The sequence below is a fragment of the Microplitis mediator genome, chromosome 4 (genome assembly GCF_029852145.1).
Source record: "Microplitis mediator isolate UGA2020A chromosome 4, iyMicMedi2.1, whole genome shotgun sequence".
NCBI lineage: Eukaryota > Metazoa > Arthropoda > Insecta > Hymenoptera > Braconidae > Microplitis > Microplitis mediator.
In genome coordinates, this window is record NC_079972.1 from 1,737,372 (window position 1) to 1,881,550 (window position 144,179).

Genomic DNA, 144,179 nt, shown 5'->3' on the forward strand with positions numbered 1-144,179 from the left:
TCTTAATTGAACGAGCACTCAACATGATTCCTGAACCATCATTCATCAATACAAATAGTTCTCGATTGTCAAGATGGCAATTTTTACAACTACGTGTTCAACAGTTCTGGAATCATTGGTCTACAAGTTATCTTCAGAGACAACTGGCAATCACCAAGTGGCAACGCCCAACTCATCAAATTCAAGTTGGGTTACTTGTATTACTCACCGAAAAAAGGTTTCCACCAACCAGGTGGCCTCTCGCTCGTATTATCGCACTCCACCCTGGCAAAGATGAATTGAGCAGGGTTGCTACGCTCAAAACAGTGAACTCAACACTCACTCGTCCAATCACGAAGCTTGCACTCCTCCCAATTGAACCAGAACCTCAAGAATATGACGAATAATAACTCAACTGGTTCAATGAAATGCTCACCAAAAGATCAAGTACTCAAGAACTCACCAATCATTAACTCTGTTGCTGATGGCGGGCGGAATGTTGCGTAATCACAACTACATTCAAATTTGAATGTAGTTGCACTTCCGGCAAATAGAGGCAGCACCTACTGGGGCCTAGTGTCTGGCAATTCAAACTTGACTAGCGCAGTGCGACGCATACGGGTATGCTTTTCCTGCCTCGTGTCGAGAAGACCGACGCCATTATCTTGCGTTTATATAATTTCAAGTGACACCACGTGTTTTCTATAATCAATTATTTTGCACTCATCTCGAGTAAATAAATAAAAGTAATTAATCAATTACATGAAGGGTTCATAACTCTCTATAACAATATAATTATTTTTATAATTGCGAGCACCGGAGCTCATAAAATAAATAATAAAACCATCAAGAATTCCAGTGATCTACAACCAGTTCCTGAGGAGGTTAATTCAACGGAAACTCGTATAGGTGCTTAATTACTCTTTCATAAATTAATTCAAGTGCTCATCAGGATAACAGACTCAGTTTTTTTATTTATTTGATCATCATTATGCTCAATTTCTTGATTAAATTAAAAGTTATTTTTCGCTCAGTAGCCTCTGCAATCATGCTACCACGTGTTCAACAAATAAATTAAAATCAGTGTAATTTATTATGAGCTCATTAAATTCAATTACATTAACTGATCATTATTATTAAAACTCAATAACTAAATTAGTTATGTATTCAGTGCTATTAAAAATAGTAATCAAGTGTTCAATAATTAACTTCGCTCGGTAACCTCTGATTTCATGTTACTTTTCATTCTGACATTTTTGCGATCAACTCAGTGTTCAATTAAACCCAACTTAATTATTTTAATTCATTTATTTACTCGAGCTCAATTCAATAATTTGTATTCAATCATTTACGTATTCATGAGCTCAGATATTTAACAGTATTAATAAATTAAATCAACGATTTAATTTGTAACCCAGTGATATTTTGTGCTGTGACAAATAAAAATATTGTTATATTTTTAAATATGCGTATTTTTCCAACATCCTAACCACCAACCAGTCTTGATATGCATTTATTTTATTATTATTACAACAACTCGACTTTCGAAAATCGGGGTGAAAATAATAACCCCAATTTTTCGAAAATCGTCGATTTTCTTATCGGGAAGTAAAAAATCCAGTCGGTCATGATTTGTTATCCGTTTTATTTTATCTTTCTATTGATGATATGAAAAAATTGAAAAAAAAAATTATACAGTAATCAATGAAAATATTATTATTATTCATCAAAATCTAACGATGGACAAAAACAATAAACATGGATTGATTTTTTCTTTGTGTAAAAAGTTGTTGCTTAAAAAATTATTCGTTCCTTAATTGCATTTTTTGTTCAAAAGATTCATTAAAAATTTTTTTTTTATTGTAATAGACACAGATAGTTTTTTATTTTAACTTTCTAAACTAATGATCCTGAAGATAGCAAGCAATTAAGAATTTTTTATTTTTTTATTCAACAACTTAATTAAAAACAAAAATAAAAATAAAAAAATATGAACAGGTAGAAAATTTTAAAAAAGTACAGGTGCAATTTTTGTTAATATTTTTTTTTTTTATAATTTATCGTTTGAAAAAATAAAACTAAAAATCATCATAAGTCTGCTATCTTCAGTGGCATTGTAAATTACTATGTTGGTTATTTCCTAGAAATCTATTGTGTACTTACCAAATTCCAATGACTGTTTTACATCCAATGATTAGTTTCAATATTACAGCTGAATTTTTCGATAGCTTATACTATCTGAATAATTACACACAGTTTGCCTTATTCGACAGAGTACGCTTTTAAAATATCCTAATAAAACAGTAGACAACTGTTGAATATGTAACACGATATTAAAACATGTCGTTTCTTTTGGAATGAACAAGTAAATATTAGCACCCGACACCGACTAGACCACGCATTTATTCATGTATAGAAGCAAGGTGCGTTCTGGCTCGTGAAACAATAACAAGCTACTTGTTCATGCGCAGGTTTTCTGGCCACCCTGCATTCTTCATGTCCTTTGTCCTCATACCCCATTAGTATTGTCACAATCGGGTGCTATTATTCGATTCATTACAATCGAATCCAATCGGTGTCATCAATTAATCGTCTATAAGCAATCGATTAATCGAAAAATCGATAATTATAGTAAAAGAAAAGAACAATTTTTTTCTAAATCAACTGCGCCCTAATAGCCACTTTAGCTTGAAATTGACGGTAATTTGATGTTGAAATTACCTGAAATCTGCTGCCCGAATTCGCAGACAATTTCACAGCAAAAGTTGAAAATAAAAATTTGCGGTTAATTTTTTTGGGTAGACATCAGTGACCCATAATCCGATTACTCAGATTTATGTTTGCCCAGAATTCTTTTACTCAGAATCCGTTTACACAGAATTCTTTTACACAGAATTTTTATCACCCATAAATTCTATAATCCAGAATATCTTTAACCCAGAAATTCGATTACACAGGATTTCTTTTACCCAGACATCCGTTAACACAGATTCTTTTTACCTAGATTTAAAATTTTCCAATTGAAAGTTTAACAAAAATTCAGTAAATGGCAAATAAATAACTATTTTTGAATAATTAAAAACAAATATTTAGCTATTTTGAAAGAAAAAAAATTAAAAATTGACTCTTGGGCCAAGGCTGGCAAACTTGGACGTTAGTGCTACGATATTCCAGGTGTAGTTCATCCAGATCAAGTGATAAATCTACTGGCCACTGAAGAATTATTTTTTACGTTACTATTATTAACATTATTTATACTAAACAATAAAAAAGTAAGGAAATTAAATGTTAGTTTTTAAAATTTATAGAGAAAATAAAAAATATGCCTAGGCATCCGTTAACACAGATTCCTTTTACCCAGATTTCAAATTTTTCAATTGAAAGTTTTTGTAAATAAACTTTATTATTATTATTATCATTTCTTTTTTAGTTAATTGCTCAAGGGGTTCACTGCGTTTTGGTCCCCAAACATTTCATCCCCAACAACTCATCCCCGACAATTCATCCCCGACAATTCATCCCCGCGACGATTCATGACAATGACAACTTACACTTAGACAAATAATACCCGACAATTTATCTGTTGGACAATTGATACTTCAATAAAAATATTAAATACAATAAACCAACTATAAATATTTTTAATTATGAACATTTTATCAATATAATTTGAATACACACTTTTTCATAACCACATCATTTAGCACCATAGTACATAATCGATCGTTAAGAATTATTTACTTTATACTAATAATAAAATATTATCTCTTAATTATTTATTAACATTAATTTTTAGCGATCAATATAGTTAATTAATTAGTATCACAATTGCTTAAGGCACTTATACAAGACAACTGAATATCATAATTTATCATCACATATTGACTTAGTGCAAATGAATTACAATTACATTTTTTATACACAGTAAAGTACAAGATTTGTTATTGTGATCAACGCTTAATTACCAGCTGTCATTACAATAATAATATTTGCAGAACAAAATATATAAACATTAATATTCATATTTTAACACGTAGAACAGTTTACAATTAAACAATAAATATTGTAAATGAATGTCATTATTTGCATAAAAATACTTGTTAACAGGTTAACCGATATTATAAATATATTATCAATTAACTTATAATTCAATGAAAAATAAATAGCGTCATATGTTATCAATATAATTGGATTACTATTATTGTTTGAGAAATAAAACTTTATGAACGTCTCAACGTCATAAATATTAATCGATCATTAATCAAAATATTAGCAAAAAAATGAATATCAACAGATCAAAATAACATTTTTGAAGCTAATATTTTAGCTACATTATTCAGATACTCATACTTCTTGTTAACATCATAATTCAATACAAAATTTTTCAAACGCTCAGTGTAATTGCGATAAGCTTTTAGGCGTGTATTGCTAACGTCCAAACCAGATTCAATCTGAGTCATCAGAACGTCAGTTTTAACTTGTTCATCCTTGAGGGACTTTACCAATTCTTCCATAACAGGATGAGCTTGACCCGCACGTTTATTAAAACCTGAATTCCATCCCTCGCATGGATTATTAGATCGTAAATAATCATGGATCACTGCTGTTTGACAATTCCACATTTTAATTGGAAACAGTGGTTTGTCCCGCTTATTTTTATTATGTTTGACTTTACCTATCCAGGTCAATTCAAAATATTCAAGTAATTCTTCGAAACAGTCACTATTCTGGTCATAATATTCTGAAGACACAATTTCTTCAAAAGCAGCGATGACATCTTCAGACGGCACAAAAGCTAATGCCATTAGCAGACGTATATTCATCGAAAATTTTATATCTTCATTATACTTTTTTTGGTGACCATACTTTTGTACATGTTTCCATACACATTTAGTGAAATGAAAATTACAACCGTTTACTTGAACACCAGAATACACCTCTTTAAAAGCTTCAAGAAACGCTTTTTCAAAATCAACCATTAAGCGCTGAGGCCGGTAATTAGGAATGCGATCACGCAATACTTTCAAAAAATTAACATAAGTTACTTTGGTTTTATTAGGCGCAAGTAGATAGACTAATGGCAAAGTTTTACCATTTTTGAGACCATGTATAACATATATCTGAGTAAATATCGCCGGCGCTGTACGGAAAGTTCCGTCACCCAACCACTGTTCACATGTTGTTAGAAAATTTAAACTCTTCTGTGTAGTAAAAACAATGAACCGCTTCTTATCACCTCCACTATCATGGATCAAAAACAGATCGCCATTGTGGGTATACTTCCATTCGTCCTTGCAGACAAGCTCAGCACGAGTTGATGGATTAACAATTTTTTCACCGTTTGGATTATTATTACGGGCACGCCGTACAGCACGTGTCAATGGCAATATCTTAGGTAGATTGGCAGCTACTGGAGATAATACACCACGCAGTGAACTCGCAACCACATCAACTGGTTTATCATTACTCTTTATAGCTTTTTTTTTTATTTTCTCTTTAGCTATTTTAACCTGAACTGCAACAATGCTTCCACTATGATCATGTGTAGGAATAGCACCAATAACATTTCCTGGAACAAAAATAAATAATAATAAATATGCACGTAAAATAATTAACAATACAAATTATTTATAAACAAAATGTACCGTTTCTCGTATCAGAATCCGTGTGAATAATTACATTACACTGCGAGTTATAAACACAACGCCATGTAACATTGGTTTTGTTAACCCGTTTCTTACAATATAACATACCGTCATGGAGTAACAAATTTTGACCACGCTGTGATTTAAAAAACTTTAACGTCATTATTACGTATTAATATTCAGTATAAATTATTCAGTAATTTAATTAACAATTTAAAGCCAGTATCAAATGAAATTTTATTAAATTTAGACGAAAACCGAAAGCTTTTTAGAGTATTGTATACTAATGACCGCTTCAACAACATTAACATACAGCTATAAAAATTATAGAGCACTATATACTATACATATTGCAGTGCCAAATACTACTTCTTCTAATCAACTGATGGCGTTACAGGATAATATCCAGAAGCCGCGATACTTGACTACATTTAAATGATCTTTTAGATAATATCGTCATTATTATTGTAATTATTCTTATTATTTTTATTATTATTATTATTGTTGTTGTTTAAATTAAATCATCGGGTTACTAAACTCAAAGTTACATAATATTCAGTTGATGGAAAAAAGTATAGATAATTTTTTTCATAGATTTGATGTGCTTGATAATAGTACAAATATTGCTTATAATAAAAATTTATTAGAAATAATTATCAATATAAGGTAGATTGTCGGTTGGGCGCGTTTTCATCCCCGGACAGAATATCCCCCGGACAAAATATCCCCCGATGGTTGACCCTGGGGACTTCTACTCAAAACGGTTTTGAAATGAGTTTGTATGGTGATGTGGCACATAAACAATAGAAAAGTCAGCCGTGTATACACAGATGGCGTTTAATTACATACGTGTAGCCAGTTACTTACCATCTTGTAATAGATTAAATAAAAATTAAAATATTTAATAATTAATTTTATTTAAAACCGTACGATGGACGGTGGCGTTATAGGTCCAACCCATTTATAATTTTTTTGGTAACTTCAGTGTTAGGTATGAGGCAGGATGTGTTGGAGGTGCCTCACTAACGATTCCACCAACACATCTGGGATGAAATCTAATATTGTTCGGTGTCTATTAAACTTTAAGTTTGATAAAGATTATAAGTTTGGCGAGTTAACGCGGCAAATTACACATTTTAATTCGCGATATCTACAAATTATCGACCAGTTTTCAAGTAGATATTTAAGTGTACACGTGTCAGTTTAACATCAAAATGGCGGTTTATGTGACATCATCTTTACATATACTCACAACATCAATTCTTGTTTAGAATTGTTACTCTGAATAAGATTACAACTAAAATAACCGAGTGGGAGTTTTTGGGGATATTTTGTCGGGGGACGTTTTGTCTGGGGAGGTTTTGTCTGGGGATGAAAACGCGCCCAACCATTAAATTTTGGTTATACTGCACGATTTGCAACCCTCATGTTAATAAAGATCTCTTTGAATTGATAAAGTATAAAATAATTAATATATGAAGATAAAAAAGAATTAACATAAAAAAAAATAAATTTATCAATAATTCCATAGAATATTTATTTTATGATAATTTATTTAGTTTAAATATCTCAGTAATATTTTCTGCATCTACAATAATGTAAATTAAATAAAGTAAAAAAAATTTTCAACTGTAATGATAAATAACTTACAAAATACTTTTGCCAACAGAAATTTACTTTATTGAAAATTTAATATTACAGCCTACCAAATGTTATGGAAAATAAATTTTATTATTAGCCAAACGATGCGAGACTACATGACAAAATAATGTTTTATTTAATTTTGGAAGGTGTTTTATTTATTTTTGTTTTTTGTTTAATTTTTTTTTTTTTTCAACAGAATTAATGAATCAGGCAGCTTTTTGTAAAAAATTAAATATCCTGTGAAATTATTAAAAATTTATCAAAATTGGGAAAATAAAGAAATTTATAAAAGTTTTGACTCAAAATTTTAAATAAATTTTTTTTTATTTAGTAATTTTAGTTATTAGTAAATTATCTTTTATATTGTATGTTGCTGACGAAAATAAAATAAATAACATGATCGTGTTTTTAATTTATATACAGGGTCCAAATAAATTCAAGAAGGTTATATCTCTATTAAAAATAGAATGAATAAATTTAAAACTTGGACGTTTTTGCTTTTTTTATTTGTCAACCCTAGCAGACCTGATTTACCATAAATTTACGGTAATTTTACCGTAAATCTACCGTAGAATACCGTAAAATTCGAGTAGATTTACTGTAAATCACGGTAAACCCACCGTAAATTACGGTAAAACCACCGCAGATTACGGTAAACCCACCGTAAATTACGGTAAATCCACCGTAATTTACGGTAAATCGGTACTTTACGGTGGATTACCGTAATTTACCGTAATTTGGGTCCGTTAGGGTAATTGACAATATTTTTCAAAAAATATCACATGATAAGGAAATTAACAGTGAATTATTACTGCATTGATATTACACTTAGCTTAAAATAAAACAAAGAAATACAAAATATAGTTTTATTTAATTGAAATGCTCATAATTTAATCTTAATCTAAAAAAAATGAAATACATTTGAATGTAACGTTGAAGTCAATTTCTGACACATGCGCAAGCGCATTCTGTGAAAATAAAGTAAACAAGTGAAAAATGTGTTAGTATGAACTGATAGTCCACACTACCAAGTAGACAAATGTATTGATGTTATTTAAAAAAAAAACCTAAAACTTCAATTGATAATTTTTTTTTTATGCGAAAAATACATACATTTTCATGACGACAAATGCATTTTGGCAAGGACATCCGATGCCTATAAAACTACCTAACAAAGTCTACGATGGTTACTCGTATTATTGTTATAATTCTACTGCTGAATCCAGGTATTTCAAATTTGACATTATTTTAACATTTTACAAATTCCTACGAAAAATAATAGAAGTGTTATATTCTGGCTGTCAAGCAAGGCCCGTTCTCAGCTCACTAGATTATTTTACCAACTTATAGTCTATTCCCAAAATAAGGCACCCTAATTACCAACAATTAGAGTACCTAAAGTAGATAATTATAATAACGTAAGGATATTATACATCATAAGAATTACTCCATCATTTGAATTGTATAACATAAGAATATCTTTAACATACGTGTATTTTCCAAATCAATAATCAAATAATAAACTATCACCAGATGTACTTAATCCTACGTATGAGAACATTTTTCATTTTGATCTTCAAGTATATTCAACTAGAGATAATTTAATCATGTTAAAACACGGCTGTATAAACTATTAGTAATAATTTGTAACAAACGCAGATGATATGAAAATGGACTTTGACTTTCAAATAAATTTGTTGATGATAACTCAGATAATTTGTGAAACAATAAGTATAATTGATAGCAGCAACAGAAGTTGTAATCCACTTATTTTATGAACGATAAAATCATCTTTTTATAATGACAAAATAATAATCTAACGGTATACTTAATTTCAATAGTTTTTTGTACCAAAAAATTTACAACTGAATATAATGGAAAATTGAAAGCATACTAAAATATGAATTCAAAACACAAGTTCATAAATAAAACAAATTTATATCTAATGATACAGAAGTTAATGAATATATTTAAACTTAGATGATTAAAATGCAAAATTTATATAAAAATTAATTTTTTTAAAACAAAAAAATCAAAATCGTTAAAATTTTTAAATTTATAGTTGTTTAAATATTTATGTTGAAAATTGAAAAAATAAAGAGAAATAAATTTTTAAAATTATAATATTTTAATAGTTTTTATATTTAAAGTATCAGGTGTTTAGTAGCTACAGAATCAATAATATTTATGCATTTATATTTATGATACCATTGCTATTTCTAATGTCAACGCAATAGATAATAAAATTTCAAATAGTATAATATAATTATTATATTCAAGTGAGAAAAAAAAGAAAACATGAACAGAGAATCTCGTAATAAATAAAATTTTTCTTTTCCATGTTTAGGCTTTACCAGTATGTTGGATGTTTATGACCAGGAAGTCATCATTAGCGTACTCGGCAGGTATAACATATTTCAAAAATCAGTTGGCTCCTCGCAAACAACCTGAAATTATACTTATAGATTTTGAGAGTTCTTTAGAAATTGCTACTCGCTTAGCATTCCCATTAGCAAAAATTGTCGGCTGTAACTTTCATTATTGTCAAGTGAGTAAAAAATTTTATATTAAATTGATACAGAATATTCTTTTCAATCATAATGTATTATAAAATAAATTTTTTGTTTTTTTCGTTTTATTGCAGTGAAAGCGCTAGGGGTGCTTTACTGACGGTTCTTCCTCGTTGGAATTCATCCTAAAATATGGAAATTTACAGTGTCACGGTCGGAGTGAGTGAAGGCGACGGGCGAAAGGGTTATTTTATTTATTATTTAATATCGGAATACCGAATTACCTCGTTCTATAACTCAGCCAAGGAGTTCGATTGAACCGTCACGTGGTTAGTGTGAGAACTTATGAGTGATTGGGTACCGATCATTAAATTATAAGTTATAATATGAAATTATTTTTATTCTGTCATCCAACCAAGGAATTGGGGTCACGTGGCTGATATAAGAATGTTCCAATTTCTTATCGTTTTATAACTTATTTGTCTATTCGTACCGAGCGGATGTACGATAGACCGTCCCGTTCAATGACCTGCGTGGCGTTAGGGTAGGTCCGGGATTTTTGAGCGAGAGGGATATTGGGTCGGTGAATATGGGCCCTCGAGAAGACCGTGTTCTTTCTCCGTCTTACTTTAGGTTTTACTATGACTTAATTTACTAGCACTTGAATGCTGGAGAAAAAGGACAGTAAATGAAAAGACGAATGTATAAAAAAACATGTGTAGTATATTGACAGGTTAAATCTTACATGTAAATATTATAATTTTAGACTTACCCAAAAGGGTTGATATACCTGCACACACACTCACTCCAAATTCACCAGTTTGAATTTGTGTACACAGGAGTTTTACAATGTTTTATGAGAGTATTTAATTGAGATTCTCAGGTTGAATCTTTTCACACGAACGCACTGCACGCTGAACCGAAAGGCCGGCTTTGCTGTCGAGTGAATTTATGATGATATAGATGAATATATATATTTTCTTTTAGGGTTTTATTAAAAGGATTAACTATTCCCGAACTAGGACTCCGGTTGCCTAGGCGGTGGACGTCACGTGAAGGAGTTTAGTTAATCTTATTGCGAACTCAAGTGATTTTACTTTAGGTATCCAACCTAGGAGTCCAGATGCCTAGGCGTAGGACCTCACGAGGAAAGATTTTAAAAATAAATTTCTAAGTCGCGAAATTATAATTTAAAATAAAAGAACCGAAACTCGATTATCGGTCTAGGACCTCTGAATGCCTAGGCGTAGAGCGTCACGAGAGCGAATTTTGAAGTCGACTCAGTGAGTCCTACTCGCGGATGGATCCGACAAAGGTTTTTGTGACAGAAGTAAAGACTTTTGATTTTTAAAATCGAATTCCGATTATCGGTCTAGGACCTCCGGTTGCCTTGGCTGTGGAGCGTCACGAGAACGAACTTTGGAATTTTACTCGCGGATAGATCCGACAAGGGTTTTACTTGCGGCGGTTATGACTTTTAGATGTTGAATTTTAAAATAAAAGAATCGGATTCCGATTATTGATCTAGGACCCCTGGTTGCCTAGGCGTAGAGCGTCACGAGAACGAACGTTGGAATCGACTCAGTGAGTCTTACTCGCGGATTTAAATAGATCCGACAAGGGTTTCGGTAGTAGAAGCAATGACTGATTTTAATTATTTTTCCGGGGTTTATATAGGAAAATTTTGGGAGAAAATTGGGGCTAAAAATATTGAGAGCGTGAGAATAAAGGATTAGATCATAAATTTGAGTGACATTTATTTTCATTCTCGGAAACCTGTCATCTTAGAGAATTTACTATTTGTAGGGGACTCAGAGATACAAACGGTTAATTCATTTGCGACCAAATATTAATTACTTAAATCCATTAGTGGTACATATTTTTAAGAGCGATAATTTAATTTTAAGAAAAGATTTTAAAATTTACCTCTGATCTCCGTATAGAGATGATAGAAAATAACAGGAAATCGTAAATTTAAGTGACATTTATTTTAATTTTTGGACCTCTGAAAATGATATCGTCAGAAAATTATCGGCTACCAGAATCCATGGGAAACCGTTAGTTTCATTAGCGGGCGGATATGCACTCTTTAATTCCATTAGCAGCGAGTCAGAAAGAAATAAAATTTTGATTTTAATGACAGGAGCTCTTTACTCTACTTTTCGGGTAACTAGAATCAACGGAGAATTCGTGGGAACTGTAATATTCATCGATGTTAGATGATGTTACATCAAGTGTTTGGGTAATAAAATTTAGGTCTATGGGAGAATTCTTAAGCTAACACTGTTTAGACATTAAAATTTACTTGAGGCTTAAGTAGGAAATATTAAGAAAGAGATCAAAATAGTTATATGTGGAGTTTAGTTTTTGAGGATTTTACCGAGTAGACCGGCCATCGCAGTGCAGATGCGCTTATGAGAGAGAAAGATAGATACTTGTCTATCCGTTGAATTTTACCTCTATTTCACTCTCTCTTTCTCCATGCTTTATACTATTATACTTTAATATTATAATTATTATTTATTCCAGAATACTTTTAATTGATTCAGAGCAAGTCTAACATCTTTTTAAAAATTATTGGATGTGCTTTGAATTATAAAAACAAAAAAAGAATTTTAAATTAAAGTACGGTTAAATCACGATCCATTTGTAATGCTTGTTACAACAGGTATAATAACAAGATTTTCAGAATAATAGTAATAATAATAATAATAATAATAGCAATAATAATAATATTTATTGCAATTATAAATATTATTTTTATTTATTATTTTAATGTATGTATCAGATCGTTAATCGATTAAATTAAAAATTCTTGAAACTACAATAATATCGACTGCAGTGTTTGGGGGTAGAGTTAAGGTTGAGAAACATAGAATATATAAAGCCTTTATAATATATTCAACTATATGTATATTAGGGTGCGTCATTTCGGAGCAACATTTTTTTTTAATGCATGTGGAAAAAATCATAGTTCAATACAAAAAAAAAATTTTCGCCTAAGAAAAAAAATTCTATGTCGATTACAGACCTAGCTCATTAAAAAATTCGATTTTCCCATTTAAATAACACGGGAAAACTTTTTTTTTTATCTTTAAGTATTTTTAACTTGTCAACAAATGAATAGATCGAATAGGCTAAAACATATTCTTGTAGGAAATTGAACGCTCTACAAAAAAAGTCTCTTATTATTTTTTGATAAATCCATCTGTTCGAAAGTTATTAGAGCTCGAAGTAAAATTGGAAATCTTTATACTTTTCCAGCGAAACTATCAGACATAATCACAAAAAATTATGGGATCTTTTTTGTTGACAATACCATTTTCTACAAGCTACACTAATGCAAAAAATTAAAGGAGCAGAAAAATTTTATAAATTTTTTAGTGATTTTTGGAAGGCTGTAACTTGGTGAAAAATAATTGTATCGAGATTTTAAAAAAGCATTTTATAGCGTCAAATCTGTAGTTTGGTGCATTTTTTTCAAAATTTTTCGAAAGCTTCGGTTATTGCGCAAACATGAAAAATACCGCGAGACAAAAAATTTCTAATTTTTTTTTTTTTCCGAAGAGCCCACGGACCGCGGGAAAATTCTTTTAACTAAACGAATGTATAGCTTCTTTAGAGAATTTATTCAGCTTCAATTTCGTTTTTCTGAAGGCTATCAATCACTGAAGGCTATCAGCGATTTGATATCTCTGGGACAAATCGTCCTACGAGGTTAAAGAAAACCCAAATTGAAGCTGAATAAATTCTCTAAACAAGCTATACATTCGTTTAGTTGATAGAATTTTCCGCGGTCCGTGGGCTCTTTGGAAAAAAAAAAATAATTTAGAAATTTTTTGTCTCGTGGTATTTCTCATGTTTGCACAGTAACCGAAGCTTTTAGAAAATTTTATAAAAAATGCACCAAAACTAGAGATTTAAGCTATAAAATGCTTTTCTTAAAATCTTGATACTATTATTTTTCACCAATTTACAGCCTTCCAAAAATCACTAAAAAATTTATAAAATTTTTCTGCTCCTTTAATTTTTTGCATTAGTGTATTTTTATTAAAGTATTTTAAGGAAGACACATAGATATCTACATCTTTGTATACATATCAATCTGTCACACGATATTAAATCACATGATATTGTACAAAAAGACATTGAAGATGTCTTGTACAATGTCTAGGTCAAGGTGTGCTTGTTGAGTTACTGACGCATATCTTGAGCAAGTCTTGCAACAGGAATTACTTGCAGCTACTAACACATATCTTGCGCCAGATCTGTATAATAAGTGTCATATTACAATATTTTCATCTCACTCCTATTTTTATCACTGTGACCTAGGATCCTGTCTTGTATGCCAATAAAAGGGACAAAGTAATAGAGATAGAAGTGAAACAGATAGTGTAATATGATATTTCTGCAAAATTAGATCAAGTCACTGTACCAATGCACCTTGAGCAAGATATCTTTATTATTCTTGCACAATTCTCCAAGTACAACGTAACACAAAGTTTTTTTTTAAGTCTGAAACAAGACTTTTGCAATTAAGAATTTTGTACCCATGTCTGCAGCACGATCCATATTTATATAGGAACGTAGACAATTAGTGTGCTAAAAGCCAGACTCGGACAAGATTGCTATAAGCATATGGGCAAAATTATTACTTTGATAAAATTAGAAATAATTTGATTTATTCCTAATAATTTCACATAATCTCCCTAAATTATCTCACAATAAATACCAGATGGTTTTGGAATTAATTATTATATTAATTTTTTAAGATCATTATGCAGAGCAACATTGACGTTGAGTACGTCACGATGCAAAAAAATATCTTCAAGTAGATGAATTTCGTGATGACCATAATCATCTACCAATGGTAAGTATAAAAATAGAGAATTACTTGTCGACGTAAGTTATTATCAGTTTACAAAGAAAATACTGTATTTGACAAATAAAAGTTAAAAAGAAAATAATTTCATGACTATTTAAACAGATTCTAGGGAGAAGGAGATCGGAAAAACAGCGACCTAAATCGTTGGAGGAAGCGAAAAAATTATGAAAAAAAATTAATCCGGAAAATCCAACGATAGTGGTAATATCTGAAGATCACCTGATGAAACCTGTAATTAAACTCCGCAGAATTGATGAGATGGAATCGATAGAAAAAAGAGAATTTGTTTCATTTTTAGAAACTTTAAAAGGAAACATCGATATCGAGAGTATACTTGCAAACACTAAAAAAATAAATCTAATGCAATTAAGAGTAATAAATTAAAGTCATGTTAGCAAGTATCTCCGGATCGATATGGAAAAACATCGCGACCATTTTGAACAACCTACATTGAAATATTTAAATATATTACTTAAGGGATCAAAATAATAAATTAAAAAACGTTACAACTCTACTACTGATTACGTTTTTTATCCTAATATCTCGAACACAATAATTATTATAATTGCCAACGTCTAAACCGTGCCAAGGCACGAGCCAGTTGCTAGTACATTGATGCCTTCTAAATGTATCATAGATAATTAATTATTTAAATTTAATGATTTTATTTCTGCTAGCGTCTAAACCGTGCCAAGGCACGAGCCAGTTGTTAGTACATTAAGGCCTTCTGAATGTCGAGACAAATCGCCTTTCTCTTTGCGATTCTCACCAGCAGCCACCAGGATTCGCGGGTTGAACCCTGGCTTAGGCTGGCCTCTACGAAATTTTTATTTTTGCTGGGACAGAGCAATGGGCTAGGGTTCTTGCAAAGCAAGAACCCGCACTTGTCCAAACTCGGCAACGTATGTAGAAAAACTTATCAACTTACCTCACGGCTTATTATAAATTTTAGATTATTCTTATAGATTTCTAATTTATGACTTAACTAATAATACTGTTGGTTTATTTAACACTCTTACCAGTATTTTAGGATATAGATAGGATAAAAGACGAGATTTAATGTAAAGGCTTTATACTGAAAATTATGCAAGTTTATTGCCAATTATAATAAGTTTCAACCCGGGAAAAAATGATTTTGCCTAATTATATATAATTATATATAAGACCTTATATATAATTAGATCTAAAAATTGGCCAGGTCTAATTATATATAATTTATATATAATTATATATAGGTTATATATGATTATATATAATACGTTATATATAATTAGATCTGAAAATTGGCCAGGTCTAATTATATATAATCATATATAAGTTATATATACTCATATATAATTAGATATGATTATGTATAATACATATATATCATATTTTATATATAATTAGATCCGAAAATTAGGCGGGTTTCATCATATATATGATTATGTGTAATTTATATACAATTACGTATGTTCATGTACGATTAATATTGAAGTATTCAGAGGGAAGTTTTTTTTTTAATTATACGTTTAATTATACATAAGTTTATTACTTTTTTAACAGACTGAAAAATATAATGTAACGCTTCGTAAATATTTTAAAATTATAATTTATAGTAAAATTGTAATCATTATTTCTGTAAATATACACCTAAAACTATAATGCATTTAACGAGTACTGATTATGAAATATCAATAAAGACCATAGAGCATCTAATATATTAAATAAGAAAAACTAAATATTAAATATATTCTATAAATAAAATATTAACTTATATATATATATATATATATATATATATATATATATATATATAAATAATTAATTTATATTTGATTATATATAGATTTAAAGATCTAAAATATAATAAAAATTACTATATATGGGTCTATATAGGTCAGGTCTAATCAGATCTAATCATATATAGACCCATGTACAACTATATATGGGTATATACTATTATATATATTCCATATACAATCATATATAATTAGGCAAAATCATTTTGTCCCGGGATATAATTAGATTTAATTATATATAAGGCTATATATACTTATATATAGGTCTATATATAACCATATATATTCTATATATAATCATATATAATTAGGCAAAATCATTTTTTTCCCGGTATAATTAGGTCTAATTATATATAAGGCTATATATACTTATATATAGGTCTATATATAACCATATATATTCTATATATAATCATATATAATTAGGCAAAATCATTTTTTTCCCGGTATAATTAGGTCTAATTATATATAAGACTATATATACTTATATATAGGTCTATATATAACCATATATATTCTATATATAATCAGGCAAAATCATTTTTTTCCCGGTATAATTAGGTCTAATTATATATAAGGCTATATATACTTATATATAGGCCTATATATAACCATATATAAGTATATATAATACCATATATAATTATATATATTCCATATATAATCATATATAATTATATATAATTAGGCAAAATCATTTTTTCCCGGGAAGTACTTACAATAACATAAGTAATTTAATTACGTCCAGTAAAATGATATAATACTAAAAATGTTCACAGGAATTCAGGACAAATAAAATTCAAACCATTATTTGATCTTTGTTGAACGTTTCGTCCTTTATTTGGACTTCATCAGCAACTAAATTTAAAACATAAATAATTATAACCTTTCTTTACAAAATAAAACACATAACAAATATAGCCATACCTTAATCCTTATGGTTTATAATCTATTATATGTTATTATATAAAACGTAAGAAGCATTGGTAAAATTGTTATAATGAATCTATTATCAATTAACATTCTTATTTTTAACATAAACAAACACGTTATTTAACAAATATTACTAAATGTATTAACATCTAATTTGCTGTAATACTGCTGTACTCTTAGATAGTGTATAATAACTAAGTTACAAAACTAATACTACAGTGCCATCTATGGTCTTTATGTCAACTAAATTCTCGCAGAAACATTTAAAATATCATTATAAATACTACTTAGATTATTTGTGTCTGTTCTTAGATTCACTGTATTATTTCTTTTAATATAAATCATTTCGCTAATATTTCTCTTGTACCAATTGTCTTCTATATCTAAAACCGTTGCCATGTCAAATTTAAAGTTATGCCCAGTTTCGAAATGATGATCAGCAAGTGCAGTGGAGTTTGTTTTGAGTATATTGCCAAGGCACGAGCCAGTTGCTAATTGCTAGTAATTCTGCTAATCATCTTGCGGGACATTTTGCTAATGTTTGTACTGATGTTTTCGCTAGTCGTTGTGTAAATCGCCTGACTCTAACTTGTCGTCTTGCTGATGATCTTGCTTGCTGTCTTAGTACTTGCTGGTTATCTAATTGCTTAACAACTTATATAAATTCCACGACATACATCAAAATAATTATCGTAATAGATACTAAAATAACGAGCCAAATAGTCAGGGGAATGCATGAAATAAGACAGTCAGTAAAATATAAGATAAAGGGATAAAAAAAATTAATTTCTCGATACAATTTCAATATTCGAACTAAATTCGTACTTACTTTAATCATTGATAGATTTAAGTTAATATCTACTCTGTCCATCATCCTAAAAAATTTGATCTTTTACAATCTCTGCCCATTCATATAGCAAAATAGAGACAAAACAAAATATTATAAAAGAAAAATCCGATTACCAGATAAAATTTCAATTTTCTATCAAGAATAGAGGAAAATTCGTTCCAGGCTATAATCAGATGGAAAACATCGTGTTACTTGATTGTTCAAAATTGTAATTTCTATGGACTCTGCTATTTGACTTAGTACATTTAATGTAGAGCGTAATCCCGACTAGAATTTCTTCCTGATTTGCCTGAAGTACCATAAGGACCTTATCAGGTTAATATAAGGTTTGCCTTATTAGGGCAAACCTGACAAGTTCCTTGTCAGGACCTCATCAGGATATCCTTATTCAAAAAAAAGTTATTTGCCATCAGGTCAACCTGACGAGTTCCTGATCAGGACCTCATCAGGATATCCCTATTCAAAAAATCGGTCTGTCAGTTGACCCTGCGGGCCAGCCCCAAAACTTCCCGCTGTTTTCGAGCTCGCTGAGCTCGAAAACATTATTGTGAATATATTTTCGAGCTCTTCGAGCTCGCAAATACTTTTGTATGCCATTGTTTTGTAAAAAACCATTTTTTAGCATTTCTTTCTTCCACGATATCTCGCGAACGAATCAACCGATTTTGATGGTTGAGGTGGCAATCGACGCGTTTTATCAAGTTCTAAAGCTGGTCGAATTTTGAAATTGATTTACTCAGCCGTTTTTGAGAAATTTCAAAAAAACCAAGGAAAAAATTTTTTTTGAATTCTTTCGTCAACGGTTTCTCTTGAACGAATGAACCGATTTTGATGGTTGAGGTGGCATTCGACGCGGCTTATAAAGTTTCAGAGCTGATTAGATTTTGGAATCAATCCATCGAGCAAAATAAAAGTTATCCAAATAAAACATTTTTGAAAAAATTTTATTTTTGAAATATCTCTGAACGCACCCTACCGATTAAGTTCAAATTTCTACGGCCTCAAGACATTAACAAGCCGCGTCGAATGACACCTCAACGATCAAAATCGGTTCATCCGTTCAAGAGTTATGAATATTTACATACATACATACGTACGTACGTACGTACGTACATACGTACGTACACACATACATACACTCGGACATCATCGTGAAATTAGTCAGGATAGCTTCCTAGGACCTCGAAACGTCGACATCTGATGGAAATTCGATTTTCGTAAATCGGACCGAAACCAATAACTTCCCGAATTTTTGAAAATTTACAATTTTCTTAGCGGGAAGTTAAAAAAAAGTTATTTGCCATCGGGTCAACCTGACAAAGTCCTGATCAGGACCTCGTCAGGATATTCTTATTCAAAAAAAAAGCTCTTTGCGATCGGGTCAACCTGACGAGTTCCTGATCAGAACCGTATCTGGAAATCCTTATTCAAAAACAAGTTATCCCATTCTTTCAAATATTTCATTTACAGGCTACAAATTTTAAAAAGTACAAAAAGAATATTATATAAAAATCACGTCGATTATTGTAGCACAGATTTTTTACTTCTTCATCAGTTATTCTTTGACATCATAATGAATATTATATTTACACTTTCAAGATCACTTGTGTATGTCAGCTCAGTGGATAGCATCGAGGACTTTAAATCGGAAGGACGCAGGTTCAAGCCCAGCAGTTATCGGGATTTTTTCACCAATAAAAAATATGTTTACTTCCTCTAATTAATGCTCTCAATGCAATAGATAACATTCTCGATCGAATTAAAATTCTCTTATTTTTTTTTGCAATTTAATATTTTTTTAAAAATAATTACTAATAAGGTAATCCTGATAAGGATTTGATGAGGATATCCTGGTAAGGACCTGATAAAGCAATCCTGATACGGACCTCATAGGTCTTAAGCGTTACATCCATATCAGGATCCTCGTCAGGATACCCTGATCGGGACCTTATTTGAAATAAGGTTAACCTGATAAGGACCTCGTCAGGCCCTTATGAAAAATTCTAATCGGGAATTTGGTCTAGGTTGACTTAGGCCAAAATTGTCCTAGTACTTTGTTGCACAGAACTTTTTCTTCTAAAATATCTGACAATTTGTTACGCAAGATGAGGAATGATTAAAAGATTCCAAAATTGTAACTTTTTTTTTTTTTTTTTTTCTATTTAATAAATGCCTAACTACAATCTCTCAATTGACAATAAATAATTGGGATGAGAGAGTAAAACGTGGTAATTAGAGCTTTACCCAATGGCAAGATACTCTAGTGCGGGTAATACTCTAGTGCGGGAAAATAGTAACTCAAGTTACATAAAAAAACTCCAATTCTTCAACGAGAGTTTAGCATAACTTTTCATTTATTTATTTATTAATTTTGTCGACCCTGCGACTTATGTCCCCTAAGGGCCGCAAATACAAAGTATACAAATAATAGTAATAATAATTTATATTATATTATGTTAAATTAAATTAAATTATATTATATATACATATATTATATATTAAGTATATATATATATATATATATATATATATATATATATATATATATATATATATATATATATATGTATATATATATATATATATATATATATATATATATATATATATATATATATATGTAAGAGAAAGGGGCGGCAGGGGTAGGCAAAACGAGATACTTCGAAAATTTTATAAAAGAAAATTTCTTTGTTTTAAATCTATTATAACCATCCCAAAATTACTTTGGCAGATATAATTGAGCATTATTTTGGATTTTATTCGTTAAACTTTTCAAGAATCGAGTGCCGGTCAAAAAATGTTAAAGACCTTTGTATTATGATAAAGACTATTATAAAATTTTTAGCTTCCTTTGCATCCAATAATTGTGTAAAATATAATTTTTCTTAATGTAAATAACTTAAAAAAAATTTTAGTAAAATCAAACTCATTCAATATTCGGAATTTTTTTTTTCTACATTTTTCTGGGGGTACCCTGTATATAGTATAGATTCAGGTAATCAATTATATTTTTTCCAATATAATTTTCATATTTGTTCACCATATATCACCATATTTTGCCCGCAAAAATGAACTTTTTTTTTTATGGCCATTGAAAATTTTGTCTATTTACTTCGAATTTCTAACAATTTTTATAATAATTTGTAATGAACTTTATAAAATAGTGTGAAATTTTATCAAATTTTACAATATGCTACCCCACACTAGATGCAATAGTGACATAAAATTCTCTAAAGTTTTATGAAATATTATAAAATTTGATAAAATTTCATATGATTATAATATAATTTCATTAAAATTATGATAATTTAATCAGGAGTTATGAATTTCTGAAAATTACCTCATTTTCGAAATTCATATATCCAAGGTTTTTGAAAATTAACGGCTCAAAATTTAGGATAAGGTGTCTTTTTATATGTACAAAAAACATGTAAAAAATTCAACCGGATCAAAAAATAAGATTTTTAAAATCAGGTGATTTGGCATGGAATGACCCATATATATATATAATATATATATGGACTAGAACCGACTTTTGAGGACACGATTGCGTTTGCGATTCTTAGTCGATCTTAATGAAATTTTCTTCACTTATTCTATGTGTACTTACCACGGTTAAGGTCGAAGATAGGCTGAATCAGTTTTTATCCACTTTAAAGTTCATATAATTTTAAAACTAATGCTCATAGACAATTTCTGTAAAAAGTATCTGATAGCTTGTCTAATAAGCTTCAATTTATGACCATAAACTTCATGCTTTGACCATTTCTTCTAATAATTTGATAGCCTTGAAAATTTTTATGGAATCAACAAATGTTGAAAATATGGTTTTCATTCCACATAACTTATGCAATTTCCATTAAAATCCAATTCCGTCAGTCTTATTCTATTGTAAACAAAATAACCTGTAAATTTTACAACTATTTTATATTTCAAAAGTATTCCTTTTATTACTTATGATGCTTCAAATGTACCTGTACGTCCAATGATTATTACTGGTCTTGTCATTACGATAGCACCTACAGTTATTGTCAGATCTCAATGAAGATTGCTACACTTATTTTATAGGCGATTATCTTGAACAAATTCAAAGATGAGCTAAATATCGGTCGATTAGTTTTGAAGCAATGGCTGTTTGAAATTTTCACGATTTTTCGAAAAAATCATTTTTTATGCTCTGTTGAAGATCATATACCATTAAAACTAAAACTGATAGACAACTTTAGTAAAAAGCATCTTAATGTTTGTATAGTAAGCTTTAATTTATGACCATAAACTTTATGTTTTGACCCTTTCTTCCAACAATTTGATAGCCTTGAAAATTCTAATAGAATCGAAAATTGTTGATAATATGGTTTTCATTCTACATAACTTATGCATTCCACATTATAATACAATTTTATCAGTTGTATTTCATTGTGACCAAAATAACTAGTAAATTTCACAGCTATTTTATAAATTAAAAGTATTTCTTTTATTATTTATGATTTTTCAATCGTACCTGTATGTCCTATGATTACACGGAGAGAAATTAATTATTCTATCTACAATACAAATTTTATAATTTTAACTATTCAAAATTGTAATATCATTTTCAGTGATTATAATCATTAGTTCTACAATTGAAAATGATTACAGTTACAATTGATGATGGTAACGGTTACTACTGAAGATGCTAAATGTAATTATTAAAAGTTATAATTGTTACAATCGATGATGGTAACTATTTTCATTCAAAGTTGTAAAAATTCTTAACTAAGAATGTGTGTATGTGCGTAAGTGTGCTCGCGCGTGTGTGTACGCACCCATGTGCCTGTGTGTGTATGCGCATGTGTGCATGAGTGTATACATGTGTGCGGGCGAGTGTGCGCATGTGTGCGGTAAGTGTGCGCATGTGTGCGGGTAAGTGTGTGTGTGAAATTAATCACTCCGCCAGTTAATCAAATTACACACAGACGAGCGTCAGACTATAATGCTGATATTTTAATTTTTTATTAGCTTAGATGGTCATCATTATTTAGGCTAATAGTAACTATTATCATCAGGCCATGAAGAATTACGATTTTTTATAATAGTAGTAATTATTTAATATAATAACAGTTATAATTTTTAGTTATCATAAATAATTATAAATTTTACTCTATAGTTAGTAGATTCGACCATTCAGATTAATTATTTAATAATTTGTTTGAAAATTCTTCTATAACTTGATGGTAACTTGTAGCATAAAATTCTTTCCGTGCATAACTGATTTTGCCATCGTAATAGCGATTACAATTATGATCTCATACTAATTAAATTTTCTATACTTTGTTTACGTGAAGGTTAGTCTGGTACATTACCTATATAATGTTTTGTCAAATTAACTATCTGAAGTTCTCTATCGAAAATAGTCGTTGTCTTTTTTTACCTTCACTCTTAGAAAACGAGCCTAATTTCATATCATGACTATACACTAACATGTATGTATGAAACTTTTTATATAGATTAATTGTAAAATCTACCTTCCATTTCGGCTGCCGAATGGCCTTTTTTATTTAGTAAAAAGTTACCTCTAAATTATGGAAAAATTAACCGCAAATTTTTTTTCAACTGTTGCTATCACCCTGTTTAGAAAATCTCATAGAATCCATTAGATTCTCATAAATTCCTATGGAAATTTCATAAGAATAAATGAGTTCTATGAGAACCCTTGTGGAAATATTTCTCTGAAAAATCTCTGAAAAAGTCTTCAGAACTCTTAATAAGACTTTTTGAAAGCCTTACTTTTTCTGAAAAACACAGAAAAAGTCTTATCACAAGTGAATAACTCTGAAAAATGCTGAGAAACTCTGAAAAAGTCAAATATTGTCTGAAATTTCGGAATTTTCAGAAGAGTTGTGAAGTCTTACTAAGATTTATTCAGATTTACTATATGCTTCAACTTCAGCTCTACAGAAAGACTTTTTCAGACTTTTTTTATAAATAAAAAGACTTCTCAAGCAAAACTTATTCAATTAATTAAAAAGATTCAAGTAAAAAATTACACCGCTACAATGTGGTAAATTATTTAAAAGAAGGGAAATTTTTTCTACAGTATATTTTTATTAATTACAGAATATTATTTTGTCATTATTATTCAAAATTATTTCAGAAATGATTTTTTCCAATGACATAGAATTACAATACATTTTTACTATCAAAATGTTTTGTTTAAATTTTAAACTTTGTGACAGATCTTCAAATTTAACAACTCAATAATAACAAATTATTATTAATTATCTACACCAAAATTTTAAGCAAAAAAAAAAAATTCTGTACGATGTTACAAAAAATGACAATAACAGATTTATTAATAATATTAGTATGATGAATAAAAATTGTCACAAAAACTTTCGCTGCACCGAAATTAAGAGTGGTTGACCCTCGACTGAATCCAATTCTTCTTCACTCTGGTGGAATAAAAAAATATGTTGATACATAAATGTTGACCTTTTAGCTACTTGTCTTTTATTTAAAAGCTGACTGTATACTTGAAGAAAAAAAAAATGTCGTCCAAAAAAAAATATGGTACTGCAAATATTTATAAGGGATTATTCATTAATTTCTGTTCTGCATTCAAATTACATAGTAAGAAAACATTGTATGGTTTCAATTTTAAATTACGATAAGAGTTTAATATCCAGACAAACTTTTGACATATGTTTACAAAAAATTATATACTTTAACGAAACAATTTTTAAATATTCGAAAAATTTACTTCTGCATAGAAAGTTATTTATGATTAAAATTGAAATTATGAAGAACTTTGCTTCAGAAGCTGACTTTGTTTAAAAGCTGACATTAGCTGACTTTGTTTAAACATAATCATCAATTAGCTATAATAAAATGGGAAAAAAACAGAAAATTACATAATTCACAAGAAAAATATGCAGCCAAATTTTTAAAGTATGTTTTTAATATCGATGAATAATTAAGAAAATTTTTTAATTTACACCGAATTCAATTTAAACTTTGAATATTTTTTCAAACATTAAATTTTCCACAAATTTGTAAAAGGTCTTTTGTACAGTTTTCAATTTTCTTATAAAAATATTTTGTACGGTTGTTTTTAGAATTTGCTGTTGCAAGACATGAAATTTTTATCTCTAACAAATTGTTGAAATGTGGAATTTTAATGACCAATATCAATTAATGAGAAGTCTCCTCTTTATATTAATATTCAAAACTTACTTTTTAACAGAATTATTTTTACTTTCCTCTGCAAGTATACAGCTTCTTTCAAAGTTTAAAAAAAATTATGCAAAAATAACATACCATAATGATAATCGAAAAAAATCATTTCTTTCGTTCTGTCACAAGAGTTTTGGATTTCTCCTGTTAAAGAATAGGATACAGCTTTTTTTTTTCAGTCGCCGTAACATCCTTTGGGAATATTTATTATATAACAAGTTTCATCGATTCTTTGTATAATTCCTGGTCGTATTATTGAATTAGGTTTACAAACACATAAGTTATTAGTAATTTGACATTCATAAATGTGATGAACTGTTACATATTTGGTAGAGTGAAAATATTTTCCTGTGTGTTTGATTTCTTTATAAAATATAATAATTTCTTCTTCTCCGACCATATTCTCAATGGAACAAATATTACTAATAATTCCGTTTGTACCATTTTTCAATATTATTATGGTGTCATTTATTTTTTGACATAATCGATAGTTCTGAGAAGTATAACGGTTTCCTTTATGAATGAATCTGTTATATACTTTGCATTTTGTAGGCGTAAAACCGATTGCTTTTGATTCCAAGTCACTTAAGTTATATTTTCTACCTTTCCCTACTAAAACGCAGTCATCAATTTTGAATATATGTTTAAGTCTACCTGTCAAGTTTCGTTCACAAAATTTCTGAAATTCATTACCCAGTTCAAACCGGTCACTTAAAACTGGAATTGATTTGTGAAATAAATATTTTCTTGCAATTTGCAAACATACGTGATTTGGACTTTTTTTCAATTTCAAAATGAAGTGATTTTCATTTTCAAAAGGAAAAGTATTGTGGGCCCATAATGGACCTAGGTTAACTACACTTTTTGCCATGTGTAAAAGCAAATGTATATTATAAGTCATTTTCTCTTCACCAAAATATTCTTCATAGTAACAAATATATCGGATCAGTAGCTTATCTGCAGTTTCCAGCATATGACTTGAAATTTTTTCTTCCAATAGAATGGTAATACCTTCGACTAATAACGCCAAGTGATCCAAGTATTTATGCGGAAGTAGTTTTTTTAAGCACGGTAATGAGTAAAATATTAACCAAGAACGCCATTCCGTAGCTTTCCACATGTTTCTTTCAGTTATATCTCGAGGTGATCGTGATATTGATGACGGGTGTTTAAACTTCAATAAAATTTCATTTATCGCTGCCAATTGGTTAGGATTTCCTATGTAATATGGTTTTCCAAATGAACATAATAATAATTCTGTGTGTTGTTTTACAACTCCAAGTAACACTGAGTGCAAATAATCAGGAGACATTCCGCCAACTAAGTCAAAGTAGTCGAGATTCATTAATTGTGAAGGACCCAAAACACCTTTTACATCCTCACCGTACTCTTTTGCACTCGCCAATACCATTTGGTTTTTTACAGATTCATCTGTTCTTTCTGTTGGTACATCCGTAAGCATTGGATATTTACAAAATTTTTCAATACATTTCGTAGGGTGTTCACAAAAAGTGCACCCATATTTACCATTGTACTGCTTCATATTCAGTACTTTACATCGAGCTACTGAATCAAAACAGGCGCAAAGTGGAATAAATTTACTAGTTATAGTTTCTTCACCTAACTTCCACCTCAAACCTTTACTAGACAAATCATTAGCTTCATCCACAAATGGTTTCAAGAATAGGTTCATATCAGGCTCAACTTTATCTACCCAAAGACCAGTCATTATCAAATATTTTGATTTTAATTTTGGTGACAATTCATTTATTGATGCGTAAATTGGCCAAATTGAGAGTTTACTAGATTTTGCTGCTTGACAGCCATCTGTATTGAAAGTATAGGATAAATTGTATTTATCAGATAAAACATTCATCGGTCCCGACTGCGATAACTGTTTATAAATTTTTCCATCAGTTATGTTTTTTATTACATTTTCCTCGTCATCAACATCACGTTCATTTTGATTCAATAGCTCTTCTTGAACTTCAGGTCTCTCAAGTATTTGTTTCAATTGATTAGAAAAATTCAAAGTTAAAAAAAATGGTACATTTGATGGGCTGAACTTTTCTTTACATATTGGACAAATATACTCTTCACTCCTTGAAGTAGAATGAACACCAAAGTAGAAAAAACATTTATTACAGTACAAATGACGAGAGGAATTAGACTCTTCCAATTGTAACTCTTGAAATAGTTTAAATTTTGTCGATGGAACGACATTATCTCCAAATATTGAATTGATCATGGACAAAATACTTGTTATTGTCTTCCATGTTAACGACTCCTGAGCACCAAGCAGTAGTATCATCATCAATACTTCTCCACGGGTAATCGATGTACAAGAACAGAGCGGTTTACTGTACGCATCATCAGCAGTACGTTCAAAAGAAGTCTGAAAAAATAGAAAACTTATTAACGGAGTTCAAAAAAATTGTCATTACGAACAACATTTATTATAAGAAACAAGTATTGCTATTGTAATTACTATTCGTACTTTAGTTTGAATTGCTCGCGTTTTTATGTTAGTACCTTAAACCAACTTTTAATTGACTGAGACCATACTTTATTTATGCCAAGAATATTTGTTTTTGGTTAAAAAAATTTTTTTACTACCTCAGGATTTTCGTTTTAATTACAGTTATTGAAAAAGTATACAATTAAAATTAAATATCTATATTATTCGAAACCATTTATTCTTAAATTAAAGATATGTTTTTAATTCAGCAGGACAAGATTAGTTTGCTCAACTCATAAAGTTAATATCCTACTCATAAATATGACATTACTAGCTTCAGAATCTAATATGTTTTTCATAGATTTGTTGATCAACAAATATTATTATATGTGCAAATCGATATGCACATGAAGTTACATATTTTTGAAAATCCATAATCAGACATAGCATACAAAATACAAGCATCAATTATTGATATCTTATTTTATTTATATCGCAACTGCTTTACTTTTTCCTGCTTTTCATTGTGCGGCTGTGGCCCGACTTGTGCTTATTCGCTCTGAGTGAAGCTATGGTAGGGGAAATTAAATCAACTGAAGCGTTCGCAGTGGTTACTTTCGGCGTTACGGGAGGCTATTTTTACTAAATTATAATTAAATAAATATTTATATATTGCGAAATAACCATGTAATTATTTATTTTTCATTTTCATTTTTTCCTTAGTATCATTTTTGGACTTTGATATGAATTTCAAACAACTTAACCTAAATGTTTGCTGCATTTTTTTTTTTTATCATTATACTTAATTGTTGTTGATTCGTTTAACTAAAAAACAAAACTGCAATTATTATAAAACTCCCACATACTTTTTATAACTGTTTTTTTTTACTATTATTTATAATAATTATTTATTTTTATGTTTCTTGCTATTGACATACGTATAAAAACATACTCTGACAGCCTCTCGTACTTCATATTTTGTCTAGCGCTGCAGTCACACTCATAGCGAATACTGTACTGCATCATTACGGTCATGGAGACTAGAGTAGTCTCCATGATTACGGTAATGCCCTACAACCTCCCTTGTGCAATGGAGGTGTAGTGGCGTAGGAAAACCACAGAGAAAACCTAGCCAGTACAGTTTCGGTTTGAGTGAAGCTCCAGTGATCGATAAAAATCCCATTTCACCGACCACTGGATCTTCATTCCGCGCCTAGCGATCAGAGACTTTCGTTTGAACACGACGCGTAGCTAAACGGTCACCCAGCCAAGTAGTGATCATGCTCGATGCTACTTCTTTGGTGATCGCTCGAGCCACGCGCGTGCCGAACGGCTGCCTCAGCGGCTATTATTACTGCTTTTAAATCTATTGGATTGATTTCATTGTCAGCCCTATTAAAAAATGTCATTTAGTACCTTATGTTTTTCCGCTATCGTCTTTAAAAAATATGTCTTAGAATTAATTTAGTTATTTCGTTTCAAAAATGCAATTTTTTTATAGTTACTAAGACATTAATTTTTTTTAACCATATCCCCAATTATCACAAGTTTTAATGAGTTCAAAATTACGGGAAAATTGGTATATACAACAATTGTTGAATTTGATCTAATGTATTTAGCAATCCCACATACCTGATTAGTGTCGCTATCATTCATGTGGAAATCTTCTGCAAATGATGAATCTTCGGCCTATAATAGAACATTAAATGAATATATATTAGGGTGTGTCATTTCAGAGTAACATTTTTTTTTTAAGTGCATGGGGAAAAAAATCATAGTTCAACACAAAAAAAAATTTTTCGTACAAGAAAAAAAATTCTATGTCGATAACAGACCTAGCTCTTTGAAAAAATAGATTTCCCATTTAAATAACACGGGAAAATTTAATTTTTAATTTTGAGTATTTTTAACTCGTTAACCTATCAATACATCAAATAGACTAATACATATTTTTGTAGGAAATTGAACGCTTTACAAAAAAGGTTTCTTATCATTTTTCGATAAATTCATCTGTTCAAAGGTTATTGAAGCTCGAAGTCAAGTTATAGTAAATTTCGAGATCTTTTTACTTTTCCTGCGAAACTATCAGACTTATCATAAAATGTTATAGGGTTTTTTTTATGACAATTTTATTTTCTACAAATTATTATAAGTAAAATTTTTTCGAATTCCGCATTGTTTCCTAGTTATTTTCATTTTAATTTCAAGCTCTTAAAAAAGTAGAGTTCTGATCGATTTAAAGAGCTCGACATTGAAATGAAAATAACTAGAACACAATGCGGAATTTGAAAAAATTTTACTTGTAATAATTTGTAGAGGATAAAATTGTCAACAAAAAAGACTCAATGACATTTTGTGATAAGTCTGATAGTTTCGCCGGAAAATGCAAAAGATCTCGAAATTTACTATAACTTGACTTCGAGCTTCAATAACTTTTGAACAGATAAATTTATCGAAAAATGAGAAGAAACCTTTTTTGTAGAGCGTTCAATTTCTTACAAAAATATGTATTAGTCTATTTGATCTATTGATTGGTTAAAACGAGTTCAAAACACTCAAAGTTGAAAATAAAATTTTCCCGTGTTATTTAAATGGGAAATCGATTTTCTCAATGAGCTAGGACTGGAATCGACATAGAATTTTTTTTCTCGCACGAAAAAATTTTTTTTAGGTTGAACTATGTTTTTTTTCCCCATGCATTGAAAAAAAAAAACTTTTGCGGAAATGACACACCCTAATATATATATATATATATATATATATATATATCAGGGTGATTCATTTCCGCAAAAGTTTTTTTTTTTAAGTGCTCAAGCAAAATCTCAATCTACATCGAAAAAAAAAAATTTTCACCATATATGTGACCTTTTAATTCCAATGCTAAGTGCTTGAAATTTTATAAGAAATTTTATTCCCTTCAAAGAAAGTCCTATGAATCAAGTCGCTAAAGTCCATAGTTTCCGAGTTATAGTAATTTAAAGAATTTGAAAAATATAATAGAAAAAAATAATTATAATTGATATTTTATTTTTCAAATTATTAAAATTACTATAACTCGGAAACTATGGACTTTAGCGACTTGATTCATAGGACTTTCTTTGAAGGGAATAAAATTTCTTACAAAATTTCTATTAATATTTTTAGTGTACTTTCATTGGTTTATGTTCTGCAATGAAAGGTCAATTTCATAGGAAAAATGAGTTCCGCAACGGACACAAGTGAAACAGCTGGAATTACAGCTAAGTAACTATGGGCACTTTTGAAAAACACCAAATGCCCTACAATTTGCGATTAAAACCGCCTTGATATCATGAAACGCAGCTGAGTATTAGAAAGTTGAAAAAAAAGTAAATTAATTTCCGTGTATTTTAAATGGGAAATCTTTGAAATCAAATGGCAAGCACTTAGCATTGGAATTAAAAGGTCATATTTGGTGAGAATTTTTTTTTTTTCGATGTAGATTGAGATTTTGCTTGAGCACTTAAAAAAAAAAACATTTGCGGAAATGAATCACCCTGATATATATATATATTAGACTGATTAAAAAAAATCGACTTTTTTTTTTCAAAATTCGTATCAAAAATATTGTTCGAGATGACGAAAAAAAAATACTGTTAAAGTTTGAGTTCTTAATATTGATATTAAAAACGGCCTCATCGCAATTTTCCATTTTTCATTTAAATAACATGGGAAAAATTTATTTTAAACTTTGGAATTTTATAACTCATCAGCAGATAAATTTATCAAAAAGACCAATATTTAATTTTGTAGGAAACTGCTCTACAAAAAAGGTCTCTTATCATTTTTTGATAAATCTATTTTTTCAAAAATTATTCGAGGTCAAAGTTCAATTTATAGTAAATTTCAATATTTTTTTACTTTTTCAGCGACCTAGAATTAGACTTATTATAAAATGTTATAGTAACTTTTTTGTAGGTCTTTTTATTTCCTATAAATTATCTCCCTTCAAGTTTTCGGAATTCCTGAACACTTTTGATTTTTTTATGTTCTAATGTCAAATATTCCTAAAAAATTGTGTTTAGGTCATTTTTATTATTCATAAAAACAAAAATATTGATTTTTTTAGACTGTTATTTATTAATTTATGATCATAATATTACAGAGAAAAAAATTGCTTATTGCAGTCAAAAATACCCATTAGTATTATTAATTTTTTTGTCATTGAATGGTGGAATGAATTTGATAATTATAATTTCTTATTGGAATAATAAAAACTTTTCAATGGCAAACAAATTAATAATAGTAATTGGTATTTTTGACTGAAATAAGCAATATTTTAATCTGTAATATTATGATCATAAATTAATAAATTTCGGTCTAAAAAAATCAATATATTCGATTTTATGAATAATAAAAATGACCAAAACACGATTTTTTAGAAATATTCGACATTAAAACATAAAAAATTCAAAAGTGTTCAGGAATTCCGAAAACTTGAAGGGAGATGATTTATAGGAAATAAAAAGACCTACAAAAAAGTTACTATAACACTTTATAATAAGTCTAATTCAAGGTCGCTGAAAAAGTAAAAAAATATTGAAATTTACTATAAATTGAACTTTGACCTCGAATTATTTTTAAAAAAATAGATTTATCAAAAAATGATAAGAGACCTTTCTTGTAGAGCACTCAGTTTCCTACAAAATTATATATTGGTCTTTTTGATAAATTGATCTGCTGATGAGTTTTAAAGTTCCAAAGTTTAAAAAAAATTTTTCCCCTGTTATTTAAATGGAAAATAGAAAATTGCGATGAGCCAGTTGTTAATATCAATATTAAGAACTCAAACTTTGACAGTACTTTTTTTCGTTATCTCGAACAATATTTTCGATACGAATTTTGAAAAAAAAAATTGTCGATTTTTTTGAACCAGTCTAATATATATATATATATGTGTGTGTGTGTGTGTGTGTGTGTGTGTGTGTGTGTGTGTGTGTGTGTGTGTGTGTGTGTGTGTGGCATTCCAGGCCAAATCGACCACTTTTGACCCCGACCCCTTTCGATTTGGCTGAAAATTTGTTTTCCTTCTACCTCATCAAAATCATTTTTCTGGAAATTTTAAATTTTTTTATCCGAACCAAAAAAAGTTATGAGTTTTTCAAAAATAAGGCTTTTTTTTCAAATAGCTATTTCTTCTGTAAAAATTGACTAATTGGGACTTTTTTTTCAGAATTTTTATCTTTGAATGTACTTTTTAGGAAAAAGTACAAAAGAATTTTAATTTTTTTTTTATTTTCTCAAAAAAAAATTCAATTCATTCTGCGATTTTTCCCGCCAATCCCAGAGTAGGCGTACTTTTCCTTCTTTTGTATTTTTTTCTAAAAAGTACATTCAAAGATAAAAATTCTGAAAAAAAAAAAGTTCAAATTAGTCAATTATTACAGAAGTAATAGCTATTTGAAAAAAAAAAAGCCTTATTTTTGAAAAACTCATAACTTTTTTTGATTCGGGTAAAAAAATTTGAAAATTTCCAGAAAAATGATTTTGATGAGGTAGAAGGAAAAAAAATTTTCAGCCAAATCAAAAGGGGTCGGGGTCAAGAGTGGTCGATTTGGCGTGGAATGCCCCATATATACATTTTTAAAAATTATATCTAAATTACTTACGTCAAACCAGATTTCTCTACTTAAAGATTCTTCATCGTCATCTTCATCAAGCCAAAAATTAAATTCAGAATGTATGGAAGTTGACGTTTGCTGATTGATAAGAGGAGTATCAGTTTCAGTCGTAGATTTAATTGAAGAAAAATTGTCATTTGTGACGTTTGCGTTGTGAGGCTGTGGTGCGGTCGCATGCGTATCATCATCACCAACGTGTTGACTTATAGTTTGATTATCTCCATCTATAGCCTACAGTAAATATAAACAATAAGTTATTGACATCAATGAAGTTGGTGAAGTAATAACCATTATTTGAAAAATATAAATGTATCTGTCGTAATGCTATTATGTAGTATGTAACGTTATCGGTGAAGGACACAAAAAGTCCTTTTTTTGCGGTAAAACTTTTACCGATCGTATAACTAATTTAATTATCTTAAATTGTGATTTTTTAATTGCACTTTTTAATTGAGAAATGATATTTTTCATATAAAACCAAAGCCAAATTGCAAATCATGTGGAATCTATTTTTGAACATAAGTATATCTTTTAATATCTATTATATTTTCATATATGATGAAAATTTGAGATTTTGAAATAAAAACGTGTTTTCTTCACAATTTATGTCTTGTTGTTACAATAAAAAAAAAAAATATTAAAAACTTCTACATCAATTTACACACTTTATGTAAGTAATTTTCTTTATTTTTACAGTAGTCTCTTCACAATTTCAAAATAATTGAGGTATTTAAAGTAGCCGAAGTCACCGTTCTGTCGTTTATTCTTATTTCCAACCACAAAGAAACTATACTGATTAAAAATATTGATTGAAAAAATTAGAGCCATGTAAATTTTCTATCTATATATACTACAGAACAATTGAAATCACTTCAAATTGTTATATTGGAAAAAATTTTAATCTCAAGCCAGTAATTTTTTTTTACTCAATATTTTTTGTCACGGCATCTATAAAAATCGCCTTCTACTTTGTTTAAATTTTTAGATTTTAAATTTGTGTAAGTGCAATTTTTTATAAAATTTATTCGGTAATGAAGTTCAACATCATAAAGATTATTGCTGTCAAATAAATGTATACTTACATCACACCGAAACTTTTTTAATGTGTCGTAGAATGTTGATCGAGGCATAATGCCATCACCACCGGGCTCCAGGTACGATTTGTATGGGCCTCGCTTCATGTTCAATTTAAATTTTGTTACTTATAACTCACAACAAATAAATAATTTTTTTTATTACACGTTAAATTTATCACACACGAAATTAATGTTGAATAACAAATCTATTCATTTTCTTTTTTGCAATTCAACTCTCATTAATGTGAGAGACACTAATAGGTCTCACAACGAGACTCGATGTATAATATACACAAAAAATTTTCAGTCCGTTGTACCGGCTATTATTTATATAGGTTACAAATAAAATATTTTTATAATACTTGAGACTCACTCAAATGACATTCAACTTTTTCTAATCAAATAATGTAATTAAATTATTTAATTATTAAAAATTTCTATATTACAATAGTTACATCGTTCACTTGCATTACACTTTATAGGCACGTGTTTATAATATGAGAGCAATTCAATAACAGTAGGTGCAATAGGTTGTAGTCAGGTTAGCGTATACAGGGTTGCCAAAAAATTTTTGTCCAATTCGCTCCATCTATGATCAAAAGTAGAGAAATACTTAAACAAGTCGTCCAATCATTTTAAAGTTTAAAATAATTCTGTTGGCTTACAATTTATTCTTTTATTAGCCAATACAAGTACACTATAATTTACTGCATAAATTGAAATCAACTGTTTAAAAAGTATTATTGCAATTATTTTTTATGTAGTGAAAAATGATAGGATGTTTTTAGAATAAATTTGATTAAAAAATAATTTGAATTAAAATTTCTATTAATATTTTGCAAATTATTAATTATTTTTTAGTGCAAAGAGCAGAATATCGTTACGCAAGTTCTGATTAACATTAAATGTATACACATTTCTTTATCTGATTGTTAAAAATAAAATAACAATTTACTTTCAACAGTTATTATGAAATCATCACGCGCGTTTAAATTTATAATTTTTTATAAGAAATAAAATTACTATTCAAAACCAAGATTCCAACGAACTGAACTGAGACGAAAGAAATGAAATGTTTGAATGTATATGTGTCCATAATAACCCAAGTAGCACACTTGCCTTTATGACATCTATAAGATATCAGTTTTTAGGCTATTTTTTGACTTATCGATAAGGCATCAACATGTTGACAAAATGATCAGAAATTTGTGTCACCGAAAAAATATCTACTTAAAAGACTTGACACAACCCTTATTAAAAAAAATGATTTACTCCATGCTGTGTATATCCATAAATTAGTCGATTCAAATTATTTTGAATCATTTCAAATTGTTTTGAATCATTTCAAATTAATTTGAATCATTTCAATCAGCGAAGCGACGACATAAAGTAAATTACAAATAGTTGTAAAATAAGTCATCTAAACGAATTTTTAATTGAAATGTCTTTTTTAAGGCAAGAAAAACAACGCAAATTCTCTGTCTCCGGAACTAACATTTGCATGTCTTATTTATACCAAAAAAGGTGACTGAAACAAAAAAAAATTCGTCTTATCCTTTTAAAAGACATCTTAAAGTTGTCTCTGTGCTATAGCACATACTTAAAAGAAACACAATATTTTTATATGTACATACTGAATTGAAATAATGTTTGATTCGAGTCATTGGCAGATGGAAATTAAAATAGTATTTAAAAATAATGATTAATATTGATCCCAATTCTGAAACATTAAAAATAGCTCAATCCGCGATAAGTAGCCCAATCTGGCAACCCTGAGTGGATACGCTACATACGTAACACTACAATGTGACTCACACTGTGTGAGTAATTTAAATTATATTAGTATATATGTATTAGGGTAATTCGTTTTGAACGACTATTTTTTTTTTTTCACTCCCACTTGAAAATATTGTTGTAGACATTGAAAAAAAAATTCCCTGCAAGTTTCAGCCCTTGATTTTAATTTTAAGTACTTTATATTTGATTTTGAAGTTAAAACTATTGAGAAGTTATCGAGAAAAATTAGTATCATTGCTTTTGGGATTAAATAATGAACAAAATGAATTTTGAACGAAGTCTCTACGACGAATAATTGCTGAGTCAAAAATTATTGAAGCGCGAAAAACGAAAAAGCGCGTCATTTTGTCCGCGCGTGTATAAACAAAAGGCTGTAACTCGGCAGCCAATCGATACTTTACAAGTTTTTTTTTTATTCTCTTAGTAAATCATATTTCAACCATAAAAAAAATTGGTAACTTCCAAAAAATTTTTTCGAATTTAAAATTTAAAAAAAGTAAAAATCACTTTTTGTTAAATAAAAAATAGAAAAATAAATTAAATGACCTGATGGATAATTTTGTTTGAACAATGACTCAAACAATTATTTAAAAAATTTCTTGCTGCGGGACTTAGAAAAAATTGGACTTCGGATATCTTCGGGAATTGCTAGAGAGAGAAAGTGGGCAAAAGACGTGTAGTGTCTTTCTCTAAAGAATTACGTCTGTGCATATCCCCACAGGCAGATTATGATCTTTTTTTTTTTTTTTCATCTCCAACGACTGAAATTCTCTTTTCCATCATTTCTTATTGCTCATTTTGTTATAAATAATATTGTCAAAACTTCAAATACATCGTTCCTACAATATAGGTATCAAAAGATTGCAAATTTTCTGAATCTAAAAAAAAACTTATCGTGTAGAGAACTTTTTTTTAAACATTATGTCATTGTTTATAAAAAATTACTTAACAAATTTCAAAATAAATCGTTTATACGATGTAGGTATCAAAAAATTGCAAATATCCTGAACTGGAAAAATAACTTATCGTGTAGAGTATACTTTTTTTTCAAGTTTATTTCCTTGTTCATGAAAAATAATTAACAAAATTGGATCAAACTTGATTAAAAAAATTTGCAATCTTTTGATACCTACATTGTAGGAACGATTTCTTTTTTTTCAAATTTGTTAATAAATTTTTTATAAACAAGGAAATAAACTTTAAAAAAAAAGTTCTCTCACGATAAGTTATTTTTCCAATTCAGAAAATTTGCAATCTTTTGATACCTATATTGTAGGAACGATTTTTATGAAGTTTTGATAATATTATTTATAACAAAATGAAAAATGATGAAAAACAGAATTTCAGTCGTTACAGACAAAAAGAAACAAAAAAAAAAAAAAAAACAATCTGTCCATGGGGATACGCACAGATGTAATTCTTTAGAGAAAGACACTACACGTCTTTTGCCCACTTTCTCTCTCTAGCAATCCCCACAGATATCCGAGGTCCAATTTTTTTTAAGTCCCGCAGCAAGAAATTTTCCATGTCCTCATACTGAAAATTATAAAGGAAAAATTTCAAGAAATCGACCAAAATTCGTATATAGCATTCGATCCAAAATTTCGCGAGACGAATTTTTGTCGTATCAAAAAAAAAATAATTTTTTTTTTAATTGTTGATAAATTCCAAAATTTTCCATAACGCATTTTTTTATGAAAAAAAAAAAATATTTTGAATGTCATTACCCGTAATTGTTTGGGTAATCGTTCAAACAAAATTATCCATCAGGTCATTTAATTTATTTTTCTATTTTTTATTTAACAAAAAGTGATTTTTCCTTTTTTAAATTTAAAATTCGAAAAATTTTTTTGGAAGTTACCAATTTTTTAAAAGTTGATATATGATTTACTAAGAGAATATAAAAAAATTTGTAAAAATATCGACTTGCTGCCGAGTTACAGCCTTTTGTTTATATGCGCGCGGAAAATAAATGACGCGCTGTTTCATTTTTCGCGCTTCAATAATTTTTATCTCAGCAACAATTCGTCGTAGAGACTTCGTTTAATATAAATTTTGTTCTTTATTAAACCCCAAAAAATTTTACATCTAATCTTTTTATAAAAAAAAAAAAAATGATCACCCTCCAAATTTATGTCAACTTTTTTCCTCATTTTTTTTTTCTAGTATGTATTTTGAAAAAAAAATTTTTGACAATCGGTCTTTACCTACCGAGAAAACGATCTTTGACCATTTTTTCGTGCGCATCGACTGGATTCATTGCAGCGATTTTAAATTTGTGGTAGGTTGAGTCTCGACGCGTGCCTACGGCACGTGCCACTATAGTAGTGGGGCAACTTGGTTGTTTGTTTAAGTATTTAGTTCAACGACACAAAGAGATTCACTTGTTAGTTTCTCACGTTGTAGTCTAAGTGTAGTGTAAAGCGCATCTAGCCAGTTAGCACTGTGTTGTATTTTTTATTAATTAATTATAACGTAAAAAATTTATAAAATGAAGTACGCTTTAATAAAAATACCCAAAGAAGATAAAAAGGCAGTAGTTGAAACTTGTTACATAAAAAAATTCAGTGATTACGGCGCTTATACAAAAAACTGTGTATATCGTTACAATGATGGTAGAAAAAAATGTAGATGCTTAATATTACATGTTTCAAGTAAGTAAAAGTAAAATAGAATTTTTAGTTAAGTAATGCGTAACAGAATTAAATTTTTATAAAAATAGAATAACCTGTCATTATCGCAAAATTTACAAATTAAAACTTTTTTGTATTAAAAAAAAATCGAAAGGAAAATTTTATATATATAAAATTTGAAAAATTATAAATACAATTTATTAAAAATATTTTTTTTTCTATTTTAAAAAATAAGAAACAAAACAAAAACGTATAAATGTTTATTAATTTCAATAACATAAACTTCCGATGCCGTATATAAATTTTAAAATAGTGATACGTGCCGTGGTAAAAATTGAACTGGGTTGAGCATTTATTTAGTTGTTATTGTTTTAATTATATCATATTTATTTACGTTGGTTATATTTAATTACTAAAATTCTATTAGTGTTGTAATAATAAAAATATAAAAGCAAGTAATTTTTAAAAGAACTTCAACATTGATAATGTTTGGGAGATTGTGTCATAATTTTCGGATTTTACGGGCTAATGATTACTTATTTAACTACATTTTATAGATTTTAAAAATGATTAGATACTTATAATTAATTATTTGTAAACTAACATATGATCAATTAAATTTCAGATTCAAAAGAGAAACTGGCCAATCCGAATTTTCGCGTTCGAGAGCCTGTTGTTACTAATCCGTCATCATTAGAATCATCGTCTTCGGATGATGACGAAGAAGATCAGTCGTTAGTCAATAGGCTTAAAGCAGCAAGGAAAGTAAGTATATGATTTCTTAAGTTAAAAAATAATAGGTCCCATAAAAGTATTATTTTTAAAAGATTGTTATTTTCGTATCTAGGAACAAAAGCAAAATGTAATTAAATCTAAAAAACAAAAGGTCGAAGACATAATAACAACTTATAAAAATAATAGGGAAAGTTCCGAAGGAAAAGTAAGTATTCAATTGATTTTAAAAATGATTGTTAAGTAATTTACCCCTGCACCTGTTTTTTCCCATTATTTTGACAAATATTTTATCAATGAACTTGTTGAAGGTTTCTATTGGACTTAATTCAGATGATAAAAATAAACAAATATTTAATAATGATGACCAAATAGAAGAACAAAGCCTATTAGACAATGAAGATCCGTCTGGCATACTCGTCAATGATAGTATAGAAGATAGACATGCTGAGCTTGATGGCATCTCCCAAACCAGAAACCGATCAATTATTCCCGATTCAGACAGCGAAGATGATATGTTTGGTGAACCCCAACACAAACATATTGAGGCAAACGTGAAAATAATTAACAATAATGAAGTTAGTTATTCAGAGTCCATAGCACCACCCGCAAGTAATGAGGTAAATTTTTTTACATGTTTCTAGAGTTTTTAGATTAAAATAAAAAAAAAATCATTAAGGGGTTAGGGGTACTCAGAGGCCTGAAAAAATGATGATTTTCAATAATTTTTTTTTTGTAGTTAATTACTTTATTTGACAAAAATAAAAACATAGCTTTATTAGAACACGTTTCGATTTGACTTCACGAAAATTTCAAAAAAAAAAATTAATAATTCAAAAAGTTATCGCTGTTTTTGTAGAGCCCGTTCCTCCCGAAGTCCTTTGCGGTGATCATCATAAGTCCTTGGAGATTCATCTAAAATCAATCGGACAAGAAAAATTAGTTTTATTAATAGATAATCTTGTGCCTGATCGAAGCTTTTTTTTTTTTTTTCGAAATTAACAAAATGGAGGCCTCAGGAAATTTTTTTCAAATTTTCGAGAAAAAAACCGACAGTTTATTGTTAAAAAAAAATCGAAATTTTTGAAAAAAAAAAAAATCCTTCGATCAGGCACGAGTTTTTAATGTATTTCAAAAGTACAATAAATTTTATTGAAATCTACCGAGCAGTTTTTAAGTTACAGTGATCACCAGTTCAGAAAACATAGTTTTGAGAAAAACGCATTTAAAGTTTTGCTATGGATTTATGTCGAATTATAAGAATTATTTAATAACTTACACTGAGTCATCTATTCCTGGACCATATAATAGCTCTTCAGCCGTCATAGCAGCTTCCAAAATATTGATTTGCTGGTGCCTACGTTGCAATCGACCTTCTCGGGTGTTATCATTAGCGCGCTTATCTGCTACTTTGATACGTGCAGCATCCATTCTTTCTGCATACCGATGAGAATTAGGCCCACAATTAAGTCCTAGTGTATTCATCAAGACTAATAATGAATTTATACCCTCATTAAATATACACATAGCAACGTATGCAGCTATTTGTACGACAGTAAAACTAGTATTTACCGTTTTTGGGCATATTTTCCATACTAGTTGGTTAAAGCTTTCATTATTATTCTGATTGAATCCACCTACACATCTTGAAAGTAAATTTTCATTACTAAGACCTTCGTATATAGGCTTGATAGCTTTTAAAACATCAGAAGGTAAGGGAGAATAATCGTGAGAATAGGTATCAAGCTCTCCTCTTGCTTCAGCGCGCTGGTAAGAGCACCAAGATTCTTCGCCTTTTGGACACATATCATGATTCGGTTTTTCATCACTCGAATTTCATCAAATTTATTATTCGAAATTCAGTACTGCTGTCTTCAGGTACATCATCTTCAGTGTTTTGTTTTAATTTTTTAGAAGATGTACTCTGAATACTTTCATCACTTTCGGCTGTTTTCGGATTAAAAACATTCTTTCTTTTGACTGAACGCGACTTATTAATTTTTTCAGAACTCCGAAGTTCTCTTGAAACCTTTCTAGAATCACGTCCCATGGTTAATAATTTAATTCACTTGAGAAATAATTTATCACAAAACTATCGACTGATCAGTGCAACGACTACAGGTATACTGGCAACCAAAAATTATTTTTCAGTTCTTGTACTACCTACAAATTGTGAATATATGTAGAAGGATTTATATATATATATATATATATATATATATATATATATATATATATATATATATATATATATATATATATATATATATATATATATATATATATATAATTATACATACATTAAAATGGGGAGATATTCATGGCAATGAAACCCGAAAGGTCGGTTGCTTGCAGCTGTTTCTAGCTACCTGCTCTCGAATGCCACGTAGCACCCGAGCGTCCTTTGGTCATTGTTAAATAACTCGAAAAGAATTTGTCGGATTCACTTCAAATTTTCACACAATATTTTAAAAATATTATACTTTAAGAAAATGCAAAAAAAAAAAAATCGATTTTTTGAAAATTCTGACTACCCCTAACCCCTTAATTTCTTTTTCTGAAACTTACAAAATTTCCAAATAAAGATTTGAATTTTTGTAAAATTACTTTACATTTTTAAAAGTTCTATTATTAAAATTCCATAAAATTGCATAAAGTTTCATTAAATTATATCAAATAATTCTAAACGTTCTGATAATCGATAAAATTTTATAAAACTTCTATTATTATTTCAAGGAATTTTCAGAATGAAATAATGAAAAGTTTCATAAAATTATATTAAATTATTTAAAATTAAAAGATTAGATATAATTTCATAAAACTGTATATAACTTTGTGGAATTCCATGAAAGTTTTAACAAAGTCACAAAATTGTTATTAACTTCCCTTTGAATTTTCTGTAAAAAATTTTAGCTACTAGGGAATTTTATAAAATTATACGAAATTCTTAAAGCTCTAAAAAAGTAAAAAATTGTCTTATAGAACCATAAAATAATTAATTAAGATTTAGTGAAAAGTATTCCCTTATAAAGATTTATAAAATTACATGATGCTGTAGAAAGTTTCATAAAAATATGTTTTGTTTCGTGAAAATATATCAGAAACTTTATAAAATATTATGAAATTATCTAAAATGAATAAGTTTTTATTCAAGACATAAAACAATTGTCCAAATGAAGTTTTGATTCTTAATTTTTTATGATACACATTTTTTAAATCCGATATTATTTTATTTTTAGATACTGGTATGAAATGAAAATTAAATGCTTATAATTAATTTTAATGAATGTCAGACTGAATTTCGAAATTATTTATTTTTATTTTTAAAATAAATAAATTTCTCAGTTCTTAGGAAAATACGAATGGATGCTGGATTAAAATTAAATTTACCTACTTGTAAATAATTTTCAAAAAATCAAACTTAATTTGGAAATTATTTATTTTTATTGATTAAATTTAAAATTAAAAATTTCCCAGCAGTACTTAGGAAACAAAGATTAGATGCTGGTTTAAAATTAAAATGAGATACTCTAATAAATTTTCGGAACATGGGAGACTGAAATTAAAAATGACTTATTTTAACGTTTGATATTTAAATTCAAAATTTGCCAGCAGATTTAAGGAAACTGAAAATAGATGTTGGATTAAAATCAGAATTGAATACTTGTAATTAATTTTAAAAAATAACAGAGACCGAATTTGAAATCATTTATTTTGATCTTTAAAATATTGAATTTTATTTTTTCCCAGCAGTTCTTAGGAAACTTAGAATAGATGCTGGTATAAAATCAAAATTAACTACTTGTAATAAATTAAAAATAATATCACACTGAATTTGAAAATTATTTATTTTTATTTTTAAAATATTTAAATTTTAAATTAGCCAGCAGTTTTAAGGAAACTAAAAATCGATGCTGGATCAGAATTAAACTCGAATACTTAAAATTTATTTAAAAAAAAAAAAACAGACTTAATTTGGGAATTGTTTATTATTATTTCTAAAATAGTAAAATTTAAAATTCTCCAGTAGTTCTTAGGGAACTAAGAATTGATGCTGGCTCAAAATTAAAATTGAATACTTTAAATTAATTTTCAAAAACATCAGGGACTGAATTTAAAAGTTAGGTATTTCGATTTTTATATTATTAAAATTAAAAATGTTCCAGCAGTTCTTTGGGAAAGGAGAATACATGCTGGTATAAAATCAAAATTTAGTATTCGTAATAAAATTGAAAATATATCAGACTGAACTTGGAAATTACTTATTTTTATTTTTAAAATATTAGAATTTAAAATTTCCTAGCAGTTCTTAGGAAACTAAGAATAGGTGCTAATTTAAAATAAAAATTAAATACTTGGAATTAATTTTAAAAAAGTAAGACTTAATTTGAAAATATTATTTTTGATTTTTAGAATATGAAATTTCGAATTCCCCAACAGGTTTAAGGCAACTAAAAATAGATTCTGGCTCAGAATTAAAATTAAATACGGAATTAATTTAAAAAAATATCAGAGACTGAATTTGAATTGATTTATTTACTTTCTTAAACATTAAATTTAAAAATACTCCAGCAGTTCTTACAAAATCAAGAATTGATGCTGGTTGAAAATTGGAATAAAATACTTGGAATTAATTGCAAAAAAATATCAGATTGGTTTCGGTAATTATTTACATCTATGATTAAAAAATTAAAATTCAAATGTTTTCAAAATTAAAATGAATAATTTTCAGTCTGTCTGAAATTTTTTAAAATTTATTACAAGTAATTAATTTTGATTTTGTACCGGCATCTATTTTTAGTTTCCTAAAAACTGCTGGCAAACTATATATTTAAATGTCAATAATTAAAATGAATAATTTTCAATTTCAGTCACTCATGTATTCGAAAATTTATTATAGTATCTCATATTAATTCCGAGAGCGAATCTATTCTTAGTTTCCTAAAAACTGCTGGGAAATTTTAAATTTAAATTATTTGAAAATAAAAATAAATAATTTTCAATTTTAGTCCGTGATGTTTTCGATAATTAATTCGAAGAGTTTAATTTTTATTTAATACCAGTACCAACTCTTAGATTCCAAAATAAAATTTAATACTTGAAATTCATTTTCAAAAACATGAGTGACTGAATTAGAAATCATTTATTTTTATTATTAGAATATTTAATTTAAAAATTTACCGGCAGTTCTTAGGGAACTAAGAATAGATGCTGGCTAATAATAAAAATTGAATACTTGTACTGAATTTTTTAAAAAATCAGACTAAATTCTAAAGTTATATATTTATATTTTTTAAAAATTTGAATTTAAATTATTTGAAAATAAAGATGAATAATTTTTGAATTCAGTCTCTGATGTTTTTGAAAATGAAATCCAAGTATTTAATTTTAAACCAGCATCTATTCTTAGATTCCTAAGAACTGCTGGAAATTTTTCAAATGAAACATTTTAAAAATCAAAATAAATAGTTTCAAATTGATTCTCAGATATTTTTTAGAATTTCGATTTGAACCATCATCTATTCTCGGTTTCCTTGAATCTGCTGGCACATTTTAAATTTAAATGTCAAAAATTAAAATGAATAATTTTCAATTTCAGTTTCACATGTCCCAGAAAATTAATTCGAAGTGTTTAATTTTTATTTTATACCATCGGCATTCCTTTTTAGATTTCTAATTAAAATTAAATACTTAAAATTTGTTTTCAGAAACATGAGAGAGTGAATTAGAAATTATTCATTTGTATTATTAGAATACAAAATTAAAAAATTTTTCTGCAGTTTTTAGGAAATTGAGAGTAGATGATCGCTCGAAATTAAAATGAGATACTCTAATAAATTTTAAAAAGATGGGAGACTGAAATTGAAAATGACTTAATTTTACTATTGATAATTAAATTTTAAATTTGCCAGCAGATTTAAGGAAACTGAAAATAGATGTTGGTTTAAAATCAGAACTAAATACTTGTAATTGATTTTAAAAAAGTATGACTTAATTTGAAATTATTTTTATTTTTAAAATCTTTAATTATAAAATTCTCCAGTAGTTCTTAGAGAACTAAGAATAAATGCTTGTTTTATAATTAGAATTAAATACTTGTAATTCATTTTTTTTACATCAGACGGAATTCGGAAATTATTGATTTATATTTAAAAAAAATTACAATTTTAATAGTTTCAAAATAAAAATAAATAGTTTCCAAACTCAGTCTCTGATGTTTTTAAAAATGGAATGCAAGTATTCAATGTATATTTTAAACCATCATCTATTCTTAGATTCCTAAGAACAGCTGGAAAATTTTTATTTTTAAGATTTAAAAAATAAAAATAAAAAATAATTTCTAAATTTAGTCTAATTTTTTCAAAAGTTTATCACAAGTTGTTAGTTTTTATTTTAAACCAACATCTATTCCTTGAATTTGCTGGCACATTTTAAATTAAAATATCAGAAATTAAAATAAATATTTTTCAATTTCAGTCTCTCTGAAAATTATTTGTAGTATCTCATTTTAATTTAGAGCAAGCATTTTTTCTTAGATTCCTAATTTAAATTCAATACTTGGAATTCATTTTTAAAAACATCAGAGGCTAAATTAGAAATTATATGTTTTTAGTTTTAGAATATTCAATTTAAAAATTTTCCAGCGATTGTTAGGAAACCAAAAATGGATGCTGGTTTAAAATTAGAATTAAATAGTTGGAATTAATTTTAAACAATATCAGACTTAATTTGGAAACTATGAATTTTTATTTCTAAAATATTTAATTTTTAAATTTCCCAGCAGTTCTTAGAAAACTAAGATTGGATGCTCGCTCGAAATTAAAATGAAAAAATCTAATCAATTTTCGAAGACAAGCGAGACAGAAATTGAAAATTATTTATTTTTATTTTAAAAATATTAAAATTTAAAATTTCCCAGCAATTCTTAGGTAACTAAAATTAATTGTGTCTCGGTTATGTAAAAACCTTTACGAAAATCAAACTTATCATTTCAAAACTCTATGAGAAGGGAGTGCGATCTGGAATGATAGTAATATCCCGCTGAGAAAATTGACGATTTTAAAAAAATCTGGGAAGTTATTGGTTTCAACCCGATTTTCAAAAATCGAGAGTTAGAATTATTTCAAATAATTTTAAATCATAGAAGGATATTTTGTTATTTTTTAATTCAATATGATTTCAAATGATTCGTTCCAAAATTTATCCTCGAAAGTAAAATAATTGAGTCGATTTGAAATGATTTAAAATAATTAAGAGTTACGTAATCTCAAATCATTCCAAATTAGATTTCTTAATCAGGACAATAAATCGTACAAATAAATTCGAAATAGCATTTAGTTATTAAAGTTCACTTGAACAGAGTTATTTATGGTGAAACTTAAGATGTTATTTCAAGTAAATATGAATTTATAGTTTTATTAATAATATTTCAGATCATAAACCTGCTTACATTACAGGCTTATAAAAAATAATTGTAGCATTAATAGTTCATAAATTCAATGAATTTATTTAATTGTCAATTTTATTATTAAAAATACACAAAAGAAATTATTAATTCTTCTGTAAAATTTACATTAGTCAAAAAAAACAAAGACTTTAATTCCTTTCTTTTCAATTGTTATTTACTCTTCGAAACAAAAATAGAAAATTACACCTAGTTAAATAATATCACATTTTTACAGGTTCCGAACATTATATTATCAGATCAAGATCAAAATGGCAATCGACGAGCTCTAAAAAATATAACGGTAGGCTAAATGTTTTTAATTTTTACATTAAATTTTATTTAATTAAATTCACTCAATAGTATCGTTTAATACATTTCGTTTTCAGAATTTTGAGCCTAAACAGTTGACAATGCGATTAATGCAAGACAGCCGTAAAAAAGATGATGAAATAAAGAATTTAAAACGCCAGAATCAAGAATATAGAGTAAAAGTAGCTTCTTATCACCAAAACCTGCAGAGACTACAGCAGCAACAACAACAAGAACCACAACAAGAACTACAACAACAACCACAACAACAACCACAACGACAACACCAACGACAACAACAGCAGCAACCACAACATCAGGATCGTTATAATCCTTACTACTATCTTGAACATGACGAATTTCATGTTGGAGACAATATTTACATTCGCAGTTCAGAATCCCGTAAGGCATTTGACGCAACAGATCCGCCCAAATTCATAAAAATAATGTCACACGCAATTTGGGGTGTAAATAACATTTCAAAGCTCGTAGTTCGTAAACAAAAAAACACTGGAAACCGCGAAGAATTAGATGCTAGGAGATTAGAATTGCTATCTATACACTATCAACATTTTTTAAAACAGCGTAATTATTCTGAGGGAGTTTTTGTTTTGCAGTTACGGGCTATGAATAGATATTTAGACCGAGCAATTCAGAGTGATAAAAAAACAGTTCGACGATCATTACCTGAAGCATAGCTTACATATTCTGCATTTCACACCAAATCTATTACTTTTAAACTCAACTCTATTCGATTTGGATTAAACTTGTTCATCCGTCTTGTACCCTATCAAAAGTATTATCTTAAATTTCCACTAATTTTTATACACCACAAAAAAAATTTTTGATTTATAGAGATAACATATTTTTTTTTCTAATAGCTATAAGTTTTTAAGATTTAACTTATTAGAATGGTTTTCTTTTTAAGTTTCTTATTTCAAAATATAATTTTCAAATTAAAAAAAAAAAATTAAAACTAATTTTCATCGTTTATTTTTAGATTATTGAAACAGGTTTAAAATTTCTTCATGATTACTATTTTCGACTTATTTCTGTTTGTCACATCGTACTCTGACATTTTGAGCTAGTTTTCCATTTTTTTTTCGATTTTTCTTTCTATTTCTATTTTTTTTACTTATTTTCTCTATCTTTCAAAGCAGCAAAGTTCACATAATAAATCTAAAGTTTATAGATATTAATAATAATATAAAAATATTGTAACTCGATGTCACTGAAAAAAAAAGATTTAAAAAATAATATTTTGATGATTAATAAAAACATACTGTATAAAAAATTTACCTTCTTTTCAATTTACCACATTGTAGCGGTGTAATTTTTTACTTGAATCTTTTTAATTAATTGAATAAGTTTTGCTTGAGAAGTCTTTTTATTTATAAAAAAACTCTGAAAAAGTCTTTCTGTAGAGCTGAAGTTGAAGCATATAGTAAATCTGAATAAACCTTAGTAAGACTTCACAACTCTTCTGAAAATTCCGAAATTTCAGACAATATTTGACTTTTTCAGAGTTTCTCAGCATTTTTCAGAGTTATTCACTTGTGATAAGACTTTTTCTGTGTTTTTCAGAAAAAGTAAGGCTTTCAAAAAGTCTTATTAAGAGTTCTGAAGACTTTTTCAGAGATTTTTCAGAGAAATATTTCCACAAGGGAAGTGATATAGTTAAGTATAGGGCATTATACATACAGCTACACTGAGAAAAAAAAGTGTATATTTCCAAGTAAAATTTCTTGATTTAAGTATTATTTTACTTAAATAGTGCCAAGTAAATATTTTCTTAATTTTAGTAAAAATGCATTGTCTGTAGGAATTTATGAGTAGATTCAAACAATTGTTATAAAGATAAGAAATATTATACTCCGATGTAGTAAATTTTTTCTTGTTTTTAGTATTATGAGTTAAGTAAACATGCCCGAGTCAAAATTTAAAACGTATCTCAAGCGTCTTAGGCGTTTAAAGCGTATGTCGAGCCTCTCAGACGCTGTAAGCGTGATTGAAACGTGTCAGCTCAAAAGCGTAATAAGTGCAATTTTTAGCGCTTAAGTGTGGAATAAGCGGGAAGTTGTAGGGATGGCATTTAGGGTCTACCGTTTTCCTAATTTTTTTTTGAGTGGTCTGTTATGCCCCATATATTACATATTGGCCCGAAATATCATAAAAACATCATAGAGGTCATAAATTGACGGAAAATGGAAAAACAAAATTTTACCTAATACCCAGTACATGACCTTTTCAATTTTAATCGGAATTAAAAAATTATTGAAAAGTTTTAAACACGTTCTTAACGCCTGAGACCTCTTAAACGTGCTTTCAACGCCTGAGATGCTTAATTTACGATTTAATCGCCTGAGACACCTGAGATACGCTTTGAACGCCTGAGACGTTTGAGATACGTTTTAAACGCCTGAGACGCTTGAGATGCGTTTTAAATTTTGACTCGGGTGGTTACTTGAATTTAATTTTTTTTTCTCTCAGTGTATAAGAATCTATCGGATTTTTTAAGCAGGGCAAATTGTCAGCAAATTTGGGCAGCAAATTTCAGGTAATTTCAACGTCAAATTACTGTCAATTTCAAGCCAAAGTGGCTATTGGGGTCAACTTGGACTCTAAGCGAGGTCAACTTGGAAATCGCGGTGAGATCTCGCGTCGATTCATTGTGATTCACCGCAACATCACGGTGAACTCTCACAGTAAATCACCGTGAATCACCGTAATGCTACCGTGAACTACGATGAATCTCGGTGAATCACGGTGATTCACCGTAATACATCATGATTCAGGACCGCCAGGGTTTCCAAAGCAAGAAACTTACCATAGTTCAATTGAAATTGCCTTTGAGCGAGTATGGGGCCATGTGTTGATCAGGTATGGTACATTACAAGTTTTAGTGAGCGACAGTAGGTACACTTATCAAACTTATTTAAAAAATGAATGAATAACAATTCATTTTCAATACTAATCTTAAAATTAAAAATATATTCTAATATTTAAAACTAAAAAAATAAATCTGTAAATCGGTTGTCCCTGTGGGCCAGCCTCGAAATTTCCCGCTGTGTTCGTGCTCAGAGCTCAAAATCATGATTTCGAATATTTTGAACTTGACAATACCTTTGAAACCTACCTTTTAAACTTGAAAACGGTACGTTTTATGTTGAACTTGAAAAATTCAAGACATCGATAATACTTAATAAACAAGCGTTCCCCTGATTAAATAACTGAATTCGATCGAATTAAACAGAATTGAATTTTTAATTCTATATAATTCAGATAAATTCTGTTAATTCGGTACCTATTTTGAGAAAGAATTCTGTCTAATTCAGCAGAAAAACCGGAATTTATCCAAATTGAAACGAATTTAAATAATTCTATTCTGTTTAATTCGAAAATAATCCTCGAATTTCTGGTTCTGACTCCGAGTTAAACCGAATTGCAACTAATTCAAAAATTTTAAATCGGTTTTATTGTATTTAATTCGAAAATAATCCTTGAATTCTTTTAAATTCTGTCTTATCAAATTTAACAGAATATAACAGAATTGACCAGAATTAAAAATCTTAATTCGGTCGAATTCAGTTATTTGATCAGGGTCTTAAAACTTTTATTCACGATTATTTTCTAAAAATCAATGTAATCAGGCAAAAATCAATGTCAGTGATTGAAATTTGATTTAATATTTAGGACTAATTTTTTCGATTAAATCATGAAGAATTGTCGATATTGTTCCGTCAACGAATGTTTCGTGTTAACGTAAAAATAATTAAATTAATAAAAATAGAATATAAGCGTTCGAGCTGGATTTTCTAAAAATTTTTTTATCAATTGTAAAAAACAAAACAAGCAGAGCTCACCTCGAGTACTAGCGTCAGAAAAATTTTACTTGACACTATAATATTTCTTTTTTAAACTGAGGTTGTTTATCATTATGAAAGGACAGAATAATTTCGAACACACGTCTTCTTTTTATGCTTAAGACAGTCAATGAAAATCCCCAATGTTGACTCTGCGGATATTAAATTCAGACTGACTTAGGGTTAGTAACAAAATAATTCCACCCCTGTGTTTTTTTTTCCGGTGCAGCATAGGTAATGATTTTTCAACAAACTTTTTTATTATTCACACATTTTTTTTTTTTTTTTTTTCAGTGATATAAATATAGCACCCACACAAAGTGAACTTTATTCTTTTCTGTACCTCTAACAATATAATATATATGTATTAAGTGTTATTTTTTTCAACCCCTATATAATTTTCGAATGAATAATATATAAGCAGAAAATAATACGTTATGATAACTGCAACAAAGAAAAAGAAGTAATTTTTTTTTAAATATTTAACAATAAACGTTCTGTAGATGTATATTTTTCACCCCTTACTATTCACTTTGTAACAAAGAAATCGTTTTTACTTTGAGGAAATAAATTCTATTTATACTTCAGTCATGGACGAAACACTGACTTATACACATCGTAGATATTTAGATATTTGTATTAAAACCTTAAGGTATAATGTAGTATAATTATAAGAAGTTTAAAAAGTAATTCACAAAGAATATACGTCACTGAAATAATAATTACAGATGTAGCGGTATTTGGCCACTTTTACCATCAGTTAACATTTTCTGGAAAATTTTACATTTTATTTTCAGAATTTTTAATTATGCAGCTATGATCATTCAAATAGCAGGTATGAGTACTGTTGCCATAGATAATATGTCTGACTTAACAGTTGCTGGAGAAATTGGAGGTTTTATTATTGGCTTTATTATGTGTCTATTAAAATTTTCTAAATTTACGATGTCTTACCATGAAATAATGAATCATATTGATGATGTATTCAATCCAATAAATATATTACAACAATCATCTGGTAAATTTAATAAATTTATTATTTAAACAATGAATGCCAATGTTATTAAACTTAAATTTTAGACCGGGGAATAGTAATGTGTGTTATGAATTGTGCATTTAAAGAAGAAACAGAAATCAAACTTCTTTACTTATCATCATCATGTCTTCCATTATTACTATTATTTTTTGGTTTTAACCAGAAAGTTGGATTACCTTTTAAAACTTATTATATAATAAACACAGCTATCTCACCAAATCATGAATTGGCAGTTATTTTTCAATCGTATTTAGCAGCGTATTGCATAACACTTGTGATTGCTTCTGATATGTTGATCATTTCATTTATTAGATGGTCAACAATGCAATTTGCAGCTTTAACATCAAATTACCAAAATTGTAACAGCAAATTTGTAAAACGAGCTACTTTAGTATCACCGAAAGAAACTTTTGATATTTTAAATAAATTTAAAGCTATGAAAATAACTGATGAAGATATGGAAATTCATAGATTTTTATTATTTGACGAAAATGAACTTGAGGAAAATGTTAATGATAGTTTTAGTTCGAGATTTATAACCTGTATTAAAAATCATCAAAGACTTATGAAAGTTATTCAAGACCTGAATGCAACATTTAGTACATATATGTTACTTCAGTTTGCAACGAGTTTAACTATTATCTGTCTTAATGGTTTTCAATTGGTTTTAGTATGAATTCTGCGTGTTTAATTAATTAAATAAACGAAGTGTTTATAGCCACCAGTCACGGATAGATCCGGGACTGTAAAAACGCACAAATGGCGGCACAAATGGTCACCACAAATGGTGACTGTAAGAGTTAGAGGTGCGGACTAGTTATAAGATGGAGCTATAATTTTCTATTCCGTGACCGTAAGAGTTGCAGACACGGACTAGTTGAAAGAGAGGGCTATGTCTCTGTTCTGTGACTTTAAGAGCTAGAGGCACGAACTAGTTAGAAGCGGGGGCTGTAATTTTTAACTTCTCGCTAAGAAAATTGTAAATTTTCAAAAATTCAGGAAGTTATTGGTTTCAGTCCGATTTACGAAAATCGAATTTTCATTAGATGTCGACGTTTTAAGGTCCTAGGAAGCTATTCTGACTAATTTCAAGATGATGTCCGAGTGTATGTATGTATGTATGTACGTACGTACGTACGTACGTATGTAAATACCTGTATCTTTTAAACGGATGAACCGATTTGGAGCTTTAAGGTGTCATTCGATGCGGCTTGTCAATATCTTGAAGCCGTGAGAAATTGAGCTCGATCGGTAGGGCTCGTTCAGAGATATTCCAAAAATAAAATTTTTTCAAAAATGTTTTTTTTGGATAACTTTTAATGTGCTCGATGGATTGATCCCAAAATCGACTGGGCTCTAGAGCTTTATAAGCCGCGTCGAATGCCACCTTAACCATCAAAATCAGTTCATTCGTTCAAGAGAACCCGTTGTCGAAAGAATTTAAAAAAAAAATTTTTTTTTTTTTTTTTGAAATATCTCAAAAATGACTTGATAAATCGAATTCCAAATTTGATCAGCTTTAGAACTCGATAAAACTCGTCGATTGCCACCTCAACCGTCTCAATCGGTTCATTCGTTTGAGAAATATCGTTGGAGAAAAAATGGTAAAATCTATTTTTTTCGAAAAGAACGACATACAAAAGTATTTTCGAGCTCGAAAAGCTCGAAAATGTATTCACGACAAAGTTTTCGGGCTCAAGGAGCTCAAAAACAGCGGGAAGTTTTAGGGCTGGCCTGCAGGGTCAACCGATAGACAGATTTTTTATTTTGTGACCGTAAAAGTTAGCGGCACGGTCTTGTTTATCGTTAGAGCTCTAATTTTTTTTTAAGTTTAACAACGACGTCCTATGACGACTGATTTAATTTGCATACACGAAGAGAAGAGAATGGCAATTCGCCATTCTACGTGGTAACCAGTACTTTTTGTGAAAGCATAGGAATCGATATTAAGATGCATGGGAATGATTACCATTCTCCTGGTAATATTTCCCGTACTGCATAGTAATCATGCTACTGATAAAAATTACTTTGTAGCATAGTGATCAAAGCCATGCTAGAATGGCACATGAGTCCCATGCTGTATAGCTCGAAAGCAGTTTAAATATTAAGCGCTGCTATATAGTATATGCGACCAATATATAATTTATGACATGACTTTGCTCACCGAAAATAGCATTCTTGCTACAGGATTAACTTCTCCGATTTTATAATTAGAAAATATTGAAAATTCCAACTCATTTACTCAATTACTTTCAGAAAATCCGAATAATGTATTTTTTACGATATTTGTAAGTTATTTGGGCTATATAATCACCAAAGGGACAATCTTAATGATTCCGTCAGATGAAGGACCTTGATTTTATTATATTCATTTAGTTTTGTTGGAACCTGTTCATATATTAATTTTATGTACTACTTACATTAATGAATATTTTTTCAATGAACATTGTCAATCATGCGAAACTCAAGTATTTTTTGACCAGTAACATTGTCTATTGTATTTTGATTAAAAATGTTATTCTACTACACGTATCGTCACTGCTGCAGACGGAAAAATTTATATTCCAACGCGCTGGATTTAATATTTTTAATTTAGATCATTTCTAACTTTATCTACATTAATAATTCGAAACTAATAAGCTTACTTACAATAAAATATTAATTTAATATATTTTTAATACGTAATTAAATTATTATAATATTATTCTTATAAAACTTACCCATGTTAAAATATCTCAATGTTTTATTTAGTAATTTTTTAAAATTAGTTAAAAATTTATCTATTATCAATCAATGAACCTAATTTCTGAACTATAAAACCTTATTTTAATATTAGCCTCACTACCTTGAATTAGAAGCAGCTTCATCGAAATTGTAATAATTCTAATGTAGCATAGGAATTATTTCAATATAGCATATGAATGATTCCCATGATAGCATAGGAATGATTACCATGCTAGCATGGCTAGCGTTACCATTCATAATCGGACAAACTACTATCTCAAATAAATCATGCGGTTAAAAAACTTGTGTTACCATGCTACATGGTTATAATTACTATGTTACTTTGGAGAATACACAATTTACTTCTCCCTGTGTAGTTTGCATCTATTATATAAAAAAATCCAAAGCTCGGAAAAAAATGATTGGACATGAGCCTGCTGGAGTGTGACACGCGTTAATATCAACGGACAAAATATCTCCGACAAAATATCCCCGGCAAATTATTCCCGGACAAAATATTTCCTGACAGAACATTACAATAGTTCAGAAGTTCAATTAAAAATCATATCAATAGGGTAAACTGCCCAATGAATGACCGATTTGTTGTAGTGGCAGATCTTTCGACTAATAAAAACAATAATTAACTTTGAACTCAGTCAAGCTATTATACTTGCATTGCGACATCATCTATCTTTTGATATTCATCATGATTTTTTATTTATTTCATCATACTTTTTATAAAACTACGTATAATCAGCGTAAAATGTAAAGACTTAGTGAATGACTGCTTTCGTCTATTGAGTGACCGGGCATAATCCAGTAAATGACCGACGAATTCAGTTCTGGCTTGAAGTTAATTTTCCTAGAAACTTTAATGTATCTGACCGATAAATTAATAAAATCAAGTAGAAAAAAAAAACACCGATTTTAGTATTTTGTTAAAATTTTAATATTTCATTCAACGAATTCTTATAATCACAGTACCAATGGATGAAAATAGCTGTTGTGTTTTTATAAAAATAATCATTTTGGATGCGGAAAAATACTCGTAAGCTATGTTAATATCACATTGACAATTTCAACTGTAAAAATAAAATCATACTTATTAACCCGAGTCGAAATTTTTAAACTCAAATTGAACCTTGTAGACCCTGATTCCTTTGATCTAGGCATTTGCCGCTTTGATTTAAAAACCTTTTTCAACCTAACTCGCCTAAAGTCAGGGTGAAGAAGAGTGGAATGAAATTTACTTCGAATTTTAAGTTTTCTTTTCGGCCTGGTTTGCTCTTATAGTAAGTCGAAAAAGAGTCAATCGTAATTTAACTACAATGTTAAATTCCGTTTCAACCTAGTCAGCTCACAAAAATTTTAAATACTATATATGATCCCACAAGATCTTCTCAGGTCAAAAATGAGATTAAAACTTTGATAATTTTTCTATACTGATATTGGTTATTATCAAAAAAAAAATAAAGCAGACGTTATTGAGGTATGGATTTTTGCCCAATTTCAGGACATTTCATCATGTCAAATTTTAGATGTAAGGCAATAAAAGTCAAATGAAATGCCTTATGCTCTACAGAAAAAGTCTCTTATCATTTTTCGATAAATCCAACAGTTCAAAAGTTATTTGAACTTAGGGTCAAATTCATAGTAAATTCTGAGATCTTTACACTTTTCCGGCGAAACTATCAGTCTCATCACAAAATATCATAGAATTTTTTTTGTAGACAATTTTATTCCTTACAAATTATTGCAAATAAAGTTTTTCGGAATTCTGCAATGTTTTCAATTTAATTTCATTTCAATGTCAAGCTTTTAAAATCAATCAGAAATCTATTTTTTTAAGAGCTTTAAATTAAAATGGAAATAAATTGAAAACAATGCAGAATTTCGAAAAACTTTATCTAAAATAATTTGTAGAGGGTGAAATTGTCCATAAAAACGACCCGACGTCATTTTTTGATAAGTCTCATAGTTTCACTGAAAAAATAAAAAAATCTCAAAATTTACTATAAATTTGACTTAAAGCTTAAATAACTTTTGAACAGTGGGAACTATCGAAAAATGATAAGAGACTTTTTTCGTAGAGCGTTCAATTTTCTACAAAAATATTTACTGTGCATAAAAATCCGTTCATAAAATCCGCATCACAAAAAAAATTTGAGTAAGTCTTTTTTTTTTCAATTTAGTTGAATTTTCTATACATGACTTTGTATATATTGGAAATTTTAATATAGGGCCATATATGATTCACTTTTACCGGACAATTAAATAAATAGTTGATAAATACAATTGTTTCTATTCTATTCAATGAAATAGGATAATAATAATAATAATAATAATAATAATAATAATAATAATAATAATAATAATAATAATAATAATAATAATAATAATAATAATAATAATAATAATAATAATAATAATAATAATAATTATAGTATAAATCCTCGTGTCTACCGTCAGCCATTTTTAAGCTTCATTGTCGGCCTTTTTTCGGCCTAGCGAGTTTCGGCCTCGTATTCCTACCTAGGCCTTTTTTCGGCCAATATTCAGCCGAGAAAAAAAATTACTTTTTTTTCCAGTTTGAAATATTTTCACCCGGGTAACTAGGGTGTAGCAGAATTTTATTATAAAAATTTTCAAATTTTTCTTCACCCTCAACTAACCTGAAAATGAAGCTAAGTAGGCGCTACTAGGTTGAAATGGAATTTAATTTTAACGTAGTTCTCTATCTCTTATATTCCATTTCAGCCTAACAAGCTCTGACTTCAGTTTGTCTAGGTTGGAACGGAATTTTACCAAAAAAAAATTTCGACTCGAGAAAGTACGCTTATTTAATTATCATATTTATATAGTTAACAAATTTTGATTAACGTAAATTATTAATTTAATTAATTAACACTTTTGAATTATTATTACTAATCTTTGAATTGATTAAAGATATACAATCTTTGAAATTCAAAGAACAAACAATGTTGAATGAATAAAATGATAAAATTAACGAAAAAATCTTCGATTTTATAAATTGAATTCTATTCTTCTACAGTCTTATTTTTTGTTTGACACTCAGTACCCTGATTAAACAAAATCATTTGATAGGATTAAGAAAGATTTATTTTTTAATAATTTTTAACCTTTCGAAATCATGTAAATCATTTTTGAAATTTCACGATTAATCATATCAAATCATTCTTACTACTGTAAAAGCGTCAGAATATAAAATTTTTAACGCTGAAACTCTACTTGAATTTCTGCCACCGATTGTGATATGAAATGATTTGGCTAGTATTAAAAATTTTTAATAATTTTGAATACTTTTTAATCCTGAAATAATATTTGAGTTTTTGTCAACGGTTATGATATGAAATGATTTGGCCAGTATTAGAAATTTTTAATTATATATCAAATACTTTTTAATGTTGAATATTCTAGTTGATGCTCACGAAAACAAGGTGCAAGATTATATTTCCAGTGATTATGAACCGAATTCAAAAAATTTTTTTTTAAATTCTTAAAAAATACGAAACAAAAAGTTGACCTAAATTCAAAAGCCGCTTTTATTTCATGAAATCAAATAACGAATAAAAACCAACACACGGTCATTCACTGGGCTTGGCAAATTTCGGACTCACCAATAAATGACTTGTCTGTCATTTACTGCCTTAGCACAGGAATAAAGTACACCAGTGAATGACCAACATACCATTAATAAAAACAAAATATTTACGTTGATTTCACGTAACCAAAGTCAATTTCGTTAATTAATTTACTTATATAAATGATTATAAATTTACTGTTTTATAAAAAAATCGATTACTACTATTGAAACACATAGTGTTTAAAAATAATTTTTTTCAAACGTTCATGTTCAAATTCAATGTTTCTTCAATAACTCTTCAATCCTCTACATAATTTTAATTATTTTGGATGATAATTTTATAAATCACTTCAATTCGCTGTGATTTATAATAATAAAGACATGTAAGATTACATTCACAAGTAAATAATAACTTTTAATTTGATTTTAAAATTATTATGATCATTCTTCTGTATACCGGTCATTCACTAGTGGGTGGTCACAGACTGGACTAGTTACCCTAAATAAGTTTCAATTAAAATATATTATTATTAGAATTTGAAAATTAAAGAATTGTCTTGACAAATGTAAAAGAAAAATGTGAGAATTATGAGAAAAATCGCGCATCAAATTATGAGAAGAATCATGTATCAAATCATGAGAAAAGTGTACACAAATTCGTGCATAAAATCATGAGAAAGTCGCGCACAAAATCATGAAAAAAATCATGCACAAAATTGTGCACAAAATCATGAGAAAAATCATGCGTAAAATCATGAGAAAATCGTGCACACAAAATCCGTGAAAAAGGGCACAGAACGATAACAAGCTTATGTGTTGGTCTATTCAAACATAAACACATACAAAATCCATGACAAAATCTTTTATGGTGATCATTCTCATGCCATTTAGTATTGATTCCTATGCTTTCACAAAAAGGACTGGTTACCATGTAGAATGGTAATTATGACCATTCTCTTCTCTCCGTGTATGCGAATTAACCCTTTCCCGAAAGTGTGTATCGAAATGTATCGGTGTGAGCTCTACGGGGGTAGCCCCAATCAAAGTTCGTTGTTAAGGCTGTGTGAGTAACGGTTTAATCGTGTAACAGTTTAATCGTAGTAGTGCATGCATGCGCGCCCTTCTAGCGCTCTCTTGCTTTAAGACGAAGACGTACGATTCAAATTGAGAGGAGGGACTCAAGGCGAACCGGAAAAGGGTTAAATCAGTCGTTATAGGAAGTCGCTTAAGTTTTGTTAAAAAAAAAAAATCAGAGCTCTAACGATAAGCCAGACCATGCCGCTAACTTTTACGGTCACAAAATAAAAAATTACAGCCCCCGCTTATAACTAGTCCGTGCCTCTTACTCTTGAACTCACAGAACAGAAAACATAGCCCTCTCTTTCAACTAGTCCGTGTCTGCAACTCTTGCGGTCACGGAACAGAAAATTATAGCCCCCTCTTATAACTATTCCGTGCTTCTAACCCTTGCAGTCACGGAACAGAGAACATAGCCCTCTCTTTCAACTAGTCCGTGTCTGCAACTCTTACGGTCACGGAATAGAAAATAATAGCCCCCTCTCATAACTAGTCTGTGCCTCTAACTCTTGGAGTCAAGGAACGGCAGACTTCATTGCCACCAATCGTGTGTTTTTGCAGTCCCGGATCTATCCGTGACTGGTGGCTATAGACATTCCGTTAAACAAATCGAATTAACGATTCGTAGTAACTTATAAACTATTTTTATTGTATTACAGAACTTGAATAATGATAAAAATTTTATGCAATCTTTTTTCTTTTATGCTATATTCATGGCAGGTATGCTTCAAGAATTATTTGTTTTTTGCTGGTTCGGTAACGAATTTACTTGGATGGTAAAAAATAATCGTATCTATTTTAATTTAAGTTTTTATATATCACTATAAGCATATATGTAATGTAGTTATTCTATTGTTATAACTCAATTAAATAATAATTAGACGAATAGTTTATCTTATAATCAATGGCTGTCTGGTTGGGAATATGTCAACGATGAAAATACTAATTGTAATCATAATAGTAACAATAATAAATTGAGTAATCTTATAACGATTTCTATGATTCAAACAATCCGACCATTGGAATTCAAAGCAGTTGGTCTCTTTACTTTATCTATGCCGACATTTCTCTCTGTAAGCAATTTATTCAAAAATTTTTTATTTATTTATTTTTAAATTTGTAAAATGTTAAAAAAAACAATCTATTTTTTTCAGGTCGTTAAAAGTTCATATTCCGCTTTAGCTCTTTTAATTACCGTAATGAATAAAACATAGTATCAAATTGTTTGTCTCAAATGGATATAAATAAATTATGTAGTAAATGCCTTAAAAAAAATGTATTGTGTCAAGCATTATTCTTATCGTTAGATATAGAAAAATAAATTTTATCGCTAAACAAATTTTTTAACTTATTTTTCACCTCACCATGCAGTACCAATAAGCCCGGGTCGAAAAATTTGATCTGATTTTAGTCTAACTGGTCGGCGTTTGGACTACTTGGTCTGTTATTGAACTCATATTGAATTTTTAATCTGTTTTTGATCTACCTTGACTGAAGAATTTCATCTGATTTTAGTCTAATTGGACTATTTGTTTTTTTTTTTATTTTTTATAAGAATCAAAAAAATTTTAGTTCTGAAAATTTGCAAGGACAAAACCAGATCAAATCGTGGACTTGTAATGTTTTTATTTATGGGCAATATTTATAAAAAATATATTAAGTTCCAGAATTGATTATGTTTTGTTTACCATTTACTTAGTGTCTTTTGTTTAAAAATGTCGACAGTTCATGAAAGAATGGCTGCGTTCAGGTTTACTAAGGCTAAGTAAGATTTTAGCATATCTTATTGAATAAAATGGTGGATAGCTGAATAATGCTGTTAGTACCTGAATAGTGAGTATAGATGTTTTTTCGGTCCACTACGTTTTGGGACCAGGACAATTCATCCCCGACAACTCATCCTCGACAGATCATCCCCGCGACAATTCAACCTTTGACAATTCATCTCCGACAACTGATCCCCACGTCAAAAACTCCCAATAATATAATTTTATACCCAAGATAATATAAAATATAATAAAATTAAGATAAACGCAAATAATTCATTTAAACGAAAAAATAAAATAGTAATAACAATTTATATTGTTAAATACAAATTTATTTACATAATCAACACAAATATACTGCAAAAGTCAAATTCTGGGTTCCGATGTATGGGTGAGCCACTATATAAAAATGAGCCACTATATAAAATCCCGGAAATGTAAACCGAAACATGATCAATTTCACGATTGCACAAAATTCCTACTAATAGAATATCAAAATTCCGTCGCATTAAAATATGAATTATATTTAACTCTTGGGTGCTACAATTTTAGCAAATTCATTGATATGATCTAACTTTTTAAATTAGCATTATGTTCAGTCACGAGTTTAATCATTTTGAAAAGCTTCGTGTACTTTCGCTACGTACGGGAGCAGCCGAACTCGCTACTGACTTGAATGTCACAATAGTGCCGGGTCAATCGCTATCTGGGCCCGACACCTGCAATTTCTTGCTCATGACCGTGTCAAAATGGCATGAGAACCCGCTACCTGCCGGCCAATGGAATAATTCGTCTCATATCAGCGTACTTGGCAGCCAATAAGGAAATTGGCTGTTAACTACTTCCGGTTGGCGCGCATTTAAGCCAATGGGAAAAATCGTCTTATGCAGCAATGCTGCCACGTCAGAACCGAGTGGAAATGCCGGCTCAACACCAGCAAGCCAGAATCGACTTCATAGTTCGATCAGTACAAAGACAGCTATCCATCTAACCGCTTCGTTCAATATAGCTCTAGTGTGATATAATTCTGAACCGCTCCGCTAAATCTCCGCTTAAATATTCTCAATAATTAGCTAGTATATCAAGGCTACTAATTATTGAGTATACATTGAATTGTTACTCACGTGTTATTAATTATAAATTAATTATCGCGTCATTAACCGCTATCGACTACGTGTCGAATTTATACGCGCATTCGTTTACAGTCGCATTCGCTAACGCGTATCTTCTAGTTGCATTCGCTATTAAGTATTTTTCTCAGTTATTCAGTGTACATATTGTTAAATAAAGATCTGAATTATCATCTGTAATTTTTGTGTTAGTTGTTAGTTATTGGATTAACCACACCTACACCAGAATCCCACAGAGCATTCGCTCATTTTACACATTATAATAAATTCATAATAAACAAAATACAAGTTTAAATTATAAGAAAAAACAGTCAATGACATTTAAATTACAAAAACGCAATATCAATGTCAAAGTCAAATTAGCGATAATCAAAGTCATGATTGCACCAAATTCTGATTAATAAAATATCAAAATTCCAATTTTCCCATCGTATCAAATTCTTAATTACATGTAACTCTTGGACGCTAGAATTTTAGCAATATTATTAAGATACTCCAATTTTCTTGAAGGATCGTAATTTTGAGCAACTCGCTTCAATCATTCAGCATAATTTTGATAGGCTTTAAGACGACCTCCAACAACATCAAGACCAGAGTCTATTTATGTCATTAAGATGTCGGTCTTATTTTGTTCGTCTTTCAACGATTTCACTGATTCTGCTATACTGGGATGCGCCTGACCTACTCGAGCATTGAGCCCAGAATTCCAGCCTTCACATGAATTATTTGAACGGATAAAATCGTTGAGAACGGCATTATAAGAATTCCACATCCGAATAGGACAAATAGGCTTCTCACGTTTATTTTGTTGTGTTTTACTTTCCCAACCCATGTCATCTCGAAATATTCCAGCAAATCGTCAAAAAGATCATTATGTCGCTCGTAATAATCCGATGAAACGATTTCTTCGAATGCTGCAACAACATCTTGAGTTGGTACAAATGCTAATGCCATTAACAACCTCACATTCATTGAAAATTTCATGTCGTTATTATATTGATTTTGGAGTTTATATTGTTGAACGTGCTTATAAACACACTTGCTAAAATGGAAATTACAGTCACATATTTGAGTCCCAGAGTAAACATTTTTGAAAGCTTCAATGAATGCAGGTTCAAAATCAATCATAAGACGATCAGGCAGATAATTTGGAATACGTTCCTGCAATAATTTAAAAAATTGAATATAAATCGTTTTTGATTTATTTGGAGCGATTAGATGAACTAAAGGCAAATTTTTGTTGTTTTTCAATCCATGTAACACATAAATTTGTATAAAAATAGCAGGTGCAGTACGAAATGTACCGTCACCAAGCCATTGTGAGCAAGATGTCAGATAATTTAGGTTACGTTGCGTGGTATATACTAAAAATCGTTTCTTATCTCCGCCATTATCATGTAACAAAAACAATTCATTGTTGTACGTATATTTCCAATCATCGATCATAACAAGCTCAGCACGAGACGACGGATTAATAATATTATTGTTATCCTTTTCTTTTCGCACACGCTGAACAGCACGAGAAAGCGATAACATTTTGGGTAAATTGGCAGCAACTGGTGACAATACTCCACGTAGTGATTTTGATAAGATGGCAACAGGTTTATCTTGAGTTTTTAAGGCTTCTCTCTTAATTTTTTCTTTTACAATTTTGGATTTAACTGCAACAACATCAGTCAAATGTTTGTGAACAGGGATAGCTCCAACAATATTTCCTAAGAATAAGGAAAAGAAATTGTAAAATATTAGTTAAAAACATTGTAAAAGCTTTCAATTAGAAAATTATACAATTGATAAAAATAATTGTAAACAATATTTTAAAATAAGAAAACACATACCATTTTTATCATCAGTATCTGTGTGAATAATTACGTTACATGTTACACATGAGTTACACTTCCAAGAAATATTATTTTTCTTTTTTCTTTTTTGGCAATAAAGATATCCATCGTATAATAATAAGTTTTTTCCACGCTCTGACTTGACAAATTTTAAAGGCATTTTTGACGGAAATAAATAATTGCAACTGAATAATCAAATATTTACATCTAACCTCTAACACGGTGTACACTCAATGAACGCGATTGTTCTTATGAATGTTAATAACACAAAACTAAAATTGATGATAGCAACTACTCTTCCACGACAATAGATGGCGTTACACAGTAAAACTCCAATAGCACCAAATTATAAATCGTTGTAATTGAAATATTTGCCGAAGCCAATTATAATTAAAAGATAATTGAAAAAATATATTCGTCATCTAATAAGCATATTTTTTTTTCATTGTTTAACACGGACGAAAAAATCGCCAAAAAAAATATATTATCCGTGGATACTATTTCATATATTTTGTGTACGTGTATAACTGTAGAAATATACCAACACACAAAAAAGTGTGAAAAATAGTGCCCTTTTTCACGAGTTTTGTGTGTGTGCAATTGAAAAAATATGCCCAATAGGGTGTTCCAAAAAAGGTCGATAATTTTTTTTTTTTTTCGATCGCATGTGAAATTCTTGTTATATATGTTAAAAAAAAAATTCTGTAAAAATTTAAGCCCTTAATATCAACTTGAAGAACTCCATCACCGAATTTGAAGATTTACCATTGATTTAACATGGAAAAATGATTTTTTAACCTTCATTTCTCCTGCAAACTATGTAGAACATTATTTTTCGGAAAAACCATCCCTGTTCCTTCTTCAGTATTAAATTCTGTAAGAAAAAGCTCTTAGGGTCCAGTCTCTAACGTCAACCCTCTCGTTTTTATTTGCGTTAAAAAATATAGATTTTTTGAAATTTCGATTTTTTCCATTTAATGTGTAAAATTTTGATCTCAGGCCATAAAGTTTGAGGAAATTTTAGTAGATCGTTCAACGTTTTACAAATCTGTGCCAAGAAAATTTTTCGTATCACTTTTGGCTCCAAAATTGTGAGGTTTGCAATATCTATTTTATTGATTATTCGCTATAATAATAAATTTTACAAAAAATTTTAAAATCTATCAATAAAATATCAAAATTTCTTTATAACAGTCAACAAAACGCTGTATTTACGCTTCAATTTTTTCAATGTTATTATTTTTGTTCATTTAATATAACAGTTTATGGCTGTAACATATAATTTACACACATTTTCGAATTTTTTAAGAATTTTTCGAATTACAACAGTTAAATAGAAAGAAAAAAAATTCCTTTATCTAAAATTTTTGTAATAATAAGCCGGTTACCCAAAAACGAACACAATTGTTTCAAATAAAATCTATGTGATAAATGACAAATTTTTATTTTGTAATTTTTTTCATTTGCATTCTAAGTCCAAATCAATATTATCCTTTAACAATTGAGATATAACTTAATTAATTTTTAAATTCAAATTCGAATCTTTTCCAGAATTTTCTACTAGCGCCACGGCGAAGTTATTGTGATTCCCAAAACTGGGCTTTGTTTTAGTCTCTGGTGGGTTCTATTTTTTACGTTGTAATTACGTTTGATGAAGGTAAGGTAATCAACTATTATTTTATCACTGCATTGAGTCAGTTAATTACTCATGTGACCATGTCGGATAAAACGCAACAATTGACTTATATTAATTTAGTAGGATTCGAATCTAAAAATTTGAACAATCATATATTACCTAAAAATCGTAATGTACTACCTTTTTTTTATTATCAACATCGTACGTTGAAACTTAATCTTCGCGAAAGTGCAAAAGCTGTCATTTTAGAGGTTATAAATATATGGACTAAATTTAACTTATCCACAATTTCTTGTTATCGGTTCATTTCAAAAACGGAAAAGTTGTATCAGACGTGGTGTAAAACACAAATTAATAAGTCCAGGGAGAAATCTCCGAGTCAAAAATTGCTCGAAACAAAATTTATTAATTCATTAAGTCAATTATTTGACATAGCACCTACAAATGCAGATGAAAACTTAGCTGCTGAACAAATAAAATTTCTTCTTCATAACCGACAAGAAATAAAATAAAGTCTCCTTAAGTCAAGTATGGACATGTATCGAAGTGAAGTAAGCTTTCAATCAACGTCACAATCTACTGAAAATTGTAATATACCATCAACTAGTGAAACAATAAAAGTTATGTCTTATCATTCAGATGTTATTGAAACAACGGAGCAAGGTAAACTCGTAAAATAAAACAATGTACTATCAAAAAACAATATTTTTTTCAGTGTACTTTATTTAATAAGAATTTAGTTGATGACTTTTGCTACAATACAATATTTTAACTTCTTTACTTTTTAGAACTCCCATTACTTTCTCAAAAGTCCACGTCCAGCATCGACACAACTGCATCGAACTATTCAGCCACTTCAGATTTTGCTAATGAGTTAACAATACAACCAAAGCCTAAGAAAATGAAATTAATGACACCAGCTGTGGTTTCTGCAATGGATAGAGTTAATGTTACCAGTAGACAAGCGATGCATCTTTTTTCTGCTTTTGCACTAGCTCTTGGTATTAATTTAGAGGATGTTTCTGTGAGTCATAGTACAATTAATCGTAACCGTAATGAAGTTCGACAGCAAATTGCTAATGACTGTTACGATGTTGGCATCGTACGCCTCCGGTTATCATCGTGACAGAACTGTCACATGATCTAGTGCGGCAGTTCTGTCTATAAAAGAGCGCGTTAACGCGTAACCGGTGCTTTTTCGTCGTTAGCTTTGAGTTGGACCGTCGAGTTCCTATTCACTGCTAATTGTCGCTTAGTAATCGACATGTTCGCTCATAGTCATTGCTAATTATTAGTTTATTCTTAACTCATATTTGTTGGTAACTTGTCTAGTGTCAGTGATAATTAGTTAAATAAATTATCCCGTATTTATTACATCATATTTGTTTGTAATAAATAATAACTCATATTTGTTGTTATACCAAAGACGGTTATTTGAATAAATTAGTAGGAAGCCCTGTACCGTTAAGTACAGTAACTGATTCTGATAGACCAGTGTGTGTGTGACGTGGCAAATAGTTTATTATTAGTTAAATAAATAATTATTCTATTAACTGAAACCAGTGTTTGAGTGAATTCACCTGTGTTCCCCAAGTCCACATTAGACAATTAAGGGTCTTCTTAGCTACAACATTGGGTACCAGTATCTCGATCCAAGGAGAAGATTTCCGAAGATCAACCAATTGCCAGTCCAAGGACATCGAGGACAACATCCATTGCCGAAGTGAACCTTAGGCTAAGTACTAGTATTAGTTTAAGATTGTAAGGCCAGTTCGGGTAAAATAGTTTATTGCTGATGCATTAGAACAGTAAAATCATCAAGTCAGAGTCTTATAAGAGCTAGCGGGGCAAACTTTGACCCAAGAAACTGCACCCTTCCATCACTAAGTGCAGGATAACGCACCCCAGCGTTACATGACATAAAAAAAGAATTACGTATTGCTCAATGTGTTGTTCTTCATTGGGATGCAAAGATGTTGGTTGATATTGTTGGTCACGAAAAAGTTGAAAGGCTTGCCATTATTCTATCCGGAAACAATACTCAACAATTATTGGAAGTCCCAAAGCATGAAACACCAGACTCTGTAAATCAAGCTATAGCTATTACCGACACAATTAATGAATGGAACATCTCTGATAGAATAAAAGCTATCTGTTTTGATACAACCGCCGTAAATACAGGTATAGCAAAGAAAATAAAAATGTCACATCAATACATTTCTCTGAAAAATTATTCTATAAACTTTTCAAATGTTATTACTTGTTACAGTACAATTTTTTTAGTTGAAAAAAATTGAGCTTTTTGTATCGAGACTGTCTTCATTCACTCAATATTTATAGTTTAAATTCAACATTTCTTTTTGACATATGATTTAATCTCAAAATTATACCTTAAACTGTCAGTGGTTATTAACTTAGTACTTCAAAATCCTTCATTTTTCATTTCGCTTACGATTTTTTTATCAATTCAAGTTTGTTTTGACAAAATTTAGAGATATTATTATTATAATTTATAGAGAAATGTATCATTTTTTTTCACTGCTTATTTTCGACACAATTTTGAATTGCCGTTCATTAAATCAATTCAAAAGAAATTATTCATAAAGAAAGTAAATGATCAGGTTGAAAATTATGAAATAATTATATTTTAGCAATTCACAATGGTTCATGTATTCGAGTAGAAAATATATTAGGAAAATCATTGTTGTATTTGGCCTGTCGACACTATATTTATGAATTGGTTTTAAGAAGTGTTATTGAAACAGTTTGGCCAGTAACAAATCCTCCTAACGTACCAGTTTTTGCCAGATTTCAAAAGTCTTGGAATACAATTGATAAGGATGAATATGAGACTGGTATTCAGGATCAATTTATCTGTGAAACAATTGGTGAAAAAAAAAATGAACTCATCAGCTTTATTGAAAAACGATTACAGGTACTAGAATATTTCTTTTTGAGGAAATATTACCGTTAAATGTTTATCTGTGGTGTATTTCAATCAAATTGAACGTTTTAAAACGATTACGGGTTAAATTGTTGGTTTTAAATTTTTCAGGAGAAACATAACAGAGATGATTACAAAGAATTACTAGAGTTATCACTTATATTTTTAGGTGGTACTCTAAACAATGGTGCAAGATTTAGAATTCCTGGACCAAACCATCACGCAAGATGGATGTCAAAAGCTCTTTACTCGCTAAAAATCTATATGTTTAAAAAACAGTTTAAATTAAGAGCCGCAGATATCCGTGGGTTGAAGCATATATGTTTATTTATTATCAATTTTTATGTAGTGGCGTGGTTTAATTGTACTTCTGCTATAAAGTCACCATATCAAGATTTAACCTTAATGAAAAACTTGATCAGGTATAGCAGTGTTCATGCCTTGATCTCTCAAAAAGCAAGTGCGAAGCTAGCGAATCATCTTTGGTATCTATCTGAGGAGCTCGTAGGTTTATCTCTTTTTGACAACGAAGTTTCACGGGATCAAAAATTATTAATAGTTAACGCTATGAGAACTAGAGAAAGAATGTCATTCTTAAAAAGAATAGAAGTTAAAGAAGTTAATTTACTGCTAACTAAAAACGTTAGTGATTTTGCTAGCAAGCGCTCTTTTTTTTAATTGATCAATTTAAATTATCATATAAATTTTTTGACAAAGATCCAATACTGTGGTCGACTGATGATGATTATATTCATTGCATAAACGTGCTTTCGTATTTAAAAGTCACTAACGACATTGCTGAGCGGGGAGTTACATTAATGAAACAATTCAATAATTGTTTAACGAGAGATGAGGAACAAAAACAATTTTTGCTCCAAGTAGTAGAAAACCACAGGAAAAAATTCCCAGGCATTTTGGAGCAAAGTATCATTTCATTATATGCAGCTGAATAAAATTAAAATCAACTTTAGTTTCCGATAAATGTTATTAAATTTATTTTTTATTATCATCAACAGTTTCTTGTTTCTTGTAACTTATTCGGTATTTTTTGTTTCTTATTTTTAATTGTTCCACAATTGTCAGATTTTTGTTAAACAAATTTGTTTATTAAATTAATCTTTAATAAAAACTTTTTTCATACTACAATGGATTAAAATTTTTTTCGAAACTTTAAATTTGTATGGTTTCTCTTCGTTATTCATTTGAACATTATAGATGAAATAAGTGTTGTAATTCGTAAAATTATTCAAAAATTGTGTGTAAATTATATGTTACAGCCATGAACTGTTATATTAAATGAACAAAAATAATAAAATTGACAGAATTGAAGCGTAAATACAGCGTTTTGTTCACTGTTATAAAGAAATTTTGATATTTTATTGATAGATTTTAAAATTTTTTGTAAAATTTATTATTATAGCGAATAATCATTAAAATAGATATTGCAAATCCCACAATTTTGGAGCCAAAAGTGATACGAAAAATTTTCTTGGCACAGATTTGTGAAACGTTGAACGATCTACTAAAATTTCCTCAAACTTTATGGCCTGAGATCAAAATTTTACACATTAAATGGAAAAAATCGAAATTTCAAAAAATCTATATTTTTTAACGCAAATAAAAACGAGAGGGTTGACGTTAGAGACTGGACCGTAAGAGCTTTTTCTTACAGAATTTAATACTGAAGAAGGAACAGTGATGGTTTTTCCGAAAAATAATGTTCTACATAGTTTGCAGGAGAAATGAAGGTTAAAAAATCATTTTTCCATGTTAAATCAATGGTAAATCTTCAAATTCGGTGATGGAGTTCTTCAAGTTGATATTAAGGGCTCAAATTTTTACAGAATTTTTTTTTAACATATATAACAAGAGTTTCACATGCGATCGAAAAAAAAAAAAAAATTATCGACCATTTTTGGAACACCCTAATATATATGTATAGAAGAATCATTTTTATTGTTGACATTGTCACATGAAGCAGTAGATGGATTATAATCGAAATATTGAGACTCGTCTATTGATTCAAAATTAGAGTCTATTACACGTTTAGGTACTGAACTTTTGATCCTCATGTTTTTTTCTTTTAAGGGGTTATATCCACTTGCGAGGCAGAAAAAACGCGTTTTTTTTGTGAATTTTTTCAAAGAGGCATTTTATTTTATACATTAATGGAAAAAATGTACTTAAACAGAATTTAATGTACTTTAACAATCAGCGGTTTATTTAAAAAAATATTGGATCCCCTAGCTCCTGTAGATGATCTGCGGAGAAACCTCCAAAAAAAGGTTCTTGGCGGTGAGCAAGATATCTCTGGTCCAAATTATCTGAAAACCAAAAACCAAAAATATTTAGTTTTGTAATAAATAAATACAGGTAATGATCGAAGGTCTAGTCAAAATTTTGATTTTTGACAAAATGACGGCTGTTCAAAAAAAAAATTCAGTTTTTCATGAAAATTTTTCACTTTAAAGTGGCTTAAAAAATCGAAATTATTGTCCAAAACCTTATTCCTTCGATCATTACCTGAAAAATATATCTGAATGAACGATTCGTGAACGATTTACACTAAATTAAAATTTTTTTTTTTCAACTTACATCGTGTCATCTATTCCAGCACCATAAGAGGAACCCTCTGCTTCGTCGTTTACCTCCAAAATGTTTAATTGTTATTATCTACGAGCCATTCTCCCCTCGCACGTCGACCCTTGCGCTCTTGCGTCCGAAATTGATATGCGCTCTGCGTCCTCTTTACTCGCGTGAGAATGAGCATTGGGTCCAAGTGATAATTTTTTTGAATTTTACTTGAATTAATTAAACTTTTCACACTGAGAAATACACAAACTGAGCACAAACACAACTTGTCTACGTGGGAGATCACTTTTAACTGATGAATTCACATATTTTTAATTAAAAATTCCTCAACATAGGTTTCAGGTATAAACTAGACCGTTTGTATTATTATTTTAGGGTCCCAAACACAATATAAGTCGAGAACAAAAGTATAGCTGCTACTCCGGCTCGCGCTCCACCAACTTTCGAACGCTCGGAGACGTCCTTACTAATACGCTCATATCTCCGAAACTAATTGTCGGATCGATTTGAAATTTTCAGAGAATATTCTTGAATATATGTACATTCAAAAAATTAAAAAAAAAATGGATTTTTTGAAAATCACAAGTGGATATAACCCCTTAAATTAAGTTCCGTCAACGGGACATCTCACACTTTGTAAGACGCTGCAAATTTCCCCTCCTCTGACTCGGATCCCCTGGTTGCATCTTAAAAATTTTTCAAGAGCAAAATCACTCTACCGAGCACCGGCTTGCTTTTCGGTTTGTAGCTGAGTTACCCCTCAGCAAAGAGTCAGTAATTAGGTACAGCAGTATCCTCAACCTTTCAAATTTACAATAAAACAAAATAAAACCGATCATCATCGCTTTTATATCGCAGTTAAAGAATAAATATATACATCTATATATTTGAAAATTATATAAGAAAAAAAATAAAGAAATTATCATTGCTAAAAATAAATTATAGCGCAAACGCAAATTAATACATCGGTAGAAGTGAATAAAAATTTTGCATCGCGAGAGAAAACTAAAGTTAACAAAGTTAACAGTGTTATTGGTTGTGAGTGAATAGCTCCGAGTTTAATTATTATCTTGAGTGAAATTATATCGAGTATAATACTATTATAGAAATAAAAAAAATAAAGCAATACATGTGTAAAATAAAAGAAAATATCATCCTTTAAAAAAGTATCAACTATATTTCCTATAAGGAACATTAAAGGAGTATTATTCTCATAAATATAAAATTAAAAACATAGAAAACTAAAAATCTTAGTGTATATTAAAAGTGTAGTAAATGTTCAAAAATAAAGATACGATCCTTTAAAGAGTATCATCTTTATTTTCTATCAAGAAACATAAAGGAATTTTATCTTTACTAAAGATTAAAAGGTTAAAGGTGAAATAAAAAGAAAATCAAAGTGAAAACGATTTTTTGTGTTTGATTAATTAACATAAGTAGTGTCGCAACTTTTGCCCGTTTTAAAAAGTCCTAGGGAAAAAATTGAAAATCGTAAAATTTAAAAATTCGAAAGTCGTGATTTCAAATGACGAGGCAGCTAATTTCACGATTCAGAATATTTATTTAGAATCCTGCATAGAAAAACAAAGACATAGTTATGATTGAAGCTAGCAAAAAAACCCGTCTGAAAAAATCAGAGTTATTCAAATAATGAATTCAAATGATTAAATAAAACAGAACGATTCGATAAAAAAAATTAATTCACAACGAAAATTAACTGTCAATCTGACATACTGAACGTAAGGGGAAATGAAATATGTGTCAATTAAATAATAATGATCCCACACACTTTCCCACACATTATCCCACACATTTTCCCACACGATTTCCCACACATTCAGCCACACATTATCCCACACATTTTCGCACAAATTATCCCACACATTTTCCCACACATTTAGCCACACACTTTACCACAAATTATCCCACACATTCTCCCATACATTTAGCCACACAATCAGACACACATTATCCCATACATTTTTCCACACATTTCCCCACACATTTAGCCACACATTTTCCCACACACTTTCCCACACATTCAGTCACAGATTATCCCACACATTTTCTCAAACATTATCCCACACACTTTCTCACACATTCAGCCACACATTATCCCACACACTTTCGCACAAATTATCCCATACATTTTCCCACACAATCAGACACACATTTTCCCACACAATCAGACACACATTTTCCCACACGATTTCCCACACATTCAGCCACACATTATCCCACACACTTTCGCACAAATTATCCCACACATTTAGCCACACATTATCCTACACATTTTCCCACAAATTTTCCCATACATTTTCCCATGCATTATCCCACACATTTAGCCACACACTTTCCCACACATTGAGCCACACATTATCCCACACACTATCCCACTTATTTTCCTACACATTTAGCCACACGTTCAGCCACACATTATCCCACGGAATTTCCCACACATTTAGCCACACATTATCCCACGGATTTTCCAACACATTCTCCCACACATTTAGCCACACAATCAAACACACATTATCCCACACATTTTCCCACACATTCAGCCTCACATTATCCCACACACTTTCGCACAAATTATCCCACAAATTTTCCCACACATTTAGCCACACAATCAGACACACGTTATCCCACACATTTTCCCACACTAAATGTGTGAGAAAATTTGTGTCTGATTGTGTGTCTTAATGTGTGGGAAAATTTGTGGGAGAATGTGTTGGAAAATTCGTGGGATAATGTGTGGGAAAATGTGTGGGATAATGTGTGTTTGATTGTGTGGCTAAATGTGTGGGAGAATGTGTTGGAAAATCCGTGGGATAATGTGTGGCTAAATGTGTGGGAAATTCCGTGGGATAATGTGTGGCTGAACGTGTGGCTAAATGTGTAAGAAAATAAGTGGGATAGTGTGTGGGATAATGTGTGGCTCAATGTGTGGGAAAGTGTGTGGGATAATGTGTGGCTGAATGTGTGGGAAATCGTGTGGGATAATGTGTGTCTGATTGTGTGGCTAAATGTGTGGGATAATGTGTGGGATAATGCATGGGAAAATGTATGGAAAAATTTGTGGGAAAATGTGTAGGATAATGTGTGGCTAAATGTGTGGGATAATTTGTGCGAAAGTGTGTGGGATAATGTGTGGCTGAATGTGTGGGAAATCGTGCGGGATAATTTGTGCGAAAGTGTGTGGGATAACGTGTGGCTGAATGTGTGAGAAAGTGTGTGAGATAATGTTTGAGAAAATGTGTGGGATAATCTGTGACTGAATGTGTGGGAAAGTGTGTGGGAAAATGTGTGGCTAAATGTGTGGGGAAATGTGTGGAAAAATGTATGGGATAATGTGTGTCTGATTGTGTGGCTAAATGTATGGGAGAATGTGTGGGATAATTTGTGGTAAAGTGTGTGGGATAATGTGTGGCTTAATGTGGGGAAAATGTGTGGGATAATGTGTGTCTGATTGTGTGGCTAAATGTGTGGGAAAATGTGTGGGATAATTTGTGCGAAAGTGTGTGGGATAATGTGTGGCTGAATGTGTGGGAAATCGTGTGGGATAATGTGTGGGAAAGTGTGTGGGATCATTATTATTTAATTGACACATATTTCATTTCCTCTTACGTTCAGTATGTCAGATTGACCGTTAATTTTCGTTGTGAATTAATTTTTTTTATCGAATCGTTCTGTTTTATTTAATCATTTGAATTCATTATTCGAATAACTCTGATTTTTTCAGACGGGTTTTTTTGCTAGCTTCAATCATAACTATGTCTTTGTTTCTCTATGCAGGATTCTAAATAAATATTCTGAATCGTGAAATTAGCTGCCTCGTCATTTGAAATCACGACTTTCGAATTTTTAAATTTAACGATTTTCAATTTTTTCCCTAGGACTTTTTAAACGGGCAAAAGTTGCGACACTAAACATAAGTTAGTTAGTATTAGCATCCTACCCTTACGCGAGGACCGGTTTGTACGAGAAAGACAGCAGCCAAGTCAAGGGTCTACATCTGGAGATCACCTTCAAGGATCCAGAGCTCTACTTCGAAGGAATATCCTAGCATTGTATATCAAGTTATTGTTTTCACCCCGATTTTCGAAAATCGAGTTTTCATCAGATGTTGACGTTTTGAGATTCTGGGATTTGATAGAAAAAAAGTTATAGAGGTTGAAACTTAAGAAGAAAAAATTGAATGGTTAAGATGAATATAATTTTTTTGTTTTTTATTCGTTAACTAGCAAGATTTCATTTCCCGGGTCAAAAATAAAACTTGGTTTAGACTTGATCGTCTTAAATCGTGACTAAGTAAGACCAGTTTAGTCGAAACCAAGGCGATTTGCGTGAGTTCGCCTTGTTTTTGATTGGTCTTATTAGTCACGATTTAAGACGACCAAGCCTAAATCAAATTTTATTTTTGACCAGGGTTTTCTATTACTTTGCAATTAAGGGGGTATTCTAGTTTTAACTTAAAAAAATCGATTTTTTTTGCATATTTCCAACGTTTAGAACTTCAAAAATATGCCAGTAAAAGGATTTTAAAAAACATTACACTCTAAAACCAAGTGTGTAGTCAAAATTAACACACTTCCCAAATATCATTGAAACGCCATAAGCAATCTATAGATATTTAATACACCGTGAAACGTGTTTTAAATGACTACAAAAAACTATAGTTTCGCTTATGGCTTTAAACAGAGAACACATTTAATATGTGTTAAAATAATACACTTGTAACACACTTGGTTTTAGAGTGTACTTATTTTCAAAGTTACAGTCGTATTAGTGACCGGTCCGACCGTAGCGATTGTAGCGAATCAATAGCTAGCCGTAGGCAACTTCTAGCAACCTGAATGCTCCTTGTGTCGTACAAAATCTTTTATTTTTATTATAAACCTTTAACAGAGTATTGACAAGGTCATTGTAACGTACTTCGTGTTGAAATACTCCCATCTTTACTGTATACTTTATTCTTTATACTTTAATTCATGCAACCCTACGGAAGCCTGATTGGCTCATCGTTAACATATGAAAAAGTGACATTTCTTTCCCCCACAGGTTAACTAGTGTACGAGTCCACAAATGAACTTGTGTTCCCGGGGTGGCGACGCGACATTATTGGAAACGCACCAATGGGAGATGCTGCCATTTTGTCATGCGCAAATTAAAAAGTAACGTCGTATTGTTTACATTACGTTACAACAATGTGACCACTGTTTAAATTGTCGCAGTGAAATAAATTATATAAAATGTCAAGCATGTATTTTGTGCAAGTAAAAGATAATAAAACGTCAGTTCACTTACCAGTTAGAATTGTGTTGAAAAAAAATGTCTTCCTTGACGGAGAGAAATGTCAACTGAATACAGTGTAAACTCTATATAACGACACTCCATTTAACGTCAAACTCCGTATAACGTCAAAATTTCTCGACTTTGGTTGGTTTACATTGTTGTCTATACAATAATAGACTCCATATAGCATCACGCTTACTCTAATTAACGACCACAATAAGGCATTACTAATTACTAGGAAGTACTGACTAAGTTGCCGAAATCAATGGAAATGTAGTTGTGTATGTTTTCTTTTACTGACATACCGAAAATTCTAAGAAATGCAGTCGTATGTTTGTTGTGTGAATGAACTTACACATGTTTACCTCAACTACTCGGCTTTCGTTAGTTACACGTTATCATAATCTCTCAGTTGCTTACAAACCCTCAAACTACAAGAATGGCGAGTAAAAGAAAATCTTTGTGTGTTGACGAAAAAGTTTCATTAATGCGTGCCACAGAAGCTGGTGAAAAAATTAGTGATGTTGGGAGACGGTTTGGATTTAGACGCCGGTATTTTTTTTAAGTTGACTCCTGATAAATTACAATTAGAATATTGGTGCAACAAAAAATATCAGACTAAAATAACCGACTATACGCAATAAGCGTTGTTATTTGTATTGTATTGTTGTTATTTGTATAATATTATTTGTTTAATACACTTGTACATGTTAGAACGTTAAAATAATGCAATTCTTTCTTTCTTTCCATTCAATGACCACTCTCTATAACGTCGAAAAATTCACGGTCCCTTAAGTGACGTTATATAGAGTTTACACTGTATGCCTATGGAAGCATAGTAATCATTACATTACTCTATAGTTTGTACAAGCAGTCACATAAGAGCGGCGTGACACAAACTATAGAGTAATGTAATTACCCTGGCAGGAAGGGACCATTGGCCAAGGCTCGGACCAGGCATTGGTCAATCGTCATGCCAGAGTCCCGAGCCTTGGCGCAAGCCTTGGTCAAGCCTTGGCTGAACCATTGGGTGAGCATTGGTCCAAGCCTTGGATGATGTTCATGTCCCAAGCCTTGGGGAACAAAATATCAAGCCTCGGCCGAGTCTTGGGAAACGAAAAATTGAGCCTTGGCCAAGGCTTGGGAAACAAAAAATCAAGCCTCGGCCAAACCTCGGGAAGCAAAAAATCTAAGGCTCACCCAATGCTCGATCTAAAATGTTATTATTGAAATTAATAAATATAATTAAAAAAAAGTTTGATCACACTTTTATCGACATTACATTGAATTGTAATTAACTAATTACTGAATTAATGGAAAGTTACAAATAAAATTATTTCGGGACTACCAGGGTTCGAACTGAGATCCTTCTGATTACTCGGCCGGGACGCTATCCACTGTGCTAAATCTGATGTCTAGATAATTATGATTTTTTTGCTTGTTAATTATTTAAATACAATTTAATTTAAAAATATTTAATCGCAAAGATGAGGTGAAATGTGCTTATATTTAATGAACAAAATTGTCTGATGAGTAATGACATGTTTTTATTAATTTGTAATTTTATGATTTGATATAAATGAATAATTTAAGAGTAAGATCAAGTAGCACTATTAGGGAAGGGGGTGGGGGAAAAGGGGGTAGGGTCGGCAAAACGGAGTACCTCCAAAATATAAAAAAAAAAAAAAAAAAAAATTTCGTCTAATCGCTATAAATCCGATATATTTGCGCATTTTTAGCACTACGCATAATATCTGGGGTAAAATGGACCACCCGAAAATTCGGAATAAATGATTCTTTTATATTTTTATCGTCAAATTAAAAAAAATTTAATATATTAATTCATTTTTCGGCTGATTCTCTATAGCTGGGGCAAATTCGGCCACTGGAAATATTCGAAAATAATATTTTATTTTTTAATTGATAAATTTTTTGAAAAAATGCAAAGTAATCTGTAATCTAAAAAATCAAAAAACACGTTTTTTGGGTTCACAAAAATGACGAATAAAAAATGTCGAATTGTTATTTTTTATTAAATAACAATTAGTAATTAAGCTGATCGAGGGGAACCGATTTATTACACCTAAAAAAAATTTTTTTGAGTATTATAAAACCAAAAATAATTGTCAAGAGAAAGAAATATATTCTTAATGTTGAAAACAATTTAATAAAAAAAAAAATTATCATTTTTTGGAGGGGGCCTCCTTGCCCCACAAAAAATTTTTTTTTGCCTTCGTATCCACCAATGATGTGAAATGTAATTTTTCTTTATGTATATTACATATAAAAAATTTAAATTTAATGAAATTTGATCAACTTTCAGAAATTTTTTTTTTTCAACTTTTTTAAAGGTTACCCCATTTTGCCCGCCAAAAATAAAAATTTCATGTTAACTAAAGTTTTGTACATAGCAATAACTAATTAAATGAAAATTATTGTATATTAAATAATTTTACTTTTTAAAAAATTTCAACTCTTGATATTAATCGTATACTCGGTAGACCGTTATGCCCTGGTCATCTCTGTATACATATATATACAGATACATGTAAAGTTGATAATTTTAATATTAAATAAAAATTTAACCTAGGCTGAGGCATTGGCCAATGGTCAGCTGCCAAGGCTCGGCTTGACAAAAATTAAACTATCGGATCCAGCCTCGGCCGATCCTCGGGCCAATGGTCAGCGGCCAAGGCTCGACTTAACAAAAATTAAACTATCGGGCCTGGCCCTGGCTGAGGCACGGGCCAATGGTCAGCAACCTAGGTTAGATTTAACAATAATTTAACGATCGAGCCTGGCCCTGGCCGAGGCTCGGGCCAATGGTCACTACCCAAGGCTCGGCTTAATTTAATGAAACCATTGGACCAAGCCTCGGCCTAGACTTGGGCCAATGGTTAGCTGCCAAGACTTGGCTTAACGTAATCAAACCATGGGGCCAAGCCCTGGCCGAGGCTTAGGCCAATGGTCAGCTGCCGAAGCTTGGCAAGTGACAACAGGGCCAAGGCTCGGCCTATCGTCAGCCTTGGCGATTCCTACCTGGGATATAAAAAATTTGAATTTAATGAAATTTGATCAACTTTCAGAAATTTTTTTTTCAACTTTTTTAAAGGATACCCCATTTTGCCCGCCAAAAATAAAAATTTCATGTTAACTAAAGTTTTGTACATAGCAATAACTAATTAAATGAAAATTATTGTATATGAAATAATTTTACTTTTTAGAAAATTTCAACTCTTGTTATTAATCGTATACTCGGTAGACCGTTATGCCCTGGTCTTCTCTATATACATATATATAGATACATGTAAAGTTGATAATTTTAATATTAAATAAAAATTTAACCCCTGCTGAGGCATTGGCCAATGGGCAGCTGCCAAGGCTTGGCTTGACAAAAACTAAACTATCGGGCCTGGCTCTGGCCGAGGCTCGGGCCAATGGTCAATACCCAAGGCTCGATTCAACAAAAATCAAAACATAGGGCCTGGCCCTGGCCGAGGCTCGGGCCAATAGTCACTACCCAAGGCTCGGCTTAATTAAATGAAACCATTGGACCAAGCCTCGGCCTAGACTTGGGCCAATGGTTAGCTGCCAAGACTTGGCTTAACGTAATCAAACCATTGGGCCAAGCCCTGGCCGAGGCTTGGGCCAATGGTCAGCTGCCGAAGCTTGGCAAGTGACAACAGGGCCAAGGCTCGGCCTATCGTCAGCCTTGGCGATTCCTACCTGGGAACTAGTAATTCACATGACTTTTTTTATTTACTTATATTCTTGTCAATATAATGCTAAAAAAGAAACCTTAAATTTTACTTTTAAAATAAATATTATCAGATAAATTAATTCTCTGATCTTACATTTCTTCGCGAGATTTAATTTTTGATCTATAACTCTTTCGATTTTCAATTCACGGATTCGCAGTACTGGCCCTTTTTTATAGAAAACAAAATTCACTTTAAAAGAAATTCTTACTCGCAAGTTCGTTAACTCAAAATTTAAAAGGATATGGGACTTGAATTTGAAGTGGAAAAAAAAAATTAGTTATTTTAAACTTATTGAAATTAACATTAAAATTTTTTAATCATTGTAATGTCATCGTTCCTTACCCATTTGTCTTGACATCCTTCTTCTGCACTGGCACAAATAAGGCCCAAAATTAAGAGCATAGCGAACAATAAGACTTTCATCGACATTTTCTATTTTTTTCAATCTGGACTGTAAAAATATAATAATAATATATATATTGTCTGATAGTGTAAATATATATTTACATATATTTTTACCACATGTAGTTTTTTTATACGGGATGCCCCGTATAGGGCAAAACGGGCTACCCCCAAAATTTTGTAAAAAAACAATTTTATTTTTTAAATGATTTTTGAACATTCCAAAATCGTTTTTGTAAATATAATTGAGCATTGTTTTGATGATTTTTTGTTAAACTTTTTCAAAAATCGAGTGTCAATCGAAAAATGTTAATGGCTTTTGTTTTATGATAAAAACCAATAAAAAATTTTTTTTCTTTCTTTGCATTCAATAATTGTGTAAAATGTAATTTTTCCTTATGTAAATTGCTTACAAAAGAATTTAATTTAATCAATTTTATTTGATATGCAGAAATTTCGTTTTTTCACCATTTTTAGGGGGTACCTCATTTTGCCCGCTAAAGTGATAATTTGTTTGTTTCAACAGCAACTGATATTTTTGAATTCCGGATCAGAAAACTAAAAACTTAAGGCTACAAAAGTCTGTAAGTATCCAAAAGCAAAGTATTCAACATATTTTATTGTAAACTAAAAAATTTGCTTCTTTGGTTTTATTTATTTTATAAATTATAATTTTTTATTTCAATTATTACTATTGTAATTTTTACTTATCATAATAATTACAATCCTAGGTAGTGATAATTACTTAAAAAATTCAAAAATCGCTCAAAGCTTTAATAATTTTTTTTTTAAATTGAAATTTTTCTTTATTTAAAACTAAAACGCTTTTATCTCACAAAATAAAAAGCACAATTATATCAACAAAAACATTATATTAAATTATGTCATAATTGTCATTAGATATTAAAGAACTTTATGTAGTTAATTGCTAAATAAAAATTATGATATAAACTATATAAACTATATAAACTAAAACGCTTTTATCTCACAAAATAAAAAGCACAATTATATCAACAAAAACATTATATTAAATTATGTCATAATTGTCATTAGATATTAAAGAACTTTATGTAGTTAATTGCTAAATAAAAATTATGATAACTTACCAATATTGTTTTGCTAAGACTGGAAGATTCTGTGTACTGATCAGTAAAAATTGGCTTTTTTATACAAGAAATATTGGTTACGTAGATGACCCCGATGTCGAACTCAATGATCTTTATCATAGTAGCTGTTACGACGGATAGGCAACGAAGTAGATTTATTGTTGCAGCAATCATCGTGATAAAAGTTCGACATTATTTGGTCTATTGCAGTTGCATATTCGAATATCGAATCGTACGTACACTCAGAGAAAAATTAAGTTAATTTAACTATAGAATTATAGTGCAATAACGCTTCAAATATTTAATCATAATTTAAAGTTATTATATCAATCGGAAAATAATTAAGATAACTAATTTTTAGTACAATCAGTCATATCAAATGTTAACATAACTAATTTAATAACGTTCATGAAAAAAAAATTTTATTATTTTCATAACTTAATACTAGTAGTTTTATTTGCTATAAGTATTTCATTGAAAAATATAAAAATTTAAGTATCGTTAAACATAAAGTAATAATTATTGGTAACATTGAATATTTATTAATGCTATTACTTTTATATAATTGATACCAATCTAGTGTGTAGGTCAAGTAAACTATACATTTGTGATTAAGTAAACAATAATTTTAGTTAACACGATTATAAGGTTATATTTATAGTATCTATAACTTTTATTTTGTTCTAATTTTATATTTAAATTTATTAGTAATATTAAAATCAATGAATGAAAACAAATTAGACTTGTTGTCTAGTATTATATTTATTGCTTTCAATATAATATCAATACTAAAGATATTATATCGAGTCATTCATACAGACTGAAAAATTCCAAAAAATGTTGACCATCAGAAAAAGTACTAGTCACTCTATCGTATGAGAGAGGAGTATTGGTGCCAAAACTGTTTTCAAGCTTGGAATAAACTTCTGAAATAAGTTTCTTACCAGGGACACTACAAATGGTAGGCGCTAACTAGTGGCGAGCACCGAACTACTCCCATTGCCGTTGTCTATAGTAACAAGAAATTTTTCTCTTGGTTAAATCAACTTTTTTTTCTTAGTTGGAGCATACGAAAATTCTTGCGTTAAAAGAATAATACTTATTCCGAGAAATTTAATTTCTTTTTGTCAATTCAACAAATATTTTTTGGATCAAAAAAATTCTCGATAAAGTAAATAATTTAGTTAAATTCGCGAATAATTTTTGCAGTAAGCACAGCTAAAGAAATTGTTAGTTTTTGTTAAATTGGATTGAACAAGATATCAAGAAGTATTGATTGTTAATTTAAATTAAATATGAAGCTAATGACTTTATTTTGTGCCGCTTAGATACTAGTTAAATATTTTGACCTTAAAATTTTTTACTACAATAAGTGCATACTCACTGCACTTTTTTACAGATGAAATCCGTTATTCGACTGATATAATAATCGAAAACAACAATTTTTGGAACAATTTAATGCGACATAAAAGAATTTTCATCCGTTTTTCACGAAAATTGCGATTTTTTTTTCCATACAATTAATTTTAAAAACTTGTAACTTATGAATTATAAGGTTTAAAAATAATTGGATAACATTATTTGATGAATAATAAAACGATCCACAAAAAAGTTCCTAAATTTTTGTTTTGTTACATACAACAAAATTTTCGTATGAAACTAAAAAAAAAAGATATCGATTTTATTTTACACAGTCTAATATGTGGAGGAGGGAGGGGCGAAACGGGGTACTTAAGGAAATAGTAAGTTTTTGGGAACTCAAATACGTTGAATATTTTTATTTTTTTTAATATATAGAGGAAATAGGAAAAATCTTTAGCTGCCGTGAAAAAAAAATTAGTATCATTTGCGACGATTTAAATTAGTATTCAATCACTGTAAATAAATAATTCGTGCAAACGTCAATTTTTGGTTAAATTAATCATTATAAAATAATTGAAGCAACAACTGAGTTGTAGTTGTTTTTTGCGTTTTTATATAACTAATATAGTTATGAGATTGCTATGTTAACTACGTGACCGTTGTACTCATAATCATTAGTTTACTTATAATAATTGTAATCAAACAATTCATAATGCTACGTTATTTTGTTTCATTAATACCGATTCGCTTAGTTAAATTAACTATGAAGTTATAGTGCAATAAAGCTTCAACTAAAAAATTTTAGTTTTAGCAACTAACTCGATAATTAGAATAACTATTTAATATTAACTATGAATCAACACTTACGATTAAAACAATTTTTTAGTTACTTGAACTAACGAAAAAGTTGTTATAATTACTTAAAATTTATTTAATTTTAACTACATTTCAGTAGTTGCGATAAAAGATTTTAATCACTATCAAATTTTAGTAGTACCAATAAATTTTATTATGTTTCAGCAACTACTAAATAGTTAATATTACTATCGAAAATAGTATTAGGAATTAATTTTAAATAGTTGAAGCTTTTTAGTTAACATGACTATCGATTTTTCTCTGAGTGTACGCTCACGAAAATTGCATATAAATTACCCATCACGATCATACTTTTCAGGTTCATTACTATAAATTATGACCGCAATAATTTTTCTCTTTGCAGTTCTTGAAGTTCTGTCGCAAAAGGTAATTATCAATGAGATTAAAAAAAAAAAATGTATACATTATTAAAATTTATTGAATTTCAAAGGTTTATTTATCTGAAGCGCAAGTCAATAATGCTAATAGAAAATATGTTACTCAAACAAAATTTCCTGCCGATGACATTGAATCATGGCTTACTCCTTATGATGGAGTTTTAGCAACGGAGAATACTCCTGTTTATGGTTTCGTAGGAAAGCTAAATACTTCTAATAATAGTACTAGTTTTGGAATTGTACAGTATAATAACGTAAGTAATTGGTATACAATCATTAAATGAACTGGATTACACTGTGAAAAATTCACGGGGTGAACGCAGAGTGAATCCGAAAGGAACGTGAAGTGGATGAATTTTTGTTTACTTACTCCCGTCTGGAGTGACAGCCCAGATAGCAAAATGACGTCTTGATGAATTCTGATTGAGTTCCTATTGATGATTTGGACGTCTCATTCAATATTTTAAAGAATTCTTTAAGAAGTTCTCAAGATTTCGATGAGCCACCTAGCGAACTCAGTAAGACGTCTTTAAGAAGAGTTCTCAAAGAGTTCTTTTTTCTGACTTAGCAAATAAGACTTCAGTATGATTTTATAATTATGTCTTAAGGAGCTCCTAATTTTGGTTTCATAAAGAAGTTAAAAAAAAGAATACATTTATAGGTCACAAAACTGACGTCTTATTTATGGAGTTTTCAAGAACTCTTAATTGAGAGTTCTTAAAAATGATGCCTTTAAGAAGCCATTGTAAGACTTCTTGAGGACGCCTTCAAAAAGACGTCGTAAAGCAGTCATTCCGACTTGAATGCTGTCTGGGAGAAGAGTAATCGCAGAATGAAATACTGTTCTTTATTTAAATCCCTCGGAGTGACTTTCACTTCAACGAAAAGTTTCGGAAAATATTAATTATAAAAAAATTACCAACATATAATGAAGTTAGGGGGGGAGGTCTGTGTTTCAAAAACTTTATTTTTGAATTTTTTTCTGAATGTACAACATGTCGAGAATATTGTCCAAAAATTTCAAGTAAATCGGATCAAAAATAACGAAGATACAGCGTTTCAAGTGATCTGACGGAGTACGAATAACCAGAGCAGGCAAAGAAGCTGCACTTACGAGTGAAGAGGGTAGAATCCAACACAGGCAAGAGCAATAAGACGCATTGGACATCTGAATGAGTGTTTCACTGTACGAAACTGGCATTGATGACTCTGTGTAAGTATAAAAAATTATACCCTTCTATTAATGCTTAATTTTGGACATTTGAGTGTAAAAAACTTTGGATCAATTTTCTCGCGAACGTCATTTTTAAAGTTTGTGAACAGTATAAAGTATAACTCAGAATCTACTTGACCGATCCTTTCGAACTTTCAAACACTATTCCTACACATAAATCAACAGGTAGTGACGAAGAGTTTTGTGTTATCAGTTTTTCCTATTTTCCTATTTTTAAATAACAAATTAACCGAAATTTTATAGCGAAAATCACGTTTTCACTTTCAATTGCTGTCAACAATAAGAAAATCGAAAAAATAGTCTTCGTCATTACCTAGGAAAACTTATCAGCTTTAAAGAACGTTTAGATTTTTTTGTTTCAGATGATCCGGTCACGAGTTATCGTGTTCACTGGATATCAACTTTTAATACTTTTAATTGAAAATTTTTTTAAGATACTTATTTCAATTGAATTTAAATTTATTCAAGTACTAAAACTCTGTACCGAATCGAATGTAAATTAAAATAAAATCCGTGTCACTCCGAAATCGATAAAAAAAAAAAAACACTACTAACTCCGATTTCACTTCCGATTTTTTACGGTGTAATAAATCATTACTATAATGGTCAAAAATTTACATTAATAATAATTTTAAATTTATTTATTTCAGGCCATGAAAAATGCTCTTGAATACTTGCGTGAGCACAAATCTTATGCGCTTACAACGCCGAGTAAAAAACCTCTTAACGTTAACCAAGTAACGGTAATTATATTGTGACGGGTGAGCTGACGCCCATCCGTCTAATACTAATTAACAAATAATAGATAGATATATTTTAGTTCAGAAAGCAATACATTTTATTGTAGTTTCATTAGGCGCTGTGCAGCTGCACATAAATATCGCATTACATTAGTTGTATTGAGTCTTACTTTTATAAAGACAATGCGATGAGCAGACGTTTCGCGTGGTCAGCAGTTTTGACTGTGGGAAGAACAGAGTTCCGTTGGAGACTGCGAAGGGATATTTTCTTATGCAGCACGAAAAGAGTTCTCATGGAAAACGGCGGAGTGATATTTCGGAAGCAGAGGATGCAATTGCAGAAGAAGAGGCAGTTACCATAGTTAAGCTGGTTCGAATAGTCGTCTGCTCGCGCATAAATATTATATCTCTCTTATTTTACCGCTTTTATTACAGATCACTATAAGAATACGTTTAATGCCGCTATTGTTGAATGAAAATATTGTATTAGTATCCGATTCATTTATGCTATCTTAGATTTGTAAAAGAGACTCTCAGGGCCTTTTCTGGGTACTCCCATATTTTGGGGACTCCCAATAAACAAATATCCATTAAATTCACATATAGTCATTCCTTCACTGAGCGACCCACACCCTTTATAACATCCTATTAAATTTCTAGAGACGCTGAGCTAGGCACGGTAAGATCGGTTACGAAGTAAGAACATTAAGGTGTAAGCTCACACGTAACATATATATACATATATATTAGGGTGTATCAAAAAATCGACGAATTTTCATTTTTTTTTAGTGGCCATAAAATTCGGTCATAAGATGCCAAAATAAAGGTCCTGTGAAAATATGAGCTCTTGATATTGATATTTAAAGGGTCGCGAATCATAATTTTCTATTTTCCATTTAAATAATTTAACATGGGTAAAAATCTTTTTAAAGTTTGAAATTTTATACCTCGTCATCAAACCAACGTACAGGAAAACCACAACATATCTTTGTAGGAAATGAACGATCTACAAAGATTACCTCTTATAATTTTTTGAAAAATTCAATTCTGGAAAGACCATAGTTGAAAATAGTTGCGCATGGCTTGCTCAAGATCTGCTCAAGGCTCAAAATTGACCTTGAGCCTTGAGCAGATCTTGAGCGAGCCATGCGTAAGTAACTGCCGTAAGTTACTGGTATAAGGAAATGCACCAGAAACTTTCCAGTGGCACTGTATCTAAGATGTCTTAGATATTCTTGTGTACAATGCCTTTTAACTCATAAATTTAATTTCAACATTTTCTTCAGGTCCTTTTCTGTCTAGCCTTACTCTATGAAAATAAACACCCACAATATTTTATAACAAACTATAATTTAGATTAATATACTTCACTTTGAATTATTCAGAATACTGTAGTTGAGAACCAAAATCCTGACGACACAAACACGGAATCAACTACGATATCTCGTAAGTTGTTGATAAGGTTTAGAAATAAATAATAATAAAATAATTATCAATTATTTAACTTGGCAGCAACGATTCAGATGACAGCATCAAATCTTTCTTCATCATATCCTACTACAATATATCCTCAGATTTTAGTAATTGTTGACTATGGATTATTCAAAATACTGGGCGGAGAAGTACGTGATGTTATATTATATATTTTAGCATATTATAATGGCGTAGACTTATGGTTCCGAAATCTCGAGAGTCCAAAAATTAGAATCAATATTCATGCAATTCTTATAATTGAGGTAATATTTTTTAAAAATATATTTCGTTTCTTGATCCATAATATTATTTTATACATCATGTAGAATCGGTATTCTATGTGTGCAGCCCTTAGGCTAACCCGGGAAAAAATGTTCAGAGATAACCATGCCTGTTCATGCCTGATCATGCATGACAATTAGCGTGGGCCGAAGATCCGCTTTTTTTGAATTTTCATTATTAATACCAAAATAGTAGTTTATCTATCGAGTGCGAGCGTCTTAGACTCGATTGTACTAGATAAATACATTAGTTTTTGTGATAGATATTTGAAATTTACTACATTTAGTGCCTATAAATGGCAGGTTATAAATCCGCGTTTATTTATTTGGTAAGATTGTTTTGATTATTTGTTGAAAATTAGAGAGAAGTCGGTAAGTGGACGATTTAAAATGATGATAAATCTTGTCACAAGATGGCTCGTTAAGTTACTTCGATATTTTTTGCTCGTTTGCTATCGCACATGTAACCAAAAAATATTTTTTGATCCGATGATGACGTCACTATTAAACCGATGAGGTATCTTTTTTACCAGCTGTTTCTTATCTAATATTTTTAGCTGCCGGCTATAGGCGCTAAATATCGTAGATTTCAAGTGTCTGTCACAAAAATCTTTTTCTTTGTACAAAAAAAAAATTTTTCGGAAAACCAAAAAAATTTTAGGTCGACATCTTAGACTCGCCAAATCCCGCTAAAGTTAGAAGTTGTTTAAAATTTTTTTTTCAACTTATTTTGATCGGAAATTTAATTCTCTACAAAAAAGATCCCATAATAAATTTACGTAAAGTTGATGGTTACTGAGATAATTGCAATTTTGTTCTAAAAAATATAATTTTTCAAGATATTACCACTTTTTCAGAGTAAAATATGAATTTTATCACATAAATTTCATGGAAAATCAAATTTCTTACAGAATAGGCCTTCTGGTAAAAACTTAAAATTTATAGTTATTCAGAAACTGGCAGTTTTATGTTCAGATAGTCACATTTCTCGTTATTTGGTGGCTTTTACTAAGAATCGCTATGATCTTTGTAACTATCAACTTTGAATAAATTTTTATTAGGTCTGTTTTGTATAACATTGAATTTCCTATGAAACTTTTATGATAAAATTTATTTTTTACCTTGAAAAAGTAATATTATCTTGAAAATTTTCATTTTTTAGAGCAAAATTGCAATTATCTCAGTGTAAAATGAGCGAGTGCTCTGTGGGATTCTGGTGTAGGTGTGGTTAATTCAATAACTAACAAGTAACACAAAAATTACAGATAATAGAATAGATCTTTATTTAACAATATGTACACTGAATAACTGTAAGAAAAATACTTAAGAGCGAATGCAACTACATAGATAAGCGATAGCGAATGCGACAATTAAAGCGGTTAAAAACGCGTGGTGGTTAGTAAGACTGCCCGATGTAGATTGATTATTGAGACGGCGTCTTCTTCCTTCGTGGCTGCTCGGTGGTGACGTGGCAGCATGGCTGCAGTAACGAATTTTCCCATTGGCTTAAAAGCGCGCCAGCAGGAAATAGTTAGCCGCCAATTTCTCTGATTGGCTGGCTGGTAGCGGGTTCTCATGCCACCGTAGCACGGTCATGAGCAAGAAATTGTATGTGTCAGGTCCAAATAGCGAGTGACCCGGCACTATACTGACACTCAAGTCAGTAGCGAGTTCGGCTACTCCCGATCGTAGCGGAAATGCACGAAGCTTTTCAAATTGCCTAAGCTCGTGACTGAACACTCAGTAACTATCAACTTTACGTAATTTTATTATAGGACCTTTTTTGTAGAGAATTAAATTTCCGATCAAAATAAGATGGAAAAAAATTTTAAACAACTTCTGATTTTAGCGGGATTTGGCGAACCTAAGATAACGATCTAAATTTTTTTTTTTGTACAAAAAAAAATATTTTCGGTATTAATAGTAAAAATTCAAAAAAAGCGGATTTTCGGCCCACCCTAATGACCATGTCTGACTAAGCACGAACGGAAATGATAATATCAGAAGCTTTAAATACGTTCAGACCTAATCATGCATGGGCATGCCAGTTCATGCATGATGTCAAATATGACCATGCCTGTTCATGTCTGATCCAGTTTGATGTACGGTATTAAATTTTAAAAACTTAGTTATAATTATATATAGCTAACATAATTATAATTCTATATAACTATGTATCAATAATTTATAATTAATCAATTAGATATACAATTTTGTTGACTAAGAATCTATCATGTATCAGAAAAAACTTTCGAGCGTGAGGTCCACGGTTCGAATCTTGCACACGCCTGAAACTATTTTTTTTATTATTATAGAAATAATCATATGTAGCTATCCATAATTATATATAATTATACAGGGCCGTTTTTCATATATAATTTTTTTACCCGGGTGGGCATAAATAGACATGAACAGACCTAATCAGGCCTGAAGACTCATGCCCGTTCATGTCTGATCATTTTTTCGCGGAAACTCATTAGCCGTCAATCAAAATATTTGTAGCAGTCATCTTCGGTGCACACTAAGCGTTCGTTGATACTCGTGCATGTGCTCCTGCGATAAATGCTAAAAACATTGCCCTTTTTTAACTGCATACTTAATACGTAAAAACAGTTTAGTGTCTTGTTTGTCACTAATTAATTAAAGAAATATTTTTTTTTACAGTACCCAGATTTTTTATCAAACGTACAATACGCACTAAATAAAATAGATGGTGATGATCTACTAATCGCAATAGGCACATGGTTGTACGACAACCAGGTGGTATTTCCGATTGATAGTTACGATATTGCTGTTTTAATGACATCGTAAGTTTCTTAAAGTTAAACACGTTTTTAACCATTAATCCATAATATATTTTGACCAAAATATATTTTTATTTGTTGTTCTACTTAATTACATGACTACTTAATAGGTAGTCAACTTAGTAATTGATTATAATTAATTTTTTTTTCTTTTTTTACATAAAAGCAATAACTTGTTCGACAAAAAAAATGGAGCACAAACAATAGGTATAACATTCAAGGAAGCGGCATGTGAAACCTTACACGAAAAGAGAGTAAAGAAGTTAGCAATTATTAGTGACATGGGTGATTTTGTCAGAATTCGTGGTATGGCTCATGAAATAGGACATTCGTTCGTATTATATTGCATTTTAATTTTAATAAATATATCTTAAGTACTTTATTCAACGCATGCCTGATAATCACGACTTATCATATCTGCGAAGCAAACCCTAAATGACCGTTTACCGATCGGTGGTTAATAATTCGTCAGAAAGCAAACGGCGTCCCATATTTCTTATGGGGCCATAAACAACTGCATTTAAATCCCTAAACACATTTCGCAAAAGTCATTATCGACTGTTCTCAAAAACAAACTCTACTATTATCACTAAAACAAATAATCTCGACACTGAATATATTCAGAATGAGTAGTACAATCAATCTAACAACTTTGATGTCAGTGTCTACGTATGACTACATTGGGTATTTTTTATTAATTAAAATGAATAAGAAATGAGTGGTGAGAGAAGTTAAGAACTAGTATCATGTAGACCCCCACCTGATTTAGGGTTTACTTTGCTGACATAATAATTCGCAAAAATCAGACAATTGTTGAATAAAGTATAGTGCATAGAACGTTGGTTAAGTTGTTATCCGTCAAACATAATGTTCTTAGCACTCGTCTTCGGTGCACACTAAGTACTCGCGGGCGATCGTGCGTGTGCACCTACGACGAGTGTGAAAAACATTAAGCTTCCCGGATTAAGACTCACCTAACGCACTCGCTATGCAATGTACTATTATGCCCAGTTAGTCGTTTGTATACTCAGTCACGCTCGACTTGGCTTAAATCTTTATCTATAATTATTCGCTCAGTTAGAAATTCGAATTTTATAAAAAATATTTAAACTTGTAAATTTTAGGCTTGGTATGGATCATGATGACGAAAATGATAATAAAATATGCCCAAAAAATGATGGTACTGTTATGTTACCTAGCATCGACGATTTAGGACCTAAATACTTTGAATGGTCACAGTGCAGTTTAGATCAATTAACTGAATCATTTGAAAAGTAAATTTTTCATTATTATTTAGTTATATAAAAAATAGTATCCATAGTGATATTTATCGATTACTGATTAATTTTATAACAGGGCTATGCTGCTACTCTGGTCGTCCTTTTTAAGGGCGCCACTGGAAGTAATAACGGCCTCCCAGAGCCGGATCTTAGATCATCAGGGTCGTTGTAAATTAATTATTTGTAAGAGAGAGGAGAGGAAGGATAATTTATAATTATTAACACTTTATTTAAATAATAATTTTTACCTTTATTTGTATGACTTTATAAACCTTTTATACCTTGTAACACTTATAAACCTTATTACTACCGTCAACTACCTTTGACGTTTTAAAACTTATTTAAGCCAACTACCTTTGGCTATCTTAAAACAATAATCAATAAAACCAACTACCTTTGGCTATAACACACACACACTCACACTAAGTCCCCTGGACTATAATACACACACTCGACTTAAGTAAACCTTAACAATCGTCCACGCGGTCACCAAGACCCTCTACGTGGCTAAAACCTTATTTTTATTTTCACGCGGTCCCCTGGACCCTCTACGCGACTTTTACCTTAACAATTAATTCATTCACGCGGTCCCCTGGACCCTCTACGTGATCTAAAACCTTTACAATAATTCACGCGGTCACCTTGACCCTCAACGTGATTTTACCACTAACAATTTTACTATCACTAACACTGTTTTCACTTTTAACCCACACATTCTTTTAACAATTTTCCTTTGACCAATATTAAAATCCTCCAATTCAATTCACCGTTTAAAATTACAAATCAATTAATATACAACCAATTAACCGTCCTTCATTAACAATAAAATTAATTAATTAAAATTTAGTTTAAAGATATTATTATTAATTAATTAATTTTTAATCAACTGTCTCACTATTACTTTTATTTCCATTTTCATTTTATCTGTAACCACAATAAATTTACGTCAGAATTTCCAATACCACATTTACCCGATCCTCCAAAGTATGCGTCACTGACTACTTTTGACTTTCCTTGATTCTTTTCTGTTCCGTTCAGACACTTGATTTTCTTTTATTGTTATTAACTTAAATTTATTATTTACTATCATTTAATAATGTTAATTATTGATTAATTAAATTTTATCTCAGACTTTTCGCGTCGGTTAACTTTGTCTTATTTAGTTATTTAACGGTCTCTTTATAAATTTCAATTTATTTATTCAATTAATTTTATTTAATTAATTTACATAATTTTATTTAATTGTTTTAATTAATTTCTTTTCTTTTACTTGAACTAGACCCTGGAATTTCTGGCTTGTGTTTTACACAATGGGCCTAGAAATTTCTACAACGCAATAATTCCGGCAATGGCCTGGAATTATGAACGACACCCTGGATCCGGCTGAAGGGCCTGGATCTGGTTAGACAAACGTCTGGCTTAAATTAATTTTAACAAAATTTACACTAATTAATCTATTACGGGCCTAGACGCGGATTTACCCGACGAACGACTAAGTATTTACGTGAGTTAAATTAATATTCTGGCTTGGGCCTAGAACAATTAATTTCATTAATACCTGATTTTATTTTTGATGTTTTCCGGTAGCTTTGTCTCCGTCTGGTGGTTCGTCTCGTCAGGTTCCTTTGGCTCTCCGTCTTGTTCGTCAAAGTTCCAAATTTACTTGTACTCTACTGCGTTAATTCAGCGTCTCCATCCTCGGTGATCTGTCCAGTTGTATGTGTAGGTCTTGATGGCTACCCGGCCCTGCCGGTTCTGCCTTTGTATGTCTTGATGTCTACCCGGCCCTGCCGGTTCTGTGTGTGTACGTCTTGACGGTTAGCCGGCCCTGCCGGTTCTGTGTGTCCTCTGCTGCTGTCTTGCGTTTTTAATAATTTTGCTCGAGTATCTTCGGTGGCTATCGGAAAACCACTCCTCTACTAATTTATGATTGGGCCTAGCGTAAGAGTATTTTCAATCAGCGCGCCCGGCGACAAGTCGAAAAACTCATTAAATTGCTCGTTTGGGGTTGCGGGCAGGGTAAATGACCATCAGCGAAAAATCGCGATTTTGGTCAATAAAATAACTCAATTTTCCCTGTTACAATTTAAAAATTAGCCGATAAAACACCAAACGTACTGATTCATTTTCTATATTACAGTAACAATAAGTTTAGCTGTTTATATAACAAACCCCAAGAGCAAGGTGCGGCAGTTCCAAGAATATTACCTGGAAAATTGATCAATTTAGATAAACAGTGTAATTTCAGAATAGGAAACACAATTTCTACGAATGAAGGGGGTAATTGCAAAACACTCACTTGTCAGACAAAGCCAAATAGTGTAGGCTTTATTTTCAACCATGAATGGCCAACAGGGCCACTTGACGGGTCTTACTGTGGCCAAGGTAAAAGCTGTCTCCTTGGAGAATGTGTGAAAATCTCATAAATGACCCAAGTACTTTGAATTTTCAACAAAAAAATATTCAACAATATCAATAGAATTACAAAATTTTAAATAACCACTATTCTTTGAAATGGATTGGTTTAAATTAATGATAATGATTTGAAACCTACTCAATAATTACTTAATAAAATTTTTTTTGGAATTGTATACACCGCTTGTTATTCATTTTTCAATCTACTTATTTTTAATGGATGTTAGAATTAATACAAAGCAGATTTTAAATAAAACTGATGTCCTAAATTACCTCATGATATCTAGACACTGTAAAAGATCAGGAGTGATTTTGATGTGAATATAGATTTAATTGCAATCCGAATTCACTCCGTCGCTCGGAGTTCCAGAATTTGAAAAAAAAATTTCACAAACTGGCCGTGTAAATTTCATAAAACAGTTATTAGATCGCATGTATCCATGAGGAAAAGCTTAGATCTGACGAAATATCAGATTTGATTGGATCAAAAAATATCTGATCAGATATTGAATTATGGCCTGACTATATCTCGTTAAAACATGTCTTATCACCTCTAATAACAATCGATAATTATTTTTCATTCGTGCTTAGAAATATTCATATACTTCTAAATCTGCACATATGTATGATCATACCTAAAATATGAACATATACGGGGAAATTTGAACACGTATAAAAAAAAAACCCCGTAAATAGTGGCTTCATATGATTAGTAAGTGTATTATAAATCGGGAATTTTTATAGTTGCTTTGTATATGGGCGTTTATATTCACTATCAGATTTCCATTACACTGATTCCAGATGATACAGATCACGATGGCACAGATTGTCTTTCTTGCTTATCAATCCCCTAGTAGCTATCTTATAGTCAAGATCTTGGAATCACAGTATACACTAATGCAAAAAATTAAAGGAGCAGAAAAATTTTATAAATTTTTTAGTGATTTTTGGAAGGCTGTAACTTGGTGAAAAATAATCGTATCGAGATTTTAAAAAAAGCATTTTATAGCTTGAAATCTCTAGTTTGGGTGCATTTTTTTCAAAATTTTTTAAAAGCTCCGGTTATTGCGCAAACATGAGAAATAAGGTGAGACAAAAAATTTCTAAATTTTTTTTTTTTTTCCGAAGAGCCCACGGACCGCGTAAAAATTCTTTCAACTAAACGAATGCATAGCTTGCTTAGCAAATTTATTCAGCTTCAATTTAGTTTTTTATTAACCTCGTAGGACGATTTGTCGCAGAGATATCAGCCTTCAAACAGAAAATGATCCTTTTGGCTTCGATCATCGATATTTCAGGTACCAATGATCGCACAGAAAGGGCGGTGTTAAATACTGCAATAAATTCCCTACAAGGACCTGTCATAATTTTTTGGAAAAAAAAATTTTTTTTATTTTTAACATCCATTAGAAGTAAGTACAAAAAAATGACTTTTTTTGGTTTTTTAGTAAATCAACTGCTACTCTGCAAATATCGATAAAAAAAATTTTAATTTTGAAATTTTATACCTCGGCGATGGCTTATTGAACAGATAAGTTCAGGATATTTTTTTGTAGGGAATTGAACGCTCTACAAAGAAAGTCTCTTATCATTTTTTAATAAATCCATCTGTTCAAAAGTTATTGGAGCTCGAAGTCAAGTTAGAGTAAATTTCGAGATCTTTTTACTTTTCCGGCGAAACTATCGGACTTATCATAAAATGTCGTGAGATCTTTTTTGTCGACAATTTTATTTCCTACAAATTATTATCAGTTAAATTTTTTAGAATTCCGCATTGTGTTCTAGTTATTTTCATTTTAATTTCAAGCTCTTAAAAAAGTAGTGTTCTGATCGATTTTAAGAGCTTGGCATTAAAATGGAAATAACTAGAAAACAATGCAGAGTTTGAAAAAAATTTATCAATAATAATTAGTAGGAAATAAAATTGTCTACCAAAAAGATCTCAAGACATTTTATGATAAGTCCGATAGTTTCGCCGGAAAAGTAAAAAGATCTCGAAATTTACTCTAACTTGACCTCGAGCTCCAATAACTTTTGAACAGATGGATATATCAAAAAATGATAAGAGACTTTCTTTGTAGAGCGTTCAATTCCCTACAAAAAATATATCCTGAACTTATCTGTTCAATAAGCCGTCGCCGAGGTATAAAATTCCAAAATTAACATTTTTTTTTCCCATGTTATTTAAATGGAAAATAGAAAATCGTGAATCGCCACCTTTAAATATTGATATTAAGGTCTCATATTTTAACAGGGTCTTTGTCTAGAGATACTCTGTCGATTTTTCAATGTTCTTCAAGAAAAAAAAAAAAGTCGATTTTTTGAGACACTCTAATTTATATTAGGGTGTTTCAGAAAAAACAAATTTTTTTTTGGTATTCAAAAATTGAAAGTATACCTGATAATAAAAATTTTGGTGCCAATCCGAGCTCTTAATAATAATGTTAAGGTTTGCCTCAATCCATTTTTCTATTTTCCATTTAAATAACATAGGAAAAAAATTTTTTTTTTTTTTAGAATTTTCTAGCTTACAGACCACTCAATGGATTTTTATGCGCAATGAAATTTTGTGTAGGAAATTAAACACTCTACAAAAAAAGTCTCGTATCATTTTTTGATAAATCCCACTGTTCAAAAGTTATTTAAGCTTCAAGTCAAATTTATAGTAAATTTTGAGATTTTTTCACTTTCTGGCAAAACTATGAGTCTTATTACAAAATGTGATAGAAACTTTTTTGTAGGTAATTTTATTCCTTACAAATTATTACAAATAAAATTTTTCGAAATTCCACATTGTTTTCAATTTATTTTCATTTCAATGTCAAGCTCTTAAAATTAATCAAAAATCTATTTTTTTAAGAGCTTGACATTTAAATAGAAATAAGTTAAAAACAACACAGAATTTCGAAAAACTTTATTCGTAATAACTTGTAAGGAATAAAATTATCTACAAAAAGTTTCTTTAACATTTTTTAATAAGACTGATAGTTTCGCTGGAAAAGTAAAAAAATCTCAAAATTAACTATAAATTTGACTTGAAGCTTCAATAACTTTTGAACCGTGGGATTTATCAAAAAACGATAAGAAACTTTTTTTGTAGAACGTTCAATTTCCTACGAGAAAATTTATTGTGCATAAAAATCCGTTGATTGGCTTATGAGCTGAAAAATTCTAAAAAAAATCTGGGCGTCGGTTGACCCTGCGGGCCAGCCCCAAAACTTCCCGCTGTTTTCGAGCTCAAAGAGCTTGAAAACATCACTGTGAATATATTTTCGAGCTCTTCGAGCTCCATATTACATGGAATCGTTTTTTTATGAGCTTTTCAAGCTCTAACAAGTTACGTTTTATGCTAGAATTTGAAAAGTTAAGAATCGAAAATCATTAATGAAGAAGCGGCTTTTAAATTTTTATTATCGATTATGTTCTCTGAAATAAATGTGTTAAGGCAGAAATCAATGTCAGTGATCAAAATCAAGATTTAAATGAGTTTTGACTTAGGTCAGAGCAATAATATATGGAATATCCGAGAAAAACATTGAAGACTGGGTTTTTTCAATTTTTTGCTGACAATATGTTTAAAACTAAGGAACAAGTTATATGACATTATCTGATGATCGGAAGAGACTATATAGAGAAAGAGTTGGTATGATTTCAGACACATTTTAGCACATTATATTTTGATTTATCTGGAAAAAATAATATAAAATGTTATTTTTTTAACGTTTCAGCGCCGATATCTTTTGAACTAATTAACCGATTTTGACGTTTGAGGTGGCAATCGGCGCATTTTCTTGGATTCTAGAGCTGATAAAATTTTAATATTGATCGGATGAGTCACTTCAAAGATAATCGAAAAAAATCGTTTTTTATCATTTCTTTCGCCATCGATATCTCTCAAACAAATTAACCGATTGAGATGGTTAAGGTGGCATTCGACGCGGCTTATATAGTTCTAGAGCTGATTAGGTTTTGAAGTCGATCGTTTAAGTCGTTTCTGAGAAATCACTAAAAAACTAAAAAAAAAAATTTTTTTTTTTTCGTAATTCGCCAATATTTTCGAGTCTGCTTGATCAAATGATCTGAAATTTTCAGGAAAGTTGCGGGCCAACAAGCATATTATCTGTAAAAAATTAAAAAAACACAGTTTCTACTATTTTTCTCGTAAATTACATATGGGGCATTCCATGCCAAATCACCGAGGTTTTGACCTGACCCCCTTCGATTTCGCTAAAACTTTTTTATCATTTTTTATCCTACCAAAGACATTTTTCTGAGTTTTTTCGGATTTTTTTACCCGACCTAAAAAAAGTTACGGATTTTTGAAAAAAAACCGCTCTTTGTTATTTAAATTGTTACAACTTTCTCACAAATTAAACTTTCGGCACATTTTTTTTTTTTTTCAAAATTTGTGTTTTTAAATGTAGTTTTCAGAAAAAAATACAAAAAATTTTTTCGAAAGTCACGTTATATGAAATATTTTAGTTTTTTCAGAAAAACCGTCATTTTTTCGAAGTCCGAAACCTTCGATTCTTAATTTTTTTGCCGCTTCATCATTAATGATTTTCGCTTCTTTACTTGTCAAAATTTAGCAAAAATCGTTACTTGTTGGAGATTAAAAATCCCACCCGGGAAAAAAAGTTCTTATAAGATCATATATAAATCATATACAAGTGACTTATGTAAAGTTTTATAATGAAATTGGTCCTATAAAAACTTATATGACCTTATAAAATCTTATATAATCGGGTCACCGATCCGACTAATGTTCTGCCTCAATGCTGCTCAACTTTGATGATCGCTTGATTGCCGTCTGGTTCTCTAGTCTGCTTTACCCTTATAAGTATTTAACAATCTATATCATTACTTAAATCAAATGATCAAATTGATACATCCTACATCAATAATGCACCAAATATGATCAAATTTTATCACATTAGTGTTTTATATAAAATTATAAGTTTCTTTAAGATAACCTGCTTATAAGACCATAGAAATTTATATATATAAGAATCATAAAACTATATCAAGTTTTATATAATCATATATGATTTTATATAACCGTATTAAACTCTTTTGTAATCATACAAATTTATTTATAACTTCATATAAAATCACATAAATTTTTATTAATTATCTGAATTCTTAGAAGGATTTTATAAGGTCATATAAGATTTCATATGATAATATATGATCATACATGATTATGTATAATCATATAAAACGTACTCTTGTAATTTCACAATGTTATACACTTATCCAAAAAATTAAAGGAACAAGAAAATTTCATAAATTTTTTAGTGATTTTTGGAAGGCTGTATTTTCATGAAAAATGATCGTATCGGAAAAATTAAAAAAGCAAATTGAAGCTTAAAATCTTTAGCTTAAAGATCATTCAGCAAAATATTTTTTTGAGCCACGGTTTTTGCGGAATCATAAGAAAAAGGTCGAGACAAAATTTTTCTAAATTTGTTGGTTTTGTTTTTTAGGTCTACGGGGCCGGGAAAATTAAAAAAAAAAAAAAACAAATTCGTGGCTCGTTTAGGAAATTCATTCAGCTACAATTTGCTTTTTTTTGTTTCTCTGCACGACAATTTGCTGCTGAGATATCAGCCTTCAAATGAAAAAGGATCCGTTTGTCTTTGATTATTGATATCTCAGCAAGTAATGATCACACAGTAATTTAAAGGGCAGTTTAATGAACTTCAATAAATTCCCTACAAGCTCCATTTTCGATTTTTCGAAAAAAACTTTTTTTTTTCATCCTTGATATCCATTAGAAAATCCCACAAAAAATGGCCATTTTCTGGTTTTTTAGTCAACTCATCTGCACTACTCTGCAAATATTGATAAAAAAAATCTGTCTATCGGTTGACCCTGCGGGCCAGCCCTAAAACTTCCCGCTGTTTTCGAGCTCCTTGAGCTCGTAAACATTGTTGTGAATACATTTTCGAGCTCTTCGATCTCGAAAATACGTTTGTATTCCATTGTTTTCGAATAAACCGATTTGTACCAATTCGTTCCCGACGATATCCCGCGAACGAATTAACCGATTGATACGGTTGAGGTGGCAATTGAAACCTTTTATCGAGTTCTAGAGCTGATTAGATCTTTGAATTGATCGATTCGATAGTTTCCGAAATATTCACGAAAAACGAAAAAAAACGATTTTTTTTCATTTTTTCGTCGACGATATCTCTCGAACGGATTATCCGATTATGACGGTTGAGGTGGCAATCGGCACGTTTTATTGAGGTCTAGAGCTGATCAAATTTTGGGAATGATAGGTTTAGTCGTTTCGACAATATTTGCAAAAAACCGTTTTCTACTGTTTCTTTCGTCGACGATATCTTTTGAACGGATTATCTGATTGAGACGTTCTTGGTGGCAATCGAAAGCTTTCATCGAGTTCTAAAACTGATTAGATTTTAGAATTGATCGATTCAATAGTTTTCATAATATCTAAAAAAACGAAAAAAAAATTTTTTTTTTTCCGTATTTCTTAAATATCTCAGAGTTTATTTGACTAAAAGGTCTAAAATGTTCTTGAAAATCTAAGTTCAGAAGATATCTTTCGAATGCCGCAAGAACCATCTAAATCGGTTCATTCATCAAAAAGATATGAGAGGTTTACATCCACACACACACACACACTCCTGGTATGGATTGAGTACCAAACATGGCGTTGAAGACAGCCATAAAGGCAGCACCATCAATGTTCTTGGACATGTACAATACATGTCTCAAGGAAGTTAATTTCCCTGAGAAGTGGAAATGGCAGAGGTTAGTGCTCCTACCCAAGGGGAAAAAGCCTCCGGACGAACCATCGTCCTATCGTCCACTCTGCATGCTGGATACAGTCGGTAAGATCTACGAGCGGGTCATCCGCAATAGGATTGAGAAAATTGTCGATCCTCTGCTGGCAGATGACCAATATGGCTTCAGGAAGTCGCGCTCCACCCTGGATGCGATCAACAAAGTGGTGAATATAGCCAAAGAAGCTGTCTCGGGAAAGAGGTATACGAGAGGATCTAAGCAGTACTGCATGATCGCTACTCTTGATATTAAAAATGCCTTCAACTCGGCGAGATGGAAGTGTATCATGGAGGCCCTCAAGAAGCTCAACGTCCCATGGTACCTTCAGAGGATAGTGACGAGTTACCTGAGTGACAGGTATCTCATGTACGACACAGAAGATGGACCGAAGACGTACAGAGTGAGTGGAGGAGTTCCTCAAGGCTCAGTCCTGGGTCCTCTTTTGTGGATCATAATGTACAACGCACTATTGCTACTGAGACTACCTCGAGGGGTAAATCTGGTGGCATTCGCAGACGACGTAGCGGTGGAGATCGTCTCGAAACTCCGAGAGGAAATAATTGCGCCCTTCGAACGGGCTTTCGAAGAGATCGGCAAGTGGATGTCCTCCGTCGGACTGCAGCTTGCGGAACATAAGATGGAGGCTCTTTTTGTGACCAGCAGGAAGGCGACGTAGACGGTTAGGTTCAGAGTTGGTGACAGCGAGATCACATCTCAGCCGTTCATCCGGTATCTTGGCGTGACGTTGGACGCCAGGCTCAAGCTCAAAGAACACGTAGAGCAAATCAGCGCCAAAGCCGCTGTGGTGGCAACCACATTGTCTCGGCTTATGCCCAATGTTGGTGGCCCCAGGCAGAAAAGGAGACAGCTGATGTCTTCCGTGACTACCTCAGTGCTCACCTATGGCATACCCATATGGACTGATGCACTGCTGGTGGACAAGTACCATAGGATGGCAGCAGCGCCTTACCGGATCAGTGCTTTAAGGGTGGCCTGTGCTTTTCGCACAGTCTCCACGGATGCTATAAACGTCCTCGCGGGAATGGTTCCCATTGAGCTACTGGCTAAGGAACGGAGGTCGCTGTACCAGCAGAAGTCAGCTGAGGCGAGGATCGAGGCAAGAGAACTGAGCCTCGATCGCTGGCAACGGATGTGGGATACCTCCACTAAAGGACGATGAAGACATCGACTTATCCCGAATGTGGAGAAATGGGTGAAACGACTATACGGAGAACTCAATTTCTATCTCACACAGGTGCTCTCCGGGCACGGGTGCTTCCGGAAGTACCTTCATAAATTTAACTATGAAGATGCTACAGATTGTCCAACGTGCCTCGGAGTTGATGAGGATGCCGAGCACACTTTCTTCGAGTGCCCGCGCTTCAGTGCTACTCGAAGCACCGTCGAGAAGGAGCTGAATATACGTCTGACCCCGGAGAACCTAGTGGAACAGATATTGTCGTCGGAGGCGGCATGGAAGGCCATAAGTGCCTTCGCTGCTGTCGTGATGAAGGAATTGCGCAGACGAGAGCGCGAGAGAAAGAAGATGACGCCAGAACAACAGACAGCCCAGGAGATAGCAAGGAACGCCAACCCCTAATCCACTCAGACCAACCACAGTGGGACGGGGGACGTAACGTTGCTTGACAACGATGGAGGAAGAGCTACGGCTAACGGCCTCTCCCGCGAAGTAATACCTATCGGTGGTGCCGCGAGAGAATCAAAAGGCCACAGAGGAAGAGAGAGAGAAATCTCGGGTTTAGTCAGTAAGGTGGTGTGCCATCAGCCCGACACGCGGGACACCCGCGTCTATCAGTGCATAAAGCATTCGCCCTAAACTCTTCATTATAAAAAACACACACACACACACACACACACACACACACACACACACACACACACACACACACACACACACACACACACACATACATACATACATACAGACATCGCTCTGAAAATGTCAGAATAGCATCCTAGCACCATCAAATGTCGACATATGATGAAAACCCGGTTTTTGAATAAATCAAAAGTATCCCATTGAACGAAAAACTAATTTTTTGTTAAAAAAATGGCCAAAAAAAAATTTTTAATTTGTTTGTTTCTGATTTTGAATTTTTCTTCAGAAAGAGCGTTGAAAATAAAAAAAAGTAACCCCCGTGACGTGAGATTATCACAACTATAGTCAAAGTTATATCCTTTTTAAGCAAAAATGATAACTCCGGAATGATTGGAGATAAAGAGCTAAAAATTTAGCTGAGGACGTCTTTCTACATGTATGAAAACTCAAAAAAAATCGAAGAGGGTCACCGTCGCAATGTTGTTGAATTGATATGGAATGACCTATATACAAACTGAATGAAAATTCATTACATACGATGATACTTTGTTAGGCAGTGATGAGAAGATTAAAAAAGAAAAAGAAACAATTTATGGAACACATTGGAAATTGGAAGGAAGGTCAACTGTTTTACTGGAAATTAACCGCTATTCCACTACTCCCTGCAGCAAATATTAATGACGCTTTTGATTGGTTACTAGCAAATACAGTTGCAGAAGTATTAAACGAATTCACTGATTTAATTGCATACTTCCGTAGTTGGTGGTTACAACGAGTAACACCTATTAAATTAACTGTTTTTATCCTAGAAGATATAACCAACAACGGTATAGAAGCATACCATCGAACCTTACAAAAAAAATTTGGCAGTCACCCTTCACTTTGGCAATTAACAAGTAAAGCGTAATTTGTTTATCATGTAATAATATTTTTACATAAAATTTTATTTCACTATAAAAATTATTTATGTCATCATACAGCTTGTCTACGCAACTTGCAGAGCATCACGCGGATTGAGTGGACAGTAGCATGCATGGGGTATTCCGTTCGGCGTCAGACCGAAAATCGCTATTTTAAGTTGAAAGGAATACGGCGTAGAGCATGGACGTTATACTCGCAAAATATTTTGGAAATACCGACATTTTTTGCTTGTGCTAATAATTTTTTGCGAGTATTCCAAAGTCGACCTCTCATAAGTGAAATAAATCAAGTTGATCTTGTTTTGAATATACCACACCATAATGTCAGTATGTATTTTTTTAAAATATTTTTTTATTTTAGCTCCATTGAAAGTATAACTATCATAGTCTTTTCACCCAGCCAAAAAGAAGCTGCTCTGATGATTTTTTTAAATTTATATACATTGTTATAGGAATTAATCCGATTCCCCACGACAATGGAGTTATGCCAATAGGTAATGGTCCTTTTGATATTCCGATGATACCTGCGGATGCCCCAATAATTGGTGTCATCATTTTTTTGCGTAAGATATTACTATACTATTTACAATATATAAGGGAAACATATATCATAAAACCACTTTTTTTTTCAAATCACAGATATTGTAACTGTGATAATAAATTATCTTTTTTGATCTAGGATAACTTAAACTTATTTATGCTGTACGTGACATATGTAAGCTTAAAACTTCAGGCTCAAGCTTAATGCATATTTTATAACTCATTGTTTTAGAAATTGTTTTGGGAACTACTAAGCCTGGTGCTGTAATAATTTTATTATTATCATCACAAATTTGTAATTCTTGCTTTATTTTTAGTACGAAATTTGAATCAATCGAAATGTTCGATATGTAACGCAAGGGTTTGTAATTACATTAGTTTGCCATGCTGGCATTGGTTTGGGTGCGGTCAATGTGCTGAAAATGTTAGAGAACTGGTAAACAATGAGCAAGCCGATTTGAGATGCGCGCAGTGTGCAAATATTGTGGCAGTATTCAAGGAAATAAATGTAAGCACTCGTATTTTAAGTTTATAATAATGTAATATCTCGCGCTAGAGAATGTGACTATAACAATAATTGTATTATGAACTTTAATCGATAGATATTTAATCGTAATTCTAATTTTTTTTTTCAATTGAATCCTTTAAACTTCTTATAATCATGTAGAGGTAGCTAATCGAAAAACAAAATTAAATATCGATTAACTCCTCTATGTAGAATTGTAATAACTGTTCTTTAGGTTTATATCCATTGTTTAGTAATTTTTACCCACGATATGGATCAAAAATGATTTTGGGGATTTAAATTGCCTTGCTTATCGAGTATTTTGATGATTGGGGAAAAATTTTTTCATAATTTAAGATTTGGAATATATGTCTGTTTATATGCTGTGAAAAAATATTTTTCATATTGCTTAATTTTTTTTACAGATAACATAGAATAGGATGGAATTAATTAGATTCAAAGCCACATGATAAAATATATTGAATAAACATTTAAAATTTGTTCCGATCCTGACAATGAATTAACTCCAAACCATACTCCGAGGACTTAGGATCATAAAATAAGTTGATGTTTAATTACTATTTAGCGCTTTTTTTTTTTTTTTGGTGCTAAGTAGTTATTAAATATCAACTTATTATATGATCCTAAGTCCTCGGAGTATGGCTTTGGAGTTAAGATATTGAATAAACATTTATAAAAATGAGAAATTATTTTTGTTATAATAACTTTAACTTAATTACTTAAAATAATTCAAATAATAAGATGTCATTGTATTAATATATATGTTTTTTACTTATAAGTAAAAAAAATTTGTCCTGTTTTTATTGAGAAACAAAAAATAAAACAGATAATTTAAGCAAATATACAATTTTCTTGTTTAGTTGTTAATTGTTTTTAATGTTATATTTTCCGACCATTAAAATGAAATCATTTTAAGAACATTATTTAAGTTCAAACGTTAGATTTACAATTATCTTCATTATTGTGAGTGTAAAAATTTAATTAGATAAATTTCGTTTTATTAATGTATTTCTAAACTTTTATTTCCCTTATTATCATCGATAAATTTTATTAATGTCATTTAAATTAAAATTTCTTAGTACACATAATTTTTATTATTACAATCTTTAAAATTGAAATTATTCAATTTAATTTCAGAATTCCGAAAATTCTTTATTATTCATATACTTGTTTTAAATCTGCAGTTTATTCTCATGATAATAGTAATTGTATAATAAAAATGTACTTACCGACCGACGCTAAACCTTGGCCACGCTTCGGCTGGCGATCATTTTGCTTTTTGACACTTTTGCTAGCCGTACTTCTGTTTCTCGTCACTTTGGTTAGCGCTCAGTTTGCTCTTTGAAATTTTGGCTAGAGAAACTTCTGTTGTCCGTCACTTTAGCATTAGGTCGGTTTGTTATTTTAAATTTTAGCTCATGTTCCGTTTGCTTTTTGATATTTTGGCTAGGTGTCACTATCACTCATAGACATTTTTGCTATAAGTCGTTTTGGGTAAACGTAATTGGGAGCCTTGGGTGCAAGCCGAGCCTGCACGCTTAGATATTATCTCGAAATAAACATTTACAACCTATGAAATTAAAAAAAATCACTGTAATGGTTGAAATGTAATATTAAAGAAAAATATTACTTTCATTTATTCACTTTTAAACATACTAGATCATTCAGCCAATTTTGATCCATTAATGAGTACAAGTCATTAACAGTAATGGTGATATTCAGTGTTGTTTTTAATTTTTTTTCTGGCGCACCCAAAATACCCTTAAAATTTGAATCAAATTCAAACTACAATATTTCAGTAATAACATGAATATCTACCTTAAGATATGCCAAAGACTTTGGCGGATCATCTTTCTCATATTTAATTATTGACGAAACTGCGGCGTCAACTTCGTGATTGTTTGTATCACTTAAGCTTACTTCTTCCACTGGTAATGGCTTCACCCTAAGATTATCTTCGAATAATTCCGCCATAGAACGCTAAAAAACATAAAAGAGCATAGAATCGAAAAATAATGTTTCATTATTTTATGTTACGAGAATAAAATAAAACAAAAATTTAAATAATAGACATGAGATTAACGTTCCTACATGATCAATTTCAACACCGTTGAAAATAGATTTTGAAGCAGCAATTTTTGGTGTAGCTACTGATGTAGATGGTAAATTACTTTCTTCGAAATCAATCATAGTACTGAGACAAAAAATTTTGTCATCTGGGAGATCTTCCCAATCGGAAGTGACGTCGCTGTCATCATCGATGGTATCCGTAACTATTTCTTCTTTTGGCTTGACTTCATTGAGATAATCAGTAATGATACGTGCCTCAACTTTTTTAACTGTGTTCTACCAAAATTCGGGAGTTATACTTTCTTGTACATTATGCCGCGTTTGCAGCATTGATGCCTCACTGAAATCATTACCATACCCGACCACTTTATCAAATTGACGCATTGCAATTCCTCATATCATTCCTATCGGGTTATAAAAGCAATGATATGGTGGTAATCGTAAAATGCGATGCTGTGGATTGTAGTTTTTTAATAAATTTTCTATTTTGAAATCCACAGGTTCTTTATGCGCCGTAAACAGCTTATACAGCTGTGGTCTTTTCAACTTCGGGTCATAATCAATAGTCGTGTATCGACAAAGTCATAGGAAAATTTTTTTGAATTTTGAACTGTGAAAATTTAATTCCCGGATACTTTTCAAAATTCCCTGACATTTCCATGATATTTCCAGGTTGCATTAAATTCCCTGATAATTCCTGATATTCCCGGTTCGTGGCCACCCTGTTAAAAGATTAATATAGCCACAATAGATAAATACATTAGAATAATTACCTTTTCTGATGACGCTACTGATTTTTGAGTTTCGGTATTGTTAGTCAAAGCGCTTTCCAGGCGTTTAATTCGCTGATTGTATGAATTACCTCGGAATTTTTTATTCTGAAGTTGACGTTTGTTTTGAGTATGAGAAAATCTATTTTGATTGGGTTGATCATTACTGTGATTGTGATTTTGATTTCTGTTGTTTCTATTTCTATAGTTTTTAATGTTTCGTTGTGTGAAGTGATGATCTGATGATCTCTAGCAATTTTCGGTTGAGTTATTAAAGCTGATTTAGATGCAGCTGGTTGGTTGTTGATAGATTTCGGTGAATTAACAGAAAGAGAAGATCCTGCAAATTGTTCGTATCCCATCTGGTGCTGTTGCTGAGTTGATGATGTTGATGGTATCTTATTAGCATACCCATGATCAACTGACGGTTGTTGGTGAAGACCAGCAGCAACGTTATACGTCTGGTGATCTCTAGCAGCTTGCAGTTGAATTATTGAAGCTGATGGTGATGCAGCTGGCTGACTATTGCTAGATTCCTGTGGATTAATAGAAACGGAAGATCCTGCTGAATTTTTATAGCTCATCTGGTGTTGTTTCTGAGTTGATGATCTTATCTTATCAGCATGTTCATGATCAACTGACGGTTGTTGGTGAAGACCAGCAGCAACGTTATATGTCTGATGATCTCTAGCAGTTTGCGGTTGAATTATTGAAGCTGATGTAGATGCAGCTGGCTGATTGTTGATAGATTTCGGTGAATTAAAGGAAAAAGAAGATCCTGCAGAGTGTTCATATCTCATATGATGTTGTCGCTGACTTGATGATGTTAATGGTAACTGATGAGTTTGTTGATTGTGAACTGTTTGATTAGTTGTGCAAGATTTTGATCCTAAAAATTTTTTGATACTAATAAATGCTTGTGAATTTTTTTCAGGCAATGAATCATTATTTGCTTTCAATGCATTTGCATAACCCTCGCGGTATTAAGAACATTCTGAATACACTCTGGAAATATTCTGGTAACACGATGCAACCATACGGACTCCAGACTATTTCCAGAATGGTTTTGTGCCCTTTTCTGAGAGTGAACCCAGAGTATTTCCAGTACGAATACAGAGTAAATCCAAAGTGTTTTCAGAAAGTATCCAGAGTGGATACATACTGACACCGTTATGCATCCACATTGAATACAAACTGATACCAAAGTGTTTCCAGAATGTTTCCAGAGTGGGATCAGAGTGAATACATACTCAAACCAGAGGGTATTCAGAGTAAATAAATGCTGAAAAAAAAATCTGGGCGTCGGTTGACCCTGCGGGCCAGCCCCAAAACTTCCCGCTGTTTTCGAGCTCAGGGAGCTTGAAAACTTTACTGTGAATATATTTTTGAGCTCCTCGAGCTCGAAAATGCTATTACCTGGGATTATTTTTATGAGCTTTTCAAGCTCTACCAAGTTGCGTTTTTTGCTAAAGTTTGGCAAGTTCAGAATCGAAAATTATTAATGAAGAAGCGGTTTTCAAATTTTTATTCTCGATTATGTTCAATGAAAGAAATGTATCGAAGCAGAAATAAATGTCAGTGATCAAAATCAAGATTTGAGTGAGTTTTGACTTAGGTCAGAGCAATAACATATGATATATCCGAGAAAAACATTAAAAACTGAATTTTCTCAATTTTTTGCTGAAGACATGTTTTAAACTAAAGAACAAGTTAGATGACATTAAATGATAATCGAAAGAGACTATAAACAAAAAGAGTTGGTATGATTTCAAAAACATTTAGTACATTACATTTTGATTTATCCAGAAAAAATAACATGTTATGTAATTTTTTTAACTTTTCAGCGTCGATATCTTTTGAACTAATGAACCGATTGTGACGTTCGAGGTCGCATTCGGCGCGTTTTATTAAGTTCTAGATTAGATTTTGAAATTGATCGGATGAGTCACTTCAAAGATAATCGAAAAAAAACGTTTTTTATCATTTCTTTCGCCAACGATTTCTCTCGAACAAATTAACCGATTGAGATGGTTGAGGTGGCATTCGACGCGGCGTATAAAGTTCTAGAGCTGATTAGATTTTGAAGTCGATCGTTCAAGTCGTTTCTGAGAAATCACTGAAAAACTAAAAAAAAAATTTTTTTTTCGTAATTTGCCAATATTTCCGAATCTGCTTGATCAAATGATCTGAAATTTTCAGGAAAGTTGAAGACCAACAAGTTCTTTCGATTGCCACCTCAACCATCCAAATCGATTTATTAGTTAAAAAGTTACAAAGAGTTTACACACACACACACACACACACACACACACACACACACACACACACACACACACACACACATACATACATACATACATACATACACTCGGACATCATTCTTTAAATAGTCGGAATAGCTTCCTAGGACCTCAAAACGTCGACATCTGATGAAAACTCGACTTTTGAAAATCGGGGTGAAAACAATAACTTCCCAATTTTTCGAAAATCGTCGATTTTCTTAGCGGGAAGTTAAAAAAAAAAATTTATCGAAATATATTATTTTAAGAATATTCAAGAGCTTTTATTGAATGCAAAAATCAATTTTTTTATCATTACCTGAAACGTATTTTATGTTTCTGGATTGTAAAAACAATTTTTTGAAGAAAACAAAAATATTTGACATTATTGTCACAATGTAATATAGCATCTACTATATGACCATCGGAACAGGCACTTGTCACTCTGTCAAATAACAGAGAAGTACTCGTGCCAGAATGATTTTTAAGTATAAAATATAAGAACTCTGAAACACCTATCTAACCAAGAACAGGACAATATTAAGTTGGGCGCGATCTAGCGGCGAGCACTGAACTATTTCCACTGCTGCTTAGCACCGGTGACTTTCTCCTCCTTCACATATATCTTCTCCCAGCAAATTTTTCTCTTAAGTCTTTCACATTAAAACCCGGGTCAAAGCTGTCAAAACTTTCATTAACTGTCGACATTTTTAAACAAAAGACACTAAATAAATAGTTAACAAAACATGATCAATTCTGTAACTTAATATATTTTTTATGAATATTGCCCATAAATAAAAATATTACAAGTCCATAATAGAATCTAGTTTAGTCCTTGCAGATTTTCAGAACTAAAATTTCTTAAAGTTCAAGAATTAATCTAGTTTTGTCTGCCCGTTACGCAATTGTTTTTTAAAACAACAGATCAAAAACAGCTTAAAATTTTTATAAAACATCAAAAACAGATATATACAGTTATATACTGATGCGAGTCAATCGGGACTGGGTGCCGTGCTGGTTCAACGCGAGGAGGACAAAAAGCGACTGATCGCATGTGCAAGTAAGTCATTAATACCAGCGGAAGCCAACTACAGCACCACAGAAAAGGAGTGTCTCACCGTGGTATGGTCAGTGAGAAAATTCCGCCCATATCTGGAGGGATACACTTTTACGGTGGTAACTGACTATTCCAGTCTCCGGTGATTGATGAATACTCGGGACCCCACTGGAAAGTTAGCCAGATGGGCACTGGAATTGTCCGAGTATGACATGCGGATCGAATATCGTCGTGGGTCGGAAAACGAATTTCCAGACGCTTTATCTCGGCGATTCGAGAACGAGATGGAGGTGACTGACGAATTGAACGTGGTGGATGAGGAAAATGAAGATGACTGGTACAACGAGGAATGTCAATTGCTGGAAACAGATCCGAATGCACTAACTGGCTATCGGTATGACAATGGGCGTCTGTACAAACAGGTCGCTGCGCCAATGGAAAGTTTGATTGTTGATGATAGCAAAAATTGGAAATTGGTAGTACCGCCTAAGAATAAATGGTGGGTATTACAGCAGGCTCATGACCATCTGCAATCAGGCCACTTGGGGATCCGGAAAACCCAGGATCGTATCAAGGCCCGATATTATTGGCCGGGGATGTCTAAAGACATTCGTCATTATGTATCGGAGTGCTAAACTTGCATCGCCTCGAAACCCGTTCAGCAGAAACCGCTGGGATTCATGGAAACCAGAGCATCAATGGAACCGTGGGAAGTGGTAGCCGCAGACACCATGTCATTCACACAGTCGAAATCTGGGTTTGCGTATCTGCTGATTTTTGAAGACCTGTACACACGCTGGATTGAGTGTGTTCCAGTAAGAGCTTCCAATAGTAAAACAGTGGCTAACAGCTTCAAACAAGTGAGTCTGAACCGGTGGGGAACTCCAATGGTGTTTTGGACTGATAACGGTCGCGAATACATTAATAAAGATGTACAAGCCGTTATCGAGGAATGTGGAATCCATCACATGACCACACCGCCGAATCACGCGCAGGCAAACCCAGTGGAACGGGTAAACCGGAACATCAAGACCATGATTATGAGCTACTTGGAAGACGACCATCGGGAGTGGGACAAGTACATCTATGAATTCCAATTCGCGTATAATACGGCCAGTCATGAAAGTCTGGGAGTGAGTCCAGCATTTCTCAACTTTGGTCGAGATCCGTGTCCGATGAGATGTTATGAACATGATAATGATGCAATCACTATCAACGATAATGTGGATCGGTCATCTTGGGCAGCTCGCATGGACCGAATGGTTGAACTGAGGGACATAGTCAACCAAAACATACGTCGAGCATCGGGTAGGTATGCGAAATACTATAATAAAACTCGCCGAGTGGGGATTTTTGAAGTCGGTGATCTCGTATATCGTCCAAATAAGATGTTGTCGAAAAAGAGCGAGCAAGTGGTTGGTAAATTGGCTCCAAGGTTTATCGGTCCATTGGTGGTTGATAAGGTGGTCACACCGGTGATTGTGGAGTTAAAGACGCTCGATGGTAAATGCGTGGGTCGCAGTCACATCAAACTGCTGAAATTGTTCAAACGCGCCGAGAATGTGGTTCAATCGGTTGAAAATTTGGTTGCGCTGGCGTCTATGAACTCGATATTGATGGTCGCATGAGGACTCTCCAATGGTCTGTCTCTACTTATCTATCTATTGTTCTGTTACTCGCTCTGTCTGTCTATTGCTTCTTATCTATCGCTTACTCTGGGATTTATTGGGTTAAGGATCCTGTGTGGGTAACGTGGAGATTATATTTTATTTCAGACTTTGCGGCTGCTCGAAACCTCATCCACTATGGGGTCGCGGTCCCGGTACTGACGGAGCAACAGAAAGCGGCAGCGGAAGCCGTAATGAGATTCCGTCGACACGCGTTTGTCCAAGCGAGCACCACACCTGGCACCCCTGAATGGAAGATGGAGGTAGGCCTTATGTTTCGTCAACAAGTCACTTTATGGAGGCAACAGTGGGCTGTTCGAGTTACACCAGCGGGTTGTGCTCGCTGTAATGCATGGGCGCACGCAGCGCGCCACTGCACTAACCCACCAGCGCAAATCAAGCCGTTTTGCGACGAGTGTGTGGGGTTTTTTGACACCGACGTATGTCATGGTCCGCACGGAAAAGCGCGCTTGGCGGCGCGAGGCTACTGTATGGTGTGCTGCAGTGTGCGAATGAGCAACCAACGTTGCCGTGCCTGCCGACGCACCCTTTCGGAGCAATTGTGGGCGTTGCCTCGGCTTCCAAAGTTTACCTGGGATCAGGCAGACATCCGCCGGTATCGATTGGACGAATATTAGGCGTAACCAGGAGGCCTATGGGGATACCGCACAGAGCGGTTTCGCATTCCGCATCGGACACGGCGCTGCTGTGAGGAGCTGAGCTCCATTATTCATTTATTATCATTTATTATTATTTATTCCTTTTGTTCACATTATCATTTTATATTACTTATTTATTTTCCTTTCTTTTACTTGCCCATAGCCAGTCAAGTGCTTTGGGTAATTGATAAAATTTTTGCTTACGTTAATATAAGTAGCTAGAGTCTACTCGGGCATTGTTCCTTTTGTTGGTAGTGTCACTGGCCGTTGGTGGTATAATATTTTTTTCATTTGTACATTTTACCGTTATTAAATTGACACTCCTTTCATAAACATGCATCACATTAATTCAAGTACCTTTTCCTTACCTAACCTAGCAAGAACGAGAAGGTAAGTGAATGTTGTATTTGTTTGAAACACGCCAATGTGTGCGAAGACTGCTGTTGTCTCGGCCAAAGGTCTTGCAGAGGGCTAAGACCGGCCTGGTGGGGGGGTATCACGATATTTAAATATCGCGGCATCTTCGCATTAGGTCGGAGAAGGGCAACAGATGGCAGCACACGCTGCTCAGCGCGTCTCACATATTATTATTATTATCATTACTATCATTATTATTATTCTATGTATTATCTTATTTTATTTACTGTGTCTTCATTATTTATTCAATTTCCTAGGTAAAAATTGCGGTTAAATCAGTAAAATTTACTGAATTTTATAAACGGATACATGGATTTTATAGCCACTGGGATAAATAATTGCGTATTTATTTATTTGAATTATTTGATTACTATTATTATTATTTTGGTTGGTTGACGCATGCGCGGCAACGCAACAGTTGGCTTCAGTAAATTTATTTATTATAAATAAATTTACAGGGTTCATAAATAAAACAATTTGAGATTTGTTTATAAAATTACATTAATAATTGGCTCTGAAGTATGCGAGTGGTCATTTAATGTCGGGAATGGACAAATTACACGAAAAACAAGTCATGCATCATGTTGGTGTCGATGAGTAAATTAACATGCGACAGGTATATTGCTCTATTGGTTGAAGTGAGAAAACATTATAAGATGGCGCCGGCCGAGGTGCCGGCATGGGACTCACGTGATGCCATGGCGCCCAATTCGGTTATCTAACCCAGCCTGGGAAGAGCTGTGTGTCCAGTGGGGATCGTGGGCATCTCCAAGGGATTTCTTTTGGTTTCGTTTATTATTTTTATTTTTCAGTTTACCATCGGTGGGCCATAACGGCTATTCTGCACACACCACACTCCGCCGTGGGTTGTGACGAATAGTAGTGAACGTTATACTATTTCTGTCAGTATTTTTGCAATTAACAACACAACAACTATTTGTTCTTATTTTTTAACACTGCTTTCATTTAACTATTCACAAGACAAGTGCGGTTTAACGCGTATTTCGTCCACTGCAGACGCTACAATCGATTCGATTGTCCCCACCCTATACTCTGCACCCTGCCAATACAATTCGCACTTTTAAAACACCTGTTGAGTATGTAGCAACTTCAACATTTAGTTTTCTTGTAAACCCTGTGCGCGCGCATCGTAAAGATGCGGATCATATATATATGATAGTACATTTAGTAATGTATGGCCTAAGATTAAAATGAAAATAACTAGAAAACAATGCGGAATTCGAATGAACTTTATTCTAACTAATTTGTAGGAAATGAAATTGTTCATAAAAAAGATCCTATAACATTTTTTGATAAGCCTGATAGTTTTGCTGGAAAAGTTAAAAAATCTGAAAATTTATTATAGATTTGACTTCCAGCTCCGATAATTTTCGAAAGGATGGATTTATCAAAAAATGATAAGAGACTTTTTTGTAGAGCGTTAAATTCTCTACAATAATATTCTATGGACTTATTCATATGACGTGCGAATGCCGAGCTAGAAAAATAAAAAAAAAAAAATTTTTTTCCCATTTTATTTAAATGGGAAATGGAGAATTGCAAATAGGCACCTCTTAATATTAATATTAAGAACTTAAATTTTAATAGAATTTTTTTCATCATCTCAAACAATATTTTTACAGTAACTAAAGAAAAAAAAAATAGTCACTTTTTTTGGCCCACCCTAATGAACAGATATGATCATATCTAAGCATTTTTTCCTGGGCTATTTTTTTCGATTCATTATATGTTTATTTTAAAGTACTATTCCTTATTAATTACAGAAAAAATGTCATCAAAGAAAATACGCTGATACACAGAAACATAACTTTGAAGATATAAAAAATGTATTAGTTCAAGAATATCTCTGTCGTTGAATAAATTAAAAATCTAACATTTATTTCAATAATAAATTATCATCGTTTAGAATTCATTGGATGATATGAACCGAGTTCAATTATTTGTAAAATTTTATTTTTAATACAAAAAAATACGTTTGGATACATCTATATCGTAATGCATAAATATATTTGAAAATTATTACACTTTTATATTTTGAAATTGTTATTTGCATCATTTGTCGCTTGACAAAATTGATAGAATCTTTTTTAACTGTTTAAGAAATTTAAGCGTTTTCTAATATACATGTTTTTTTCGATTAAACGTTTTTTCTAAAAAAGTGTTTAATTCCGGAATATCTGTTTTAGTTTAAAACACTCGATGTTTTTTTAAACGTTTAATGTAACAGTAAGCGCTTTATAATAATACAGGTAGAAGTGTTTTTTTCTTTAAACGGATAAAACGTTTTCGGATTAAACACTTAAGTGTGTTACGCGAACCTTTAAAACACTTGTAATGATTTATGCGATTGTTTAAACGTTTACACGTTACAGAAAACACTAACGTGTTTTATTTTAACACACTGAGTTAAACACTTGGATTTGCAGTGCAGTGGCTGTTGTATTTTATTAATAGATATAATGAAAAATGTAGATATATACATACTTGAGTTGCAAGAGGAACATTCATTGCTTGAAATTCTTTAGGTTTTAAATGTGCTGGTGTCAACTTGTAAGCTATTTTCATAGTGGGTTGACGATAATTCTCTTCTTCTAGAAGAGTTTCTCAATGTTGTTTTTTCACAGTTCCGTAAGGGGTCTGAAAAATTTATAATAATAATAATAACAATTACATAGTTCAATTTCTCAATAATAATACCATTTGTTGATTCTACCTTAAAGTCTGGTCGTTTATCATTAAAGATAGAAGTTCGGAAGCATTTAATTAAATGGTTAAAATCGGAGATCATCCGTAACCGCCGCGAGCTGTCGCAGGGATGTTCACAGCTAATGTTAGCTTCGTCATTGCCGAATATTTTCCATACTGAACGATTTCAGGATGCACCATCCATAATGACAGAACCAACTTTTATGCCATTATTTTCCATCAGCACAATACATTCTACAAGGAGCTTATGTAATAGTTCACTTTTGCAAGCATTCTTTGAAAGAAAACATCCTAAAGCTTGGAGCCATCTACCTTTAAAAGGTACAAATTTAAAAACTAAAGTGTGATCAGCCGTTTTATTTTTTAAATCCTCCGGAGTATGTTTTCCCAGGTCAACGAAACCACCAGATTTCATTGATTGCGGATAAAAAAAAACACCTTTACTCAATTTCATCTCATCGATCAAAATAACTCCCCGTTTTTCCCCTTTCTCCATTGTTTCACACTTTTCTTTTAAGCCCTAAAAAGTAGCAGGTTGAAATCCATAGGCAGAACAGCTAATTTTCCTGATAAATTTATCCAATGTATCAATAGATGGAAGAGGTAAAATATTTCTGTGACGTAAAAATTCATATGTTTTTCTGCTTTTTAAACGAATCAATATACACTCGTAAATCCATTCTAAAGTGTATCGTCGACCTTTTGCATTTTTTTTTTCACGGCTTCGAAGGAAGAATTAACGGCATTCTGAAATTCTGTTGGTAACGTTTTAATTGCTTCTTGTAGTACAGCTTCTGACTTCTTTGCACACTCAGACTTTGCCATAAATATTTTTTCTTTCAGTCTAATTTTCTGCAAAGATATAATACAGAAGTTATAAATTTTGGAGTTCATTAATTAAATATTGTAACGAATGTGAAACTGATCTTTTAAATATTTGAATAGCTAGAAAACAAATGGCTTCTTCTCTTGTTTTATAGATACGCGACAAAAGTCAGTCAGTCTTATATTGACAACTAAACAGCAAACATTGTATCTCAATAAACTATATTGCTCTCTCTTGCTTTCTTTTACTGCTGTTAATTGTGGTGTTATTATTTATAATTTAAGTGTGTTATTATTGTAGTGTATAAGTGATATTAATTTAAGATACCAATCACTACAATATTATTAAAATAAAATTTGCTATATTACGGAAATCATGAATACAGTCGAGACAATGTAACTGATTAACCTTGATGGTAGTGCAAAGGTAATCGTACTTCAAGCTTGTAATATACTGTTATGTCCAAAATGGTAGCTTGTACCGTAATATTTTGGACAAAATATTATTTTTATTATTTTCGGCCCTAGTCTTTCGACCAATAGACCGGGATCACACTGAGTGTAATTATCTGGGAGGTGTGTTGAAATAAAAGATGTTTGATGTACAAATTAAATTACTATATATTATAAAATTAAAAAATTCGATGATACGAATACAATAAACTTGATATTATTTTATGAAAGTATTGGGTGGCTAGTCAGCCGACTCTAATTTCCAATAAAATTCGTTTTAATTACTAGAGAGGACTATAGAATTTTGAATACAATACAACTTTTACGATATTTCCGTGTGTTGGAAATGTTTTTGTATTTAATACAACATAAACTTAAAATTTACAGTACCTGTAGTAGCAGCAACTGGATGTTTGTATGATCGTAGTTTTCACTGATTCTAGGTAGTACTTTCGCGAACAATTTATTTTAACAGTTGAATTTAAACTTTTAAAACCACTAATTTTAATAAAACTTTTAATAATGTAAGTGTGCGGACACTTGTATAATTTAAACTAGTACGGAACTAGTGTTAAAGCGTGAGAACGCTGTACAAAACTGAACTAGTACGGAACTAGTGTAAAATTGTGAGAACACTTGTATAAAATTGAACTAGTACGGAACTAGTGTAACTTAATTTTTGTGAAGACACTGTGACTTGAACTTCACTGCCTCAATGGACCTCTTGTCCGGGACTAACTATTTTCGCTTAACGACCCTTTTTATGTTTTCTTATCGGATCCTATTTCCTCTATTGTTTGGGGGAAACTGTGTCCAATCGGAACACAGTTCCTATGGGTCTTTTCCCTTTCTCTAAGATTTTCACCTTAGGAAAGCGGTAAGGGCACATCCCTATGTGGGCCTATGTGCGTGCGCACCCACTCATACATCCACATGGACAATTTTTTACTAGTAACAATATTTTAAATTTAAATGTTTAAATTTATTTATTATTATTTGTAATATTATGATTTGTTAACTTAAAATATTAATATTAATTAACATTATATTTTTTGATTGACGTTGAGCTTATATTATCTATTTGTCGTTTAAATTTATTTATAATTATCGTTTTTAAATTTGTTTATTATACTTTGTAATAAATTTGTTTATTATACCTTGTAATATTATGATTGGTTAACTTTAAAATATCAATTTTAGTTAGCATTACATTTTCTTGATTGGTGTTGAGCCTATATTATTTATTTATTGTTATAAGTTTTCTACTATTTTGTTAGTCAATTAAATCCTAATTTAAATTTAAAATAGGTGGCTAGCAGCCGACTCTATTTATTTGATTATTAGTTATTCTTTTAATATTTGAATCAGGGCGTCGCACTAACCTCCAGATTTTGAACTCACAACCCCGCCCATCGACAACCTTGGAAGACTTCCTCGAGAGAACTCCTAGCAGTACAAATAAAAGGAAAAGGGAGCGATCTTCGAGCTCCACTCAAGCAGTCAGCCCTCCTCAAAAGCAAGGTCGCTTGTCACGTTCTTCCCCAACGATGGAAAACAAAGAATCACCTGATCTGAGTGTAAGTACTATTCCTATCGAGCCTTTCGACTCGAACAATACTACTAATTCGAAACAAAGTAATTCTTTTGAGGCTCTTCTCGAACGGCTGGAAGCTTGGCGCCAAGAGTTCAGACTTTACCTGAACAGCAAAGTGGTACAACTTTCCACTGACATCAACGCATCCAAGACAACAACACTTAAACACATTGAGAAAGTCGCTGAAGGCCTTAGAAAAGAAAACAAGGCCCTACAATCCAAAGTTTTCGCACTAGAATCTCGTATCGAGATTCTAGAAACAATAAACACCGCATCAAGCTCATCTGATTCTCACGCCCAATCCTCCGGCTCTACGGCTCAATTACCAAGCTTAGAAAAACGCATAACCAGCTGTACCGCCAATATGGTGGACAAACTCATGCGCAAGAACAACATTATAAACAGAGGATTGGATCTCCAGAACCAAAGTCCTACTAAAGCTGTTAACAGCTTCATCAAAGATCACTTCAAGGTCTCCAATAGCATCAGCTCAGCTGTCGCAGTAGGTAAGAACAACGACTTAATAAAAGCGACCTTTAAAGACAATTATCACAAAAGAACTGTAATAGTAAACAAAAAAAACCTGAGGTTTCCAGTTTACATAAACCATGACCTCTCCCCTAGTGAAGATGAAGCCGCTAAAAAATTGAGATGGACTGGCAAACAGTTGTTGAAAGAGGGCAAGAAAGTCAAATTCGGTTTCCTGAGCATCTTAGTTGATGGCGCCATCTATAAATATGACCCATCATATAAATTTCGGTCCGTTAGGGTAGTTCTTCAATTTTCATCAAGAACGTCGTGAAAGTATAATCTCTTAATATTTTCATCAATTATTGTATCCAATTAAAGGATCTTTTTCAAATTTTTCGAACTTTGTTTTTCAAACTGGTGTAACAATCGTTACTAATGGATCGCGATTTAACCGTACTTTAATTTATCAATTCTTCTAATTTTTTTAAATTTTTATTAAAATAAGAATTTGACTGCGTAGTTCAAAGCACACCCAATAATATGTATAAAAATGCGTGTATGTATATGTGAGGATATATTCATGTGTATATTCTTTCACACCTATATATTCATCTAGCTCTTTTTGGATTTGTTTTGAATTCTCACCGAAAGAGTGTGTGAATACTAATGGTCAAGTCAGAAGAGTGAGAGAGAAAGGATAATAAGAGTAACCAAGTAAGAAAACTCTGTATATCTCTCTTCCGCTATGCACAGCTGCACCGCTACGGCTGGTCCCTTGCGAAGAGCTCACTGTCTCAATGTTTTTCACATGTCCAATGCAAGTCCCTCAAATCATCATAAATGTCACATAAATTCATTAAGATATTTCCGTGATCTAGTTTGAATTGAATTTTTACATCTGTTACCAATAGGTCCCGCTGTTCAGCGGATCCTTTCTATTTCTTTTCTAACGTTCAAATCTCTCTCGAATTTTATTTTTACTTTTAATTTTTAATTGCATTTCTCAGAACCGTCTAAAATATTGGTAGCAAGTGTCGTCATAAATTCGTCAGAGAGACGTTGTCTTTAAAAATTACATCGTCCCTCTCAGAACCTCTCTGTTCCCTTTTTCTATCACCCAAATTTTTCCTCTCGATTTTGTTTTTCTTAGTTATATTTTTCTAGAGTACAAAAATATGTTGACCATAAAAGTCATCATATATTTGTCAAAGAGACGTCGTTTTTAAAATCCCACGATTCCCCGCGGATCCTCACTTCCCCCTTTACCACCATAGAAGAACTTTTCTCTCACATTTTTAATTACATTTCTCAGCAAATGTCATCATATATTTTATAAAAGTTATTTTCGAGCAGCCCACCGCGGACTTATTTTTCTATTTCATATCCTGTTTACTACAAAATACCAAGAACTCCCGCAATAAATATGTCATTCTCAGCTGCCCAAAAATCAAACCCTTATATATAATTTTTCCTCTTTCTTTAACCCATTCTTTATTTCATCTTCGGTCCCTCTTTTTCTTTCAAACCTTTTCATATATATACCCAGGAAAAATACTCAAATTCAGTCATTACCGCCGCAACTAAAACGCTTGTCGGATCTATCCGCGAGTAAGATTCCAACGTTCGCTCTCGTGACGCTCTACGCCTAGGCAATTAGAGGTCCTAGACCGATAATCGGTATTTAATTTTAAAATTAAAAATCAAAACTCATTGCTTCTACATCTAAATCCGCGAGTAAGACTCACTGAGTCGATTTCAACGTTCGCTCTCGTGGCGCTCTACGCCTAGGCAATCAGAGGTCCTAGACCGATAATCGAGTTTCGATTCTGTTATTTTAAATTATAATTTCGCGACTTAAAATTTTATTTTTAAAACCTTTCCTCGTGAGGTCCTTCGCCTAGGCATCTGGACTCCTAGGTTGGATACCTAAGATAAAATCTTTTGAGTTCGCATTAGAATTAACTAAACTCCCTCACGTGACGTCCACCGCCTAGGCAATCGGAGTCCTTGTTCAGGAATAGTTAATCCTTTAATAAAACCCTAAAAGAAAATATATACATTTATATATATCATCATAAATTCACTCGACAGCAAAGCCGGCCTTTTGGTTCAGCGTGCAGTGCGTTCGTGTAAATAGATTCAACCTGTGAATCTCAATTAAAAACTGTCATAAAATATTGTAAACTCCTGTGTACACAAATTCAAACTGGTGAATTTGGAGTGAGTGTATGTGCAGATATATCAACCCTTCTGGGTAAGTCTAAAATTATAATATTTACATGTAAGATTTAACTTGTCAATATACTACACATGTTTTTCTTTTTATACATTCGTCTTTTCATTTACTGTCCTTTTTCTCCAGCATTCAAGTGCTTGTAAATTAAGTCATAGTAAACCCTAAGTAAGACGGAGAAAGAACACGGTCTTCTCGAGGGCCCATATTCACCGACCCAATATCCCTCTCGCTCAAAAATCCCGGACCTACCCTAACGCCACGCAGGTCATTGTACGGGACGGTCTATAGTACATCCGCTCGGTACGAATAGACAAATAAGTTATAAAACAGTAAGAAATTAAAACATTCTTATATCAGCCACGTGACGCCAATTCCTTGGTTGGATGACAGAATAAAATAATTTCACATTATAACTTATAATTTAATGATCGGTACCCAATTACTCATAAGTTCTCACACTAACCACGTGACGGTTCAATCGAACTCCTTGGCTGAGTTATAGAACGAGGTAATTTGGTATTCCGATATTAAAAAATAAACAAAATAACGCTTTCGCCCGCCGCCTTCACTCAGTCCGATCGTGACACTGGAAATAATACTATATTCATCTTTACAGATGTGTAGGAAGCAAACAAAAATCATCGATAGTTTTTAAGTTAGTGCAGCGAAAATTGATAAATTAGAATCAGAAAATTTGTTTTTACGAGGGAAAGTAAACGAGTTGAAGGGTATAAGGAAGATTCAAGCTGATGTCATCAGAGATTTAAGACATACAGTAAACGATTCAAAAATGAATATGGGTATAGCAGTTATTACAGAGGAAGTTCAGAAGCAAATGGAGAACTTGGAAAATAATTTACGTAATTGTATTAAAGCTAATAATGTAGAAAAAAAATCCGAAACATCTGAAAAAGATTGACTTTCCGGCTCCGGATTCAGAAACTAATACAGTAAATAACTCAAATTCATTATTACAACTTAATTAAATAACGATTAAAACTATAATGAAGATACCCCTGATTAAAAAAAAAAAAAAATGAAAAGTATTAGAAATGATGAAATTTAAATTATTTTCAATACTTCTGAATACTTTCAATTCTTTTCAATTCCTTCTCTTATAGAGCTTTAACATTGTAGATCGTTTTTCATTTTTTTTTTACTCTGGACTGGTCATTAGCTTATTAAGTATTTGCGTTTATGAATAACACTTGATTTCAGAGTTTATTGACGACAATCTCTGTCTCTTTTAATAATAACTACTATTTGATACTATTAATAGGTAGAGATACTTCCGGAAATAACAGTTCCAGCAAACGACCCAACAAATGCTATTAATAAAAACAAAATGTCACTAAGAGTTAAATTCTTAACACGTATAAAGTGGCCTGACAAAACAAAATGAATGAAGCTTGGATTTGACGAAAATGCAAAAGGCGTCGAAAAGATAATAACTGAGCAAAAAGTTGAAGCAATCAAAGGTATATTAACTTATTTTTCTGTAATGTCCAAAGCTATAAAATAATGTAGTCAGCATACAAAAACGTCAATTTATTTTTATAGAATTAGCTCTCAAGTGTGAAGTCAATGAGGCGTTAAAAGAAGGTGACAAAAATTATCCAACGACACAAAAAGTTCAACCCTGGATAAGCAAAACGTTAAGTGACGAGCATTATCGATTAAATTTAAACCGAAACGAGAATAATGAAAAAAATAGTAAACGTCAAAGAAAAGGGAAAGATGACACGTCCAAAGGAAAAAATGAAAAGCAACAATGGAAATATGAAAATTGAAGAATAAATAATAACAAAAGTTAAATAATGTTTCAATAAAAATAAAATTTAATACCATTAATATTTCATGTTATACTGACTTAATGTTTCCTTAAAAAAAAATCTGGGCATCGGTTGGCCCTGCGAGCCAGCCCCAAAACTTCCTGCTGTTTTCAAGCTCAAAGAGCTCAAAAATACCTTTGTTTCTCTTTATTTATGAGCTTTTCAAGCTCAAAAGGGTTACGTTTTATGTTAAAGTTGAAAAATTTAGAATCCGAAGTAATTAAAGAATGAGCGTTTTTTGTATATTTATTCACAAGTTTAATAATTAGTTCAAACATAAGTATTTACGTGATACGTTGTATCTATATTGTGTAAGTATATCGTGATACGAGCGAACATGTCGATTTTTAAGCAGTCACTTCCAATGACTTATAAAAAAGAACATATTAGTTTTGTGTAATTTTGTTCAGTAATTATGTTATTCGATGAAAAAAGCAGATATAGATTTTACATTTATTATTCCGTCGATGATATCTCTCGAACGGATTATTCGATTAAGACGTTCTTGGCGGCAATCGAAAGCTTTTATCGAGTTCTAACGCTGATTAGATTTTGGAATTGATCGATTCGACAGTTTTCAAAATATCAAAAAAAAAAAAAACGTAAATAAAATAAATGTTTTTTTCGTATTTCTTAAATATCTCAGAGTCTATTTGACTAAAATTTCCTGAAAATCTAAGTTCAGAAGGAATCTTTCGAATGTCGCAAGAACCATCTAAATCGGTTCATTCATTAAAAAGAAATGAGAGGTTTACATCCACACACACACAACACACATGCACACCTACAAACATCTCTCTAAAAATATCAGAATAGCATCTTAACACCTTCAAACGTCGACATATGAGAAAGACTCGATTTTTGAAAATAGGGGTGAAACCAATAACTTCCCGAATTTTTAAAATCTTCGATTTTCTTAGCGGGAAGTTAAAAAATCTGAAAAACTGATTTCTTTAAAAAGAAATCTGAAAAAGTTATTATTGGTAAACTATTAAGTTCTTCGAGGTCAAAAAAAAGTTAGACCGAAAAAACATACACAGAAAAAAAAAATTTCTGGGCGCAAGAATTTTTTTGTATTATAAATTGAACACAAAAATTTTTTTGGGACGAGAAAAAATTTATTGACTCAAAAAGTTTTTTCTTGCTCTGAGAAAATTCATTCTCGTCGTAAAAAAATTTCTATTTTCAATTCATAATGCAAAAATTTTCTTGTGGCGAGTAAAAAATTCTTGTGCCAAGAAATCCTTTTTTTCTGTGTACATTCCGCTAAAAAAAAATGATTCTTGTCCGACAATATCTTTGAGACAAATCGACCTGTTTGATTAACTTAGTATGTTGTAAAAACTAATATTTCTAATAACAACTAATAACAAATCGTCGATCCAGAAATCGTCATAATTCTATTTTACTCTATAATAATTATTAGTGGGTGAGGATTAGGAAGGTCCATTTGAAATGACTATTTTTTTTCACTCCCACGTCAAAATATTCTTGTAGACATTGAAAAAAAAAATTTCCTGCAAGTTTCAGACTTAACTTTTGATTATAAGTATTTTACATTTGATTTTGAAGTTTTCCTATTTAAAAAACACAGGAAAAGTTGGATTTAATTTCAATTATCTATAGTTCTTTCAATTATCTATAGTTAAACCGCATTTTAAGTTGTCTGATCGCCGTTTGCGGCATTTTGTAGGTAATTTGATACTCTTCAAAAGTCTTCTTAGTAATTTTACTGAGATTCAAATTGTTTATTCTGCATTGGTTCTGAAAATCATGGTTTCAGTAATTATTTGGATTTTAGTTGATATTGATTAAACAACAAAATTTATAGTAAAAATGCAGGTCCCGATTTTTTAAAAAATTTGATTCACTACATGGGAGGTCCTCTCATTTAAGTGGCTTAAGTTTTTCGTTCACGTGATATATAACGAATAGTGTTTTTACAATCCGCGACGGAGACGCGAACAACCCCAGTACCGTATGCGGTCACCCACGTGTATAGAAGAAAAATTATAAATTTATAGTTCGGGAAATGAAAATAATAGTAAATATGACTTCAATTAATATTTAAATATTAATAAAATAATAATGTTATTAAATTATAAATAAATAAAATAAGGGTGTGCCTGGACCAGCTCCTCAGGCTGGATTAGTGCACGTAGGCGCCAGACCGTTTATACAAAACGGACAAAAATAATTCATCAGGGGATAATTTGCGAAGATTGATCCGAGCGAGCAGCTTGTTCGAAGCAGATAACAATCGAATGAAATTCAAAAAAAGAAATAATCAGAAAATAAGCACAATTAAATATATAGAAAATAATAAAGCAAATTAGATACAGTAGGAAAAGACCCAGGAAAAATAAATATTAAGTATTTCCCCGGAGATTGTTGGCTTAAATTATTTTTATAAAATACCAAAAATCTTTGATACAAGATTTTAATTATAAATATAAATTATAATCATTAATAACCCCTAAGGGTAGAATCTATATAAACCCAAAAAAATTCAAATTTATTTTCCTTGAACAAAATAAATAATTCATCAAAATCAATTAATTAAAAAATATAAATAATCACAATAATTATCCGGGTTACCCCTTTACAATTTATAGGGGGAGAAAGATACGGCTCACCCTCACTCTCATTCACCAAATTTTCAAAATTATACTTTAAATAATATAAATTTCTTTACAGTAATAATTATTGCCTTTTAATAATTATTTATAATCAAAAATATACTATAAATTAATCGACCACTGGGGGTTAATAATAACTGTAAATTATACACAGAAAAGAGAAACAAGTAGTAATATTCCGGGTATAATTATTTAAATTATAATGAAAATAATTTTAAATAATAAGTAAATAATAATAGGTCCGTTTTATAATTATTATTATTGTTCAGGAATGTTTCTCTGAACTATTACGTCGTCGACTCAGGAATTTTCTTTCCAGAGCCGGCGTATAGCTATAGCTACAAGTATATATATATATATATATATATATATATATATATATATATATATATATATATATATATATACTTGTAGCTATAGCTATAGCTATATATATATATAAACGTAGTTGAGGTCCACCCCTCTAGTAGGGATGAATCAACCGTCCGTTACCCATTTAAATTAAATGGGCCCGTGTCCTTTTTAGCTAGTAATCTAATTATTTGGTAACTGATCCTGGTGTTACCCGGTTCGTAAGGACCAGACGACCGGTTGGCTATAAATTTATATATGCAAAAGGCATATAAAGGATCGGGAGTCGTGGGGCATGATATAGGGTAATAATATACCAGAAAGAGAAGATAGACTACAAGTGTTTGCAAATAAGCCAAACTAGTGAGAAGCACAAGAAATTACGGAAGGTATAATAATAGTGTTATTATACTTACCTGTGAGGTGTTGGTTCACTGGTATCGATAAATGAGAGCAATAAATAATTAAGACAATTGTGAGCTCTGTATCACAATTGTCTGGTACGGCTACAAGCAGGTATTGTAGGTGATTATCGTGGCAGGTACGCGCTTCTGTAAGCAGGTATTACAGGATAAATCGCGGCAGGTACGCGCTTCCACAAGCAGGTATTGTGGGATAATATCGTGGCAGGTACACGCTTCTACAAGCAGGTATTGTAGGAAAATATCGCGGCAGGTACGCGCTTCCACAAGCAGGTATTGTGGAAAAAGGTCGTGGCAGGTACACGCTTCTACAAGCAGGTATTGTAGGAAAAGGATGTAGCAGGTATACATCCTACGGGGTTACCGTCTTCTATAGGCAGGTACTATAGGCTAGGATGAGGATACAGCAGGTATGCATCTCTACGGGGTTGCCGTCTTCTACAGGAAGGTATGTAGGCTAGGAAGTGTAGCAGGTATACACGAGAATAATCATTGAAGCTAATGATTATTCTATTAATTAAAAAGTATGCTTAAATACTACTGAATACTCAGGCGTAGACAGGTAATTAAAAGTTAAAAGAAAGAGTTAAAAAGAAGAAACTTATTTATTATAAATTCATTATGAAATTAATGGTGAGAAAACTGGTATAAAAATCTGAATAATTAGTGGCGCGCAGGCCTTTATATAGATTCACGTCGATGCTTACGCGTCGACGTGATGCGCATCCCTTCCATTAAGAATACAAATGGAGAGGGATTATTAAATAATAATAATAATTGAATATAGTCTAGCCGGTAAACCAGATAACACATGGTAACTACCCAGGGTAACTGCCTATTATCATGGTATGATAATGAGGATTTATAAACCTCGTTACAATATATATATAGATATAATTAAATTTTATTTTATTGTTACGTCCAGCTAAAATGCTGAACGTTGTATTTTATTTTTAATTTCTGTTGTATTTATTAAAATTGAGCCGACGACCAGATTTTATTTTTTTTATTATCAATTTTATGTTTCGATAATATTTAGTGATAAGACATGACGAATGTAAAATGCTTTTAAGGGATTAAGACTTGTTTGCTTTGACATTTTTTTTGAAATGCTAGAGCAAACACCTAAATGTAATTATAATGACCCCTCAGGCAACTGTAAAGGCCCAAAGGCCAGCTGAAACACTTTTCATAGAAAACCAAAAATATTTATCAGCAAAAGTGTACATGGAATATATTTTTTAGTTACAAATAAATATAATCTTAATCCCTTACTTTCTCTCTGAGTGCACTTTTGTCGAGACATCTCGGGATCATAGAACAAATAGACAAAATAATTTTTTTATCGATAACGAAATAGCCATTAAGGAAACAAATTTAGATGTCTAGACGAAAATGACGAAATAGTCATTAAGGGAATTTAATAAAAAAAATTACTATTTAAAATAATTTTGACTAACAAAAATAGTAGAAAATTTATAACAATAAATGAATAATAGAGGCTCAACGCCAATCAAAAAAATATAATGTTAATTAAAATTAATATTTTAAGTTAACAAATCATAATATTACAAAGAATAATAAATAAATTTAAACATTTAAATTTAAAATATTGTTATAAGTAAAAAATTGTACATGTGGATGGATGTGTGGGTGCGCACGCACATAGGCCCACATAGGGGTGTGCCCTTACCGCTTTCCTAAGGTGAAAATCTTAGAGAAAGGGAAAGGACCCATAGGAACTGTGTTCCGATTGGACACAATTTCCCCCAAACAATAGACGAAATAGGATCCGATAAGAAATTATAAAAAGGGTCGTTAAACAAAAAATAGTTAGTCCCGGACAAGAGGTCCATTGAGGCAGTGAAGTTCAAGTCACAGTGTCTTCACAAAATTTAAGTTACACTAGTTCCGTACTAGCTTAGCTTTACACAAGTGTTCTCACACTTAGGTTTTATTTACGCTAGTTCCGTACTAGTTCAATTTTATACAAGTGTTTTCACACTTAGATTTATCTTACGCTAGTTCCGTACTAGTTCAGTTTTATTCAGCGTTCTCACGCTTTCATACTAGTTCCGTACTAGTTATATTATACAAGTGTCCGCACACTTACATTATTGAGAGTTTTATTAAAATTAGTGATTTTATAAGTTTAAATTCAACTGTTAAAATAAATTCTTAGCGAAAGTAATACCTAGAGTCAGTGGAAACTACGATTAGACAAACATCCATTTGCTGCGACTACAGGTATTGTAATTTTTAAGTTTATGTTGTATTAAAATCAAAAACATTTCCAACACACGGAAATTGTATTCAAAATTCTATAGTCCTCTCTAGTTATTAGAACGGATCTTATTGTAAATTAGAGTCGGCTGACTAGCCACCTAATACTTTCAGAAAATAATATCAAGTTTATTGTATTCATATTATCGAATTTTTCAATTCTATAATATATAGTAATTTAATTTGTACATCAAACATCTTTTATTTCAACACACCTCCCAGATAATTACACTCAGTGTGATCCCGGTCTATTGGTCGAAAGACTAGGGCCGAAAATAATAAAAATAATAAATTATGTCCAAAATCACGATACACACCACATTTTGGACGTAACATTATTTTGTTACAAATTATTTCGCTGTATAAACGTAATTTATATCTTATGATAAATCTTTAAATCGTAACCTCGGTTCTACAGACCACTAATCAAACGTAGAATCACATAGTTGACTAGTGTACGACCACATTTAACTTCAAGGAAAAAAATAAGCTATATGTACATTGAGAAACGACAAGTAATAAAATGATAAAGTGATCAGTAAATACTGGCACTTTTATACACAGTATATTTTTTGGTTATAATTAAAACGTAAATAATATTAAAATAGATATTAAAATTTATAGTGTAGACAGAGAAATTAATAATATTCTAAACTTTTAAACCGTAACTAAAACATTGAAAATTAATGACACCTTTTATAAAGTGTATTGTATGGAATATTATAATTGCTTACATTTTGACACTCGGACAGAACAATGCATACTACCCCTCTCATCGTTACAATCGATGCAATAATAACAGAAATCAACGTACACATTACAATATAAATGCACGCAATCGCTATCAACTAAATGATCAACACAGATATAACAACAATTACCGTCCTTATAATAATTATAATAATTATCAACCAAATAATAATTATAATCATCGACCTAAGTACTATAAGCATAACCCTGCCAACCAAAACTCATATTCTTAATCATATAATTAAACTCTACATTTCAATAATCATAACATTATGTTCCTGTAAAATTTAAAAGAGCGCTTAAGGATATTTTCAGACACAATCCCCCCATTTTCGGAAAAGTTTCAATGACTTTCAATTGTCAGATGTGTACCAAAATTTTGAACTATAATTGAAAAAAAGGCAGTGTCATAGCAATTTCACCGAGATAAGGAATCTAAAAAAAAAATAACTTACATTTGATATCAATCGCTAGTGATTTTTTTTTAAATTCTACAGTTCATCGAAAATTAGTTCTACGTCATTTTTTTCAAATTAAAGTTTAAAATATTTTTTTCAATTAGTTAATTAATTAAATTTTAATACGGTGATGACAATTAAAATTTATTACATACTTTTAAAAAATTTGGGGTATTGCCTGAGAATGCTCGAAACTTTATTTTCGTTTAGAATTATCACCCAAAAACGTTTCTGTATGCATTTTTTAAATACATAGTATTAAAATAAATAATAAAAAATAACATTATAATATAAAAAAATTATTATTATTAAAAAGTATATCATAAAGATTAATATTATGATTTAATATAAATTTAGTTATAAATAAATAAAATGGAAAAAATGTCAAATTCAGAAAAAAACTTAAAAATATTTGAAATTAATCTTCCATTTATTGATAATTTATTACAGACAAGAAATGTCAATAAAATAGTTTTCAACGTTAATTTTTTTGATAATTAAGTAAGTAATGCAAATTAATATTTATGCGAATCATTATTAAATGGAATATTGATGTAATAATGTGCCTATCGGATTATTTTGTATGTAAATTATTTAAATTTTTAATAAAGAATTAAAAATTTAAAGAATTTATCCACGTTGATTAAATTACATGATCCTGAAGTTAGCTAAGATATCTGATAATTGTAAAGCACTTAATGATCTGAATTTTTTGGTTATGTTCTCAAGACATACATGGAAAAATTAAAAAAAAAAAAAAACAGTGCAAATTCAAAATAATAAAAATATAAATAAGTGGAATGAGGATCGAAATTCGGTCATTTGGATTATATATGTAAGTACTATTTTCTACACCTCTAATTAAAAGTATCCCAAAACCTGTTGCGACATGTCCAAACCTATATACTCCGGTATTGATAATTAACAATAAAGTTGATAATCAAATTATAAAAACCTAACATACATAAGTCCAATTTCAGTAAGTAATAAATAATTATATTTTTAGGTAATGTGCAGTTTTTTTGCAAAACGTCGTAATAGACTCAAGGTGATAAAAAAATTGTTAAGTGTATGGCATCAGGTGAGGGCTGCTGAAGTTTTTATGAAAGTAAAAGTACAAGTTTAAATAATAATATTTGATTATTTTAAAGTAGATGACTTGACATAATGCCGAATATTTGAGAAGTAATCCTTAAAAAAAAAAATCAATAATGGAAAAACCGAAAGAAAAAAATTCGTGGTAAACATAGTGAAGAAAATTTAATAACTGGAAGGAAATTATTTACAAAACGATTTGAAAACGTAAGTTGGAAGGTTTGGTTTTAATATGATCATAATTATTCATATAAGTTATTAATTAATGTAAAACTAGAAAATTGTAATGGGGTCGGAGAAAAATAAGTTTAAAAATATATAATTGGAATATCAACCAATGTTAAGTTGGCTAAAGAGAATTATCGGCGTAGAGTTATGGGTGTGAATAAAATTAACAAACAATAAAATATTGATTTAATAAATTAAATGCAATCGCGAATGGGAAAAAATATGTGAAGCGACTTTTAGGAAACTAAAAGTAATTGTTGACATGCTATAATATTTTCATGAACAGCAAAGCTTCGTTTAGATTGCATGAATAAAGTGATAAAAAAAGTTCAAAAATAATTGAGTAAAAAGATGGTGTTATGAAGTAAAGGAGATAATTTGAATGAAAGATAATAAAGGAAGCGACTTTCAGCAACATGAAAGTAATTGCCGACGTGGAATGAAAGTTTCATAGGAGGCAAAGCTTCATATAAAATTCGAACAAAGAACAAAGAGGACAAAAATATAACTGATAAAGTACAATTTGATAATGTAAGAAAAACGATCGAAATTGAAATCTATAACTGAAGCAACTTTTAGGAAACTAAAAGTAACTGCTGATGTGAAATGACAGTTTCATAGAAAGCAGAGCTTCATAAATAAAAAAAAAAAAGTAATTGATAAAAAAAAGCTAATGTAATTAAAAATTAAAAAAAGGGTTTGCAAGACAATGTCAAATAAAAAAATAAAAAAATTGCGCCAATCAATTGATTTAAAAATGATTACTTTTGAAAAATAAAAAGTTAAGAGCATCTGTTTTAATGTAACAGGGCTTCAAAGAAATATTTACAGGTTAAAGTTAAAATTTATAAGTTGAAATTAGAATTACAATTGATTTATAAATAATTATTTTTGTATCTACAAAGTTGATCGTGTTTGTCTGTAATGTAATAAGCTTTAAAAAAATATTTACAAGTTTGGAAATTTAGCTACAATTAGTTGTTCTAAAAAAAAGTAAGTTAAAGGCGTCTATCTCTAACGAAATACGACTTCGAAAAAATATTGACCAGTTAAGAATTAATTTGTAAATAATTATAAAGAAAAAAAAGTATAGGGCGTCTGTCTGTGATATAGAAGGCTTCGAAAAGTTATATTAAAGTTAAGAATTTATTAAAGAATAATGTTCAGTCACGAGCTCAATCATTTTGAAAAGCTTCGTGTACTTTCGCTACGTACGGGAGCAGCCGAACTCGCTACTGACTTGAATGTCAGAATAGTGCTGGGTCCCCGTGTAAAAAGAATTTTTTTTCCTAATGAATTTAGATCTGAATTTCATGACGAAACTTAGATCGTGACACAAATATGACTTTCATCATGAATTTAGTCCAACTTTTCATCTAGTAAATCAGTACCAATTATAAAATTAATTTATGATGTCTTTGAATTGGACTTGGGATGATTTCGATAGAAACTTGACTGAATTTTTACTGAATTAAACCTTTTGTCAAATTTATCGACTCATAAATTATTAATAAATTTCTTCTATCAAGTATTCGATTAACGTAAATCAGTTTCGATTGTAAAATTAATTTAGTGAATGACCTTCGGATCAATTGGATAAAAATTTGACTGAGTCATAATTTTGTCGTGATTAAAATGGTTGATACAAATTCATGATGAAAGTCATATTTGTGTCACGATCTGAGTTTCGTGATGAAATTTAGATCTAAATTCATCATGAATAAAAATTTTTTTACACGGGTCACTCGCTATCTGGGCCCGACACCTGCAATTCTTGCTCATGACCGTGTCAAAATGGCATGAGAACCCGCTACCAGCCGGCCAATCAGAGAAATTGGCGGCTAACTACTTCCTGTTGGCGCGCTTTTAAGCCAATGGGAAAATTTGTTACTGCAGCCATGCTGCCACGTCACCACCGAGCAGCCACGAAGGAAGAAGACGACTTCTCTATTTCCAATCTACATCGGGCAGTCTTACTAACCACCACGCGTTTTTAACCGCTTTACTTGTCGCATTCGCTATCGCTTATCTATGTAGTTGCATTCGCTCTTAAGTATTTTTCTTACAGTTATTCAGTGTACATATTGTTAAATGAAGATCTATTCTATTATCTGTAATTTTTGTGTTAATTGTTAGTTATTGAATTAACCACACCTACACCAGAATCCCACAGAGCACTCGCTCATTTTACAAATAATTATTTTTAAAAAAAGACTGGGCGACTGTCTGTTATGTAGGAGGCTGCGAAAAATTATATTGAATTTGAAAATTTATTTATAAATAATTATTTAAAAAAAAAAAAAAAAAGGCCATGGCGTCTGCCTGTGATCATAGGAGACATTGAAAAATTATATAGAATTTAAGAATTTATTGATGAATAATTATTTAAAAAAAAAAACTGGGTGACTGTCTGTTATGTAGCACTGGGTGACTGTCTGTTATGTAGGAGGCTTCGAAAAATTATATGAAAGTTAAGAATTTATTGATGAATAATTATTTTAAAAAAAAGACTGGGCGACTGTCTGTTATGTAGGAGGCTGCAAAAAATTATTTTGAATTTGAAAATTTATGTATAAATAATTATTTAAAAAAAAAAAAAATGCCATGGCGTCTGCCTGTGATCATAGGAGACATCGAAAAATTATATAGAATTTAAGAATTTATTGATGAATAATTATTTAAAAAAAAAAACTGGGCGACTGTCTGTTATGTAGGAGGCTGCGAAAAATTATATTGAATTTGAAAATTTATTTATAAATAATTATTTAAAAAAAAAAAAAAGGCCATGGCGTCTGCCTGTGATCATAGGAGACATCGAAAAATTATATAGAATTTAAGAATTTATTGATGAATAATTATTTTAAAAAAAAGACTGGGCGACTGCCTGTAATGTAGGAAGGCTTCGAAAAATTATACAGAATTCAAGAGTTTATTCATAAATAATTACTGAAAAAAAAAAGTCCATGGTGTCTTTCTGTGATGTTAGGCGGCTTCGAAACATTATATAAAATTTAAAAATTTATTTATAAATAAATTTTTGAAAAAAACAAAACTTCACGGGCTTCTGATTATCATGTGCCGAGGCTCCGAAAAAAATATTGACAAGTGTAATATTTATTCATTATTAATTACTCGTTAAGCAATGAGTTGAAGTCGTCTATTTCAAATCGATGAAGTGATGTCTTAAAAAAATAACATTTATAATCATTTCTAAGATTATTTTGTACTGGAAATTTCTCAGTCAAAGTAGAACAGAGATTTCTGAGGTGGGGGTATTGGGAGACCAAATGCAACGACTCACTTGTAATCAGATCCATGGTAGCAAAGCTTCAGAATGAACCTGAATGGCTTCATGTTAAATTTTGAAATAAATTATCTGCGCTGACAGGATGGAGTCAATATCTGAAGTGACTTTTAGGAGATCAAAAGTAATTGCTACCGTGAAATTTGATTTTTAGGACAGAAAACTCTATATAAAAAAATTTTAGTATTAATCAAACCAAATGTACATTCTTAATTAAAATCGTGTAGTATAAGTGAATATAACGATAATGTCAAAAAAATTTTTTTTGATGACTGAAAGGAGATTGAAAGTAATTTCGTCCTTGAAATCGTAGATTCACTCGGAACAAAAGCTTGTGTTAAAAGCCATAAAATTGTAATTTTAATGGCAAGACATAATTTGGTAAAAAAATCTTGCTTTCTACGGAGTTTTTTATGGCTTGAAAAATATATATTATTACGGCAATTAGTAGAAGTGTCATAGTATTTACTGACGTGATAAAATATATTGATTTTTTCTATTATTTGAAAATTTTCCATGGTTTATGTTAGAATTTTTTCAGACGACCTAAATATTCTTATTAAGACTCAAATGAAATTTTTGTTTTCGATGAAACTAATTTATTCTGAGACATTTCAGTCAAAACTGATTTTTTGAACTATATTCTGTAAGAAAGTATTCAAGTCATGAGGTGATTAGATTATTCATTTCATTCATCGCATTTTACGATGTACATTTATGAAAATAAATATCGAATGTAATCTAACTTACCTACGTGATGTCTAAATTTAGTTTCAACCTACTTCTACAGATGTCTCTAATCTACATTGTAATAACCACGTAGGTAACATTGAGTTTAAATTTTAAGCTCACAGATGGCATCGACAGTTTCTATTACAGGACCTACTTACCACCAAATTTTCTGAGAACTCCTCTTAATCCACGTGAGTGTAATTGTTGAGTCCGTCCACAAGTATATTGGCGATTGAGTGAGATTTAGAGTGCTCTGGCAGTGTTTTGTGAGTTTTGCCAACATGTGAGCTGCGGTGAGTTCTAACCTTGCTATCGTTAGTCGTTTTAACGGAGCTGCCTTGGTTTTGGAGCAGAGCAGCGTAACTCTGACTCCATGAGCAGGTGTGTGGACTTTGATGAACACGGCAGCTGCCATTGCCAATTGAGAGGCGTCCGAGAATCCATGGATTTCGGTGGTTGAGCACGTGGATGAGTGGATCCATCTTGGAATTTTGATTTCAGAGATAAGTTTGAGTTCATTTTTGAAGTTTCTCCATTTATGCCGTTGATTGGCTGCCAATGGAGTGTCCCAGCTGAGCTTTTCGAGCCAAAGCTCCTGCATGAATACCTTGGCTCGAATGATGAGTAGTGCGAGAAATCCAAGAGGATCAAAGATTTGAGCAATCTCTGATAAAATGATCCTTTTTGTAAATTTTTGAGTTGAGCATGGTGGTGAGTACGTAGAATAGAACTGATCTGAGTGTGAGGACCAGTACATGCCCAGAATCTTGGTGCTGGAGTCTGAATCCTCGAATTTATGATTTTTGATCGCTTCCACATGATTGAGTTGTTGTAATTTTGGATGATTGCTTGCCCATTTAGCAAGAGGGAATCCGCCCGCCTTGCAGAGTGCTTCAAGTTGATCAGCAACTTGTTGTAATGAGTTCATCTAACACGTATGCGATGATGACTAAGTCGTTTGAATGCTTAGATGAGAGTTTGAGTGCGAATTGACATCTAGCTTTACCAGCATTGGATACACCGATACCAATGATCTGAATAGATGAGTGTGTGCGTTAGAGATTAAGTGAGTGCACCAAGGAATCTGAAACAAAAGATGATTCAGAACCTGGATCCAGCAATATACATACTGGATGAGTACTTAACTGATGATAAGGGCAAGTAGGCAAGTTGCGAGTGAAATTGCTGAGCGATGAGTACTAGTATGATGAATGCCGGACGTGTTTACAGACGAGTGCAGTAGATGAGTGCGTGGCTGGAGATTTAGTTTCCGATGAGTGCGAGTTGGAAACAACAGCAGCCGAGTATGACGCTGGTTTGCCAGATGAACGTGGTGGTTTTGATGCCTGTTCCACCCGTTCTTGAGCACGAGCACGACTGACTAAAAAGTCATTGAGATCTTTGAGTGATGGGTATTCAGTGGAAGCACCCATTTTGTTCTCCCAGAGCTCCCGATTATGTGAGTCCAGTTTTGATATGATCAACTGCGTAAGCAGCGGATTCATATCTGAGTTCACTTGTACCCCGAGTGCGTTGAGTGCGTTGATTACCTCTGATACGGTATTCAGAAGGTAATTGAGCTGCTCAGATGAGCGTGAAGTGAGCACATGCATATTAAGGAGCTTGTCCAGTTGAGCACCGATGAGTAGGCGAGGGTTGTTGTACCTCTCCTTTAGCTGATTCCACGCAGGTACAAATTGGTCATCGCACATTTGTACACTGGCGAGGCTGAGTGCGGCTTGTGCTTGCAGACAGCTCTTCAGGTACTGAAGACGTTGAACTGGAGCAAGTTCTTGAGCATTGATCACCATTGAGGTGAATGAGTCCCTGAATTCAGGCCAGTTCTCGTAACGCCCATCGAACTTGGGAATTGCGAGTGCTGGCAGATGCGTTGGAGCCCGAGTTGAGTGCACTACAGCTGGAACAGCAGCTGGTACTGGAATTGAGTTGATGAGTGCGATTAGTTTGCCCTTGGCGTTGATATACGACCGGTACACCAGCTCGTATACTCCGTCCTTGACGTATGAGCTCTCCAAGAATTCCTTGGTGCAGGTGAGTGCTAGTGAGTCGTGAGTGAGGTTAAATTGGTGCCATTCACCCTCGAGTAACTCAAGTCGAAACTTGAGTTGAGCTAAGCCGTCGGCGACGGTGAGTGTATCTGCCAGAGCTTCCCAGTCTGAGAAGACTCTGAGGCGTGAGTGCTGGCTGATGACTTTCGGCTCGAGTGCTGGGGAAATCGTCGATTTCCTGGGAGTGCGCTTGAGTTTCTGCTTAGACTGGTATCCTTCGCCGTGGATCCCAGTCTCGGTGGCGCTTGAGTCACTGAGGACTTGAGTGTCGCCGACGTTGATGGCTGGATAGAGGTGTTGGTCCGTGGGGGTACCTTCAGGGACCTCTGAGTGCTGCGGGTCCGTTGGAAGACCCTCCTTCTTCTCTTCATCCCCCATAGTGAGCTCCTTGACCTGTTGATGGGTTTATATGAGTACAGCTGCCCACTGATGATGCTACCGACACAACCAACCAACCATCCGGCTCGAAGGACCATAAAATGTTTTAACAATAATTAAATAAAGACATGCCAGGACTGGTTGGTGGTTTGGATGTTTGAAAAATACGCATATTTAAAAATATAACAATATTTTTATTTGTCACAGCACAAAATATCACTGGGTTGCAAATTAAATAGTTTATTTAATTTATAAATACTGTTAAATGTCTGAGCTCATGAATACGTGAATGATTGAATACAAAATATTGAGTTGAGCTCGAGTAAATAATGAATTAAAAATAATCAAGTTGAGTTAAATTGAACACTGAGTTGATTACAAAATTGTCATGATAATAAGTAACATGATGTCAGAGGTTACTGAGCGAAGTGAATTATTTGAACACGTAATTACTATTTTTAATAGCACTGAATACATAAATAATTTTGTTATTGAGTTTTTAATAGTGATGATCACTTAATTGAATTGAATTTAATGAGCTCATGATAAATTACACTGATTTTAATTTGTTTGTTGAACACGTGGTAGCATGATAGCAGAGGCTACTGAGCGAAACATAACTTTCAAATTAATTAAGAAATTGAGCATAATGATAATTAAATAAATAATACTGAGTCTTTTAAATTAATTGACCACTGATAGCAAGTAAATGTTTAATAAAAAATGCACCTGTTGCTTTCTCGATGATATAACCTCGTGAGGAACAGGTTGTAGAACGCTGGATTTCTTGATGTTGTTTTATATTTATTTTTTGAGCTCTGAGCTCGCAATTATAAAAATAATTATATTTTTAGATAGAGTTATGAACCCTTAACGTAGTTTATTGATTACTTTTAATGATTTACTCGAGATGAGCGCAATTTTAAAAGATTATACAAAACACGTGGTGACACTTGAGATTGTATAAAACGAATAGATAATGGCGTCGGTCTTCTTGCCACGAGGCAGGAAAAATTCATGCGCATGCGTCGCACAGTGCAAGTCAAGTTTGAATAGATAGACACTAGGCCCCAGTAGGTGCTGCCTCTATTTGCCGGAAGTTCAACTACATTCAATTTTGAATGTAGTTGTGATTACGCAACAGATTCGATTGATAAAAAATCCGCAGCTTCGTGACGTAATGTTTTTGATAAATATTGACTGTTAGCGCGATGATTTATTTGGTTGCTTACAAGATCTAATCCTAAACTTTTTAAAAAATCTTTTCGAGATATTTTATGATTTATGTTCATGTAGTAGAAGACATAACTATTCAAACTTGCTATATCAATCATGTAAAACCAAAATTTCAACAAAAATCTTTTTGTCTGTCCGAATACAGAGAATTTCCCCAAAATTTTTTCAATCGTAAATTCATTATCAGTACACATTGAGCGTGAATCTGTTGAATCTTTACGAGTTTCATCAAAATTGTCACAACTTATATCTAAAGTTACATTACGATCTTTGCCTTGCATTTTTTTTAACTGGTTTATTACATCTTCATGTTCAGAAGAAGTGTTGTCAGAATAATGAAAGTGCTTATGATCATAAATTTTTAATGTCGAAATGTAATAGTGATCAGTATCCATTATAGAGTATACTACTGTTCAGTCACGAGCTTAATCATTTTGAAAAGCTTCGTGTACTTTCGCTACGTACGGGAGCAGCCGAACTCGCTACTGACTTAAATGTCAGAATAGTGTCGGGTCACTCGCTATCTGGGCCCGACACCTGCAATTTCTTACTCATGACCGTGCCACGTTGGCATGAGAACCCGCTACCAGCTGGCCAATCAGAGAAATTGGCGGCTAACTATTTCCTGTTGGCGCGCTTTTAAGCCAATGGGAAAATTCGTTACTGCAGCCATGCTGCCACGTCACCACCGAGCAGCCACGAAGGAAGAAGACGACGTCTATTTCTAATCTCCATCGATCAGTACAAACTCAGCTATCCATCCAACCGCTTCGCTCAAAATAGTATATCTCTAGTGTGATCTAAGTCTGAACCGCTTCGCTAAATCTCTGTTTAAATATTCTCAATAGTTAGCTAGTATATCAAGGCTACTAATTATTGAGTATATATTGAATTGTTGCTCGCGTCTTATTAATTATAAATTAATTGTCGCGTCATTAACCGCTACCGACCACGTGTCGGATTTATACGCGTATTCGTTTACAGTCGCATTCGCTATCGCGTATCTTGTAGTTGCATTCGCTATTTTTCTCATAGTTTTAGTGTACATATTGTTTAATAAAGATCTATTCTTTTATCTGTAATTTGTGTTAATTGATAGTTATTGAATTAACCACACCTACACCAGAATCCCACAGAGCATTCGCTCATTTTACAACTACAAAATCTGTAAAAGTTTTCATTTTATTGTTCATTTTGCCATATTTGTTATCATGCAATATTAATTTTTTAGCTATGGTAACGTTTGCTCCTAATTCAAAATTCCTTTCACAATTTGTAATGAATTTTTTAATGACTCCAACTTCTATTGAATGACTGATTCTCGTTTGTGATTTCTCATTATTAAAACTTGTAAAGTGTAAGTAGCGTAGTAAAAATTTTAATCTTCTCAAACTCATTGTTAACCTAAAAACTTCAACTCCAAGTCCTTCTTTTTCCCACAGATAGGGTGGTCCGTTTGGAACGACTATTTTTCAATAAATTGTAAATTTTCAAAAATTCGGGAAGTTATTGGTTTCGGTCCGATTTACGAAAATCGAATTTCCATCAGATGTCGACGTTTCGAGGTCCTAGGAAGCTATCCTGACTAATTTTACGATGATGTCCGAGTGTATGTATGTGTGTACGTACGTACGTACGTATGTATGTATGTAAATATTCATAACTCTTGAACGGATGAACCGATATTGATCGTTAAGGTGTCATTCGACGCGGCTTGTTAATGTCTTGAAGCCGTGAAAATTTGAACTTAATCGGTAGGGTGCGTTCAGAGATATTTCAAAAATAAAATTTTTTCGAAAATGTTTTATTTGGATAACTTTTAATTTGCTCGATGGATTGATTCCAAAATCTAATCAGCTCTAAAACTCTATAAGCCGCGTCGATTGCCACCTCAACCATCAAAATCGGTTCATTCGTTCAAGAGAAACCGTTGACGAAAGAATTCAAAAAAAAATTTTTCCTTGGTTTTTTTGAAATTTCTCAAAAACCGCTAAATAAATCAATTTCAAAATTTGATCAGCTTCAGAACTTAATTAAACGCATCGATTGCCACCTCAACCATCAAAATCGGTTGATTCGTTCGCGAGATATCGTGGGAGAAGGAAATGCTAAAAAATGGTTTTTTACAAAACAATGGCATACAAAAGTATTTGCGAGCTCGAAGAGCTCGAAAATGTATTCACAATAATGTTTTTGAGCTCAACGAGCTCGAAAACAGCGGGAAGTTTTGGGGCTGGCCCGCAGGGTCAACTGACAGACCGATTTTTTTTTGCTTCCACTGAAAAATATTGTTGTAGACATTGAAAAAAAAAAATCTCTGAAAGTTTTAGCTCTTAATTTTAATTCTAAGTACTTTACATTTGATTTTGAAGTTTTCCCATTTAAAATACATAGGAAAGTTGGGATTTTTTTTTAATTCTCTATAACTCAGCCGCATTTTAAGTTATCGGGTCACCGTTTGCGGCATTTTTTAGGTAATTTGATACTCTTCAAAAGTCTCCCTAATAGTTTTACTCGGACTCTTTTTCGGATTGTTTTTTCTGTATTGGTTCTGAAAATAATTTTTTTAATAATAATTTGGGTTTTTAGTTGATCTTAACTAAATAACGAAATTTACAGAAAAAGTGCAGATAACGATTTTTTAGGAAATTTTATTCGCTACAAAAAAGGTCCTTTTAGTTAAGTGGCTCAAGTTCTTCGTTCACGTGATATAGGGATTTCAGTAATTTTGTAAATAAAATATTTGTCAAAAAATTCCACCAAATGCTATTTCATTTCAATTTTAAATCAGTAAATAATTTTCCTTTCATTAATTTATTCCAGTCATTAAAATCAGAAGGGGTCAAATTGATGAACTTCGGAAAAATTTTTGAAAAATATATTATTTACAAAATTACTAAAATCCCTATATCACGTGAACGGAGAACTAAAGCTACTTAACTAAGAGGACTTTTTTTGTAGCGAATAAAATATCCTAAAAAATCGTTATCCGCACTTTTTCTGTAAATTTCGTTATTTAGTTAATATCAACTAAAAACCCAAATTATTATTAAAAAAATTATTTTCAGAACCGATCCAGAAGAAACAATTAAAGTCCCAGTAAAAGTATTAAAGAGACTTTTGAAGAGTATCAAATTACCCAAAAATGCCGCAAACGGCGACTCGATAACTTAAAATGCGGCTGAGTTATAGAGAATTAAAAAAAAAATCCCAACTTTCCCATGTATTTTAAATGGGAAAATTTCGAAATCAAATGTAAAGTACTTAGAATTTAAATTAAGAGCTAAAACTTTCAGAGAATGTTTTTTTCAATATCTACAACAATATTTTTCAGTGGGAGCGAAAAAACAAAAATAGTCATTCCAAACGGACCACCCTAATATATATAC

General features: G+C 31.3%; 10 protein-coding genes and 1 long non-coding RNA gene across 14 annotated transcripts; 6 read left to right on the forward strand and 5 right to left on the reverse strand.

Annotated features, from left to right (window-relative positions):
• Nucleotides 1-3,908: 3,908 nt before the first annotated feature.
• On the reverse strand, nt 3,909-5,558 carry LOC130666560 (uncharacterized; the record flags this gene model as incomplete). Its single annotated transcript, XM_057467677.1, has 1 exon — nt 3,909-5,558. A coding segment is annotated over one exon (1,284 nt), but the record flags the coding sequence as incomplete, so codon positions are not given.
• A 2,758-nt stretch (nt 5,559-8,316) lies between these two features.
• On the forward strand, nt 8,317-16,226 carry LOC130666551 (uncharacterized). Its single transcript, XR_008989698.1, has 5 exons — nt 8,317-8,494; nt 9,616-9,816; nt 9,913-10,107; nt 14,551-14,648; nt 14,766-16,226. It is a non-coding gene; the product is annotated as an uncharacterized LOC130666551 (long non-coding RNA).
• Nucleotides 16,227-24,354: 8,128 nt separating this feature from the next.
• On the reverse strand, nt 24,355-82,670 carry LOC130666608 (uncharacterized). Of its 2 annotated transcripts, XM_057467760.1 has the most exons (7): nt 82,308-82,670; nt 81,142-81,250; nt 34,619-35,201; nt 33,525-33,767; nt 29,530-29,586; nt 25,524-27,834; nt 24,355-24,658 (listed from the first exon to the last, which is right to left on the reverse strand). In XM_057467760.1, the coding sequence occupies exons 3-6, from the start codon at nt 34,715-34,717 to the stop codon at nt 25,615-25,617; spliced, it is 2,619 nt and encodes an 872-aa protein (XP_057323743.1). In that variant the 5' UTR covers nt 34,718-35,201; nt 81,142-81,250; nt 82,308-82,670; the 3' UTR covers nt 24,355-24,658; nt 25,524-25,614. The 2 variants fall into 2 exon arrangements, with proteins under 2 accessions (XP_057323743.1, XP_057323744.1); XM_057467761.1 differs by lacking the exons at nt 81,142-81,250; nt 82,308-82,670 and adding an exon at nt 38,621-38,980.
• On the forward strand, nt 38,787-48,526 carry LOC130666609 (probable serine/threonine-protein kinase irlF). Its single transcript, XM_057467763.1, has 6 exons — nt 38,787-39,063; nt 39,668-39,807; nt 39,890-39,982; nt 40,086-40,394; nt 47,457-47,522; nt 47,608-48,526. The coding sequence occupies exons 1-6, from the start codon at nt 38,901-38,903 to the stop codon at nt 48,226-48,228; spliced, it is 1,392 nt and encodes a 463-aa protein (XP_057323746.1). The 5' UTR covers nt 38,787-38,900; the 3' UTR covers nt 48,229-48,526.
• Nucleotides 40,458-42,297, reverse strand: LOC130666612 (uncharacterized). 3 transcript variants are annotated; one of them, XM_057467768.1, is made up of 4 exons: nt 42,075-42,293; nt 41,347-41,937; nt 41,054-41,264; nt 40,458-40,689 (listed from the first exon to the last, which is right to left on the reverse strand). In XM_057467768.1, the coding sequence occupies exons 2-4, from the start codon at nt 41,366-41,368 to the stop codon at nt 40,686-40,688; spliced, it is 237 nt and encodes a 78-aa protein (XP_057323751.1). In that variant the 5' UTR covers nt 41,369-41,937; nt 42,075-42,293; the 3' UTR covers nt 40,458-40,685. The 3 variants fall into 3 exon arrangements, with proteins under 3 accessions (XP_057323751.1, XP_057323749.1, XP_057323750.1); XM_057467766.1 differs by having other exon boundaries at nt 41,054-41,937; nt 42,075-42,297; XM_057467767.1 differs by lacking the exon at nt 42,075-42,293 and having other exon boundaries at nt 41,054-41,946.
• Nucleotides 51,945-61,121, forward strand: LOC130666610 (uncharacterized). Its single transcript, XM_057467764.1, has 6 exons — nt 51,945-52,045; nt 52,122-52,411; nt 52,474-53,099; nt 60,494-60,610; nt 60,716-60,907; nt 60,989-61,121. The coding sequence occupies exons 1-6, from the start codon at nt 51,984-51,986 to the stop codon at nt 61,046-61,048; spliced, it is 1,347 nt and encodes a 448-aa protein (XP_057323747.1). The 5' UTR covers nt 51,945-51,983; the 3' UTR covers nt 61,049-61,121.
• On the forward strand, nt 82,488-93,062 carry LOC130666611 (A disintegrin and metalloproteinase with thrombospondin motifs like). The gene is made up of 10 exons (XM_057467765.1): nt 82,488-82,506; nt 84,889-84,911; nt 84,976-85,176; nt 86,807-86,899; nt 88,282-88,342; nt 88,409-88,632; nt 91,315-91,457; nt 91,621-91,785; nt 92,579-92,728; nt 92,811-93,062. The coding sequence occupies exons 4-10, from the start codon at nt 86,810-86,812 to the stop codon at nt 92,947-92,949; spliced, it is 972 nt and encodes a 323-aa protein (XP_057323748.1). The 5' UTR covers nt 82,488-82,506; nt 84,889-84,911; nt 84,976-85,176; nt 86,807-86,809; the 3' UTR covers nt 92,950-93,062.
• A 9,852-nt stretch (nt 93,063-102,914) lies between these two features.
• Nucleotides 102,915-103,562, forward strand: LOC130666909 (uncharacterized). The gene is made up of 2 exons (XM_057468233.1): nt 102,915-103,079; nt 103,218-103,562. Exons 1-2 carry the CDS (start codon nt 102,915-102,917, stop codon nt 103,560-103,562), a joined length of 510 nt encoding a protein of 169 aa, XP_057324216.1.
• LOC130666669 (uncharacterized) lies at nt 103,186-106,311 on the forward strand. Its single transcript, XM_057467866.1, has 5 exons — nt 103,186-104,698; nt 104,783-105,049; nt 105,175-105,285; nt 105,580-105,770; nt 106,193-106,311. Exons 1-5 carry the CDS (start codon nt 104,362-104,364, stop codon nt 106,199-106,201), a joined length of 915 nt encoding a protein of 304 aa, XP_057323849.1. The 5' UTR covers nt 103,186-104,361; the 3' UTR covers nt 106,202-106,311.
• A 30,950-nt stretch (nt 106,312-137,261) lies between these two features.
• On the reverse strand, nt 137,262-138,035 carry LOC130666910 (uncharacterized). The gene has a single exon (XM_057468234.1). It carries the CDS (start codon nt 138,033-138,035, stop codon nt 137,262-137,264), a length of 774 nt encoding a protein of 257 aa, XP_057324217.1.
• Nucleotides 138,036-138,306: 271 nt separating this feature from the next.
• LOC130666911 (uncharacterized) lies at nt 138,307-139,554 on the reverse strand. Its single transcript, XM_057468235.1, has one exon. It carries the CDS (start codon nt 139,552-139,554, stop codon nt 138,307-138,309), a length of 1,248 nt encoding a protein of 415 aa, XP_057324218.1.
• Nucleotides 139,555-144,179: the final 4,625 nt, after the last annotated feature.

Excerpts from the sequence above, each read along its gene's own strand:
- LOC130666608 (XM_057467760.1), bottom strand. The coding sequence starts at position 34,717 with ATGAAGCGAGGCCCATACAAATCGTACCTGGAGCCCGGTGGTGATGGC. Across the intron at positions 33,768-34,618 it reads TAAAAAAGTTTCGGTGTGAT|GCTATAGATGGAGATAATCA; the intron begins GTAAGTATACAT and ends TATTTACTGTAG. Across the intron at positions 29,587-33,524 it reads GTAGAGAAATCTGGTTTGAC|GCCGAAGATTCATCATTTGC; the intron begins GTAAGTAATTTA and ends GTTCTATTATAG.
- LOC130666609 (XM_057467763.1), top strand. The coding sequence starts at position 38,901 with ATGAAGTACGCTTTAATAAAAATACCCAAAGAAGATAAAAAGGCAGTA. Across the intron at positions 39,064-39,667 it reads CTTAATATTACATGTTTCAA|ATTCAAAAGAGAAACTGGCC; the intron begins GTAAGTAAAAGT and ends ATTAAATTTCAG. Across the intron at positions 39,983-40,085 it reads GGGAAAGTTCCGAAGGAAAA|GTTTCTATTGGACTTAATTC; the intron begins GTAAGTATTCAA and ends AACTTGTTGAAG.
- LOC130666612 (XM_057467766.1), bottom strand. The coding sequence starts at position 41,580 with ATGTGTCCAAAAGGCGAAGAATCTTGGTGCTCTTACCAGCGCGCTGAA.
- LOC130666610 (XM_057467764.1), top strand. The coding sequence starts at position 51,984 with ATGGACGAAACACTGACTTATACACATCGTAGATATTTAGATATTTGT. Across the intron at positions 52,412-52,473 it reads TATATTACAACAATCATCTG|ACCGGGGAATAGTAATGTGT; the intron begins GTAAATTTAATA and ends CTTAAATTTTAG. Across the intron at positions 53,100-60,493 it reads ATGGTTTTCAATTGGTTTTA|AACTTGAATAATGATAAAAA; the intron begins GTATGAATTCTG and ends ATTGTATTACAG.
- LOC130666611 (XM_057467765.1), top strand. The coding sequence starts at position 86,810 with ATGAAAAATGCTCTTGAATACTTGCGTGAGCACAAATCTTATGCGCTT. Across the intron at positions 86,900-88,281 it reads TTAACGTTAACCAAGTAACG|AATACTGTAGTTGAGAACCA; the intron begins GTAATTATATTG and ends TGAATTATTCAG. Across the intron at positions 92,729-92,810 it reads TTAACTGAATCATTTGAAAA|GGCTATGCTGCTACTCTGGT; the intron begins GTAAATTTTTCA and ends ATTTTATAACAG.
- LOC130666909 (XM_057468233.1), top strand. The coding sequence starts at position 102,915 with ATGGCAGCAGCGCCTTACCGGATCAGTGCTTTAAGGGTGGCCTGTGCT. Across the intron at positions 103,080-103,217 it reads CAGCTGAGGCGAGGATCGAG|GTGCTCTCCGGGCACGGGTG; the intron begins GCAAGAGAACTG and ends TATCTCACACAG.
- LOC130666669 (XM_057467866.1), top strand. The coding sequence starts at position 104,362 with ATGAGAAGATTAAAAAAGAAAAAGAAACAATTTATGGAACACATTGGA. Across the intron at positions 104,699-104,782 it reads TTCACTTTGGCAATTAACAA|CTTGTCTACGCAACTTGCAG; the intron begins GTAAAGCGTAAT and ends GTCATCATACAG. Across the intron at positions 105,050-105,174 it reads TATACCACACCATAATGTCA|GAATTAATCCGATTCCCCAC; the intron begins GTATGTATTTTT and ends ACATTGTTATAG.
- LOC130666910 (XM_057468234.1), bottom strand. The coding sequence starts at position 138,035 with ATGAACTCATTACAACAAGTTGCTGATCAACTTGAAGCACTCTGCAAG.
- LOC130666911 (XM_057468235.1), bottom strand. The coding sequence starts at position 139,554 with ATGGGGGATGAAGAGAAGAAGGAGGGTCTTCCAACGGACCCGCAGCAC.